We start from the raw sequence: 144,179 nt of genomic DNA, 5'->3' as shown, positions 1-144,179 counted from the left end.
GAGGGAGGCGGCAATACCCCCGTGTTTCCCCGAAAGTAAGACATATGTCTTACTTTTGGGGTATGGCTTATATTAGCCGACCCCTCTGAAACTCCCGATACGTCTTACAATGGGGGGTGTCTTACTATCGGGGAAACAGGGTAGAAGTCTATTGAAGAAGTCGATGTATGAAGGGCCAAGCAAGTAAAATAAAAAAAGGGGGAGGGGGGTTACTATGTATGTAAACATAAAGAGGTGTTGGAGGGGAACAGGCTGTAGTGTAGATAAATAATAATGAACAGTAAAGATAAAGTTGGTGCTGTGTTCCCCCTAGTTGGTATACAATGGATTTATATGTGCGTGTCCCCTCATGGTGTGACTACCAAATGAGGTGCACCTCATGATGGATCGTGCAACATAATGTTCTGGTGTGAACTGGCCCTTTTTAAAGGAAATCTGTCATGCTTAACCACATGCCGATCGCGCCATAGCCGGAAGACGGCTACAATGTGGTTGGCTTATTCTGGGTGGACGTCCGTGGGACATCCTCACATCTGTGACCGACGGGTCCGGGGCATGACGGATCACAGTAAATGGCCGCTGATAGCGGGAGTTTACCACGTGATCGCTCCTTCAAATGACGGAGCATCACTTGTAAACAAGCCGGTGTGATATCATGACGTTGGTTCCTCCCTCCCCTATCTGTACCGATCAGTACAGTGTGAGAGGAGAGAGTTGGAGATTGTTTGCAGCGCTGTGGGCACTACAGATCCAGCTTACAGCGCTGCTCAGTGCCAATACTCTGCCATAAATTTTAACAGAAACACATTTTTTTTTTTTTTTTTAATTTTCAGTCTTTTTGATTTATAGCGCAAAAAATAAAAAACCCAGTGGTGATTAAATACCGCTAGAAGAAAGCTCTATTTGTGTGAAGAAAAGGACAAACATTTCATGTACAGTGTTGCGTTACTGAGTAATTGTCATTCAAAATGTGAGAGCATCGGCAGCTGAAAATTGGTCTGATTAGGAAGGGGGTTTAAGTGCCCAGTGCTCAAGTGGTTAAACTATGGTTGTCACTATTGGTGACTTTTTTTTGTGAAGGTGTATGCATGCTTCCACTATCTCTGTCGTCGGGTATACAGAATAAAGTCTCCCTTGTCAGCTGAGAAGATTGTGCCATCTGTGTAAATAAGCCTTTCTGACGATCGATCTATTAGTTGGTATTGGTTCACTGCTAAAAGAGGTTAGAGAAATTGTCCAAGTTCAACCTCAAAGAACAACACTGTTCATAGAGCTGCTGGTTTCCTCCTGTGTGTGTGTGTGTGTGTGTGTTGCAGCTCCTCTGCGCTCTCGCGGGTCTCCGAGCCCTGCTGTAGCTGATGAGTCATCCTCACCCTCCACGTCTGTGCAGGCAGCCATCTTGTAATTTCACTCTGTGTCCCTTCTCAGCCAGCAATGCTCAATAATTAAAGGATAGGCCTGAACAAAAAAAAGGGGGAATGCTGGTAATGTTATATGTACAATAAAGCTGAAATATAAACATGTTTTGACATGCGTGTGACATGTGAAGACCGGTAGGACAGGGCTTGCTTTCTGAATGCAGCGCAACCAGCAAGAGCTGCTTATCTCTAACACTTTGTAAATTTGCTTCTGTAGATGGTCTTGATGGTAACATTTTAGGAGCATTGTTTAAGCTAATCTGCAAACTAGACAGGGAAGTATAGGGCGATCTGTCAACTTTTCCACTATGCAAGGCCGTGAGAAACAGAGCAGTGATGCATTTTATGTAGTGTGTGTTTTTTCCTGTAAGAATCAACCACTATTCATAAATTCCTGTCTGCTGCTTAGTTGCAATGCTCTATGCTGAAATAAAACCAATTTCATATCCATGTTTTAAAGCTAAATTTTAGACACAAAACGCTACTTAAATCTACTTCTTACTAGCCACAAAGGGGATAGAGAGGGATGTGTGGAGGGAGAGATGTATAGATATAGTGTATGTGTGAGAGAGAGGGAGATATCATCCACTCTGCACCAAACGCCATTGCAATGACATAATCGCTGAGCAGAGCTGTGGGAGGCACTCGGCAGGCCCCACCCACTACTGGTTGCCTGAAGAAAACCACAGGAGGGGGCGGAGACCAGACCAGTCACCCTGCACAAGTTGGGAGAGCAGCAGTGAGCGGTCTTTATTACAGGACGCATGCAGATTGAGAGTTGTGACTTTTCAGACTGTTAATTTTAGTGCCTGCTTGTTTTAGGTCAGCAACATAATAATTGAAGCCTAGACAGCTAAGTTTGCAGCCAGCACCAGTGGCCCCACGCATCTCTCTTATGACAGGTATACTTTAAAGCAGAGCTTGATGAATTTGCTTTGAATCTTGGAGCCAGCTAAAGTTAGGAGCCATTTTTATTTATTTTGTGACTGTCAGGGCTTGGTTTTTTTTTTTTGTGAAAGTGATGGCCAACTGTTGGTCACTAAAGGGGACTTTGATACAATGGTGGTCTCTAAGGGGGTGCTGATATAAAGGGACTCTGATGTAATGGGGATATGTAAAGAAGGGGTCTGATATATGATATAATGGGAGGTCTCTAGGTGGGTGATGACATAGGGGGACTCTGATTTGATGGGGGGGGGGATGCTGACTTCTGATAACAATTAGAGGTCCCCATTAGCACACAGTCCCATTATCAGCGCCCCTCCCCCTTAGAGACCTCCATTAAATCAGACTGCAACGCGATCCCTGGCTGCCGTGACAACCTGGCGCCGGGGATTTCTCAAGCCCTGCTTTAAAGGTCCACTCCACCCAAGCATGTGTTTTTGTTTTTTTGTGTGGATAGACTGGAAGATTTAGGCCCCCTTTGCCCGGTTTGTTGCGTCCTAACGCATTTCTGCGGGTTCTTGCTGCTGGAATGACCAAGTTGTAACACGGTCCAGAAGACTGCATACATGTTGCCTATTCCTGTGTAGAATAAAATCTGCATGTGATACCAGTGCAGAGAACGGGGCACATAGCGAACTATTGTTTTCTTTGAGCCCTTGCAGAATTTGTGCAGAAAAACAAACGTCTCTGCACCATGGTGAGGACAAGGCTTTAAACTATTGGCAGGCTGGCGGCGGATCGCATGTAGCCGCACACATACAGCGGAAGTGGGAACAGGTACCTGCTACAGCCACCAAAAAAAAAATCACATGCCAAATATGAGGGAGGGCTTAAAGCTGACCGTCCCCTTTTGGGTGAAGTTCTGCTTCACTTGAACAAGCTGAAGTTAGGAGATGATTGGCTGCTCCAGATTCTGAGTGCTTCAGTTTTTTATTTTTATTTATTTTATTAAATTTCTCCCAAAAGAACAATTCATGATTTTATAGTAGCAGTTGCACACACCGGCCTTTTACACAGTGCTGGGTGGCATACGGTACATACGGTACTAGTAAAATAGGTTTATTAGTTTATGTAGGGGCAAGGTTGCCTTTTTGCAGTACAGAACAAACCTTTGTGTTTACCTGAATAAACTATCAACATGATTGTTGTCTGGGAAACGCAGCATGATGCAGATCTCAAGCAACTCTTGTCGCTCTCTTTGTGGATCCTGAATTGTGGTCGCTTACATGCAGCATGTTAGAATAAATTAGAAACATGAAATGTACTGCTGGGATCTGTTGTCCTTTTTATCTGCTGAAAAAAAAACAAAAAAAAAAAACTGCAATTACTTTGGCTTTAAAGAATGCAACTTTGTCCTCAGCTCCCCCCCCGGCGTGTGACCCCGGCAGAGAGGCGCTCACATAATGTACGAGTGCTAATCTGTACAGGTGGTGCTCCAAGCCCAGGCTGTGTGGCGATGCACCCTCAGGATCTGACGCCATGCTTGGTTTTAGTTTTTAGTTTCTGGAACAGGCCAGACCTGGAGGTGTCTTCACAAGTCAAAAGACATGTTTAATGAATGGCCATGTATATGAACTTGCATAATCGATTCATCATTCAAGTGTTCATCTCATGAGGTCATGTTTTATTTTGTTGATGGATTCTGCATGCAGAATAAATTGTACGTGGTTGTGCAGTACCAGTGACCTCACCGGAGAGGATGACGACTTTGTACAATGCCGCAGGAAAGATGGCACTGTATTAATCAATATAGTATAACCAAACACAACGTTGTTTTGCATAGGGTGGCTTAGAACACATTATTTGGTGTCTGTGCCTCCATAAGGCGATAAACCCTCTTAGTCCTGTTCATCATCACAAAGTAAAAGAAAAATCACAAATTTTGGGGTTGTCCACAGAACAGGATTACTGGGGATATCTTACAATGGAGACATTAGTGGCTGTCGCCAGCACTGATTCCCTCACTCTGGGAAGATTTTTTTCACTTCCTGTTTGGGATATGAGACAGGAAGTGAATGGAAATCTCCCTAATGGGACACATATGGCAAAAATAAACCTTGCAGGTGTTATAACCCTCCCTTCTAAATGCTAAACAAGTCTTGCCTTTACGCACAAAAAAAGGGAAGTTTGGGACTTTAAATGAAGCACTTGGATAGTAAAAGACAGAGATATTTCATTGGACCATATTAATTTATTTAATTGCCTTTAGTTCTACTTTAGAATGGGCTGTTTACCTGGTTTTGATTATTTTTCCTAGAAGATTAATAGAGGTTTGGGCAAATCTTTCGCCTTTTAGAGATTTGGTAATGTATACTGTATCTGCGCTGTTTTGTGGCTCGTGTCCTTATACTTTTTTTTTCTCCAAGCCAACATTATTACATTCTCCTCTATATGATTTGCTGTAACATTAGCACGGGGGGGGGGGGGAGGGGGGGTAGTTTTTTAAGAGGTGCGTAGCAGGCAGTCTTAAACCTAGATTAAAATATTTTTGCATTTGGGACTTCTCAGCTCTTTTGGAGTCGTCTTCATATGTGAGGCTCATAATTATTGAACATCTGTTCTGTCCCTTTGCAGATAACAGGAAAAGGTTTTGTGGTCTCGTATACATGAACTAATTTTGAAAACATTTTCAGCAAATTCTGTATCCTTTTTCTGTTCCCTTTAGGAGAATGTAATGATTCCTTGTGTGTGTGGTGTGCAGTCAGATGTGATTGGAGGGCAATCGGAAGTTGTCCTGTCATATTTGGGTACCATACACGTGTCAATGCCTCTCAGCCCCCTACCAGTATTATACTAACACGTACTCAATCCAGAGGGGATTTCTGATGATTGTGTTGGACTGGTTGGCTCCTGAATGACTACATGTATTTTATAAACTTCATTTTTGACTATTGTAGTTTAGAGCTGCCTGATTCTGGCCAAAATGAGAATCATGATTTTTCTTTTGCTTAGAATAAAAATCACGATTCTCGCAAAGTAAAATCTTTCACATTATACAAAAAATTTACTGGTTCGTTTTTATTTTTTTTTAATTCATTAAAGTAATTAAAAAAAAAAAAAATTGAAAGTCCGCTGTGCAAATACAGTGTGACATAAAATATTACAACCACCATTTTATTCTCTAGGGTGTCTACTTAAAAAAATATTAATGTTTGGGGGTTCTAAGCAGTTTTATAGCAAAAAAAAAAAAAAAAAAGATTAACTTGAAACCAACAAATGTCAGAAAAAGGTTTAGTGTGTTAAGTCGTTAAACTTTTTTCATTTACACACAGTCTATTCCATTGACAAATTGTTACAATGTTTATACTTAAGTTCAACTGATAATGTTATGATTCTTGGCAGACTGCCCAGTTTTTCTCTTCCTTTCTTTTGAGGGCTGTGGCTTCAGAAGAGCAGAGAGAATTCTTTACATAGAAAGAATCGTGAAACACTTTGGTCAAGATCGCAATGGGGAACAAATCGCGATAACGATTCTTGACTATTAATCGTGCAGCTCTTTTGTAGATTTTCAAACGTTTCCAGATTATTTTAGGTCTTGAAATGTTTATCTTTGGCCTTAACCTGTTCCTGGCACATATAGGTGTTCCTATCGGAACATTACTGCGCTTTAATTATGAGATGTTGGGTGATGGTGTAAAGTTTTATAACTTTTCGCAGTGTGTAGATGGAACGAGGCCTTGCCTAAGGTGCTATGTAGTTTTTTTCTTTTTTTAGGTATAGTCTGCTGACAGCAGTCTCACAGACCAGGTGTAGCTTGTTCTGGCAGCTTCTGTGCCTCTGATCTCTACCCACCTTCCTTCCTGCCTTGAATTTCATTCCAGATATGACTTGCCCTTGATATATTTAATGCACGTTCCAAAACTGCTGCTGTAATTACTGTGCTGCTGCCTACCTGGTGCTTCATGCATTATTTCGATGCCCGAGGACACGTATCCCACCTAGATTCCTTTATACACTGCACCTTTCTGATTTGGCTTTGTTTCATTAGAAAAGTTCTGCAATATATGTAATCCCCATTTTTTTTTTTTATTCTGCAGACACCCAGCACAGTTAATAAGTCCAGAAATAACAAATCTTCTTTCACAGGCGTGCGTTCAGCCCCGTCTCAAGTCGTAACCAAAGATGGCCCAGTTTTGCCAGCGGCTGTAAACACCTCTTGAACTCTTGTGTCGTAGATGCCAGGATTTCCACTTGTTTTATTCCGTTTTTTTAAAAAGTGTATCTAAGAACAAAAATGTAAAATATTACAGATTTTATCTTGGTGATCCTGCCAGTAACACACTTCCTGTCCTGTGACATTGCTCACTCACCATACTGTATCTATGGAGAGGCAGCTCTGTCTTTTTAGGACAGGATGTGTTTTCAGACTACAGAACAATTTCCCTTCCTGTCCCTATAGCAATGGTGGTCTGTCGTCGTCTTTTTTTTTTTTTTTTTGGCTATTGGGGCCTTAAGTGCGGCCCCCCACATCACCAAGGGCCAGATGTACAATTCAGTGTGACACACAACAGAATATAGTTAGACTATATGGGTGCGGTATAGGGATGCAGTCAGGGACGGCGGGCGGCACGGGGAGGCGGTCAAGGACTGTGGGCGGGCGGCACGGGGAAGGCGGCCAAGGACTGTGGGCGGGCGGCACGGGGAAGGCGGCCAAGGACTGTGGGCGGGCAGCACGGGGAAGGCGGTCAAGGACTGTGGGCGGGCGGCACGGGGAAGGCGGTCAGGGACTGTGGGCGAGTGCCACGGGGAAGGTGGTCAGGGACTGCAGGCGGGCGGCATGGAGAAGGCGGTCAGGGACCGCAGGAATTACAGGAGACTACTAGAAATCACTGCTATAACACACTGGCCCTAAGATGAAAACTCTTCATCCAGGTCTGGTCAGAGGATCTATTTGCGTGTAACCATTTAGATGAGCAGTCACATGCCCAGTGGCGGCACCACATGTTCCTCTGTACAGGTAGTTGTGCAGCTGCCTTTTCCGCACACTGTGCATGCAGCTGTTCCTCCACTGGCAGGAATCCACCGGCAGGCACTGTGGTAGAGGAGGCCTTATTTGGGGAGGAATGTACATCTTATTGTTGGGTTATATTAGGATTTTCATGGCTGGTATAAGAATATGTAAATCCGGCTCATGAGATTGTAAAGTACAATTTCTCACATCAGCCGGTGTGATGGGCAGAGCAGTGATTGCCATCGGTTACTGCCAGTCTGTGCCGCAGTCCACGTTTCCTAAATTCTGTTCAGCTTTTTCTGTCCATGTAGTTTCTTGTGAGATAAACCAGTCCGAGATGCTCAGAGCACAATTGCCTCTCTTCCTCACCGAGTGGCCGTTCTCATTACCCTGCAAGGTGGACATTCCCCTCCCCCCACCTATAAAATATACCAGGATCATCCATTTAATTGGCCTGCTGGAGGATGTGCTGCAGCTGTGCGACACACAAGCAGGTTGAAGTGTTCAGCTCTGCAGCTATGTGAAAAGATCAAATTGATTATACCCCCCCCCCTTCTTCTCCTCCTTCCCCTGAAAGCTCCAACTGCGCCTCTCCCTTGATTTTATAGAGGTCACGTATGGTGCAGAGCCTCCATGATAAGACTGGTAATCGCAAATGCCTTCTCCTTACAGTACACTGCACAGGGGGGAGGATGGGCTGTCAGGTGATGCTGGGAGAATGGAGCGGCTTGTTTGTCTCCACGGTGAGATTCCATGTATGTTCAAGTAACCTCCTGACAAGTGCCGCTTTCGCTGTCCTGTCTCCATGGCAACACAGACCAAATCTTGGCAATCTCTTCGCTTTGCACTTTTTTTGCATTGATTGCCAAGGTAGATCAGACCCGGCTCACGGATTCCAGTCCCTCTTGTTTTTTAATTAACGTGCACCCAGCCCACCTCCTTCAATGCCTACCAATGCAGTTTTTCACATATTGGTGCAGCAGCGACATACAGCAGGGTATCGGCGCTCGGGGATTTCATACTACACATCACTGCTGTGCTGCATTGTGGGTTGTAGTGACACAATGCATAGTTTGTCTGAAGTGTTATATAATACACAGTATTGCTCATTAGAATTTTATATCGTAGCTGCATATTACATGGCAGTTCCTCCTTCAGTGATTACTACATATTGGTGTTTCATAATTATTATTTTTATATAAACCTACAAGCCTCGGCAATTTTTATGTCCCTTTTTGTACTTTATTTTATTCTAAACAGTGTGCTGTCCCCCCGCACACATTTTATATTGCAGTGGTATATCTTATGATAATGTGGATTATCATGCTGCATTATCTAGGAGGGCTTGTTGGGGGTTGTTGGTAGCTTAGGAGCCTTTTATGTTCCAGCAGCGTATTGCACATCATGTGCCTATCTGGTCCTTCTGTCTTTTATATTCCAGTGGCGTGTTGAGCAAGGAAGCCGTGTAGTCAACATTGACATGCTTTACTTTATATAATTTGTAAAAAGCAAATATTAAAGTGGATGTGGCAAATCTTATCTTTGCGAGTGCAATTCAGTTGTGAATGACATTAGAACAGGGTTCTTAACCAGGGTTCCTTCACAGATTGATAGGGGTTCCTTGAGCAACGATCAATTTTTCTCTCTCCGATAAGTTACCACTGACGCCTTTTTGCTCTTTTCAGCTATCTGTAAATTCTTCCAGTGACCACAAGTGTAAGGAGCATTCTTCCCACTGACCATCACACTAATCTATCATGAGTTGTACATTTTTAGCAGGGTTTGCCTGAGAGCGCAACTTTTATTTTAAGACCCCTTTCACACTGGGGCGCTTTGCAGGCGCTACAACGCTGAAAATAGCCCCTGCAAAGCGCCCTGAAAGAGCTGATCCTGTGTCTCCAATGTGAAAGCCTGAAGGCTTTCACGCTGGAGTGGGGCACTGGCAGGACGCTAAAAAAAAAGTCCTGCTGGCGGCATCTTTGGAGCGGTGGGTAATACCGCTCCCGCGCATTGAAAGCAATGGGCAGTGTGGCTATACCGTATACTGTAGCAGCGCTTTGCGGGTGGTTTTAAAGCTTTCTCGGCCACTAGCAGGGGGTTAAAAGCACCCCGCTAGCCGAATAGCGCCGTGAAATTGACAGTAAAACGCAGCTAAAAATAGCGGCACTTTACTGCTGATGCACCCACCGCCCCAGTATGAAAGGGGCTTAAAGGATAAGTGGTCGTCCCATTTTTTAAATTCCAGCTCCTCTATGTACCAATATAGCATTATTTACTATTTTTTGCAAAAATCTGCTTACCATTTTATTCTACGCACGCTTGCCTCACTGTCTTTATGGCTGTTTCAAAACGCTGCTCAATTACTTCTGCCTTACTTCCTGGACAGAGTTTAGGTCACAGGAAGCAGTTGACCAGCTGATCTCATTAGCACACACCCCCTGCATCATCCACCCTCAGCTGGTTAACTCCTTCCTGTGTCATGACCTAAACTCTGTCCAGGAAGTAAGGCACAAATAATCGAGCAGTGTTTTGAAATGGCGATAAAGACCGTGAGGTAGCATGCATAGAATAAATGGAAAGCTGTTTTATTTTTGAAAAAGTACATTGATGCTATATTGGTGCATAGGGGAGCTGGAATTTAGAAAAAAAAAAAATGAACTTGTCCTTTTAAGGGTTCCTCTGTGTTTATAAAGCTGGATGTCTGGCATAGACTTCTGCAGCTGCTATCTTGCCCCCGGCTTATGTTGTCCAATCATTGAAGTGTTGTGTTGCTCTCAGGAGGAGCCCTTATTGGTGCATCTGCATACTATCACTTGGCGCCACTGGTGTCAAAACCCCACACCCAATGGCACCATGAATCTAATCCAGCTTTCAAAAGCAGGAGCAATACCTGTAGGCTGCTGTAAGGTTATAAGCATGGCGATTGTCTAGGCACAGTAACATGCTTGGAGTTCCCTTTTTTTTATTTATTTTTTAAAGCGCCCTCCATCTCCCGTTTAGGTTTGCTGATCTTAATTGGAGTGCTGTCTGTAGCTTTAAGTAAACTCTTAGCAGGCTTTAACAGGCATTTAGCAAGGTTCAGGTGCTTGATGGATCTCAGTGGCTTTAACAGATGCGTGTATAGAAAATTTACAAAAACAAGCCTATCGGGGTGTGAGCAATACCTATCCCTGTACCTGATATTGATTGGGAATGAAAGCGGATCCATACTGTGATTCCTGTCAACCATTCTCTTGCAAAGCCTCACAGATCCGGTGATGTTCCCGGTGTCGGCTCTGGATAGGATCGGTGGACCTCCGTGAACACTTTAGTAGTAGCTGCTGGTAGATTGGGATTGGTAGGTCAGGATTGTGTTTATTTGCTCGGCTTTTGAGCCATACCAGCATTATGTAACCAATTTTGTTCTTTCTATCTTCAGGGAGCATTTTACCTTTTACTGTTGTCACCCTGCACAAATATCTGCAGGGCATAACAGACAGATATGTTGTTCCCTTACATCCATATCAAAGTTTTTTATCCCGGATTCCACTATGAAACCAGAGGATAAGTTCATAGCTGCAGAATCATTTTTTACTTCTGCTCTTTTTTTAGGCTCTTTCTTTATGCGATGCAGGAAGGAGATGGCTTCATGACAGTAGTCTTACATTCCACAGGGGGTGAAGGAATGATTAGATTGAGGTCACAGGAGTGAACACCAGAGCAGTTATCCATTATATTTTTTGTACGTGATTTGAAGCGAAAGCAGCCAGTGAACCTCTGCCGCCCGCCGGAGTCTGTGCTGCATTTTCCTTGGGAATAAGATTAATGTTTTATTGTATGGAGGAGAGAAATAGGGCAGTGCGGGGAGAAGGATGCTTCCAGAAGTTGCCTGACAGTGATCCATGAGTGGGGAAGTTTGCAGTGCAGATCATTTTAGCCGGCTGGAAGTTAGCTCTGAAAGAGGCCATAGAATGGTCTGAATTTGGAATGCTTGGTCCTTGCAGTGTATTTAGCCTATCGAATGTAGTAGAAAGCAAACCGCTGCTTCATATTGTGCAATGTAGTAGGTGTTGCTGGAATCGGGACTGGGCCGTTTCCAGAATCCAGGTAGCCTGCATGCCTTACAAATGATGATTTTAGCTTTATCTGTTTTTGGTCTATGGAAAAAAAAAAAAATCCTGGCTCCTTGAAGCTAAACTCCAGCAAAAATTGTTACAGCGGAGGTCCACCCTAAAGGGGACCTTCCGCTCATTGGAACCCTCCCCCCCCCCCCCCTCTGGCGCCACAATTGGCACCTTTCAGGGGGGAGGGGGGTGCAGGTACCTGTACAGTACAGGTATCTGCACCCACTTCCGGCGTAGATTCTGCAGAAGGTAAGCCCCTTTCCGCAGAATCTACGCCCCTTTCCGAAGGTCCCCCGCTGCCTGCTGGGAAACACGCAGGGACCATCCTTATTGCGCAGCGCGACTCGCGCATGCGCAGTAGGGAACCGGGAAATTAAGCTGAAAGGCTCCTCTTCCTGATTCCCATACCCAAGATGGCGGCGGCAGCATCCGAGAGACTATCGAGAGATCGGCTTCGGGTGCCGACATCGCGGGCGCGCTGGGCGGGTAAGTGTCATTATTTTAAAAGTCAGCAGCTGCAGTATTTGTAGCTGCTGGCTTTTAAAAAAGAAAAACAAAAAAAAACGGCGGACTCCCGCTTTAAATACTTATAGTAAATATTTGAGAACCTCTTTGCCATGGGAATCTAGATTTGTCTATTTCTGATATTTACATAGTTCTGCCCAATGGCAGAGTCAGGCCGATGACCCTCTTCTTTTTTTTTCTCCACCAGTTAAAGTGGAACTTTAGTCAGAAAATGAAGGTGGGGGAAATAATCCGTTTTTTCTAACTTAAAACCCCACTATAATTGGCTTGTCAATCTTCTAATACAAATCTAGAATGCAGAGTATGTATTCTGCCCAGATAGAAATATCATTGGAACCGCCTGAAGTATAAAGGTCTTTTTTTTTTTTTTTATTACTCTGTCCTCGGTAGCTGTGCAGAAACTGCTCACTCTCAGGATACTTTTCTTGGAAAATTAGCTGATTCCGCCTGCAATGTTTCCAGTTCCACATTCCCGGGACTCTCCAGTTGGGTGACTAGGCCTATATATTATGGCAGTAGGTCACGTCTCTCTGCTTTAAGAGTGCACTGTTTTATATGCTGCTCCCAGTTTCCACACTTGTAGGCTAACGGTTAATATTGCACTGCTAGGGACATCTTGGTCTGGGCAGTAGAGATAGGAAACCCGTCCATGTTGTGAAAAATTAGGATATATGCTTAATGTTACTAAACCCAGGACTCTGCATTCACTATATCTGGTCTCCCACAGAACATGGAAATGCAAATATTTGAGTAAATATAAACTAAATACCTTTTCTCACCAGCAGTATATAGCAGTCTTGTGACTTCTATCAGTGTCTGGTTAAAGCTTGTAGAAGGAGTTTTCATTCTTTTTTTTTTTTTCATTCCTTTCATACTGTCCTATGAGGCTGCGCGACCCTTGTCCCTCTGTATGGACAGTGCTGATTGGCTTGGATTTTCTCTACGGACCACCAATGTAAAGGGATGCTTTTCCACTCGGGGGACACTACAACTTTGGCCTTGTCCGCATGATTCCCCCTGTGTGAGGACTGTTTACCAGCAAAGGGATGCACGGGTGTTCCATGCATCCGAATACTGACTCTTTGATGTTTATCGGGACGCATTGATTGCTCCTATTTGTCATCTGTACTGGCTGTCTACACACACAAATGGCAAATTGGAAGTAGAGTGCGTGTCTGTACAGACGATACATCCCAATAAACAATGGGATTCCTGCATGGAGGTAAACAGGACACCTCTGTATCTTCATGCAGGTAAACGCGGGCCTTGCACTGTGTGTGCATTGCTAGGCCCCATGTGACTAAGGCCTTTCACATTGTTTTATCTTTATTTCTCAATGTGCAAAGGAGCGTTCTAAAATCTGCACTTGGAGTTGAACACCCCAGTTATACCAATTTTGCTTTTATTTAAACTTGCCGTTCTAATGTACTAATATAAATATATATATATATATATATATATATATATATATATATTTTTTTTTTTTTATATAATAGTGTGTGTATATGTATATAATTTTGTGTGTATCTTAGAAGTTTCCTGAAACCTCAAAATTATTTCAAAGGTTCTTTTGGGGTAGAAAGAATGAGAGGCCGTTGCTTCGTTTCCTGTACCTGCCATACCAAATGATGCACATGGATCTCTAGGGAAATATTGTATTTATGCTTTGCTGAAACAAGCAGACTGCAACTATCCTTTCTCTCCACCCTGTACAGAGGAACTATTGACGCATTCTGCAGGCTGAAGATTTTTGCTTCCAGCATTTTTTTTTTTTTATCGGTCCTTAGACCAGAGTGAAAAGAGAATCCTTGCTGCTCCCCTTGATGATTCATATTTTGATTGATATGACAAATAGGACTTTGGCTGATACTGCCGCAGTCTTTAATAGTTTTGTAGGAAATCCTAAAGCTACGTTTTTGCATGTTTTGGTTATTGGTATTTTGGTCCGGCACACACAATGGCTGCTTTTTTTTTTTTTTTTTTTTTTTGTGTCCTGCAGATTCACCGTAGGATATTTTTCTATTTCAGAGTTCCCATTCTACATTTTGAGATGGCAGCGTGAATCAGTCATCGTGTCTCCTGTCGTACAGCTAATGAGGAGTTTGAAACTGGAGATGCAGTTATACAGCCATTTGCTAAGCACTGGGGACACTTTGCCCTAGTAAGCCTTCCGCTGTATTTCAAAGTCATACTCGCTGTATTGGCAACATGCAGATAGTACATTTTATATCAGTGCCATATCTAAGAATTGAGGGTAGACTAACGCATTGTTTAGGAGCCAGTTAGTACCGTGGAGTCAAGTTCACACAAGGAAATAGAAAATATAAGCTCACAATTACTATAAGGCAGATTTAAACCCAATCATTAAAAGTTAAAATGCCGTATATGTTTTAACATGTTAATTTCATTTTAAAGTCTGTAGCTGTCATTAAAATACCTGAATACCTGGGATTACTGCTATGAAGTTCCTTGTGCAGGCACTTACTGTTATGGTTGCGCTCTACACCTTTAACCTTATAAACTTAAGTGATCAGTTAATCATAACTTAAATATAACTTGAAAAAAAGTCCCACAAAATGTGTATGTGTGTGTATATATATATATATATATATATATATATATATATATATATACACTTTATATACACTTTATAAGTGTTCAGTGAAGCTAAGTATAGATTCCAATGGCAGTCAGTCAAACTTCCAATTGACCAATTAAAATCGGCTTGTAATCAGTTCCAAGAAATCAAATCCATCACTGATAAGCCTCATGACGACGTCAAACCTGACAAAACGCGCGCTATGTCCTGTTTGTAAGCACGGGCGTGTGAATTGTAGCCGGCTGCATATATTTTATTCTTTTGCTGTTTTTAGGCTTATGTGGCGCTTGTATTTTTAACATTTTATTAAAAACCAAGTGAGTTTTACCTATGGTTATTGGTTATTTATTTTTTCTCCGAGCCACGTTTGCATCATCATGCATTGAGTTGCACACAAGCTTCCAGCAGAGGATTTGTTCACCGATATCGGAACACCTTTGAGGAAAAGGTCCTGGCCGGCTTTTTTTTTTTTTTTTTGGGACTTTTTCCAAATTATTTTTAAGTTATCATTAACGGATCACTTATTACATTTATAAAGTTAAAGGTATATAACGCAACAATTTTTGTTTTGTATTTGTGTGTATTCCACTTTGTGTTGAGGCTTATTTTTTAGTTTTTTTTCCAGCGCAGTCTTTTTGTATTTTTTACTGTTTTAGGGTGACAACGCTGAGCCAAAGGAAACCAATTGTGCTTCTGCCTTGTCACCTGTCACACAGGCTTTCCGATGGAGACCAAAAGTGGCTGGTTTAACACATAATTTGACTCGGCCCTTACAAAATGTAAGGACTTTTTTTTTTTTTGCTTTGCTTTTACACATATTTTAAAGAGGAACGGCAGTATAACATAATTTGTAATAAAAATCTTTGCCATTCTGAAGCTTCCCTCACGTTACTTTGCATATTTTATATATACTGTGATTCTGTACAGTACTTGCTGCGGAAATCTCCCTTCCCGGAGTCTCCATCCTGAAGCTGCTGTCTGTTCGCTTATGGGATTTATACAGAGGCACTTTGCAGCTCTCGTTGGCTTTCTTATGATTCCCCCCGACCCCCCCCCCCCGACACAAACTCTCACAAGAGTGCGAGATAGAGAGCTGTATATGATGACATAAGCCTAGGCTTTTTACCAGACAAAAAACAGGAAGTGGGCTGTATAAGGTATTTACTGGCAGAAAAAAAAAAGTTTTCCTATCCAAAGTTAAATCAACAAGAGTGGAGGATTTAAATGAAGGGAAGATGGGGGGGGGGGGGGGGGGAAATGACTGAAATGCCACTTTTTTTTTTCTTTTCCTATTTTACTTCCATTGCCCACCACTGCAAAGCATTGGTGTGATTTGCTCACTTTAGAAACGGCTTTTTTTTGCCTTGTCTTGCGCTTACCCAGCACCCCTGGTGTGAACAAGCCCTTAGGCAGGCCATAGACGGTGCAAATTTCCTTTCCTGCAACAGGTTGCCGGAAGGAAATTTGCACGATTCTCGCATCAACACAGGCAGTGCTGATGGGAAATCCGCAATTAACGAAGACGCCCCCCCACCGGGAGAAGACAGTTATTATCGCTAGAGGCTATAGCAGCCGCTTGTGATAATCGCAAGCGAATCTGGCAGGCTGGTTGTACCCAAGTTGATCGATTTTTTAACTTGGTACTATAAACCTGCTCACTAATAATCCGTGATTGGAACCGTGTATGGCCGGGCTAAGTCTTGTCTGTATCCTTTAATGGTGGTTCTAGAGGCACATTGATCTAAGTGACATGAAGGAATTGTTTGGAACAGCCTGATCAGGTAGTAAAAGAGGAGAATGTGCAGGCTGATGAGCTCATCCCTCTGCTCTTTTTACTTCTGTTTCTGCATTCATTGTTGGCACATGTAATGCTGCACACCAAATTGGCTTAACGTCGCCCCTCCCCCCTCCTGTCCAAAGTGCTGTTCAGGGAATTAAGATGGAGATGCCATGTCAGATTCTTCAACTAACTGCATTTATATAGATATTTATATAAAATCTTTATTTTTTTGCCTTTTTTATTTTTCCATCTGCCTGGATTTGCTAAATGGAAAAACATGAGACTGTAACCTGCAGCAGTGCCTACATTACAAACCTCTTCTTGCACATGGGGTACTTCTTTGGTTGTAATGGGCCAGGTCTTTATTTTATTTGATGTGATCACATGATATGAAACAACCAGTTTGTCTAGACATCAGAGTAGCATCACTTTTGGGGACATTTATCAATTCTTTTGCACAGCAAGGTGGCGCTAAATAGGATTGAGATGTTTGAAGTGATTGTAAAGATGTTTTTTTAATAGCACAAACCTGTCAGAGCAGCCCCAATCCTCTATAAGCCGGTGATCTTAGCTCTTCATCTACTCCAGGGATATGCAGTTAGCGGACCTACAGCTGTTGCAGAACTACAAGTCCCACGAGGCATAGCAAGACTCTGACAGTCACAAGCATGACACCCAGAGGCAAAGGCATGATGGGACTTGTAGTTTTTCAACAGCTGGAGGTCCGCTAATTATGACCTGATCTACTCCATGTTCCACCACAAGAAGCCGTCTTCTAATGTGGCACATGTGCAGGCTCGAGCCTGAGCCGTTCTCTGTGACTCTATTGTATGGCTTGCCCCAACCCTCCCCCCCCCCCCCACCTCCCTTGTCACTGGATTTGAATGACAGCAGCAGGAGCCAGTGGCTGCTCTCGGGCACAGCGCTGGGTCCAGATCAGCTAAGGTAGGTATTTGTGGGGGGTGGGCTGGGAAGCTGACAATGGTTGGTTTTACCTTAATGCAGAGAATGCAATTTTGTAAAAAAACATTCAGCCTTTACGACCCATTTAAGCCAGCCGTACACAACTCGACTCGACACAACTTTCACCTGATTCTTTACCAAGTTGGCAAATTTTTAGCTGTGGGTTGCCCCCCAAGGCACCACCTGGCTCAACCAGTCATTTCAAAAATTGACTGAGGGTGGAAAATTATAAACAGCTGAATAATCTTTAAATTCATCTAAGGTGCAGGCATGGTTTGTTTGGGTATTCATACAGCAGTAGGGATCATGGCTGGGTGAATACAATTCCCTGCAGTGGAAATGTCCTCTATGCACACGGTTTCTATATGCACACTGTTGGTGTGGATGGAGAAATTAAAGGCGCTCATTTGGCTGTACTTCTCCCACGGATCACAGGAGTGCAGTTCATTCTGCACTCCTGTGACCCATTTTCAGCAGACAGCCCGCTGTTGGCCAACGTCACAGCTCGCCCAGGTTCGGGAAAGGTCACGACCGTATGGTCTGGATACGTTCTCATGTCTGAACCAGCACCTGGCTCAGCCTCTCAGTAAGCTACTAAGAGCCTGAGCTGGCTGCTCCTTCCCCCCTCCACAGCCCAGCGCTCCAGTGAGCTGGAGGGGGGCAGAACAGAGGGCTGTGACTGACTGTCACCAGCTCTCTGCTCAGGGAGCTCTGAGAACTGAGCGATCTGCGGTGTTTGATCGCTCGGTTCTCAGTCGGCAGGGGACATATGCTGCATCTACCTAGGTAAGTATGCTTCTAAAATAAAAATTCCATACTTCTAAGTTGATTTTCTCTTTTTCAGCCTGCAAAGCTGATGAGTGCAACTTCCTCCCTCCATACTTTCTCTCCTCTGCTGTAAAGTAGGACAGAGACAGAATAAAATCTGTCCAGTTTCTAATTGTCCATCTGCAGTGCAGATCAGTCTTTTGGTGCTCCAGTCTCTCAGATCTGTGCAAAACGGGCCAGGATTGCAGGTTCTGGGGTTGCAAATACAAAAAATAAATAAAATAAAAATGATTGCATATACTGTGCTGAATGAGAGACCTCCAGCTTTTACAGTTGTGCCGCTAATAGGCTTGAAAATTGCTCCCCCACCATGTTTCTTCTCCTCCTTCCCTCATTTGTTTGCTTTGCCTTTTAATAGGGCATTTTTTTTCCTTTAAGGGGCTTTGCTGCTTCGTACAGATGTCTGTGTCTGATAATGTTTGCACCGGCTTCCTTTTTAGGCCAGATATGCGAACACTTCTACATTGTACGCAGCAGATAGGATGCTATGAAATGTTTGCTGCATTGTAATTTCTCTGTACAAAATGATCATCTGCAAGAGGCTGTGGGGAGAAGTCTCCTGGATATCGCACAGAAATTTACAGCCGGGACGTGTGGTTTAGAGGAAGTAATGCAAGAACAGGAAGAAGGTCATGTGTTTGTGAATGACAGCTGAGGGGGAAGTGCCAGCTAGTGGTGCAAGAGCCCTTCAGGCAGATGCAGTGAAGTGGCTGGATGGGGGGGGGGGGGGGGGGGGGGAGGAGCTGACAGAGGTGTGAAAGGAAAGAATAGTCATTAATCATTTTAAACTTGGTCTTGGGAAGAAATTGCATAAAATGTGGTGTTCACACAGGATGCAGTTTTCTACATTTTGAAATACACCGTATTTAAAAATCTGGGCCCACGGAGACTACCGTCAGCAGATGGCTGCAGTGCATAGTTATGAATGTTCCACCTGCTGCAGATCTGGGTATGGTGACCTGCCAATTTCTATTCAGTTCAAGCATTTGTAAAGCTTATTTTCTTAAATAAAATGTTGCCTGGTATTTGAACCACCTTTTTCTGGGTTCCCCCTCCAGCACTCTCGGCTCCTCCTCCGGGGTGCACCACCATAGGAAGCTGCTTTCGTTAGGATCGCACCTGCAAGCTCGCTTGGCTGTATGCGCCTAGTGACACGCGGCGTGGTTCAGCCCCGCTCCCTGCTCACAGGATTTGATTGACCACAGCAGGCACCAATGACTCCTCCTGCTGCCTCTGTGAGCACAGAGGGGGGGGGGGGGGCCTGTCACTAATGGGCACAGTGCTGGTTTGAGATCAAGCTCAGATGAGTATACAAGTAATGGGACATTTTTTACCTTCATGCAGAGAATGCACTAAAGGGGTTGTAAACCTCAGACATGAAATATGAACAAAGCATATCCCTCTAGTGTGTGTGTGTGTGTGTGTGTATATATATATGTATATATGTATATATATATGTATATATATATATATATATATATATATATATATATATATATATATATATATATATATATATATATATAGTCTCAGCTCTGTTGCTGTGTGGAGGGGTGGGGTCCCTTCCCCCTCCCTTCCCCTTCTCTCCCCTTCCCCCTTTCCTTCCTTCCTTCCTTCCTTCCTTCCTTCTCTCCTTCCTCCCCTCTCCTTTCCTTTCCTTTCCTCCCCTCTCCTTTCCTTTCCTTTCCTTTCCTCCCCTCTCCTTTCCTTTCCTTTCCTTTCCTTTCCTCCCCTCTCCTTTCCTTTCTTCCCCTCTCCTCTCCTTTCCTTTCCTCCCCTCTCCTTTCCTTTCCTCCCCTCTCCTCTCCTTTCCTTTCCTTTCCTCCCCCTATCTGAGCTCTGCAGCTTGTGACTTCAGATCTCTGCCCCCCTCTTCTGTGATCTTGGACACGCTTTATAAATTCTGCACTTTTAACAGATGTAGAGAGAGAGAAGACTGCAGATAAACAGATACAAAGCCGGCTTTGAATGTGCCTATCCAGTGATCTGATACAATGCTTGCACAAGGAATTGGGTCATTTAGGGATACAACTAGAAAGTGATAACCAGCTGGAAACTTTCCATGCGACTTGGCTGATCTGTCCCTGTAAGAAAAGTGCTTACCGTATGGTCTATCGGGCAAACAGCAGGCATCTCCATGACAAATGATAGGTAGAGCCTTCTCATGCATCTTTCTACGGATTGCATCTGCCCTTCTATTGCTAGCCCAGCACATTGTCACCTAGGGGTGCGAGTTCCAACTTGGTAATATTCTTGCCTTATTTTGGAGTGATGAAAATTAGTCATATAAACTTCTGTGTTTATAGAGAAGAAAACTTGGAAGCCACATTCTTGTTAAAGGGGGAAGGAAACGCATGGCAGCATTGAGTATACAGCTGTGACAGATCACCGGTTTTGTTGCTGCTTTTTGTGAAAATCTAACTCAATAGCAGACAGTGGCATAGAGCAAGCACTCTGGACTGCATGTAGAGCTCAGAAATGACTGCATTATAAGGACCAGTTCACACTATGGCCACACATGAATCGCATTGTAGCGCACTGTTCCTGTGCGATTCATACCGCATGCAAACTGTCTCCAGTTAAGATTTGCAGCAGCTGTCAATACAAAGTTAATGACACCCCAAATGCATGTCACATATGCCGTGTGTTTGCCTGCACACACTGGATCATACTTTAGTTCCATGCGAACCAGTTGCAGCACCATTTAGCCCCGGTTCACACTTATGCGTTTCCAGCACTGCAAAGCAATCGCACAATGTTGTGCGATCTGCTGAGGGTATCAGTGGAAAGTTAACGATACCCCAAAAGCAGGTTGCAAATGCAGTGTTTTTGCCTGACTAGATTGCATGAGCATAAACACCCATGCGATTTTGTTCAAGTGAGAATAAGAAAAAGTGCCCGCATGTCTCGGATGCGGTGCTATTTGAGCCGTCCAGAATGAGTCGACTCAAAACGTACTGCACAGAATCGTATGTGACTTGCACAGGAATGCGCTTTTTAATTTCTGTGTGATTCAAATGCAGTTCAGTGTGACCCTAGGATTTTAAAAAGTAGTGCATGCGCTACTTTTGGTGCAGTGCGATTTAGCCTCATTAAAAATGAATGGGCTGAAATCGCATGACACAGAACCGCATGTGAGGGTCACACTTATGCTGTTTCTGGTAGATGCATTTTCCAGTGTGTTATTTGACAATTTTTTTTTTATGACTTTTTTGATGCGTTTTTGGGACGTGTCGGCATGCAGGAGAAATTAGCCAAAATGCAGATGAAAAGCATCAAAAATGCAAGCGTTGCATTTTTGATGCTTTTCTGTTGCTTTTCCATTGATGTCTGTGGAACAAAAAGCGCAACCTGTTGGTGAAAAAAAGGTCCCTGACCCTTTCCAGTAAAACGCACGGGTTGAAAATGTGGACGCGACCCATAGGAAATCATGTTAAATGGACTGGAGTGCGTTTCTGCAAAACTGATAAATATGAACCAGACCTTATTTAGGACAAAGTGATTATGTAAAACTCTTGTTTCATCTGATTAGTTAATTGCTGCATATCTGAACATTGCATACATTTATCTTGAGCTTTTCCCATGGGGTCCAGGCTCGGGTCACATGGGTACGATGCGGGAATGCTGCAAATCCACTGCAGGCCTCGTGGCTGTCTGGCCTTTTTTTTTTTTTTTTTTTTTTTTTTTTTTCAATTTAAAGAGGTTGTATACCCACACTTTTTTTTTTTTTTTTTTTTTTTTTTTTTTTTTTTAATTGGCATATTATGAAATGCCTTAGAACGAGGCCTCAACATCTGATCCCGGTGTCTTGCCGAAAAAGGTCCCCCCGGCAGTTAATGACCCCCCCTGTACTGTGCAGGCGCAGCATGAGCCACTATGGAACCGCCGACAATAGCTGAACATAAACACCTGTGAGTCAGCTGTACACTGCGCCTGCTCAAAGAACATGACATTGTACCAGACGATGCCACGCACTCCCGATGCTCGTGCCACTCTGTAAGGGGCGTGCTGTTATATCGTGTAAGCTGATAACTTGGCGGTGGTTTTAACAATAAACTACACGTCTTTAGGGAGCGTGTTTAAACAAATGAAGGGCGGCTGTTGCACATCAACATTGCAAAACCTGTCCTTTTTTTATTATTTTTTTAAACGCCCCGCAAGCGGCTCTGGCCATTCATTTAAAATTCGGCCTCTTCTGTAGCCATCCGCCCCTTACACATATCGCAGTAATACACCCACCCCTTGCAGAGCAGCACGAGCATCGGGAGCGTGCGGCAGCGTCTGACACAATGTCGTCGTCATTGCGAAGGTGCCGTGTACAGCTGACTCACAGCTGTTCAGCTTTGGCTATTTTCAGCGGCTCCGTTGCGGTTCGTACTAAGCAAGCGCTGCACCTGCGCAGTACCGGGGGGGGGGGGATGGGGGACCTTTCTCAGCAGAACACCGGTCCATGCCGAGGAAGCTGACCTGTTCCCTCTGCGTTTCCTACAGGTATTGCTGCTCTGGTGCTGCGAGTGGCCAGAGCTGCGATTATGTCACTCGTGCATGCGTGCACGAGTCTTTTTTTTTTTTTTTTTCTTCTTCCCCCCCCGGCAGGGTCCGGTAGCATCTGCCAGGCCTTCACAGCGCACGCGCCGCTGACGTCAGTAAGTCAATATCTCCCAAACCGTACAGGTTTAGGAGATTTTACCTACAGGTACACCTTATTATAGGATTACCTGTAGGTAAAAGTAGAAAAAAGGGTATACAACCGCTTATTATTTTTTATCATTTGTGATAAAGCAGATAATAGCAGTGATCGGTCATCCTAAATATTGGCTGTATATATCAATTTAAAAAACAAAGATTGTGTCCAGATGTTTTTGAATGATCGGGTCTCTCCATAGGTTTTGGCAAGTTCTAGCCGTCGGTAAATCTAAAATATATACTTTGTACGGCAGGGATACCTCCTTTAGGACAGTGGAGGAGATGAGCTGATTGAGTTATCGGTAATGCAGTTGTCAGGATGCCGATGCAAGGTGGGCGGAGGGAGGCAGATGTAACCCTTTTAGCGGCGGTGCGGGGCCCTCGGCGCAGCGTTACAGCGCACCTCGGGGCCCACAGGCAGTGAAAGGTTTAAGGAGAGAGACAAAGATCCACTGAGGAGCCCTGGAGTCTGCTGGATTATTGATACTGCTCCTCCTGTCTGCTCTCTACACTAGGATTGCATCATCCACAGCAGAGCTGCCAACTCCTCGTTTCTCTCTCTGGTACAAAGAGGGAGGCAGACAAGGCCTTGTCTCTTCAGAGGCTTCTCCTGCCTCTTCCTGAAGCCTGGCTTTTCCTAAAGAGTCACCTTTGTTCTAAAGTCCTCCTTCCATTTGCACCCTCCCCGGTCTATTTCCTTACATACCGCTTGTTTCCTGCTGTCCATTGGGGGTTTTTTTTCTTTTTTTTTCTTCTAACTTCTATTTATGTAGCATGACCTTTGTGGTTTTTGTTTAGGTTTTTATAATGAAAGTTAAAAAGAATTAATAGTAGATCTGTAATTGACAATTGCAGAAGAGCAGTGATGATTGTAGTGTAACTTGCACTGACCCATTAGTCTGGCAGTATCTCATTGGTGAGGTGGCTGGTAACTAATGAAAGGGGGCTGCTGATTGGTTGCAGTGGCTTACTTCATTTAGCAGATTACATGCCGTCAGAAAATAAGCCTGTTTCTTGCTGTATTTTGGGACTCTGATTAGTTACATGCTTGTTCAACAGTGCAGCACTTCTGTGATGATGTCTGATCTCTGACCACCTTTCCCAAAACCTAAAAGTAGACCTGGGTTTGGGTAGTGAAGATTTTCTAAATGGTTGGCATCTAGGAAAATGCCTTATTAGTACCCTGAAAGAAACCGGTCTTTGATTTCCCCTGAAAAAGAGCAGTGCGCCCCCTGACCTGTATGCAGAGGAGTTCTGCATACAGAACTGGTGACTTTTATGATTAGGACACTTGCCTGCCCAGGGATCCCGCTACCCCAGACGATTTTTTTTCCATCGGCTCTCAGGTGCTGCCGCCGTTTGTAATATGTGAAACCGGCAGTGAAGCCTTTCGGCTTCCTAGTTGGTTCCCTACTGCGCATGCGAGCTTGGCTTTCTGAATAGCCTGGCAGCAGGGGGAAGGAGGAGGGGGGGCCGAACTTCCAAGGGATCTCACCGCAGCAAGCGTTTTTGGAAGTGGGGATGGTACACGATGTTTGGGTAGGCAGATACCCTGACCCTGTGCAGAAGACCTTCATGGCATCAGCACTCTACTGATCGCTGGTGCAATGCTTTCTAGGCTCCGAATACAAAAAATGCACGTTTTTTTTTACCTGCAAAAAAGTGAATTTTATTTTACGTGAACCTATCCTTTATGCTTAGGCACTTGAGTTACGAACGACTTTTACTTACGAATGGAGGGAGACAATGAAGTGGGAGGAAATCTACCTCTAGGAAGGGAACTTCACTCCTGTAAGCCCTTGTACACATGGTCGGACATTCCGACAACAAAATCCGTCTGATTTTTTCTGAAACTGGTGTTGCATACACACGGTCGGACAAAGTTGTCGGAAAATCTGATCGTTCGTAACGTGATGACGTTATTTAGTTACGACGAGACTACGCTCAGGCTAGTAGCCAATAGCTTTGGTCTAGGAATTTGATCTGAGCATGCGTGGCACTTTGTCTGATCGGAATTCTCTACAAACGATCGGACAAAGTCCGATCGGATCATGTTGTCAGAATTTTTTTTTTATATCCAGCCCTCAAGCTTTGTTGGTCGGACATTCCGGCGGAAAAAGGTCAGATGAAGCCCACACACGGTCGGATTATCCGACAACACTGGCCGATCGGACATTTTCCATCGAAATGTCCGACCGTGTGTACAAGGGCTAAGAGTTATGGGAAAAGGGAACCTCCACTGATGCTTTATCACCAACCCTTGTTTCCACAACAACCCAAAATTTTGGAAATCCAATTGTCATTGGGGCAGAAAGCGAAGTGAAATCTGAACGGGGCACAGAAGCAAAACAAAGGTTACAGGGGAGTTGACTCTTCCCTAGGCTATCTAAAAAAAAAAAAGTAAAAAAAAAAATGTGGCTGCAATTACACTTAAAAAATGTACCTGTTCAAACTTACATGCAAATGCAACTTAAAGTAATTTGTAAAGGGGGAAAAAAAAAAACATGTCTACGCTCGGAGTGGTCACAAACCTCCTCCTCTCAGGTCCCCCGCCAGTGCTCCTGGCCCCTCCTCTCTGCCCAATGTCCCTATGGGAAGACTCTTCCCAAGAGGCACTCATGCATGCTCGCTCCTGAGTCCCACTGCTGCATCCATTGACAGCAGTGCTCGGCCCTGGTCCGCCCCCCACCCCCTGCTCCCTTACTGGCTTTGACAGCACTGGGAGCCAATGGCTCCTGGTGTCCCAGCAAAGCCAGCCAGACCTGGAAGTGAGGTGAGATTAGAGCTGCAGATGTGCACAGTGCTGGAGTTGAAGGCTCAGGTAAGTAAAAGGGGGGAGGGGGCGTTATGCTAAACAAAAAATGCAGCAAGGTAAAATGTTTGGCTTCAGAACTACTTCAAGAACAAACCTACATAAGAACATATCTTGTTGGTAACCGGAGGACTGCCTGTATTGTGTTGCTACCTCTAGCTGCTAGTTCACAGGATTTGATGTCACAGGATGTGGTGATGTCACCCCTTTGCTGCTAATTGTCCTCCTTTCCTGGAGGGAATGTTGTACCTGCAGGGTAGTGATCTCCCTGCTTCTGCTTTAGTCTTTCATCTTGTGGATCTGTTATTCCCCCCCCTCCCCCCCCCCCTCCTGTTTCTTAGTTTTTACACTACTAATCATGTGAATGTAACACATGATTCATATCCATTTTTCTAGTTCCTAAAGTGAAATATGGTGATTAGCTGTGATGTTTTTCCAGACATTTTGCCATTTATCTGAAGTCTCTTGATAGGAGTGACTCCCTCTACTTTTGACCTGCATGCACTTGAGCGGCTTTCTTAGCACGTGTTCCTGACGCCTGTCCAACACTCCCTGATTTCTGGCACACACAATGTGTATGGAGCTCCTCACTGTGCCACGTTGAACATGGAATGTAGCATCTCTGGGTTGCATTCCCTGATAATTTATTATCTCCCATGGATGGGAGGCAGAGACATAAACTGGAGGACATACAACAGCGTTTTCACACAAGTGCTGCTGCTGCCTATGTATGTACATGTATCCCTACAACCCAACTCCCCCACCCCCACCCATCCACTTTTATGTATAACCTTATTGCTGTGCTTGTACAGGTGTGGAGATGGGGCTGTATTAAAAGGCAGTGAAGATGACAAGTCTGTGGACGCATAGAGAGGCTGTAATGTTGAACTATGTGCAGATATGTAAAAAAAAAAGTTTTTAAATAAAATAAACATGTTTATTTGTTTATTTCTCATGTAGTCTCCTGATGTAGGGAGGGGCAGCACTCTGTCATCCCTATTGCGATCTACAGTGCTGCCAGTTTCAATGTTGAACAATAGGAGAGGAGAGCTGATGGATTACTTCCAGGGTGGATATAAATCAATGATTTAAAAAAATAAAAACCTGTTTTAAAAAAAAATCAATGTTTTATTTTTTTTATTTTTATCAGATTTATTTTAATAAGATGCTTTTGGAGTAAAAATCAATCGAAAGATAGTTTTCTATTTAAGATGCATTAATAATTTAGTTTATTCAGCATGAAATGGAGCTTAGTTATGTAGCATGAGGCTGTATATTCTGCAATATTTTAAATTTTATGGTAAACTCATGCAGTGAATCCAAGCTGAGATGACACGCACTGCATTGATGCATTCACACAATATCACAATAACCACGAAGTAAAACGAAGTTCAGGAATATTCCTTTATCCCATTGTTTTGCAAATCTATGTACATTACAAACTCACTGAATCGGTTCTGATATCGCTGTTTTACTAACCTGACAGCTTATTATTCTAAATAGGAAACCTTCATTGTGTTTGCAAGTATTAACGTTTCTAAATACCAGTAAGAATAAGTCCTTATATTTTAAAGTGCACCATTCACTTCGGATCCATCATGGCAGCGCCTGTTAGTGGGCATCCACTCGCCTGCTGCTGATACATCCCTCACCTTGTTGTGTCACTGCCACCTCAATCGGCCATCCCATTAAAGTGAATTGGACTGTTGGGGAGTCAACAGCAGACCGGAGGAGGAGCTGCTGCAGGACAGAGATGACAGTTGCTCTTTAAAATTTATGATTTTAAATCGAGCTTTTTTTGGTAGTGATGACTTCAGTAAGGTGCGGCCGCTCCATTGTATGGCTATGAGCTGCAGCTCAGATCAGGCTGTATAGTGTAAAGTGCACCTGTCGTGAGGTGTGTTGGTGCTTCCGTTCATGGACTTCTGACTGCCGTATGCTTTGCTTGGCCCCGTCTGGTTTAGATATTTGGAGTCACAGAAACTAGGACATGCATGCTGTATATGAGTATCATAAAAGTTAGAATTCTCCCTATAGTGCTTTTAGTTCGGTGACTCAAAATCATTGAAGCCAATGCAAGATCATGACGGCCAAGCAACTGATCTCCATAAACAATATTGACTATGGCAGCCTGCCTGTACGTATCTTAACAGCAATATATAACCACAGAAAGGTGAAGGGCTTAGGGCTCGTCATTGGCTAAAAAGAACATTAACACACTAAGGGCCAGTTCACACCGATGCAGTTCTGTGCTTTTTTTTTTCTGCACAAAATGCATGCGTGCGTGTTTTCCATGTATTACAATGGCTCTAGTTCACACCATGCAGTCGGTTTCTGCACTGGAAACAGGGGCTTTACGATACTTTGGTGTAAATATTTGGGGTTATGTATGCAACTTGGATGTTCTTACATGAGCTTTAGGCCCCTTTCACACATTCAGACATTATGTCCGTATTTCATCCATCCGTTTGCGGACATACATGCATCCCTATGGGATAGCGGGTGTCTGCGGATGAACACCTGATATCGTCCGCCTCCGCAATTGTCCGATTCTGCAGACGGAGGAAAATCCTATTTTTTTATCCGTCTGCAGAGTGGTTCGGATGAACACGGACAGACGGTCCGTGCTCATCCGATCCCCCATACAGTGTGCAGGGACCGCCCTGTTATCCGCCGGCTCAGCGGGGACAACGGAGCGATCTCTGCTGAGCAAGTGGATCATTACTGATCCGTCCTGTGTGAAAGGGGCCTTATTCAGAAAAGGTTTCATGACAGGCTGCTATGAGCTACTCCCTTTTACTATAAGCCCAGCATATGTGGTGTTTTTAAGGGGAAGTCCACCCTTTTGAATGATAATGAACTCTCCAATTAAGGGGCTCCAGTAGTTTGAAGTACACAGTTTAGGTCTTGATGTTAGCAATTTGTGACACCCCTGAAGCCTTGGAGAAAAGCTCATGTGATCATCAATCCCCTGTCCTGACTAGTTGATAGGACACTCCATACGTTAAACACTCTTCCCCCAACGTCAAAGGAGTGCTATGCAAGTGTGATGCAGAGAAACGCAGTGAATCTCTTTTCTCGCATTGCATCGGTCTGAACCAGGGCTGAGTGCTCATGGTCGTTCATAACACGTACTACCAACCCGTAATTGTAGCATGTGTGTAGCTATAGAGAGTGAGCTCTGTGTTGCTGCTACAGGGAGAGAGGGAGCGAGCGCAGGTGTGCGAACTTTGACCATGGAAGAGCGCTTGCTCTTGTGATACCGACGGTGAGCACTCGACGTATAGCGAATCCGAACTGCTGGGTAGGAGAGAAAAATGCTAACAATGGAAATGGAAAAGGTTGACTCTTTTCAAGGCTGCATGGTGGTGGTTAACCTGCTTATGCCCCTTCACAGCATTGTTCATTTTATTCAAAAGGTGAACTTGGACTTTAAAGTAGAACTATGATGAAACTGCATATAGAATATAGAACTATGATGAAACTGCATATAGAATATAGAACTATGATGAAACTGCATATAGAATAGACGGCCCAAACCAGTAAGACTGGGCTGTATTGTTTACTAAATCCTTTGAACGTTTTGTAAATCCCTGTTGATCCTACCATTATAACCTCTAGAAAGTTGCTACTGAAGGTGTAGAGGTGACACTCTTTTTGCAGCGAAAATACAGCAGCATTTTCACCCTTTGCTGCTGTAGCTGCTGGCACCATTGATGCCACTTTACACCAACTCTGCTCACAGCCTTTAAAATTGACAGTTCATTGGTCTGTATGGATCCACTACATTTCCTATGATGCTCCACTACACTACAGAGTACGTGAGCATCGTGGGAAATGTAGTTCCAAAACATCTGGAGTGCCAAGATTCATCATCACTGGCCTAGGAGAATGAAGGAAAAAGCGGACTTCCCAGCTGAATTTATCATTAAAAAGAATGCAATTTACACTTTTTTTTTTTTTTTTTTTTTTTTAAGACATTTAACATGACTGGTTGCCTTGAAAATGCTAGTGTATATGAATAAAAGGCTTTAGATTTGGCTTTTACCCATTAAAATTTGTTTGGTTTGTCAATGAAACAAAGCCATTGATTTACTGTCCGTTCGCTGGGATGTGGGGTCATCCAGCCCTGTGCAAACTTTGTTTTGCTATTGGAGTGTCAGAAAATGGAAAATTGGATTCGTTCCACCAACACAAGATCACATGCGGACAAGTTGTGATCATTGTCAAATCTAGCAGAAAACCGAGCGCAGTGTCTACAGTAGCTGGAAATGGTTTGGTCATTGGTCCATAAGGAGCAGCACTCCTCTTGTAGGAGACCATCCTAGGTCTGTGTTAACCTGAGAGTCATTTCACCTTTAACCACTTGCCCTCCGGAAGATTTAACCCCCCTTCATGACCAGGCCATTTTCTTTTGCAATAAGGCACTGCGTTACTTTAACAATTTTGAAGATTTTTTTTTTTTTTTTTACATTCTGCTATAAAACATGGGGGAAAAAAATCTAATTTCTTCATCAACTTGGTCCAATATGTAGTCAGTTGCATGTTTTTGGTTAAAAAAAACCCTCAATAAGCGTATATTTTTTGGTTTGCACAAAAGTTGTCTACAGACTATGGGATAGTTTATGGAATTCTTAATTCTTTTTTACTAGTAATGGTGGCGATCAGAGACTTATTGCGGGATTGTGGCAGAACAAATCGGACACAAAGTGCCACTTTTTGGGGACCAGTGACACTAATACAGTGCTTAAAATATGCACGGTCACTGTACTAATGACACTGGCAGGGAAGGGGGTAACGGGCGATCACAGGTTAAATGTGTGCCTAGGGAGTGCTTACTAACTCTGTGAGGGGGCTACTGAGTTTTGTACACTCTTCCTTTATTAAATGTTTGCCGACCTAATACCGTGTGTGTATATATATATATATATATATATATATATATATATATATATATATATATATATATATATATATATATATACAGAGCCAAATTGGCTCTCCTGTGCAGAATCGTGTACCTGTACGTGATTCTGCACTTCCAGGTCCGGGGAGCACATGCGTGCCCCTGGCGACCCGCTCCAATTGGACACAGTAGGAGCCAATCGGTGGATCCGGCAGCTCCACAGCGCTAACCACGGGTAGCGGGACATTTCCCGATCTGTGCAGCCGTGGACCGGGAAATGCCTCGCTGCCTGTGATTAGCGATGCGGAGCGTCGGCTTCCTAGTGGGCACAGGCAGGTGGAGCTGCGAACACACCTGAGCTCATCCTTAATGGGAAGGCAGAGATTGGTGCTCCCGCTTTGTAGGAACACAGGCTCACAACCTTCCCTTTTCACAGAATGGGGATCTGCCTTGTTTACATAGACAGACCGCTGCTCTGCCTGTGTCGCAAACGATCGCTGGGTCCCGGGCAGACATCACGTCCGCCGCATCCACTGATAGGCTCCCACCGTGTCCAATTGGAGCGGGTCGCCAGCAGCATGCATGTGCGCCCCAGACCCGGAAGTGCATTATCACGTACAGGTATGTGATTCTGCACAGGAGAGCCGCTTTGCCGCCGTATATATACAGTATATGGTCAGTTGAGGAAAAGTGTACAAAACTCAACCTTTTAGAATTCTTTTTTTTTTTTTTTTTTTTTAACTACATTTTCTGAAAGCTGGAGTCTTTAAGCTGTAGATTTTGCAATGTCATTGCCCTGTTTGCACAGGTTTTTTTTTAATGCACTTGTGCTTTGAGCAGGCCTGAAATGCATGATAGCAGAGCAAACTTTCCATGTCATTCTCGCTACACAGACATTTTTTCAGTTTTATTTTGGTCTGTAAACAAGAGTGTTACAAACATCTGGTTTTGCAAGTCTTTATAGAAAAGCTTTTGAAGCTCACTAAATGCCTAGCAAAGCCTTCTAGAGACTCGCCGTGAGTTTACAGGCACTGTTCCTTTTGTGTTCTATACTCCTGTAGATCTCATTCGTGTACAGCATTGAAGAACGCTGCAATTGTCAGTTTAAAGTAACACGGTGCCGTATCGCAAAAAATGGCCTGGTCATGATGGGGGGGTGGGGGGTTAAATCTTCCGGAGATCAAGTGGTTATAGCCATACTCCAGGATTAGAAATTGTCTAAATACAAGAGACTTGTAAATCTTTGTGTGCTTGTATTTCTTCCACGTCTGTGTGGCATTGTGGTGTGAAGCTACCTGTGCAGGAATTTCCTGTAACAAAGACCTCTCACTGTTACTCGCTCTCCTTGTGCAGGGTCACTGGTCTTCTCCCCGCCCCCTTTCTGTAGTTGGTCTGTAATGAGTGAACCCGCTGGGCCCCTCCCACAGCTCTGATCTCTGCACAGGCTGTGTACAGCACAGTGATGAGGTCACTGCCACTTTTACAGGGCAAAAGGCTTTCTAAACATGATTATCAATATATTTACAAATAGATTAAATCTCCTGTGTGTATGGGCTTTGTGTTTTGATAGGATATATGGTCCTAGAATACCTGCAGGTGCGTTCCCTGTTCAGCCCATGCTGCTACAGCAAAGAAAATAGTTCTATACCTTCAGCCTTATAATAGAACTATTAAAGCGGAGGTCCACCCTAAAGTGGACCTTCCACTCATCGGAACCCTCCCCCTCTCCGGCGCCACAATTGGCACCTTTCAGGAGGGAGGGGGGTGCAGATACCTGTACAGTACAGGTATTCTGCACCCACTTCCGGGATAGCTCTCTGCGGAAAGGGGCGTAGATTACGCCCCTTTCCGCAAGTGCACGCCCCTTTCCGCAAGTGCTCCGCTGCCTGCTGGGAAACACACAGATCCCAGAGGCAGCGGGCACCGTCCTTATTGCGCAGCGCGACTCACGCATGCGCAGTAGGGAACCGGGAAATGAAGCCGAAAGGCTCAATTTCCTGAATCCCATACCCAAGATGGCGGCGGCAGCACCCGAGAGACGATCTAGAGATCGGCTTCGGGTGCCGACATCGCGGGTGCGCTGGACAGGTAAGTGTCACTATTTTAAAAGTCAGCAGCTGCAGTATTTGTAGCTGCTGGCTTAAAAAAAAAAAAAAAAAAACGCGGAGTCCCGGCTTACTCCCGCTTTAAGTCAGAATTATCAAAGTTTCGGTGTCGGCCATAAATTGACAACACCTCCCCCTACATGGAAGGTACTTGTAGTTCATTCGCAGATCTTTAAGCATGAATCAAGTTTGACTGCCGTGGGGGAGAACTAACGCACACGCGCACACACGTGTATATATATATACTCACATGGTGCTTTGGGAGTGGAGGGTTGCTTACATGTTACACCATGGATACAGTTGTAACATGTTGCTAAAGGTGAGATAAACTTTAAGGGGCATTTGTGAAGTCTAGAGCAGCCAGAATCTGGAACAGCTGTGCATGGCAACCAATCGGCTTCAAAGTGTAACTGAACAAGCTTAAGCTAGAAGCCGATTGGTTACTATGCACAGCTCCAGTTTGAGTAAATTCTGCCTTTTGCATCCAGTTTGTATGCAGCCATATCACGGAATGCTGCCATTGTCAGATGCAGAATTTAGGTGATCATAGGAATGAGTTGTGTTCAGCTATTTGGAATTGCAATAGAGCATGTTGATTTACCAAAACAAATTGTGGTTTGGAGAAATCCTTAAAGTAGGTCTAGAACGCTTATAATTGAGTAGGGAATTCTTTGTAGTGTTTTTATAAATTTAGAAAAAAAAAGCCATACTTGCCTGCTCTGTGAAATTGTTTTGCACAGAGCAGACCCGATCCTCCTCCCCCCCCCCTTTGTGATGCCCCATCCACTCTCCAGGCCCCTCCTCTTTGTCAGGTGCCCCCGCGGAAATCCGCTTTCTCTGGGTGCAACTGTGCGGGCTCGCTCCCGAGTCCCGCTGCTGCATCAATTGACGACAGTGGCACTCGGCCCCGCCCCCCCTGCTTCTGCAACATGTATGACCTGGTGTTTTTGATCAACCAAGGACAGAGAGCCTGTAACAAACAAGAAGTAAGATGCTGTTTGCATGTTATCACGAGAACTGCATTTCAGGACGATGTACACCCCTGGATGGAGACCGTTCTGGTTAAGGGGCGCACATCTGTTCTCATCTGTAGGTAATCACTGATATGTGAATGGCTATGGAGTTACTACACTTTGTTTACTTTGGTTGCTGCTCATATTGCTTTATATAAGCCTTTTTGTATTTTGGAGATCAAGGGTACATGACACTATAAAAATGTTATTTTGGCATCTGAGCTGATAATTCAACTTGTCAGTTTACTATTTAAATTTAGTACATCACAGTGGACATGTCTTGTATTGGAAGGCTTTAATCCCAGAGGAATTTCTTCAGTCAAAACTTTTTTTGCATGCAGCTTCCTTTCTGCCACGTGCATGGAAGACCTCCATGATGGAGATGGCAGTCACCCCCCCCAATCATACCTGTAATGTTCATTGTAGCTTTTCAGAGATTAATATTTGAGTGGAACTGAAATGGCGACCTTCTTCCTTTATGAAACCTTAAGCTGGATACACACTATACAATTTATTTTTTATTTTTATTTTCCTTTTGATTTACCAAAAACATATCATATGAGGTCAAACCTAAACCCTTTTAATCTGTATGCAGTCAGGCAGTCCCTAGCACTACATAGTTGCAGGTAAATCCAAAGGAAATCAACAACAAAAGTTGTATAGTGTGTGTCCAGATTCATGGTGTTGGGATCCTGCTGCTTTTCCTATAGCACTACCAAGAGTTACATTGTGCTGAGACATTGATTCATTGATCTGTGTTTGCTAAATGACCTGTTTGAATCATGAACTAGACTGGCTTAAAAAAAAAAAAAAAAAACGCTGCTGCTAGAGGAGTTTAGCGTTTTTTTTGCCTGTAGAAGCAAATGATGTTGGCTTCAACTAATGGTGTCCATGCACATTAGGTAGTCTAGAGGTGTTTTTTTTAAGCTCGGCTTTTAGAGGCACAAATAAAAAGCCTTCTGTTTTGCATTTTTGAGAGCGTTTTTCTGCCATTAACAAAAAACGCTAAACACTCCTAGACTCTAGTAAACAACAAAGCTCAAAATTAATTTTTGTTTTGTTTTTTGCCAGGAGCGCTGGCATTTTTTAAGCTAATGTGCATAGAGCCTTAAAGCAAACCTTTGTCAAAGTTCTGTGCTGATTATAGCACTTAGTGACTTGATCAGGACATTGAGGTATTGTGTACCCTTTGTTAGGGGTCTCCAAACTTACTAAACAAAGGGGCAGTTTACTGTCCTTTAATCTTTTGGGGGGCCTTGGCCATGGGAGTAGAGAAATTACTTTCTCAGTAGAAAGGGGAATCGTGCCCCCAACATTGGTATTGGTGTCCCATCATTGGTATTGGTTGGAGGAATGGTGTCCCATTATTGGTTGGAGGAATGGTGTCCCATCATTGGTATTGGTTGGAGGAATGGTGTCCCATCATTGGTATTGGTTGGAGGAATGGTGCCCCCATCATTGGTATTGGTTGGAGGAATGGTACACATAAGGCAAGTATTGTCAGTGACTTATAAAATAATGAAACGTTTGGAGCAATGGAACCAGGCCTGGCAGTGGGCATTTAAAAAAAAAAAAAAAAAAAAAAAAAAAAATATGGCAACCGGCATATTTTCCCAGCCTAAGTTTTCTAGGAAAGAGTTAGCTGTAGACAAGAATGCCCCAGCTGCTGACAAAATGGGAATTGGTTGGTTTCCCAAGCAACTGGTACTGTTTTGGCATAAGAATTTGAAACTGCTGATTAGACCCCTTTTGGAAATGGAACTCCCCCCCAATGACCTGCTCAATATATGGCTATATATATTGGCTAATACTGGTTTGTAGAGACGGGTACTAAATTCCTTTTTTATGCATATTTTTTTTTTTTCCTGCTTTAAAAATAAAAATACATTTTAGTTTAGAAAAGTCAGGAATTCCCCTGCTCACAGTAATTTGCTGACACTGCTAAAGCTGCACAAATAGGCAATGCACACGGTTGGCCTTTATATACTGTCGTTATATGCTCGCTAAGCAGTACTTTTTACAGTTACTGGAAAGGCTTTATTCTTATAACAGCAGAGGATTATAAATATGTAATGTTTATGGTGTCGAACACAAATGCCTGACGTTCTGATAAAGAACTAGTCTCTGCAGGTGACAAAATGCATATGTAGCACTTTGTTCATTTTTTTCTCTCTTGTCTCATTGCTGAGATAGTGTGGAAGACTTCAGGCCCCCCACCACCTTCCAACCACACATGTAGCAAGGAGACAAATCTTTACCTATCATTGAATGCATGTGTCTTGGTGGGCCAGGTGCTTCCTCAAGACAGACATGTTCACTCGGTATACAGGGGGATGGGCATGTTCCCCCTATTTATTTTTTACACCCCCCCCCCCCAAAATTGGTCACTAAGACTCAGGCAATCCCATTGTTACTAGGAAGTAGATGGCCACCTCCACCATAACCATCAATGATGATGTGCGGCATTGCTGTCTGCATCCTAGCAACAAAGAGTGTGAGGATGAAGGCAGCGGTTGCCTGTGTCCTAGTAACCTCGGATGCTGTTAAATGGTGTAAATTCTGGTTAGCAGTAATCCCTAACGGTCCATCAGGAATAATCTTTCAATGGTTTAAGTTAGGCAAGCTATTGAAATTTTGCTTATGTGCAGCTACCAATCTGATTGCTTCTACGCAATGTTCAGATCTTTTTCTGCAAAGGGGAATTGAGTTGGCCTCTCAAGGAGATGATGGGGCCTACTCAGACTTGAAAGTAATGGAATTTAAATGAGTGCGATTTACTTCTTGGTACCTTGATAAAGCAGACAATTTGTAAAACTGCTTGTTTAAAGAGAAGGTTGGTCATATAGAAAATGCTGCAATTCCGAGAGACGTGTTATGTCAGTATTGCTGGATGGAGGACAAACCTGCCTGTCCTAAACCTGTTCATGTTGGATCTGAGTCCACGTTTTAGCGGCATACAATCAGTTCACAATGCTCTCCTACCTTTCTTACTATGGTCTGCAGTGGTCCAGCTAATAGACATTTTTTCAAGGATAATTCTGTGAGCATTGTTAATGATATTTAAACCCCAACTCTAGGCAAAGTTATCTCTTGCCAAGAGGCTTTTCCCACATTGTAGGGGATAATTCTTCGATTGTCCATGATCCTGGTGCCCAACCTGCAGCTTGAGGGCCACATCTGGCCCTTCAGTGTATGAGGACCTCATCAGTCTGTAATGGGAACATTGATTGGGGTAACCGCATTGATCTCTAATGGCCTCATGTAACAGTTTTGTATAGTCTTCTGCAGCATATTCCCAGCCAAGTGTGTTGTGTCCTCACGCTGACCCAACTTAAGTCTGAAGTTTCTGGCTATCCTGTCAACATTACACGTATTGAACATTTGTGGCTCATTGGTGAGGTTGGGGGCCACCTTTGAAGCCTCCCTTTTAGCTTATATGTGGACAACCACTGGTCTAGGGACCAAATGTAAGGATGTATACTTGACCAATCCTCTGTTCCTCCCACAGCTAGACCAGTCCCCACAATGTCTGCACCCCTGCTGCGGTCTAGGGTCTTGACATCAAGACCAGAGCAATGTTCATAGACCTGCTCTGGACATGAAGATGTCCAGGGACAGTCCACCGCTGGATTGTGGGGGAGTTCTCCCCCGGCAGACAGAAGAGGTTCAGGTGATTGACAGTTTCTCCTCTCTTCTGGACAAAACAAGCCATTAACTCTTGGGCTTCATTCACACTGGGCAATTTTATCCAGTGGCCCTTGCCGGGCTGTGTTTTTACTGGCACCCAGGGTATTTCGGGGCCATGCACCTACATGAATGTCACATTGTCAGCAGCGGCATTGTCCGTGCAGTTGCTGCATCCCAGTAGATGGCTATGCGACTGCTGGCATGGGGATGCATGCCACACCTGTACATCTCCATGCTGGTAAACGCTGGCATGCACGGACGTGGATTAGTTAAGTGGTCGCCAACTGCTAAACTCATAATTTTGAATATTGCATACCACTAACATGAATTTTACGTGCTCTCTGCATCTCCCTGCTGCCTTACAGACTCCTCACTGAATCTCACCACCTTATCCACCCATGTACTCGAGCTCCGTGATCCCTCCCACAGTCTGTGATCAGCACTGCCATTGGAAGTCACCTTCTCCTTCACCTCCCACTCTGTACAACTCCCAGTACCTCCCTCTGGGTTCACAGGAGCTGTAACCTCAGAGGAGGCATCCTGGTATCAATGCGCGCTGGCAGTATTGACTGTCGGTGTGCAGCGAGAACAACATTGGAAACAATATGGGGGGGGGGGGGGGGTGTTAATCTGCCTCAGTGTTGATTTGTGGCATAACCCCAGGGGACCACCAAAATGTTCTCAGACCACTAGTGGGCGACCACTGGATTAGAGAACCCCATGTGGAGGTGTCCTTGCAAAGTTTGTGCACGGCCCTTTTTTTTTTTCTGCCTGGAGTTGAACTTTAAATGATTTTATTTTTATTCTTTTTTTAATACCTTAAAAAGGTTCTTTTCTTTTTTAATCTTGGAGTGTATACCATTGTGTTTTGTTTTTGTTTTTTTGGTGGTAGAAAATTCCTTCCAATGCTAAAGGGGTGTTTTTAAGCGCAGGTGGTGGTTTTATGGAGGATGATGATGATTGTGTGATTTCAGTTATCACATGAAAATCTCGAAGTTTGTGTCACTCAGACGATTGTAATGAAAAACATCAAAGAATAGCCAGGAAATAACATAACTATTGAAGACTGGTCCTCTATCACTTTGAAGACCTGCAATCCTATGATGAAAATAGACTAAACACCTTCTTCTTTTTTTTTATTAGTCGTTAGTCCTGAAGAAATGTTCGATGTTGTATACTCCATGATAGAGAGCACTGGGTATTCTCATGAATGTTAATCAGCTGTACAAGCTGTGGTAATGCATAAACTCTTTTATTTAGGGCCGCTCTTACGTGTTAATTGCTTAAGTTGATGGCACTTGCTTCTCAGCAGGGCGGACACACGTGACCAGACGTAGGGCGTTCTTTGTAAGACCTGCTGGTGTTCCTCCACATTCACTGACCAGATTCAAACTTCCCTTCTGTAAATGTCATTTTCCCCATTGAAGGTTTGAATCTAAATGGTTGCTATGGAGCAAAGCCAGTTGATCTTCCACAGCTGGTTGCTATGGAGCAAAGCCAGTTGATCTTCCACAGCTGGTTGCTATGGAGCAAAGCCAAGTTGATCTTCCACAGCTGGTTGCTATGGAGCAAAGCCAGTTGATCTTCCACAGCTGGTTGCTATGGGGCAAAGCCAGTTGATCTTCCACAGCTGGTTGCTATGGAGCAAAGCCAGTTGATCTTCCACCGCTGACAACTCCGCAGCGGTAGCATAATAAGAATAGGACTAATTTTCTACGTTTTCTTTTAGTCTTCTCTGAAAAGCACCATGATCTTGCTTCACATGTAGCACATTCACCTTGAAGCTGCATCCTCCTCAAGGTGTCTCATCTAATCCTTTGCTTTCTCTTCTGTGTTTTTTATTTTTTTATTTTTTTTTGTACTGGTGTTGGAAGCTCAGTCTCTGTGGGATTTGCTGACCTTTTACATCCAAGCTGATCTGCGGCATTTCTTGGCGTTGGAAATTTCAACATGCTGAGCTGCTCCTCTATCAGGGAAATAAAACACCTGTGCACAAATAAAACATATATTTTTTATTGCTGATTTCCCCCTTGCAAAGTCCCCCCCCCCCCCCAACCAATACTGATCACACTTCATCTCTGCGCCTTATTCCATCCAGGTGTTTTTCCTGCAAGTTTTATGGCCCTCACCTGCTAGCTGTCAGTATCAAAAGTTTTAACTCCTCTGCTGCTGGGAGCTTTATCCCCTCTAAACAATTTCTATAGTAAGATTTTTTTTTTTTTCTATAGGCAGATTTACACTTCTGCAAGCATTTTTTTTTTTTTCTTCAATCTATTTCAATCCCACACACTGCGTTGTGATATGAAACGGTTTGAGTATGTCTTGGTAGTAGGAGAGAATCCGTGGAAGGGAGGGTGTGACAGTGCCGGAGAGAAAAACCTTAATATGTAATTCACAAGACGCCACCAGTCGCCACGTTAATACTTGGTAATGTGTGATGATAAAACTGATTGACATGTCGTCTATATTTATGGAAGGTTCTTGCGGTTTTTACATATTCTGGCCTTATAAACTGCATTGTGATGCTCCAAATGAGTATTATGTTGGGTGCTTTTATTTTTATTTTTTTATTTTTTTGTAGTAATCTGTTGTTTTCTTCTTTTTTTAGCAGACGGCCCGAGGACACTGGGAGAAGTGATTACTGGGACCTCACGGCCACAGGCCAGTCTTAAGGCAAGTAATAGAGATCTATACATCTTTTACTTCATCAAGATGTGTTTTTTGTGTATAGATATGTATATAGACAGCCGTCCCTAAATATATAGATACGTTTTATGTGTTAAAAGTGCTAAGAACTTCAAACAGGTTAATACGGCGTCTTCCCCCCCTCCTGGAATGAGACGTTCTGTCTAATTGAGCTGAACTGATGGTGTGAATCCTCTGTGGGAAGATTTGAGGGTCAATATCTTTCTCCGGCCACACCAAGGTGTCTGATAAATCATAGCGCCTCCTGGGGATGGGATGAAGGAGGCAGCCCAGCCTCATCTGCCATTCGCACAGGCTTGGCTATCTGTGATGCAAATCTGGTTATTGATTGAGAGAGAGCCCAGAGGTGAGGACGTGTTCGCCTTGTTACTGCCGGGAGCCTTGCAGCAGAGAGTGCCAGCTGTGGACAGACGGGGAGAGGAGGAGAGATCAATACAGCACTAGTGATTCGCTGTGCAGAATAGAAGACAGAAGCAATATCTCTCTGCTGTGCAGGAAGGATAACCTGAAAATGTAGCCTAGTGATTGGACGCATTTCTGCAAAAAAAAAAAAAAAAACTATATATATATATATATATATATATATATATATATATATATATATATATATATATATATATATATATATATATATATATATATATATATATATATATATATATATATATTATAATATTATATATTATAATATTATATAAAAAAATTTTTATTGCAGAGTTTACAATCTAGAGATCTCTGCAAAATATATATTGCAGAGCTTAAAATATAGAGGGATAGGGATGACGGATATTAGGGCCTGCTTCTAGTTGTAGCCACTGTTCTGTTAGATTGGATGGTGCAGATTTTTAAGTGCAACATACAAAATATCTGTTGGCACATTTCTCGGATAACAATGGGTTGGGATGAGTTTATTTTTATTTATTTTTTTAGCACTTGTCTGCTATTTTGATTTGCAACTGCAAGCCATGAAAACATTCCAATAGGGACACCACAGGTTTGTCTTCCCAACCTGTAGTATTCATGATTTATTTATTTTTTGATCAGGAAATCGCCCCCCTGGCTGCCACTCCTGGTTTGAGGTGGCACACTTCGGAGATGGGTTGCTTATTTAGGGCTTTAGTCTAAGGCCCGGCCATACACAATTCAAATCCCAGGCAGGAACCAGCTGAGATTCGAACCCTAAATTGGCAGGTTGAATGTACCAGGTTGATCAACTATGGTACAAGCAGGCTGCTGGATTTGTTTGTGATTCTTGCAAGCGGCTGCTATAGCTGCTAGCGATAATCCCTCTTTTCTCCTGGCGGAGATGGCTTCCCCCCACCACAGAGATAAGACGCTTGCTCGGCAGGAGAGATTCCCCCACCGGCACTGTCTGTCGATGGGGAAATTGTGGTTGCAAGAAATTCGCTCCGTGTATGCCCTGCCTTAATCTCCCAACAGTGCTTTCTAAAGCCTGTTGGGAGCTGCTATATCTCAAGACTGTTGCCTTGCTGTGCTGCAACCTGCAGTTCTCAGCGGGCTATATGCTCCTTACAGCTGGTCTTTCTGCGTATGCAGCTTGAACAATTTTTAAGACTGGTAAAAAAAAAAGTGAACCAGCTAGTATTAGGAATTTGTCTCAATGCTGTGGTACGAGCAAGAGAAATCCCTAGGATCCAAGGAACAGGTTACAGCTTGTGGCCAGGCCAGCTATCCAGTGTTTATAGCTGTTTCTGCTGTGTACTTGCCAATAAAGGATTGGATTTTAAACAAAGCATGTGTATGGCTTGAGTTATGATTTTTATTTGTGTAGTTTGACGTTTTGGCAGATGGTTTATAAGTATTTCTTTAGCACACATTAGTCTTTTTATTTTGCATTTAGCAATGTTTGCAACTAAGCTGGCCACAGTTAAGGTTTAGAAAAACTGAATTGTGCAAGCACTACACTGTGACAACATGCTGGAAACCAGGAAAAAAAGAAAAGTCCATTGGGGCCATGCCTGCCCAGTTTCATTGCCAAGCATGTCTGAATCAGGAAAAATAAACACACATCCTGTGATGCATTAGGGAGTTCTTCTGTGGTGTGTTGGCATGAAGCAGCAGGAGGAGCTGACATTGCTGGTGTTGGGTACTTCATTTACCCTAAGGAAAGGATATGCAAGCTAGACGCTTCAGTGCTCGGAAATGGTGGAAGCACCTATCATGTGAACCATACATTTCTAAGTATTCAGCAACCCAGACTACAAAGAGCTGGCGATACAGCCCTTCTCCAATTGGCAAAATCCAATACGGCAGAAAATGCTGACAAAGGGTGCCTAGCGCATTATATTTATCACTTCTTTAGGGGTATAAGAAAACAATATATACTCGCAAGCCAAGTGAGCTGAAAGCATATAGATGCACAAAATCTGAAAAACTGCTTTCCAACCCCAGCTGGAGAAAGGATGGCAATGCCCGCTTACTCATTTCGGGGGAACTCCTTCCTCAGAGCCTAGTTAAAGATAATGCACTAGGTGTTTGCACCCTCTGTGTGTTGTACTTCATTTACCTTTTTAGAACTTAAATCACATAAAAGGCTGGCACATGGTCAAAATCAGAAATTGACTTTAGCTGTGCCGTACCTGCTGTAAAAGCTAAAAAGAGTTCCCCAACATAGGCAGGATGAGGTCTGGGGCCCCCCCCCCCCCCAACTCCATTTTCAGCATGTAACTGTACTGTGTGACCAATGTATCATCATGGTCTCCCTTGGTATAAGGGTGCCAAGAACGTTTGTTACTTTATTTCACCCTGAGACAGAAGTGGAAGTTTCCAGGATTGCATCTCGCTGCTGTATTTAATATTTGTTCACTACCTGTTGGCCTCTGGGCATTCTCCAGGAATTTAGCACAGTATAGTCAAGGGTTTTTATTTATTTTATTTTTTTTTCAATTTCATTTAGCAGGTTTAATGGAAAACCCTCACAGATCCTGTGCGATGTGGATGCAGAGATCTTTTCCACTATGCTAATGTATTGTATTATTCCACCCCCCCCCTCCCCCCGTTGTGATACCACAGATCAGGGGTGTGGCGATTGGCTGCAAGTGATGATCAAATGATGGTTTTCCATTACCATTGGGGAGTAGACGGTCATTAGACGTGCTTCTGTTGAACAGATGGGTGTACAGACAGCAAAATTTGTCCCGTTCCTGCTGAAGCGGCCAATTTTCAGATCTTCTGTATCCTGCTTTAGATTTATCACAGGTTACCACCCAGTGACTGGGTTATAAATATTGGATACCGCTCAGGCCTCATATATATTCCATGTTTTTTCTGCCAGGCCGTGTGTGTGTGTATATAATGTGTGTGTATATGTGTATATATATATATATATATATATATATATATATATATATATATATATATATATATATATATATATATATAATGTGTGTGTGTGTGTGTGTATATGCATGTGTGTGTGTGTATGTATGTGTATATATATATATATATATATATATATATATATATATATATATATATATATATATGTGTGTGTGTGTGTGTATATATATATATATATATATATATATATATATATATATATATATATATATATATATATAGTGTGTATATAAATTTTCTCAAGTCTTCAGACTTCAAGTATTACATTGCAGGTTGGTGGCTATTATATTTGACTACACCACATTCCTCTGTGTGTTTTGCTAGTGTATTTACATACATTGGGATTGGTTTTCTATTAGAATATTTTATGTATTCATTTTGTGATTTTTGTCATGAATATGTATCCATCAATCCTTGAGCCCGAGTCTTCTCATATCCAATAGGTTTCAAGCACTTCTGGGTTCTCTACCAGTGCCTGACATGTAGATTTAAAGTGGAATTTCACTGTCCCAATCAACATTGATTATGTTTAATCCTCATGCTGCTAGCATTATTAAATCGATGGGAAAGTATATCAAATGTACTTGCATTAAACCTTAACAAAAGAAATTATGTAGAAGCGCTGCGCAAACTGTTTGCGCTATATAAATTCTGAATACTAATAATGTTAAAAATTAAATTGTGTTTTTGGTTTGTGGTGTTCAGAATGCAGTGAAGATCCACTTTAAAGGGGTTGTGAATATTGTAGGCATTAAAGGGGTTGTAAAGGTAAATGTTTTTTCACCTTAATGCATTCTATGCATTAAGGTGAAAAAACATCTGACAGTGCCTGCGCCCCCAGCCCCCCCGTTTTTACTTACCTCACCCCTTGAAAATCCCGTGCTCGCCCCCCCGCTGTCCTTTCCATCGTTCAGCCTGGCCGCTGATTGGCTGGAGTGGATGGATGGAAAGCAGAGCAGCCATTGGCTCGCGCTGCTGTCAATCACATCCACTGACGCAGAACGCCGGCTGTATCACGGGAGCGCACCCGCAGGTGCTTTACACCATGCGATGGAGCTCGCATGAACGTGAGAAGTACCTGCGGGAGGAAGCAGAGACAGCCGCCGAGGGACCCCAGAAGAGCAGGTTCGGGGCCACTCTGTGCAAAACGAGCTGCACAGTGGAGGTAAGTATAACATGTTTGTTGTTTAAAAAAAAAAAAAAAAAAATTCACTTTACAATCCCTTTTAAGGTGAAACACCACATGTAATGTAGTGGCCCCCCCAGAGCCCCCCCCTTAAATTACCCGAACCCGGTCTTTATAGCGACGGGGATGAGCACACCAGCTCCAGCCGGTGTCTCTGCTCTTGATTGGTTAGATTGATAGGAGTGCAGCCGGGGCTGGGCCGAGTCCTGTCTCTGTCAATGGACGCAGCAGCAGGACACAGGAGCCTGCATGAGTGCCCCAAGGGAGTGCGGCTCTCCAACGGGGCACTCAAGCAGTGGAGGAGCCAGGGATGCCACTGAGGGATCCCAGAAGAAAAGGATTGGGGCCACTCTGTTCAAAACCAACTGCAAGTATGACATGGTTTATTTTATTTTTTTAAACAAATCTTTACATATCCTTTTAATAGTACCCTGTTACAGTGTGATACCTTTTGAGATTTTAGGCAGTCCTATTTAACAATTGAGTTTACATTAGGCTGCTGTTTTGAGGTTGGACCTCCCATAATGTGTCATTAAAAAAAGACGAAAAAAAAAATATTTTGCAGTTTTTCAACCATGGCATTCAGGTTTGGTAATGCAGCAGCAGGGGGCAAGATATTGTCATAAGGTGATTTAAAATAATGGAGCTCTTTCATACTTGTATAGCTGGATATCATCTATATATGTGTTTACAGCTCAGGCTGCAAAATTATTTTGTAGTATTTCTGCGCTGTTCAGGCAGTTGCAGCAATAGTGTTTGTCAGCAGGGGTCTCCTGCATGGCTTTTATGTTAGTCATTGTGTCTGCATAAATATTACAGCACTTAGCCCTACCCATGGCATGTGTTGTGCCTATGCGCTATTTGTAGTGTAATTTATCCAGTGCCACAATTCAAATCCCTCATGTGACTCCCTATGAAGATGGTGCGATAGTTTGTGTTGCTGCAGAGGTTTAAGACCTTGATTATGTGTTGTGCTTACACTGCAGCATTTGTTTTGTGCAGTGTTGCAGCCAGGTATTGTTACAGCACTAAGCCCCCAGTTCACCGTATAACTCGCATGTGAATTGCAATGCATTCTTGTGCAATTCACATGCTATTCAGTGCAGTGCGCTTTGAGCCTATTCATTTTGAAATGGAACAAGTACAGGCACCTTTTTTGGGGAGACAATACAACCCCATTTCATGGTGGTTTTGTACCATGTGATCCGGTGTAGGTAACCCTATTGCGGTGTCGTTACCTCTGTATTGAAACCTGCAGCTGATTGCAAACAGTGCATTTGCGATGTGGGAACTGCAGAGATCTCTGCGTTTCCTGCACCACATATGTGGGCACATAGGCTAAACCCTTTGCGTGATGTGTTGTACCTATGCCCTTTTGGTGACCTCTATCCTTTACCACAGTGTGACACCTCTTCCACAACTTCCTATGTAAAAGGGTGTTTTATGTTGCTGCAGAGGGTTATGACCTTTATGTATGCCTTGTGCGGTGTTGCAGGGTATTCAGATTGCATACTTACACTGCAATTCTTGTGCGGGTCTTATTTTGTGTTGTGATATATTGACAATTCAGTAGAGGCCTCAGAACATGATTTTCTTGACTATCTACACATTTAGGTGATACTACTGCTGACTGCTACTAACATGGTCGATGCCTACAAAGACCCATGAGTACAGGACCACTGTACTCCGTACTGCTACAGGTGTTGGAAAACACATATTTTCCAAAGGGTTTTTTGGCAGGGCTCAGAGAACAGGGTCTCAGCGCCCTACCCCTCCTTTGAGCGCCGTTCCTTGGTTCCATCACCCCCCCCCCAGTACTGCCCCCAAGTATCTTGTAGGGCTAAATATGTATGAGATTTGTTCTCGTCTAATAAGAAAAGCAGTCAAATTGATCCCCTGGAGCCAGCAACAATCGATCATCCAGGCAACAATAGATCCTTCACACAACAGTAGACTCTCCCAGCAACAATGGACCTCACCCCAGCAATCTTGCTGGAAGGAGCCATCAAAGGATGGGGACACTGTAGTCATAAAAGGGATGGACATGGTCAGCAACAATACTCAGGTAGGCCATGGCATTTAAAGCGGGAGTTCCGCCGTTGTTTTTTTTTTTTTTTAAAAGCCAGCAGCTACAAATACTGCAGCTGCTGACTTTTAAAATAATGACACTTACCCGCCCAGCGCGCCAGCGATGTCGGAAGCCGATCTCTCGAGCGTCTCTCGGGTGCTGCCGCCGCCATCTTGGGTATGGGAATCAGGAAGTGGAGCCTTGCGGCTTAATTTCCCGGTTCCCTACTGCGCATGCGCGAGTTGCGCTACGCAATAAGGATGGTCCCCGCTGTCGCTGGGATCCGTGTGTTTCCCAGCAGACAGCGGGGGACCTTCGGAAAGGGGCGTCGCTTCTGCAGATATCTATGCCGGAAGTGGGTGCAGATACCTGTACTGTACAGGTACCTGCACCCCCCTCCCCCCTGAAAGGTGCCAATTGTGGCGCCATAGGGGGGGAGGGTTCCAATGAGTGGAAGCTCCACTTTAGGGTGGAGCTCCGCTTTAAAAGATGATCAATTGGTACTAAGGGGCCAAGAAAATATCCCCCACATCATTACACCACCACCAACAGCCTGAACCATTGTTGCGAGTGGTTATTTGAATTACTATTGCTTTTCTATCATGTCAAACCACTCTGCTCATTCTCCTCTGACATCAGTGAGGCATTTTCATCCACACAACTTCCGCTCACTGGATATTCTCTTTTTCAGACCATTCTCTGTAAAACAGAGAGCTGGATGTGTGTAAAAATCCCAGTAGATCAGCAGTTCTTGAAATACTCAGATCAGCCCGTCTGACACCAACAACCATGCCACACTCACGAGCCTTTCAATTCTCTTTTCCCCCCATTCTTATGCTCTGTTTGAACTTCAGCAAGTTGTCTTCACCACGTTTAAATGCGTTCTATGTGGTCGGCTGATAAGAAATTTGCTAAGCAATTGAAAAGGTGTACCTAATAAATTGGTTGGTGAGTGTAAAGGTTTCTTCTTGTAGATATTCAGAAATCTCTCAGAGCTGTATGTAAATACTGGGCCAAATAGACGGCTCACTGAACTTCCTATTACCCTCTTCCTCCAAGACGTACAGACTATTGTGGTCTTTGTATGTCCTCGGTTGTCCAAGTTCTCACTGGTTTGGTCCTACTGTTGTTGGACTATACGTTTCCTTGTTGCGTCAGTCCTTGGTGGCTTTCATATTATGTGTATTTTGGTTGTATAAGCCAAGTTGTCCAATACGGTATAGACTTTTCTCTTTAGGTGTTTATCACCGTGTTCGGTTGATTTATCCAGCGCCAGCTATCATCTTTATGGTCAGCCCTTTTGGAGGAGAGTTCTCCAGGTTTTTGTTCCTCCCTAATGTGGTAAACTCTCTCGCCTATCCTCTTATGTGCTTATCTTGGAGGACAATTTTGGAATTTCTTACCGGGAACTCTTTCAATGAGTCAGACCTGCATTAGTCCAGCCCTTCTCTTGTGTTTTTTTTTTTTTCTCTGTTCGGTTTTGCTTCAGATTATGTCCTTCTGTTCTTCAGCTGACCAGTTTGGAAAGGAAAATCTTTTAGGCCTCGTTAACAGTTGTGTAGGTGGGGTGGGCACTGAGTTGTGTTTTACTGCCCCCGTCCCTCTTATGCTGCAAAGGCAGTGAAGGGGGGGGGGGGGGGGGTACATATGCTGCGACCTGTACTGCCCACTGTTCCCGACCCAGTCAGCTGAATGAGATGCCTCGCAACTCTGACATTCTGGGTTAAATGCCTTCTCAGCACCTGTCAAATGCTCTCTGAAGAGCACTCATAGATTGCTCTTCAGAGAGCAATGCTAGAGTACACTAGCCCTAAAAGTTTTTTTTTTTTTTTTTTTTTATAGATGGTGCCTAGCTCTTATGGCCTGTAAGACTGATTTCTTGAATTGCAGCCACTCGTGATGTTTTTAGTGGTCTAATCCGCTTCTTGGTTTAAAACAATGGCTTGCTTTTCTATGCCGGAGTTCTTCAAGCATTTTCTTTTGTTGCTTTTACTTTGCCTTGTCACTCTGGTGGAGGCATCTGGCCATTTCCTCGTGCAAAACAGGATTCCTGAACGAGGCTTATGGATTCATATGGAAATAGTGACCATCAGTCATGCTTGAGTGATGACATTGATTTTCAATGAATCGATGAGCTGCTTTCACTGGAGTATTGATGCAGACCATGAAATGGAAAATGAGATTCCTCTGCTGCACACAGATTGCATGTCCATCTCCAGGCTCTAAATCTAAAAGGCTATTAAAACTTGGTTTACGAGCCTTTCCAAAACTACCACATTTATAACCAGAAAATTAGGATTTTGTATGAAATAACAGATGGGTTTTAATTTATTTTAAATTGTGCAGCTGTCTTCTTCAGGGATGCATGTTTCTTCAGGACCAAGTTTTCCTGATACATATGTAACATTTATTTTTTTTGCTTTTCCTACTTTTTTTTTTTTTCTTAAAGCGGGGTTCCACCCTAAAGTGGAACTTCCGCTGATCGGAACCCTCCCCCCCTCCGGTGTCACAATTGGCACCTTACAGGGGGGAGGGGGGGAGATACCTGTCAAAGACAGGCATTTACACCCACTTCCGGGCATAGACTCCCATGGGAGTCTGTCATTTCCTGTCCTGCCGCGCTGTCTGCTGGGACACACACGGGTCCCAGTGACAGCGCGGACAATTCCTATTGCGCTGCGCGACTCGCGCATGCGCAGTAGGGAACCGGGAAGTGAAGCCGATTCGCTTCACTTCCTGATTCCCCTCACCTAGAATGGTGGCGGCAGCAGCCGAGAGCCGAGCGATCAATCGGCCTCGGCTGCCGGCATCGCTGGAACCCGGGACAGGTGAGTGTCCATTTATTAAAAGTCAGCAGCTGTAGTATTTATAGCTGCTGGCTTTTAATATTTTTTTTTTTTTTAGGTGGATTCCCTCTTTAAAGCGGTTGTATACCGCTTTAGGCTGGGTTCACACTGCTGCGGGGGGAGATCTGGATGTGATTCGCACCGCACTGCAGTGCAAATCACATCCGATCTCCGTAGCGATGCGAGTTCAGCCATACAGATAGTATGGCTGAATTCGCACGGGACCCTTTTTTTGGTCCGCAACAAAATCGGATCGCATGGGTGTTCACACCATGCGATCCGATTCCTGTGCGAGTCGGCAGATCGCACTGCGATATGCGGACGGATCTGGGGGTGTCATTAACATATCATTGACACTCCCAGCCATCCGCATAGGGCAGTGTGAACTGCCAGCGGGAGGTGTGCGATGCGGCAAAACACCGCGGCGTTCCCGCATCGCTGTGGTGTGAACCCGGCCTTAAGAAAAAAATTATTTTTACCTACTGATGTAGGTGATTTGTACCTACAGGTAAGTATATAATAGGGCTTACCTGTAGGTAAAATGAATATCTCCTAAACCTCTATGGTTTAGGAGATATTCACCTTGCATGCGGCCAGTGGCGCATGCGCTCCGATGATCTGGCGGACGCTGCCGGAAAATGTGAGCTCCTTGCCGCAAACAGGACTCCCGCGCATGATTGACGTCATTGCGGCTCTGGCTACTCACAGCAACATGTGGGTTCCCTCAACGGTGACTGGGAGGTGATGCCGGAACTTCATGCTAAGGTAGGTATTTCATAATGAGCTAGTATGCGGTGTTTTTTTTTTTTTTTTTTTGCGGGTATACAACCGCTTTTAAGCTTGTTCCAGTAACTGGGTATCTTGGAAATTAAAGTATATATAAACTGTCACCTTATAAACATCCCATTCAGCGTAAAATAGTAATGAAAGGCAAAACATTTCTATATAGGGATGAAAAAATAATGTAAACGGGTTTGGTTCCCAGCACAGCTAGAGAACTGTCCATGTTGTGCTCTCCTGCCTAGTGTGGTCAGAAAGCAGAGGGACTAGCAGGTTTACCAGGGATTTCACACAAAGGAAGCAATTCAAAGAACAGGATACTTTTTTTTTATTTTATTTTTTTTAATATAAAAGTACATGGTACGGCGGGGACATATCGGGTATGTGAAATGCTGGGATAGCATAATTCTTTAAAGCTCCTTGACTGCTCATTGGCTGGAGTTGTCCGTAGTCAACTGTGTAACCTTGTTGACATCGCATCACGCGAGAACTACAAGTATCTGTAAATCTTTGCTCACTTCAAGTAGACCTGTACTGAGTCATGGAATGCTGCTTTTGCTAATCTCCTTATGAAAATGCGCCAGTCTCTGCCATCCTCTGGCTTGAATGTTTTCACTCCTTGACCCAGAACAAATGTGCACATTGGCAATTCTGCCTCCACTTGCCTTTGCACTTGCTACAGATCTGTGACTCCGTTTTTATTTAAGCAAAGAAAAGCTAGGCCTCTGTTATTTTGATACAGTAGGCAGCCCTCCTGCTTTTTAATTCACTGGAGTTTCTTTATCTGTGTCTTCAAAGCTGGACTGTTGATGTTGTGCAGCCAATGAAAATTTATTTTACATACCACCCTAAAACCACAAAATGGTGATCATGGTTACGCTCCAAGATTATGGGTGCGATGGGCAAAAAGTTTCCAGATACCCATGTCTGAAATATAATACATACTGGCTAAAAGTTATGTAGCAGGTCCTTACCATGTCAAGTAGGGTGGCACCAATACTGGCATCGTTGCTGATATTGAGTATTTGCACAAGTATCGGTACTCCTTCTGCAAACGCACCGATACCTGAAGCCGATACTTTCAGGCCCGGTTCTTTGAGCGGTCAGTGGGTCTCCTCTGTCAGCTGAAGTGTTAAAGAAGTTCGGTAATTGGAGCTGTAAAAAAAAAAAAAAAAAAAAAGCAGCCGGTGTCCTATCACATTGTGTCTCCCATCGGATAGTGTCCGCTGTGTACTGCGCATGATTCCGAAAATAGCCGAAGATGAACGGCGCCTGCACTGTGAGTCCAGGTTCCAGCCCCACCATCCAAGTGGACATAGAGTTGGAATAAAAAGAGCTGAGCGCAGCGAGGCCGTGCCTGAAGCATGATGAGCGAAGCAAGCCCGCGAGGGGCCCTCTAATATGTGCAGCCCTATGCCCTCTTGGATGGTGGGGCTTGCACCTCCACTCACGGTGCAGGAGCCGTTCATCTTCAGAGATTTTCCGAATCTCCTTCTGCTCTGTACTGCGCAACTGCTGCGCCTGCTTGGTACAGGGCGGACACTATCCGATGGACGGACGCTATATGCCAGAACACCGGCAATTTTAACAACATTGCTCAGCTGCCTAAACACTAAGACCCCTTTCACACTGGGGCGTATTTCAGGCGTTTTTCAGGCGCTTTAGCGTTAAAAAAAGCGCCTGTAAAGCGCTTGAAAGAAGCCTCATCTGCAGTCCCAATGTGAAAGCCCAAGTGCTTTAAGAACCCTTTCACAATGTCAGCGCCCGAAAAACGATCGTAAAGCGCCACTTAAACTAGCAGCGCTTTACCAGCGTTTTTCGAGCGTTATTGGGGCGCTTTTAACCCCTGCTAGTGGCCAAATAAAGTGTTAAAAGCACCCACAAAACGCTGCTGCCAATAGCGTTTTTCAGGCGTTTTTCTGGCGTTTTACAGCCGCTTCCCATTGATTTCAATGGGAAGGGGCGCTTTATTCACTGCTCCAAAAGCGCTGCAAAGAAGCTGCTTGCAGGACTTTTTTTTACGCCCTGCCAGCGCAGCGCCTTGGTGTGAAAGCACTCGGGCGTTTACATTGGGATTGCAGTTGCAGCTTCTTTCAGGCGTATTTTTTAACGCTGAAGCGCCTGAAAAATGCCCCAGTATGAAAGGGATCTCGGTGTGAAAGCACTCGGGCTTTTACATTGGGATTGCAGTTGCGGCTTCTTTCAGGCGTATTTTTTAACGCTAAAGCGCATGAAAAACGCCTGAAAAACGCCCCAGTGTGAAAGGGGTCTTAAATTAAAAGAAACATTGTTTTTGTATCTTTTTGTTTCTTAATCTGTAGATTAAAGGGGTGAACAAATGTACCTCTGTTTAACCCCTTATTATTTAACTCTAATCAGCCTTAATTAACTCCCTATTCTCCACCATTTAGTTATTTTCCTGTGCGTTTTTTTTTTCCCCTCACGTCTATTTTATAATCGATAATGAAAACTTTTTTTACTTTTTTAGTGAATGTTTTTACACATTATATTTAACATTTACACATTTCACCTTGAGAAAGCGCAAAAGTAATTTAATTTGTAAATAACTTTTCAATGCTTTGTACCATTGCTGACAGTTGAAGTGAAACAAAACAGTTGCGGTTGGTACTAAAAAAAAAAAAATGTAAAAAAATTAGCGGTACATGTTGTGGGAAAAAAGGGGTATCGGTGCATCCCTAATTTCAAGGTGGAATAGACACTGTGGCCATGATGTTGGGGAATGCTCCTGTGTGCTAGAGAGCCGCACGTTTTCGCTTAACCCCATATGAAGGAGGTCAGTGGACATGGCAGTACTACTGCTAATAGTTCTGTTGTGTTAGGAAGATATGACAAGTTTCACAAAGAGTTATGGAAGTCCTGAGGAAGTTTGACGGTGTGTTTTGAGTCTCTATTAGCAGCCCTGAAGTATTTTGCTTTGCGTCTTTTAAGGTCCCCCTTTACATTAAAGCAAATAAACATTAAAAACCTCTATGGATCCGAAGGGTTCATCCCGTGGGCCGAGACTCGGTTCCCATCACTGAATATCCAAGATGACGTGCCTTATACTCATATCTTCTCTGCTTTACAGCTATCTTTCTTTTTTTTTCCTTTCCTCAAATCCGCTGGACATGTGTGTGAGCTCTTCAAGCAACCACCTCTCAACAATTTTTGTCTCGACACAAAGAAATGATGTGATCCCTACAGCACATCTTTGATCGACAACCTATTATACATCTTGGTATGTTACTACCGAAGTGTACTCCGCCCATACAGTAGATGGCGATGTATGCCAATTTCAATTGCGCTATATGTTATGGAGATATAAGATATGGTCATAACTAAACATTCAGAATGAATCATTTGAGCATGGCAATACCTATAGCTAGTAGATGCGATACATATGTAATGCTTTTATTAATATTGGATGATCTGTAACCTCATGTATATGTTAGCATATCCTTTCTAATAAAATAAGATTGAACTAAAACCTCCGTGGTGTATTAGTATTCTTTACTACACAAAACTGCTGTACTCAAACTACATACAATTTTTTCTTTTAGGAAAACAATGCACCACATACAAATTGTCACAATATGTAAAGAATATACAAATGCACAAGCTATCTATTGTTTTTGGCAAATGAGCATGGACAATGTTGGACAGTAGGTTCTTCTTGTTGATGGAGTCGTCTTTCTTTGATCCAGGATCTCTCCAGACTGCTCCTTCTTACTGCCTTACCAAAAACTACCAGTTCCTTTCTTTCTAGCACATGGTCCTTGTGTTCCTTCCCCAACTTCCCATCAACATCTCTTCCTGTTGCATGAGATCCATGAACCAAATGAGTTCATTAGCATATGAATAGGGGAAGCCTAGCGTCTAAAAATAATACGCAATAACTCTAATGTACTATTCCATGTTTATGCTGAAAAAATTAACTAAAATAGCCATACCAACACATGAAGTGTCCAACTTTTCGCTGTATAAATGTTGACTGAGGTGCCAACTTGTTCTCCCCAGCCCCCCCCATTGTTAAATTAAATGGTCCCCTCCGCTGTGAAAGCTCTTCTCGAGTTCATCACAAGAGCCTGTTCATCATGGTGCTTTTCATAGTCCAGTTGCAATTTTCGTAATTCTTTGACATTGGCGGGTACTTTCACATTACCAGTTCATCAGTTCCTAAGGCTGATAAACCAACAACCGAATCCCCAATTGGAAGCTATCCAGTTGCACAGTAGGCATATGGTAGTTCTATGGGCTTGCATGTATCACATGGATAGTTTATTCCTGGACACAATGCAGCAGAGTCATTGGCATTCAGCTTAATATTTACAAAGGCCCCACTGATGAATGTGGCATTCTGGTATGGCACAATCCTTGTTGTAAACACACGTCTGCTTTCCCTTTTTAACAAATGTTTATTACAGCATTCTGTGTGTGGAAGAAAATCGTGAATATAATGCTGTATGATTGTTGAAAGATTTAATAGAAGTTTAAAACTTAAGGATGCTTATAAAAGGAGATCCCACACCTAAATTGCACAGCAATAGTTCTTTGGAACGCCGTTCCTCTTTAATGCTCATTTGGGAGAAAGGAATGAATCGTACATACACTATATTACCAAAAGTATTGGGACACGTGCCTTTACATGAACTTTAATGGCGTCTTAGTCCGTAGAGTTCAATATTGAGTTGGCCCACCCTTTGCAGCTATAACAGCCTACATTTTTCTGGGAAGGCTGCCTACAAGGTTTAGGAGTGTGTGTCTATGGGAATGTTTGGCCATTCTTCCATGCGAGGTTAGTCCAGTGTACCCCCAACCACGCCCCGCCCCCACTGCTGAGCTGTTGTGTTCTGACAGGGGGATGTTGCCACCCCGCCAGAACACTTCGGTGCTCTCTGCCATTGGCTGAGAGCCCTGCTTGGGAGTCTTGGCTGACCGACATACACAGGGGCAGAACATCGCGCCCCCCCCCCCCCTTTTTCTTTTTCTTTTTCTTTTTTTTGTACCGGCAATTGTCTCCTGGTTTCTGTCAATGTGCACGGGGCTTTAGACAGGTTCCAGAGAAATTCAAATAATGTTGGCATTATATATTTTATAGATATTAATCGCCAATAAACATTCAGGACAATGTATGTTTTTTGACATTATCTGTGAGTGGTGTCCATGTCCAAGATTTCCTCTCTAAGACCCCTTTCACACCAGGGCGTTTTGTAGGCGCTATAGCGTTAGAAATAGCGCCTGCAATCCGCCCTAATCTAGAACTATAGTTACAAAGTCTGGAGTTTTAGGCTCGGGAGCTATTAAGCTATACAGTCGTATAGAACCGCAGCAGTGGGTAGAAAAAAGTGTGTGCGTCACTTTAAGTATCATTTGGCAGGAAAAAACTGATTCTGCTTGTGTAATAACTGTACTTGACTGGAGTTGCACTTTAAATTTAGACAAATATTGTACAGTTCACCATAGAGCCTGTTTTAAGAGAATAGACTGTTAGGTGGTGACACTTTCATCTTGTTACTATGTGTAATATGCAATCCCTTTGTCGGCGTACACAAACCATGATCGCCTTTTGAACAAACGGCAGCACATGCGCCTCGTTCCCAGTGGTTGGAAATATCTCAGGAATACTCGGGCGTGCTGTAGCTTGTTCTGTTTTTGGCGTAGAGCAGGCTTCTGTCCTGCACATTGTTTCTGCTAAGCTTTCAGCATTCCCTGATCAAAAGCATTTCCTTACTTCAGACATGAACATTGTCCTAGTTATGACATCAGCGTCTCCAAACACAATCCCCCATCTATTTCTTATCTGAAAGGAAATGACACAGTGAAAACGGCCTAGCTCGAGTCTTCTGCTCCTGATAGTACAATGTTTGTAGAAGAAACTGTGCACTAAACTGTGCTGTGCACTAAAGGCAAATGTAGAAACCTCTCGCCTTTACTGCAAACTTTACTAAATGTTAATATAACCTGAGAACGTGATTAAAGCTCATAGCAGCCAGTCACATGCTGGCTTTTCTTTTTCTAACTTGCTCTGGGAAAATTAAGGGCTACAATCTGGTTGCTTTGGATAACGCCTGCATGTGTATATGCAAGTATTGGGGTAAGGTCAATCTTCTGATAGGGAGGACAAAAACATTCTGACCCAGTGCAAAACTCCACAATCGTGTTTTTTGTTTTTACTTTTTTTGTGTCTTGATAGGATAATTTTTAGCCACATGTGCTCTATTTATCCTGGGTGAGGTGCATGGAACATTATGGGGCCAGGTAGATGTCTGTATGGCTAATTGCTGTGTTCTCCATATTAAAGTGGCCCTTTAGAGGGGGGGTGGGGGGTGGTGTAGCTAATGCTGGCCATACACTATACAAAAAATCGGCCGAACGCATTTTCGAAAACAAACGTTCGGCCGTGAGAGCAAACGGTAGCGCCATCATGTAATGAACGATAAATTAAGTGGACATGAATCCTTTTTTTGTTTTGTTTTTTACATACACCTAGTGCAAACAGTTTGAACAGGAAGCACATTAACCTTTCAATTTATCGTTCGGTAGACAATTTCCTAAGGCTCGGTTCACACAGGGGGCGATGCAAGGCGACACGACTTGCCGCGTCGCGACCTCAGCGGCGACTTGCAAATGACTTCTGTATAGAAGTCAATGCAAGTCGCCCCGAGGTCGCCCGAAAGTAGTACAGGAACCTTTTTTCTAAGTCGGAGCGACTTGAGTCGCTCCTCTTAGAACGGTTCCGTAGTACAGAACGGAGGCGACTTGTCAGGTCGCGGCACGGCAAGTCGTGTCGCCTCGTGTCGCCCCCTGTGTGAACGGAGCCAAACTCATCCTTTTTTTTTTTTTTTTTTTTTTTTTTTTTTTTTTTTTTTTTGGTGCTCAAACACGTCCCAACGGTTTTCGATTTTGTGCCCATTAACTGGCCAAATGATTGCATTTTGACAAATTTTTCGTATACTGTATAGCCAGCATAAGTCTTCCACTGCATAGTAGGCACCATGAAGTATATTCTCTTAACGTTACTTTGCTCTCCTCACCATAGCACACGCTACATAATGCAAAATGTCCATACTAACACAGGTCTATGTAGAATTCCTTCTCTTGAAAGTGCTTGGAGTTTGTCTGAGTCCAAATGCTTCATTGTGGAAGGCCAGGGAGACTTGGTAGCAGGGATGAATTCAGGCCTGTTTGTATACTAGTCTGAACCCACCTGAACTATCCAGCCAGGAAGCTCGCCGTAAAAAGCCAGTCATAAGCAGCCAAGGCATCCCCTGCTCTGCAGCCACACATAGACGCACCCCTTGTACACATGCAGCGCATGGAATGCCAAGGCCACTTAAGCCGGCCACCAGATGGATTGAATCTTGTTTATAGAATTTGAGTATTGTTTTTTCACCACACATTTTATTGTAGTGCATTTATTTCACTATATATTTTCTATCATGTAGTATTTAGCACCACACTTATTTTATTTATACACTAATTTGGTATTTTGGTGTAGGCTGCTTTTATGTGTTCAAAATCTTCCCCAGCTTCGATTTTTTGTTTTTATGGTTTTGAATCTCATCCAGTTCTGCAGGGACCAGCTGAGATTTAAACCATCTATGGGCAGGCTGATTGCACCAAAGTTAATTCATCAATCGACTTGGTTACAAACCAATATGTCAGTTTTTTGCATGCGATTGCTAATGGCTATAGCTGCTAGCAATAATCACGGTGTTCTCCCGACAGGGGTAAGTGGGCACGGGGAGCCGTCCCTGCTGGGAGAACACAATAGCTCTGTGAGTGGGGTTCTCCCCCCCCCCCCCCCATTAACACAGCTAGTGTTGCAGAAAGGAAAATCGCATCATCTATGGCCTGCTTTAGATATTGCTATGTGCAGCGACTGCTTCCTGATGGGATAGTTCTGGTAGATTTCAGACTAGGATTGGAACGGGCCTGAGCTCATCTCTTCTTGGATGTACAAGGTGTTTGAGGTTTAGAATCTTTGCAGAATGTCACCCACTCCCCCTCCTTCCCCTACAGACCTTCTGGGACATGTCACAGGTCCCAGAAAGTTGCAGGACCAATCAAATGGCACAGTGAGCAGCCCGCTGTAAAGCCACTAGCAGTATGCTGGCGCAAGGGACCGAAGCCTGATGAAGAAACCGGCCAGGTGAGGACATCGCTGGATCCTGGGGAAGGTGAGGGTCCCATTTTAAAAGTCAGCAGCTACATTTTTTGTAGCTGTTGACTTTTAATCTTTGAACAGATGACTGGACAACCGCTTTAATGCAATTCTCACTGGGCCTCTCCGGCGGCATGGCCAACCAATGCTCCAAAGGTCAACAGTGTCAGGATTTACCCTTTTCTTCGGGGTGACATTGGTGATCCAAATAATTAGTTATATCTCCCTAACATGGAGACAAAACAATAAGAACCTGACAGTGGTTCTAACACTTGGTGTGACCTTTTAGTTATACTACTTGAAGTTTTAAAGGAGGATCGGATTCCCTCCGATAATTATGGATTCTATAACTCTTACACCCCTCACCTTGGTCCATGGCTTACTTAGTCAAAGCAATTACGTTCAGAAACTCTGCTTCAGTTATAACATGTTTGGACGTGACCATTCTTTTTCTTCCTTTTTTTTTTTTTTCTTTCTTCAAGCCCAAGTTTATCACAAAATATCCGATGAACAATGAGGCCTAGATTCCTGTGGGTAAACCGGTTTCTAGATTTATAGTTACAACACAACAAATGTGCGTCCTGCTGATTTTAGAACATGTTCCTCTTTCTCCGAGTGGATTTTTTATTTTTTTTATTCCTGCTCTGGTTACAAATTGTGCTTGTCATGTTGGAGGCACAACATGTTGGGTAAATTGGGTCTAGCGTTAAAAAACAAAACAAAAAAACGCAGTTTGGTCAATCCAAATAACATTGTTCTGGCAGTTGGATTAATGTGACCAAAAACCTGCTACTTTTTTTTTTTCTTCCTGAAATTTAAGAATGCAGCAACAAAGACTGGGGTGAGGCTGAACTGGGACATCTGATGGGAAAGCTGCCTTTTCTGGGGTATCTGAGAGAAGTCAGTGGTTGAAGTCGTATCTCTAAACCTGGCTTTAGCTGTTTTCTCATTCAGCCTGAACAGATTCCTCATCAATACAATTAAGATTGTTTGAAGAATCCCCCCCCCCCCCCCCCCCCCCCCACACACACGCGCACACACTCACTGGTCCAACACACTCTCATTCTGCAGAAGCTGATTGACTTCTGTTGAGCAGGGACAGCCAGACACTCGTTGAAATTCTTCTGGTCCTTCCCGAAATCGGCCACATTTCAGTCTATGGCCAGCTTACCTGAAACTTGTCATGAGATTAGTTGCCTGCCGTTTGCAGACTTCCTGCCTAAATACTTCTGGAGTCACTGAATGGGAACTGGAAGGCATACTTGCTTTGGCTCAGTGAGTTTATTAAAGCCAGAAGAACATCAAGACAGCCTGGAATCTAGCAGTTTCAAAAAACAGGTCAGCAACAGCAGCCTTTTATTTTTTATTTTTTCCTCTTGATGGGTTGCCTAAGGCTACATGTACACTAGCCTACCCTGGCTGCAGAAAAAGCATAATGCCGCAAAAACGCATTTTGTATTTTTCTGTTGTCAAAACATCGCTATCCTGAAAGTCATTCTTCCACGTTCAGGAGAGGGGGGTTTCACGTGGAAGAGCCTAAACTCTGCTAAAAGCCTATGTGTACATGGATACACAGGCTTTTATGGAGTTAAGAGTAATCCGGGACCTAAGTGGATGAAGTGGGCACACACCCCCCTTTATACAATCTCGTGGAGAAACATGCACAGCTGAGGCTGTGACAACATGGTAAAGTGGGCCATTCCACCCAAAAAATACTTCTAACTGGTGACAGTTACATCCAGTCATCGGTTTTTATCTTTTTGGAACATTGGCACATAATTCCTAGCTTTGTTTATGCCCAGCTTGGTGTTTTCTTACTCCTGCTTTTGCAATGTAAAAATCCAACAGTGAAACTGGTGTCCATTGTAACCGTCATGGCTGCTTTGCAGACCTGGCAACTTAAACACAAAGATCTCATCCCCACAGATCCAAAGGATGTATTTTTTTCTTTGCTACGTTTTAGATTTGTAGTATTCGGCATGCAGTGGATAAAGCTGGTACCTTCCAACCATATTTCTAGACTGATTATATAGGCCTCGTTTTTGTCACAGCAGTCTGGGTAGCAATTTGAGCATGCAGCCGCAAATCCCTGTTGTAAAATTGTCAGTTGCCTAAAAACACCCCCCCCCTTTAAAAATAAAAATGGAATTGAATAAATCAAAATCTCTATAGATAGAACACATGTGACATGTTCAGGCCCTAGAGTATACCATAGTTTGCAGTGCTGCATCTCAGAATATGATGCGATATGCCTACCTAGGTCTCTTAGGTATTGTTGTCTCAGTGTAATTTTATATGCATGTATAGATTGGTAGCTTAAAGGGGAAACTATAATGAATTTAAGCCAGTTTATTTTTATAATTTCAAAAGGATCTGTACTGTTGCCCACGGGAGGTGCAAGTTCCAGTACTGTCTATAGGCTCCCAGAACTAATCGTGTGTATAATGTTTATACTATACTAAATATTTTTTTTAATATATAGATTATATCTCTGGTCATGCCCTGTTTTGTACTCTCTGTGAGTTGGTTGTCATTTGTATAGAGGAGCAGGGCATTGTTTCCTTGTGTAACCACGGCCTATTTGATGACTGGTGGTCAAAAGGCAACAGAAGAGATGAAAAGAACAGATTCATATGAGAAATGAAGCTGAAGCAGGGGAGATCCTTGTAGGTCCTCAGGTACAACTTCCCCAGCAACAAGAGGACCGTGAGCAGCACAGAACCGACATTGTCGGATATCACTTCAGTGCCTTAGATTGGGGGGTCTCCAACATTTCTAAACAAAAGGCCAGTTTATTGTCCCTCAAACTTTAGTGAGGCCAGACCGTGGCCATTTTTGGGTAGAAAATGTCCCAGGCTTAGTGGTCAGTGAGAGTAAGACTAACATCTGTAGGATAAGGAATAGGGCTCCATAATTGGTGGTAATTTGAGGAACAGTGCCCCTTTTGGTGTCAATGAGAGCAATAATGCCCCACTGTTGATTTCAGCGAAATAAATTGTCACTGAGAGCAATAGTACTCCAAGGGCCAGATAAAAGTAAAGGGCTGCAGTTTGGAGACGAATGCCTTAGAGCCTCCTTTTCCTGGTGAGAACTTTGCCAGCGACGATCGCATTAGGCCTCTTTCACACGGGGCGGATCAGTAATGATCCGCCCCGTGATGATCCGCTCGCTCAGCGGGGATCGCTCCGTTGTTCCCGCTGAGCCGTCTGCAGACAGGGCGGTCTCCGCACACTGTGCAGGGACCGCCCTGTCAGCTCTCCGCTCTCCTCTATGGGGATCGGATGAGCACGGACCGTGTGTCCGTGTTCATCCGATCCGCTCTGCAGACGAATAGAAAAATAGGATTTTCCTCCGTCTGCAGAATCGGACAGTTGCAGAGGCGGACAATAGCGGGTGTCTGCGGATGCTCATCCGCAGACACCCGCTATCCCATAGGGATGAATGTATGGCCCGTATTTCATCCGCAAACGGATGGATGAAATACGGACATACCATCCGCATGTGTGAAAGAGGCCTTAGAGGACACATGCAGGCAGTGCAGCACCTCTGCTTGCAAGTGTGTCTCCATCCCCAGCTAGAGGAGTGAGGCATGGCTTTCTCACAGCTTCATTTTTAAGTGTTTGTCAAATCCAGGGAGGCAATGACACACACAAAGCAGGTAAATGCTCTCACTGCATTTTCTAACAATCCTGTCACATTCTCTAGGGACAGAATCTCAAGAATGACATTCAGCCTTGGGTTACAGAACAGGTTGCTTGGGCACAGAGTGCACTACAGGCGGTCCCCTCGTTAGACAAATCTGCCTTACAAACCACTCCTACTTAGGCTGGATTCACACCTATTCATTTTTAGTGCATTTTGCAGATTTGCACCATAGTCCATTTAGCATGATTTCCTATGGAACACGTTCTGTAGTGCACATCTGCAAAATGCACAAAGCACTGAAAATGCATAGGTGTGAATCAAGCCTTACAAAAGGAGAAAGACAACAGGAAGTGGGAGGAAATCTACCCCTAGGAAGGGATATTCACTCCTGTAAGAGTTATGGGGGAAAAGATACCTCCACTGAAGCTTTATCACCAAGGCTTGTTTCCACAACAACCCAAATTTTCAAAATCCAATTGTCATTGGGTCAGAAAGTGAGGTGAAATCTTCTGAACGGGGCACAGACAGCAAAACAAACATTACGGGGTTGTTAACCCTTCTCTATGCTACCCAATTGGCTTAATCGTTTTATTAGCTGGAGCTACACTTAAAAAGTAAACGATAAATTTAAAAAAGTGTCTCTTCCAACTTACTAACAGATTCAACTTCGTGATTGCAAAAAAACAAACATACATCCACTCTGCAGCTCGTTTTGTGGCTTCAAATCTGCTCTATTGGGGTCCCCCGGCGGCTCTCGCAGCTCCTCCCCACATCTGATAACTTGGAGAAGCAATTCCCCCGAGGGGGTTACCTTGCGGGCGCGCTCCCCAGTCCAGCATTGTGTCCATAGAGGCCAAATGCAGGACTCGACCCTGGCGCTTGCATCATTGGATTTGATTGACAGCAGCAGGAGCCAATGGCTGTGGGGGGGGGGGGGGTGGTCACTGAGGTGTTTTTTCACCTTAATGCATAGGATGCATTAAGGTGAAAAAACATGGTTTACAACCCCTTTTAAGAGCAAACCTACAGACTCCATGTTTGTAACCCAGGTATTATCTTTCGGCAGAAAATCAAAATGAAATGTAGATTATTCAGGTTAATTGTTTGGGTGCAATTAACATTTGTAGATCTTCCCTATCGGATAACACCTCTGTCTTAAAGTGGACCTGACGTCTATAAGAGAAGAGGAGTATTTCACCTAATAGAGAGTCATCAGCACAAGGGACACATCCTACATGACTAAGTTGTGCCCCCTTGTGCTGATTTTGGTTTATTTTTGGCTACACTTGGGCTTCAACCACTTCCCGTCCTTGAAGTGGTTATACAGGGATCATGACTGCAGCTACAGCTGCTGGATTACTTTAACAGGTGGCGGAAGGGCCTCCAAAGTATCAGATCAAACCAGCCTTTGTTTGATGCTTTGAAGGCCAGATGGCAATGAAGTTGATAAAAAAAAAAAAAACATAAGATGCAGCCACTGGACTCATCCCTGTGTTACCAGCCTATTGTGTAAGGATTGGTTTAGGAAGGGTACCTGGATAAGGGGGTAGTACACTTTCTGCTACCTGTTGTAAAAACTGTGTACCGGGTTTGATGACCTGGTTTCCTATTGCAGAATGGGAGCACAAACCCAACCTTTCTGGATCTTTTTTTTTTTTTTTTTTTCTGTTGTCCACTGATTGGAGTAAAATATTTTTCTATGTTTTTTTGGAAGAGCGTTACAAAACCCAACCACCTCCAGTTGTGAAATGCTGTCCACAAACTTTTCTGCTGGTTGTTTATAAATAGTGTATAATTTCTTGTGGTGTGGTGGAACGCCTACAGGAAGAGCATGCTTGTGGGTATGATAGGGACATAGATTGTCAGCACCACTGGGGTAGAGGTTAATGTGAACTTTGGACAACACTGCATAATATGCTGGTGCTATTACGTGTGGGAAATGCCACAAATTTTTGCTAGATGTCTTAAAAAATAAAATAAAAACTTGAATAATACAGGTTAATGCACAATTGGGGTAAATGTTCTTTATTATACCTGTGAGGACACAGCAAATGCAGGAAAACACGTGTTGTAGTGCACTGTGCTGTGGTGTGACTAGGCCTTTAAAGTGATTGTAAATGCCTTTAAAAACAGGTTTATACTTGCCTGCTCTGTGCTATGGAATTGCACAAAGTGTGCCTGAACCTCCTCTTCTCTGGTCCCCCACTGGCTTCCTTCCACCGAGTGCCCACGTAGCAAGCCGCTTTCTATGGGGGGCACTCGTACGGGCTCGTTCCCGAACCTCATTGCATGCTTCTATTGACACAGACCACTGTGTATAACCACTTTAGTTTAATGGAATTGTTGGTAAACGTTGAACATTCAGCTCGTGTTTGCTCATCTCGCTAACTTGCCTCCTTTTTCCTCTTCCAGGTTTCCTCATGTCCGTGAAGTATCTCTCGTGGCTTTGCGGCTCCCCGCCTTCGGTGTGGTCAGTCGCTGCGATTCCGACCCCGTGATTCTCTCCGACCGTAGTGCCGGACGTCATGAGCATTGTAATCCCTCTGGGAGTCACCACACCAGATACATCCTACTCAGACATGGCCGCTGGATCAGAGTAAGGCTCAGTTCTTGTATACAGCTCTTGTCAACCTAAGTCTTTCAAGTGTTTGCCGTAGATGAGAACTCCGGGTAATCGTACTTGTGTTTATAGAAAAGTCACATTTTTGCTCTAAGTGTCTTAAACCTCACCGCAACAACTGAGCGTGGTGCTCCGTTATGTGGAATAAAGTATACTTCTTATATACACTGAAAACAGCCAGGCTGTATTTGCCGTTGTAAGCCACATACTTTCACCTTAATTCATAGGAAAAAACTGGCTGCATGAATGATGGGTATGCTTTAAAAGAAGTCCACCACACATCAAAATCTGTGTGTGAATCACCTTATATTAACCCCTTGCCACCCACGTAATATGTGCACCAGCAAAGATGAGCTTTGGCAACCCTATGCCAGACAGGTCTATGAGGTTTCTGTGCTTTAATTGCATGCTCCCAGCACAGAGACCGAGTTTGCCAGACAGCCCTCGGCCTGTACCAATGAGCGGAAACTGGCAGGACCGGCTCCTGATCATGAGACCACTGTGACAGGTAATCAGTGGTCACATGACTAGTCAGACCTTCCCACCCCTGGCTGTAGTAGGGGCTCATTTAAAGGAACCCTTGGGCAGACGGGAAGAGAATAATGCAGGCCATACATGGGTCAAATTCCAAACAAATTATTATTTTTTTTGAAAAATCAGAAATTTTGTGCATTTTGTGATCCGATGATGCCACCATTGATTTCAAAATTTGACCAACCAAGCCTTTAATTCCACCTCCTGTTGCTACAGAAAATAAATGTGGCAGGGAATCTTCTTTTTTTTTTTTTTTTTTTTTTTTTTTTCCATGTCACAGCTCATGCATATTTCTTATTTGATTATATTTCTGGCACAAATTTCTCGTTGATTGAAAATTTTTTTTAAAAGGTTTTCAACATTGCAGCTCACTCAAATTCGATGGCCGAATGAAAATCGGCCTTTGCTGCGGGCCACTAATGGTGTGAAATTTAAATGAAAATTCTTGCAATTTTCTAAAGAAAATTTGTTCGGCATTCGACCCATGTATGGCGGCATAAAACTCATATTTTTGTTTTATGGTGGAGGGCGGGAGGGGGGAATTGGTTGGTTGATTCAGATTAGTTGGTTCTCTGGCCTAGAAAGTATTAAATGCTGCAAGTTGGAGCATTTTGGAGGGCACAGCTACTGCATGCGGTAGAGAGACCCTTCCTCTGTGTGGAAGCAATGTTCTCTCCAGAGTTCTGACCCTGCTCCATGTTGAATCAGACATTTTAGTTCTGTTATCGGCAAAGCTTTGCTGCTGGTTGGAAGACGTAAAGAAAGTAGTGCTGACTCAGCAGAGGAAGTTTTCAGAGAAACCACATTTTGATGCACCTGGAATGTATTTAGCTGAATTTAAAGTGATGAATTTAGCTGGGCTTTGAGCTTTTAAGGTTAAAAAACTTTTAGCTTTAGCACCAGTTTTAAGGATGTTTGATTGGACTAGGTAACTAGGTGTTTTTTTCCCTCCAATGGGGGAAACTTCAGCTTTCTAGGGCCCGTCAGACTCCTTGCTGACTGCGTAATGCATTGTTTTGGCAGCAGGCACCTTGGTCTTTAATTTAAAGCTGCCACACCTGCACTAGCGGCTGCTTAAAGTGTTACTAAGCCCACAACCGTAAAATCAGTCTGTATATGCAGCATGGCATGCTTGTTATACTCACTGTGGAACTTAAGGGGTTAATCCTCCACATTGTGTAAAAAGGATGTTTTATCCTGTGTGCACAGATCCTCCGCCTCCTGCAATGTCTGAGGAAAGCCAGCTAACACAGGCAGGGTAGCCAACCTGCACATGCTCGGTTGTGTATTTTATGCTGGAGAGAACATTTACTTGTTCTCAGAGATAGCCAGGTCACATGATATTGGCATCACACATGTGGGCGTGTATACAGGCTGCAGTGGAAATTTCCTTCTACCTTAACTCTCAGCACTGGAGAAACACTGCAGTTTATCACTGACCGTGGTATACAGATCAGCCAAAAAGGTATATTGTGGGCACTGTGGGTGGGATGAACTATTTCCGATTACTGGGTTTAGTAACACTTTTTAAGGTTGTGTGCCGAGAGCTCATGGAATTCTAATTGAGGTTTCTTATGCCATGCACACACGACTGGACTTTCTGGCAGACTAGGTCCGACGGTCTTCCCGACGGTCTTCCCGACAGTCTTCCCGACTTGGCCACACACAATCACACCAAAGTCAGACTGATTCGAACGTGATGACGTACGACCAGCCTAGAATAAGGAAGTTCATACCCAGTAGCCAATAGCTGCCCTAGCGTCGGTTTTCGCCTGTGGGACTAGCATACAGAAAAACGGATTTTTACCCGTCTGAAAAATTGTTCTAAATCTAAAGTCCGTCTGATTTTGTTTTTTTATGACAGCAAAGGTCCGATGAAGCGCACACACGATCGAATTGTCCATTGGATTCGTTCAGTCGGACCTTTGCTGTCAAAGTCCGGCCTTGTGTACACGGCATAAGTCTGCTCTCGGTCATGGCTTCTGATCATGTTCAAGTGAGACTAGCTCCTTATCCCATCGCTGCTGGGAGCCAATTGTAGTTCTCATATAACCGTGAGGCCCCACCGCCCGCCATTAAAGCCCAAATAAAGGGCTGCCTAGAAGGAATTCACATGTGGTGGTACTTGTATTTTATGCATGTTGTGTTGCGTTCAAGTGCAGGAAAAAATAAGCCCTACCCTGAAAAGAAGACCTACAAGGACTTTAACTAGGGCTTATTTGGGGGGTAGGGCTTTTATTGCAGCCATCACCGACAATCACACTAGGTCTTATTTTAGGGGAAACAGGGTAGGAGCCAGTTCAGGGGAGACCCTATAGTCCAGGGATATGCATATTAGCGGACCTCCAGCTGTTGCAGAACTACAAGTCCCATGAGGCATAGCAAGACTGACAGCCACAAGCATGACAGGCAGAGGCATGATGGGACTTGTAGTTCTGTAACAGTAGGAGGTCCGCTAATTGCATATCCCTGATATAGTCAAAACCCACTGGATCACAATCTACAAAGACCTGATCATAAGGGAGAGCTTATAACTTTGGACTTTGTGTCATGAATTCGCGCAATCTGCACACACCACCTCCAAACTAGAGAACGCTCTCATCCTATGGAGAGAGGAAGATGTGATGCATTTGTTTTCCTGTGACAATACAGTAAGTGTTGTCACCATAGGACAGGAAGTGTTGTCACCAGGAAGAAATTAAAAGGGGGGGGGGGGCCTTCCACAGCCAGCAAATCTAACTGGAAAGCAACTGAGTAACTGAACATTACACTTTGGAATGGGCAAAAAATGGGCATGTGGTCTGATTGTGCATCAATGCCTTCCTACTACAGTGTGCCATGCTTTAACACATGGCTGCAATGTAGTACAATGCAAGTTTTTATCACTGCATGTAGATGTCAGGGGTATATTTTAATATCTTTGGCAGAATTTCCTCCTAATTTGTCAAGTCTTGATTACCTGTTGGGTATTCTCTCAGCCTGTATTATTTTTTTTTTAATATTTGTAGTTCAGTTTATATTGTAACTAAAGGAGCTTCTTGTGATTTGTAGGGATGAATCTTCTGGTCAGCCATGGTAGCAGCTGTATTAATGTTTTCATTTCCGCAGTGTGAGCGTTGCGTCTGACATTTGTGAAATCCCACGATCTTGGAGCGCCACCTACTGGCAGATATTTTTTTCACCCAGTTTTAGACCGTTTATGCAGCACATAAACTTGGGCCACGAAATTCTAATTAATGTCCCAGACAGTACTCGTTTAAACACAATTCGTTTTTTTTTTTTTTTTTTTTTACACGTGTCATTTATTTTTTATTTTTCAATGATAAATGGAATGTTTGAGATGCGATCGTGCTAACAGTCTACCTTCTAGCCTTGGCTCCTTTTTTTATGTTACTGTCATTTTCGTTCTCGTTTTAATTTAAGGAACATTGTTGCTTTTCCATATGTGGTTAGCGCACAGTTCTGCTTTCAAACACACATTTCTTATTATACATTGCTCCTGCTTTCTTTCCTTGTCAGCTGTGAAGTTTTTTTTTTGTTTTTTCCCCCTCCTCTGCCTTCAGTTGTGTGGTTGCTGCCTCCCTCTGCCAAGGCAGCCTGTGTGTGTTTTAACCCAATTTATACCTTTGTAAAGTTGTTTAGAGGCAAATCGCAGTGCAACTTGTATTTTTATTAATACCATATCTGGCCTTTCCCAAACTGACATTTCTGACCATTAATACCTGTGTGTTCCCGATTACTGACCATTAATAGCTGTGTGTTCCCGATTACTGAATGGAGGAGGGATTTAGGCCCTGTTCACACCTGAGCGTTTTACAGCTTTTAAAATACTCCGCTCTGAACCTCCAAAACGCCCAACAAGCAAAATCCTATTCATTTCAATGGCCCCCTGTTCACATATGAGCATTTTTTCACCTGAAGCTCAAAAAAAAAAGTACATGAGCTTCTTTTTGGCAGAATACAAGCCTTTTTGGCCCCATAGACCAGTTTCTCAACTCCAGTCCTCAAGGCGCAAAACAGGTCATGTTTTCAGGATGAAACGGCTGTGGTAATTACTAAAGCCTCGTACACACGATCGGATTTTCTGTAGGGAATTGTGTGATGACAGACCTTTTTCCTAAAATCCGACTGGTAGTACGCTCCTTCGCACAATTGTCCAACTTTCCGCCAACAAATGTTGAATGCCAGGCTAGTAAATTGTCGGACAGCGGTCTGTCAGATTTTCATATTGTGTGTACACAAGTCTGTCACACAAGTCCAAAGTACAAACCTGCTCGGAATCGGTGCTCCACAAACATCACGTTAGCAGAAGGTGCCCAAAGGGTGGCGCTCAAGAGCTGAAATTCCACTAAGTTTGTGTTGGCCGACAGTTGTGTGCCGTTAGTATGCAAGACATGTTCCTGGCACATATCCTTTGGACAAAAGTCTGATCATGTGTACGAGGCTAAGGCTGGGTTCACACCGGAGCGATGTGGGAACGGCGCGAATCTGCAGAGTTTTCCCGCATCGCATGCCTCTCGCCGGCAATTCACACTGCCCTAGGCGGACTGCTGGGAGTGTCAGTGAAATGTTAATGACACCCCCAGATCAGTTCGCATATCGCAGTGCGATCTGCAAACTCGGACAGGAATCGGATAGCATGGTGTGAACACCCATGCGATCCGATTCTGCTGCGGACCAAAAAAAGGGTTCCGTGCGAGTTTGCGGCGGGTGCGATGCGAATTCAGCCATACTATCTGTATGGCTGAACTCGCATCGCACAGAGATCGGATGTGATTTGCACTGCAGTGCGAATCACATCCGGTTCTCGCTGCCGCAGCGGTGTGAACCCAGCCTTAAAGCGGTGAAACTGATCAACTCACCTGTGCAAAATAATTTAAACCCGGACCTGTTATGGCGCCTCGAGGACCTGGAGTTGAGAAACTCTGCCATAGACTTCCATAGAAACGCCTGACTTGTAAAATGCTCAAATAGCAGCTCTCCACCTCTAATTTCCTCTTCCTCTCCTCCCCCTACTGCTTTCTATTGGCTAAACTAAAACTCCTGAAGCTGTGAAACGCTTGTAATACACTTCTAAGATGAAAAAAAAAGCTTTAAAAAATACCAGTAATCATTACGCTCAGGTGTGAATGGAGCCTTAAAGGTATAATCGATACTTGTCCTAAGAAAATGCTATCTCTTTAAAGGGGAATTCAGTGTAAAGGTGGTAAAATTTATGGGGAATAAAATGTATGGGTTTTTTTTTTCCCCTTAACTTTGTAATGCAGAACTAACCTATCAGACGGGGGTGGGGTTAGTGTTAGTGTCTGTTTTACTTGTATTCTCTCCTTGTTAAAGCTAAGCTGCAAAGTTGGTACATTGTGGGTTTAGTAACACTTTTAAGTGCACTTTCATACAAAGTGTCAGCCGTTCGCGCTAAAGCGCTGCTCGTTTTAGCGACGCTTTTGCAGCGCTTTTCGGCCGATAGCTGGGAGCACTACTGGTATATACAGCACTCCCAACCTGCCCCAAAGATGCTGCATGCAGGACTTTTCCGAACGTCCCGCAAGCACGCCGCCCAGCCGTGAAAACATCAATTCCAGAGAATGGGAGGCAGTTTTCAGGCGCTAAAACACCTGAAAACTGCCTCAGTGTTCAAGGGGTCTAACAAAGCTACCTGGCTCCCTAGAGGCAAGGATATGGAATTTTTGTTTTTTGTTCCCCACCACTTCCTGTCACAGTGACACATTGAAGGAAGGTAAGACATTTTCTCACCAGTGACATGGCAACAGCATCATTAAAATGGATTTGACTGGAGTTCTACTTTAAGTTGTCCAGGAACACATTGAAACCTTGTAAATGGCTTTGTTTGAAATTCTGCTTTATTGCTTTTGTGTGTGTAGATTTAAGACCAGCGAGTTCTGTTTAGTCCAATAATCCGATTTTCTATATATTGAGGCTACACTTGTTAATGCTGGCATGAAGATCCTTCTTTTGTTGGAAGTGCTCCTTCTAGTTCAGCCAGAATAGCATTATTAAAATGGGCCTGTATATAAACACCAACATGTAGCCAACGTTCGTTGTGCTTCTAGGATTGGCTAAATAGAGTAATCAAAGGGCTGAAATATTTGAACTTCCTGGGAAAATTCTTCTGCAGGCTCTATTCAGTGCTGGCATGAAGCCCTGGTTCACATCGATGCGATTTGACATGTCAAACTGCATGCCAAATCGGCAGCTATTGCCGGCAATGGCAGTGTCCGAATCGGTGCGAGTCTGCACAGAGTCCCAGAAGTAGTTTTTGTACTACTTTTGGCGTTTTCTGGGTGCGATTTTCATTGACATCTGTTTAGAAACCCGCACAGATGTCTCTGAAATCGCCCCCGAAGTCGGGACTGACCTGCCTGAATGAAATTATGCGAGTTCGGGTGAACAATTTCATTCCCACAATCGGTGTGAACCAGGAGTTAGGAACTGTACCCCAAGGTCTTCACACTTTGACCAATACCTAAGGCCCCATTCACACCGGAGCATAGCATTTTCAGGCAGAAAGTTGCAAGTTTCTTTTGAGGTCACCAATGTAAAAGCAGAAAAACACCTGTAATCTGCCTGAAAAAAAAAAGTTCCAGAACTTTTGGAGCGTCTGGCTTCAAGCGTTTTGGAGTGGAGATGTGAACCATCTCCATAGAGAATAATAGATTACTTTCCCCTCCAGTGTTTTTGTAGCTTCAGTCTTCAAGTTACAAAATGCTCAGGTGTGAATGGGGCCTAAGGGATCTTGGAGCAGCATTTATCCCTAGGTAATGTTGTCTTATTGCGTATTAATCCATTTCTGCAAAATTGGCTTTGTGTTAATGGCTTGTAGTGTAATCCACTTTTATGCGCATGCAATGCAGAAAGCTCTTGACAGGTTATTATTGTTCAACAAGTTGGTGGGCATGAGGTTGATTCAACCATGTAAAGCATGCGTGTAGTGGCAAGGAGCGCGGGCCTCAACGACCGCATAAATGCATCGATGGCGGCAGAGGTTGATCTGGGAGCGTGCTCATGACACACTGACCAAGCTGTCACCTACAGCCCTGGTCTCTAGTTATGATCGGGAGCTGACGGATGGGCACCCAATCATGTGGTTACTGCAAATGCCAGTCACTGTGGTCATGTGATTTGGAAGCCCGCCCAACCGACTCAAATCGGAACTAAACCTATCGTATTAACAGTTTCAAAAGTTACATTCCCAATAATGTAACTCGCATTCTTTCAAATAAGAGAACCCCACTAAAGGTGTAGGTGCTGCACACCTCGTATAGCATCCAAGACAGAGGTGCCCACCTGGCTTACCTCCAGGATCAGCAGGAATGAATGGTCACACACTCTGGATAGATGTCAAGCTTTATTGTAGTGAATAAAATCTTAAAATGTAACTCCACTTTTGTTGAGAGAAACCTTCCCTTCTAGGTGATGTATGTATATAGCAAGGAGTATAACGAACTTTGTTGCAGATTCCTACTTTTTTGTTCTAACTAAATCCTGTGTGTTTGTCTGTGCCTCTGTATGGAGTGGGTCTAATGGGAGTGATTTCACAATTAACTGTGAGGTGTGGCAGCTGCAGGGCAAGAATGAGGAAATCTGCTGGGCCTGCAGCCCTTTTAGACAAGTTCCTATTGAAAGTATCTCTCCAAAAATGAAATTTCTGTTGCAGGGGATGCCTGAAATCTGACTTGTATCTTAGTGTAGATTTCTGGGAGTATTGGTGAGCCAATCACACAAGCGGGAAATGTTTCCGGGGGATTGGACGGTACACACTCTCTGTTTACAGAACAACCCCAGGTAGTCGTATTGCAATGCATTCTCAGAAATTTACAGAGCTGCCGATTGAAAAGGAAAGGTAATTTTTGATAACATGCAATTACAATATGATTTGTGTCGCAATTATATGCACTGTATTTTTTCTTTGCTATCCCCCCCCCCCACTAAAGTGGAGTTACCCTTTAACTGCACAGTGAGCACTAGAAGATGAAATCCATCTCCTGGTGCTTTCTGTGCTGTATTTTTTTGATTTACTACAATAAAGCTTGACATCCATTCCATTCATCCATTTTTTTTCCCCAACTGTCACATTTGCTTGTGCTCTCAAACTGTCAAATGACCAGTGTCATAACGGATCACATGTGCAGCACCATGGCAGTTAAAGATCAAACAGAGGCTAAGATGGCAGCTTCCTTGGCTGAAAATGATAGGAGGGTTTAGTTCCGCTTTAAGACCCAGTTAGAGACCGGTGTTGGGCGGGTGGAAAGGGGTTAAGTCGGACCTGCCTTGCAAAATAGATTTTAGTTGTTAAAAGGTGGAAATGACTTTTGAGGGTAAAAGTGATGGAGTTTGTCATTAAAACATTTGAGAACTCATTTACACGATGTACTTTTGCCTTTCAATTAACAATGAAATTTGTTGTTCTGTTTAGTCGGACATTCTTGATAGACAAGTGATGATCAACAAGCCTCAGGTGATTCATGAATGAATGTTTGTCTCAGAGATTAGAAATCACAATCCTCCTTCCACTCTGGTGTTTGAATGTCTCATATGTATTGGTTGGACATTGGAGCTTGAATGAGATGTTGCTGCCTTTTAGACCAAAGTTCTCCACTGTCTGTGAATGCTCGGGATTCCACGGAAGCCCAATGGCAGCTGTGCTGTCTTTAAATGACGCCTGTACTAAGAGAAGTATGGTGGCTGCAACCCTTGCCACCTCAAAAAAAAAATGCTTGTTGCCTGGCTTCCTGGTTTCAGTAACTTTTTTTTTTTTTTTAATTGCTGACCCAGACAAAGTAGGCGGAACCCCCCGGTCAGCATACTTGTTCCAGGTCAATGACCCAGTGAAGCCATTGATCAACATGGCAGGCTGCTGGCATTTTCAAGTGTCATTAATGTTGGCCTCCGTATTTCCCCTGTACAGGCTTCCTTTAAACATCATCTAATAAAATGCGACCCTTAAACTGTGAAGAAGATGCTGCAGGCTTGAGGCCTTGGGTACCATGGCAGAACAGGTTTACCCCTTTTTCCCAAGACCCTGTGTATGCTCTGTTTTCCAATGCAAAGGTCAAGTTAGCCGTAGGATGCATTTTTATACCTTTGGAACATAGAGAACCTTTGGGGCTGTGCGGTTGCCTAGAATTTGACATTGGTGGAGCTGGGTATGAGAAGTGATCTAGTGCTGTATGAAGTTTTCTGCATGTCTGAATATTAACAAATGTCATCTTCTTTAGCCCTGAATCAGTTGAAGCCAGTCCAGCAGTTAGCGGAAAGACCATCTATACAGCCCATAGTTATCCAGGCAGCCAAAGCCACGGATACAGAGGTCTGCCTTATGCGGTAAGTACAGTGCTCCGGTCTGTTATGATGCTGTGTAAGGCTTAATGTACACGGGACATTTTAAAGCCTCTCCTAAACTATTGAACTTGACAGATAGTAACCGGCGTTTAAACATGTCTGTTTTGCTGCGTTTAAATGCCGCGCTTGCAAGTGTGTTTTTATTTTTTTTTAAATACAGTATTTATTGGCGTATAACACTCACTTTTTCACCATGAAAATCGGGTGCAAATAGCGTGTGCGTGTTATACGCCAATACAAAAAATTACGTTTTTGTCTGAAACTTCCCTCTTAAAATTAATGTGCGTGTTATACACCTGTGCGTGTTATACGCCGATAAATACGGTAGTCAAAAATGTACCTCCGTTAACCACTTGCCTACTGGCCACTTAAACCCCCCTCGTGACCAGACCAATTTTCAGCTTTCAGTGCTCTCACACTTTGACACTTTTGACAATTACTCATGTACTCATTACTCGTGTAATACTGTACCCAAATGTTTTTTTTTTGTCCTTTTTTTTTTTTTTTTTTTTTTTTTTTCATACAAATAGGGCTTTTGTTAGTTTCTGTGATTAAAATTTAGCAAATTAATTTTTCTTCACAAATTTTGGCCAAAATTTATACTGCTACGTATCTTTGGTAAAAATAACCGAAATTAGTCGGTATTATTTGGTCTTTGTGAAAGTTAGTCTACAAGCTGTGGTGCAAATCATAAATATTTAATCACACCTGATGTACTGAAGGCCTATCATTTCTTGCGAACCTAACAAGCCAGGAAAGTTCAAATACCCCCATCTAACCCCTTTTTTGAAAGTAGAAATTCCAAGTAGGGCTGGGGAAAAAATCTATTTGAATCTTGAATCGAGTTGAGAGGTCAAATCGATTAAAATTTTCAGCAAATCGATTTTTCCGATTTTAGGAGAGGACGCGGCTTCGGCCTAGTCCGCAAGGCCAGACCTGCAGACTAGGCCGAAGCCTTGCCTAAAAACTCCTGCACGCAGCTCCCCAGGACTGGCACTGTGTCCATCAAAGAAAAGAAAATTTGAATCGTTTTTTTTATTTAATTTAAAAATCGCAGATATTTTTATTTCTTTTTTTGAGAAAATCGCCCAGCTCTAATTCCAAGATATTTAGTAACATGCATGGTGAGGTTTTTGATGTTGTCATTTTTTTTCCCCCACAATTCTTTGCAAAATTGTCATTGTAATATATTATTTCTCTCGCATGGCATGTGTATACCACAAATGACACCCCAAAATACATTCCGTTACTCCTCCTCAGTATTATGATACCACATGTGTGGGACTTATTCACAGCCTAGCCACTTGGAGTGGCCCAACATGCAGGGAGCGCCATCAGGTGTTCTAGGAGCATAATAACATAGGGTGCACACATCGCGGAAGTAAACAGGACGACATCCAGGGACGCCCTCCCGGCAATTCTTTCGGCATCTTTCGGCTATAGCGTGGACGCCTAGTGGTTAAAAACGGCTGTAAACGAAACGCAGCTAAACACGAGTTATTGCATTTACACGCATTTACAAACTGTTATAGGCATTTGGCTTTTCAAATGTCTCTGAACATCTGTTTTTTTTTTTTTGTTTTTTTTTTGCTTTCCAAAAAATGCTTCTACACTCAACTGCCTAGAATTGACTATAAACGACCCTGTGTACATGTACTGAAAAGGACATAGAGGAAAGTTTAATGTCCGTTTTACCAGCAGCAGTGTGCATGAAGCCTAAATCTTGTGACACATGGTGCTGTTTACAACTGTCTGAACAGGAGAAAACTATATATGTGTGTGGCTAATTGTACAAGCAGCATGATGCAAGGGCTTGGTTGGGCCTGTCTCTGTTAAGCCGGCCATAGACTGTTCAAATCTCGGCCAGTTCAAAAGGGAGCTGCAGAGCCATACCATGAATGGGCAGGCTGCACCCATGCTTGATCAAGATCGATCAACTTTGGTACAACCAGCTCATCACATTTTTCAAGTTGCCAGCGACTGTAGCCACTAGTGATCAGTGTGTTCTCTTGGCTAAGGTGGCTCCCCCCTTTAGATTCACAGGAAAGTTTTCCCCATTAACACAATCAGTGAATCGAGCGGTTTTCTTTGCTGTGGTTGCAGGTAAGATCGCACCATCTAAGGCTGGCTTTAGGCTTGGTTCACACTGCCGCAACCTGAAAGTCGCTTGACTTTGCCAGGCAACTTCCTGGCGATTTTCTGGCAACTCGAGTACTATTTGATGTGACTTTGAAGAGACTTTCATGAAATGCCTGGGTACTCTGATCCAAACCACATTATAGATGATGATCCGACTTGGAGTCGGTTAGAAGTCTCCTTGAAGTAGTGTACAAGAACCTTTTCTAAAGTTAGAGAAACTTCATTAGTGTTGTTTTAAGGCTCGGTTCACATTGCCGCGGCTTGGGATCCAATTTGTAAGACCCCAAGTCACATGACATGTGAAATCCCATGTTAGTCAATGAGAGCTGTCTTAATTGGCACCACTGAAGTCGCTCCGACTTTAGAAAACGTTCCTGTACTACTTCATGGAGACTTCTTTCCGACTTCAAGTCAGGTCCTCATCTATATTGATGTGGTTTGGATCAGATTACCCAGGCATTCCCTGAAAGTCTCTTCAAATAGTACTCAAGTTCCCAGCAAATCGCAAGGAAGGTGCCTGGCAAAGTCAAGCGACAGCAGTGGAACCGTTCTAATTTGTGCGACTCAAGTCTCTAACTTGGGAAAAGGTTCCTGCACTACTTTGGGGCGACTTCAACACCACTTGCATTGACTTCTGTTAAAGAAGTGGTATGTAAGCTGCGTCAGTCACGCAGGGATGTCTGCTTCAAAGTCCTGCTGATGTGAACCGGCGCTCACCGTAAGTCTCAAAACTTTCAGGTCGCGGCCGAAGACCACGCTTGTTGACTAACATGGAATTTCACATGTCATGTGGGTCTCAAGCCAAATCCTAAGTCGCGGTGGTGTGAGCCGAGCCTTGGCGTCTGCCCATCATTTTGAGGTCCAGTAAAGAGTAATACAAAACAAAATATAAAAAAAAATTGTGGTCACTGAATAATCGGCTTCCTTTTTTTTTGCTTGGCAGTTGAATCAGGCATGCTATAATAAATGTGTCGCAATGACAGATTCACCTGAATACATAAAACAGTTGTAAAGGACTATGTTTACCTGTGGTTTTTGTGTGGTACAGCCGAGGACTAAAAGCCTGTCGTTCCCCCCACAGGATCACAATTACGGAGCCCCTCCACCACCTACACCCCCTGCTTCCCCACCAGTACAGGCCATCATTCCCCATGCTGCAGAGGTAAACGGCATTCACTCACCAGAAGAGAACTCTGGGGATAGCGACAGCTCTTCTGAGGGTGAGGGAATCGACAGCTGGTGCCAATGCAATCCTTCGGCGGATGGCTTCCTTGTGAAGTGTGAGAAATGCAGGTGAGTCAGGCATCCCACTCAATGGTCTCCAAACAGTTTGGCACGTGTTGCTCTTGCAAAAGTTTTTTGCTGACCATTCCTATTTGTGATGTATGCATTTATGTGGCAATGTGTTTAATTTTATCTTCTTTATTTTATTTTTTTTCCTTTTTGAATAAAGGGGTGTGAACCGAGGAAAGGTGATTCAACTGAATCGGAGGAAGCAGGACAATGTCTCGGGTAAGTAGTCATCATTTGCCTCTTTTTGTACCTTTTGTTAGGTTTACATTTAGAAGATCTTGTTTTCGTGTTGTTTCCGAAAGGACACACTTGGCACCTTTCGGGGGAGCAGAAACCTGTCTAATCCAGGCATTTGCTCCTACTTTAGGCGTAGATAGCCGCAGGCTCCACGGCTAGCTAAGCCACGTCCGGCCCCTCCTCCGTCCCCTCCCGATGTCTTCTGTGAGACGCACAGTGCCCAGAAGACGGCAGGGACCAGTGAAGATGTTCAGCGCGTCTCACGCACGCGCAGTAGAGAACCAGGTTGTGAAGCCGCAAGGGAGCTGCCTCAGAAGGTGTTTTACTTGTATAAAGTACAATCCTCTCCCCACATCTGTCATTACATTTTGAAAATGTCGTAGTTGTGCATGGTTCCACCCCCGTCATTCATTCGCAGGAATCCGTGAATGAGAGAACTAAGTCTCATCTTCCACCCCAGCAGACAGCTTGTAGTGCTCATTGGACCATGAACATGCTGACCAGCACAATCCTAGTCCCTTCATGCTACCTAGAGCTCTGTAACAGAGTTTGTACAAAGTTATGTGGAACAGACCTCCAGGCAGTGCCTGCAAGAGCTTGACATTGCTCCTGTGATCCCCTGGATTGCAGGTGCAATGCTCTGCACTCTCCTGTAAGAAAAAAAATAAATCCCTGCAAAACTATGTGCATTTATTTTCGAAAAGCTGAACTTCACTTTTCAATGGAACTGGTTTTATGGACAGGGACAGAGTGGAGCTGGAACAGAAAAGGCCCTTGTTCATATTGCTGTCACTTAGTAGGAAACAAATAGTCTTAATAGTCTTTGTATGCTGTACCAGCATCTTGCAAACACCTGAACTTGATCAATTTGAAGGGTGACTACATACTTTTACCAGTGTAGGCAGTTGTGATTATCTGGTGTCCACAAACATTTGTCCACTTAGTGTCCTATCTGTGAATAGCTGTGCAAGCCTGATTTGAAGATCCTAACACTTCCATTTGGGCATTTGACTGTTTTTCTAGCGCAGCAATAATTATCCTCCATTCCCCATGATTTACAAAAAAAAAGCAACCACATGTCAAGTCGCGGTAAACTGAACATGAAGTGAATGAACGCTGAGATGTCCTAAAGTGGCCAGTGCTGTACTTTTTGAAGTGTCCTGTCTAATTCAAAAGATTTTCTTTTTACAGGAGGGGAGAGCAGTGCTACAGAGAGCTGGGATGAGGAACTGTCTCCATCTACTGTGCTTTACACAGCCACCCAGCACACGCCCACTAGCATCACACTCACTGTCAACAGGGTTCGCAGGAGTAAACCTAAAAAGAGGAAGAAAAGCACAGAAAAGGCCCGTAATGCTCCAAAGGCTAAGAAAATAAAGGTACAGAGGATCAGTTTTTTGCTAGTAGGTCCTTATACCTTCTAAGGAGGTAGAGGTCAGGAGACTGTAGTCATGTGTTTCAGTGAACAGTAATGTATGTATATGTGTGTATGTATGTGTGTGTGTGTGTGTGTGTGTGTATATATATATATATATATATATATATATATATATATATATATATATATATATATATATATATATAATTTCAAAAAAAAAATTCTTAAATATACACTTTAATGAATTTCAATTTTTTTGTATAATGTGAAAGATGTTACACCACGAGAATTGAGAGACTTGTGATATTTATTCTAAGCAAAACAAATTGTGATTCTCGTTTTAGCCAAAATCGTGTAGCTCTAAAATATGTATAGAGATATATAGATCTAGATATATATCTAGATCTATATCTTCCTAAGGTCACTCATAGTTGATGTCCTCTTATTGCACTCTCTTGTAGACCTGATTATCATTCACTGTGCATTTAGTGCACTCTGAGACTCTTCAAAGCAATGTTGTGTTTGTAGAATGACACTGATTATATAACGGTGATGTCCTCATTTTCATAGATTTACATAATGGTTCTACATCACAGAATTCTCAGTTTACGTTATTTTTTTTTTTTCTTTTTAACCATGTAGGCATTTAGAGAAGGTTCCCGCAAGTCCTTACGAATGAAGGTGAGTTTCTCAGGATTTCTTTTACAATTACCGGCTTAATTCACAGGGATTTGCATTCTCTTTTGACAGTGTTTTTTTTTTAACTTGCAGTTTTCCCATCAAAATGTGAAGTTCAAAAACCATTTATTGCAAATGTTGGAATTTGTTTTTCACCATAAATGTATAATTAAAGTATTGTAAACTCAGAACTGAAGATAATCATTTTTTTTTTTAACTGCAATATACTCCAAGTTAATTGTGTTTTGCAGATAATACGTTTATGGTGACCTGTTGTTCCTGCCAATTTTAAGTCTGCACTCAGCACTTCATCTAAAAGGGTAACAGCGCCACTAACTGAATCCAAGAGCTGTGGTGGCGGTGTCAGCCTGCTGTGCACTCCTCTATGGAGAATATAGCACACCATGCCTACTGGGTGAGCTAGCAAGGTCCTTTGGTCACTAGTTTGCATTACTGGCGGGCATGATTAGCAGGCTTATGTATGTAGTCTTGGCGTCTGGGACCCAGTGGCTGTGGTCAATACAGGGGACCCAGTGGCTGTGGTCAATACAGGGGACCCAGTGGCTGTGGTCAATACAGGGGACCCAGTGGCTGTGGTCAATACAGGGGACCCAGTGGCTGTGGTCAATACAGGGGACCCAGTGGCTGATCATTGCATTATGACAGCAGACTCTCCCTGATTGCTGGAAGTTTTCCAGAGTGTCTGTCAGTCTATCAACTTCTGTTGATCAGGGAGGGCCACACACACATATTGAAATTGGGCCGGACCATGCTGAACTAGCTTAATTTAATTTAAATCGAAGCATGCTCAGCTCTAAAGATAGACAATTACAGGCACCCCTTTCTTTCCCTGCTATGATCCTTGCCAATGTCAGGAGAGCACTTTGGGCATGCTGCGGTTCCCAGAAAATGTGACCGAACTAGAAATGTATTAGTTGTTTTGAGAGGTGCCATATAGAATGTTTTTTTATATATGGATACAGGAATATTTGCTTAACAAAACTAGCATGTCTAATGCAGCAATTTGGTAACCTTTATCAGTCACTTCACCTGTGTCAAACACAAGGCCCTCGGGCCGAATCCAGCCCACCATGCCTAGTCATGTGGCCCTCTCACCCAGTTTTACAACTGGATAGTTGCAAACTCTATTCAGCAACCACTGGCTTTTACCCTCCGCTCCCACGGCGCACCCCCTGAGCCCTGCACCCCTCATAAATGGGCTACTGGCACTTGTTTGTTTTTTGTTTTTCTTTCTCCCCAATAATGTTAAATGTTTTATTTTTAAAAATTGCTAAATTTTATTTTTTTTAAATCTGTTTGTAAATGATAAAAAAAAAAAATTAAAAACCAAAGTAACTTCTTTCCAGTGTTGGTTGCAAGCCAGTGGCATGAGGGGCATCTGGAGTTCATTTACTGGTACCTGTTACATAAATATTCTGCATGAACTCAAGCTAGGTTTGCCAGACACATGATTTCCCTGAAGTCAAGTATATTGAACAAAGTCAGGTGCCTGTTTGGCTTGCACTGGCTTCTGGGATATGTCCAGCCTTCTCTGTTGATCTTATAGGCATTCTTCCTTGTGTTCTACAGAACTCTCCATGTGAAGCTCAAACCTTGGACGAGAACACGGCAGAAGGCTGGGAGAATCGGATCAGGCTTTGGACTGACCAGTATGAGGAAGCTTTTACGAACCAGTATAGCGCTGATATGCAAAACTTGCTGGAGAGGCATGTTCGTACCATGAAAGAGCTGGCAGGCAAAGCGACATTGCCTGAAACCATAAAGAAGACTGAACTGTCCTGTAACAACACCGTTTTGGGCTCTCAGATGCAGGTACAATGCTGCAGCTTGAGGAAACATTTTAACTTGTGTTTCAAATGTGCTAAGAGCGCTATAGCAGATTTTTCAGTTCTATTTTATTGGATGTAGTAGGTTCCAGATTTTGTTTGGCCTTCGCTAACCGTACTTTCCTTGTCACAGTTCCAGCTGGGCAGAGTGGCACGTGTTCAAAAGCATCGAAAGATTCTACGAGCTGCTAGAGACTTGCCGGCGAATTCTCTGGTCATTGAATACCGAGGCAAAGTCATGTTACGGCAGCAGTTCGAAGTCAATGGGCACTTTTTCAAAAAGTACGTTTCTGCTATTTCCCGTTTTATGCTAAATAGTAAACACATTTTTTTTTTCAAATTTTTTATTTTTATTTTTTTGTTGAATTTTTTTTTTTTTTTAAATATAAGCTTTTCCAATTTGTAAGCTGCAACTGCTTGAGTTTCATGCATCTTAACGCCATGAAAGCTAAAAGACCTACCTTGCAGTGTTGGGGCAGCTTCAGCACTGCAAGGGGTAACTGCTCATTTAGGGGGACAGGACAGCATTAATACTTTCCTGAACTTTCACTCCCCTAGCAGACAGAGCTCCCCCATGCTCCAAAATGGACTGTTCCTGATTATCCTCGCCTCCAGTGCAGGGCTCTGGTCCCTACATCGATCGTATTGACTTCAGAGGACCACAGAGCACTAAAGCATGGGGGAGGAGAGGCTGCGGTGAGCAGCCTAACATTGTAAATGAGCATGCAGGAGGGGAAGGATCAGGTAAGTAAAGGTGCTTTTCAGAGTCCTTGTAGACCTAAGGGAGCAGTTGGCCATTGCAGCGCAGGCGGAGTCAAGCTGCTAAGGAGCATTTTTAGGTTTCTGGAGGTTCAGCTTTAATATCCATGTCTACCTTCAAATCTTTCCATTTTAGGTGTGTGTTGGCAAGTTGATTTGCATATACCTTGGGGACTCTAGGCCTGGCCCCTGAGCCAGAGAATTGCTGTTCTGTAGCATCTGCATATCTCTACCAGATCCAGCAACTAGAGGCTGAGCTGGTTGAACTGAGCAACTGCAAGGTGATCAGACAAGCTCTTGCACCTTCAACTCTGAGGCCGGCCATACACGGTTTAAATCTCGGCTGGTTCCGCTCGAACCGTTAATGAGCAGGTTGAATGTACCAAGTTAATCAACTTGGGTACAACCAGCCTGCTGGATTTTCTTGCGACTATTGCTATGGGATGCTATAGTTACTCTCCTGGAGGGCATCACCTCCACCCCCAGTAGAAACAGATAGTTGCTCGGCAGGAAAGAAATTTGCACTGTGCATTGCCGGCCTAACACTTCTCTACTGTGCACTTCTCTGCTTCACAAATCTGATACTCACCACTAAGGATGAGCTCAGACGTGTTCACACAGCCCATGTGCTGAGCCCGCCAGGAAATCGGCACTGCGCTAATCACAGGCAGTGAGACATTTCCCCATCTCTGCAGCCAGACATCGGGACAATGTCTTGCTGCCTGTGATCAGCGCAGTGCTGACTACCTGGCGGGCTCTTCACGAGGGCTGTGCGAACACGCTGGTGCTCATCCTTACCACACACACATTACAATATGATTGCACAATCTTTTTTAGATCTACCAACAAGCTTATAGTGCAAAGCCCTGCCTGAATGGCTATCGTTTAAACAAATCCCCATAAGTATTTTTTGTAGCTCTAAGATTGTACTATTAGATTGTAATGTGTATGGTAAGCCTTAGAGCTGGATCCAGACCAGCATCCCCTCTGCTGCCTCTTGCACCCCTACAACTCCTGTCCTCCAGCTTTTGCCTTGTCTGCACCTCTACTGGTTTGGGCTACTAAGGGTAGTACAGCTGAGTAGAATAGGTCAGACTCTGTCTCCCTGAACTTTTCGAAATGTTAGGTCTCCTTTCATAGCCTTCACACTTTGCCCCTCCTCACTTATTTTTTGTTGCATCCATCGTACCTTTCCTACTTCTCTCCTGAACACTGTCCATCATAGTCTCTGCTCTCCTCTCCAATCTCTGCTGGCTGTCATACCTCCTGCACTTCCTGACCGATGTAATATCCTCACCCTTGCTTGTTTGAAACAGGCACAGTTTTGATATATATGAATAAATAGATTTTTTATTAAAAGATACATTTTTTAAGTCTGCAAGTTGACGCCTATATTCACTTTGTGCATCTAAATAGTACCGGTATGTATTATTTTGTAGTGCTTTTTGTCTAAATGTTTTGTTGGCTATTAGTGGCTTTAATATCTTGTATTGTCCTTGGGTGAAATATTCAGTATTGTACCAGAACACACATAGGTGAAAATTTAGTGCAGTTGTTCAGATAAAAACAGTGATTTAGAGACTCTAACGTTTTTAATTTTATATATATTTTTTTTTTTTTTACACAACTGTACTGACAGAAATGTTGACTGCCATTGCTGACGTCTTTCTGAAAATGTTGCAGGAGATGAGCAATTGCATGCTCTCTATTTTTCTCAGCACATGCTCCCTATAATGTCAAGGTGTACATTTGTGTTTCTCTAGACCATACCCCTTTGTTCTGTTCTACTCCAAAATCAATGGCTTGGAAATGTGCGTGGATGCTCGTACGTTTGGGAATGATGCCAGGTTTATCAGACGGTCCTGTACACCCAATGCTGAGGTAGGCAGGATCAAATTGCTTGTAAATCTTCTGTGAGCAGTGTAGGCTTTGCAACCAGCATGGTAAATTCCAAGACAATCTTCAATTTTTTTTTTTAATACACAAGTACAGATGTGATCAGATGTACTTTATTAAAGTAGGAGCTATAGGCAAAACTTTTTCCTTTTCCATTTTGGATTAAGTAAGGGAGGGTTATAACCCATGTCAGATTTATTTTTTTATTTTTTACCATCTCTGTCCCGTTGCAGGAATTTCCCATTCACTTCCTGCCCCATAGCCAAATAGGAAGTGAGGAAATCCCTGCAAAATAAAAATTCTATGGGGACCCCCAAGTCACCAGAACTAGTGTCCCCATTGGAAGTTTTTTTCCCTCTAATACTTTTCTGGGGACATCCCAAAATTTGGCATTTTTTTTCACTTTCAGTGATGATGGTAAAGAGGACGAATCTCTTTAAAGTGGTTGTAAAGCCTTAAGGTTTTTCACCTTAATGCATTCTGTGCATTAAGGTGAAAAACCGTCTGTGCTGCAGCTTCCCCCCCCCCCCCCCAGATGCCCCTTTTTTCTTCCTTTAGCCCGATCCAGCGATCTGCATGAGTGCAGTGGCTCCAGCTGTTATCGCTCTCTCCATTGGACAGATTGATGGTAGCAGGAGCCATTGGTTTCCGCTGCCGTCAATCAAAAGCTGTGATGCGGGGCTTAGTCCCGCTGTCTGTGTCAATGGACGCAGAAGCGGGACTTTGGAGCGAGCCCGCACGAGTGCCCCCAATGGAAAGCTGCTTTCCATGGGGGGTACCTGAAGAAGAGGAGGTGCCTGGATCGCCGGCAGAGGACCCCAGAAGAAAAGGGTCAGGGCTGCTCTGTGCAAGAACCATTGCACAGAGTAGGTAAGTATAGGCATATTTGTTGTTTTATGTTTTGATTAAAAAAAAAAAAAAAAAAGTTTACAACCACTTTAATGGGGGCAGTGACAGGGGGGTCTAATTCCTCTCCACTCTATCCAAAGCTAAAAAAAAAAAAAAAAAGTTTTGCCTTTAGTTATACTTTAATGTTATATTTTGTAATCGTTTTGTATAATTTCAAAGGCCTCATGTACACTGGATTTTTTTACCAAAAAAGTGGCGCCTGGTGTTTTTTCTTCTTGCCTCTAAACTCCTCTCAGTGTTATCCTATGTGCCCATGCACGCATAGGTTTTTAGCGGCAGGAGAGTTTGGAGGCAGAAAAAAAACCCACGGCCAGTTCGTTCAGGAACAGCAGAGTTTTGACAGAAAAAAAAATTTGATGCTGCTAAACTCGTGTAAATACTAGGTGCATTTATTAATTTCAATAGACAGAATAAATAAAAATTCTGGCCAATGAAATAAATGCCCAAACACTAAACTCTGCCAATCTGCTTTGAAAAAATGCAGCTTAGGTGAGTTTTTAACGCTGATGTTCACCTGTCATGAGAAAGTGTTTTACAATAAACCCGTGTGCATGAGGCCTGAATGTTTATAGATATATATGGGTCAGCTTATTTTATTCATTACATTGGCAGGTTCTGATTAGGGTCACACGGTGGCCTAGCTTTACTGATTATCTCATTCTTGGTACATGTTAATCTCCTAAGAAATAAAATGTATACACTGTTTCATGCTGTCTGTACACTTGAGATTTATTTTGTTCAGCCTGCTGGGGAAAAAAAATGAATTCACCAGTCATCCTATACAGCACGAATGGATGAAGCTACAGTCCTGGCTGTTGTATTCTGACAGCTCGTGCCAACAGCTGTCAGAATACTTGAACAGTGGCTGCATCTGCTTAAAGGCAGCCACTGTTTGGCTGATGTTTTTTCACCAAGCTCCTTCAATTTTTCAATCGAAGGATGTCTGGTACAGTGAGTCAGGGACTGAAGAAATTTGCTCAATGTTTGACCAATTTTATGCTGTAATCTCAGCAGTGGGGCAGTTACTTTGATGCATACGGTGAGGGGGGAAAAAAGGATTTGATCCCCTGCTGATTTTGTACATTTGCCCACTGACAAAAAAATTATCAGTCTATAATTTTAATGGTAGGTTTATTTTAATAGTGCGCGAGAAGAACAATGCAAAAATCCAGAAAACCGCATTTCAAAAAAAGTTATAAATTGATTTAAATTTTAATGAGTGAAAAAAGTATTTTGTTCCTTTCGCAAAACATGACTTGGTGGCAAAAACCTTGTTGGAAATCGGAGGTCAGAAAATTCTTGTAGTTGGCCACCAGTTTTGAAAACCCCTCAGGAGGGATTTTTTTCCCACTACGCTTTGCAGATCATTAAGGTTCACCGAGGCTGAAGTTTGTTAACTCGAACCTTCAGCTCCCTCTGTATATCATCTATGGCAGGGATATGCAATTAGCGGCCCTCCAGCTGTTGCAAAACTACAAGTCCCATGAGGCATAGCAAGACTCTGACAGCCACAAGCATGACACCCAGAGGCCAAGGCATGATGGGACTTGTAGTTTTGCAACAGCTGGAGGTCCGCTAATTGCATATTCTTGATCTATGAGATTAAGGTCTGGAAAATGGCTAGGCCACTCCATGACTTTAATGTGCTTCTTGAGGCACTCCGTTTTTCTGGCCATGTCTTTTGGGTCCTTGTCATGCTGGAATACCCATCCACGACCTATTTTCAATGCCCTGGCTGAGGGAAGGAGGTTCTCACCCAAGATTTGATGGTACACGGCCCTGTCCATCATCCCTTTTGATGCAGCAAAGTTTTCCTGTCCCCTTAGCAGAACCCCCCCCCCCAAAGCATAATGTTTCCACCTCCATGTTTGACAGTGGGATGGTGTTCTTGGGGTCACAGGCAGCATTCCCCCTCCTCCAAACATGGTGAATTGAGTTGATGCCAAAGAGCTTTATTTTGGTCTCATTTGACCACAACACTTTCACCCAGTTCTCCTCTGAATCATTCAGATATTCATTAGCAAACTTCAGACAGGCCTGTACATGTGCTTTCTTGAGCAGGGGGCCCTTACGGGCGCTGCAGGATTTCAGTCCTTCGCGGCGTAGTGTTACCAATTGTTTTCTTGGTGACTATGGTCCCAGCTGCCTTGAGATCATTGACGAGATTCTCCCGTGTAGTTCTGGGCTGATTCCTCACCATTCTCGTGAATCATTTAAACTCCACAAGGTGAGATTTTGCACGGGGCCTCAGACCGAGGGAGATTGGCAGTTATTTTGTGTTTCTTCCATTTGCAAATAATTGTACCAACTGTTGTCACCCTCTCACCAAGCATCCCTGGTCAGAACACAACAGCTCTGCAGGGGAGATCGCTGTACTAACATTGGATCGTTAGTACAGTGGCTCCAATTTGTAAAAAACGATTTGTGTGCACCAGGCTTTTACAGTGATGATCAGAATACTATCTTTACAGATGGCTAAAAAGACAGCTGGTGTCTAGCTGATGGCTTTGCAACGGTCCTGGAATTAAGCAGGTACCATCAGTTAGCCACAGCTCAGGACACACCTAGCAACGTTTGGAGGAACTCTGCGGTTCCATAGAACCCTGGATGAGAATGACTGACTGATTTTACTGTTCAAAATTTCACAGCTTCAGGCCTCTTGAAAAATCAGTACAGTTTTTGGTTTTTCTCTGAGCTAAAATACACCCCATTAATTGTAATGGGCCTATGCACACAAGCTTGTAAACAAGCGCTGTACATTGTTCAGTAAATTTTTTTTGAAAAATCTGCATTTTTGGAATGTAATTTACGTCTCGCACTTGCAGGTAAATGTACATTTGCATATTGTAGAGAATGAGAACGCAGGAATAAATTTGCATAAAAATGCGCGTATGTGAACGCATATATGTGAAAACTCACAAATGCTCACAAAAAAGCCGCCTGAAATTTGTGTCTGGGAAAAAGCAGTAAAATAGGCGTAGCGTGTGCAAGAGGCCTTAGAGAAAACCTGTTGGTAAAGAAATGGGCTGACTGCCATTAAAAATGCTAAATGTCATCATTGAGCTGATCCGTTGGCTTCAGTAACCTGAACTTCTGTCCAGGACAAAGAGCGCAGACCAGGAGATCTGACTTCATTACGTGTCTTTTCATGGGGACTAAAAGTACCAAAGCCTCCAAAAACCAGGCATTAAAAAGCATGAGGTGGACATTCTCAATTGCAGGCCTTTTTTAGATTTTTTATTTTTTTTTCCAACAGCAGGCATAACCATCAAGAGGAGGAAATTCTCCAAGAATATTAGCTGTCTTTTTAGATGCAATTATTTTCATTTTGATGTATACTTTTCCTGAAGATACAATTTATCTCAATTTTATTTAGCCAATAGTGGCTTTTTTTTTTTTTATAAGACATGGTAGTTTTATCTTTAGAACCTGGTAGTAGGGTACAACATCTAACCTATTACTGCTTTATTTAGGTCCGTCACATGATCGCAGATGGGATGATTCATCTGTGCATTTATTCTATTGCTGCTATTGCAAAAGACACGGAGGTCACCATTGCTTTTGACTATGATTACAGTAACTGGTGAGTGTCCTCTTCCATTTTTTGTTTTTGTTCTTTAAATCTGTCATTCCAGTAGCCATGGACAGATGCTCAGGTAGAGAATTCAGACTGATTAGAGCAGATTGAGCTCTGCTGTTTAAAAATTTTTTTTTTTTTATCTTTGGCTACCACAGGTGTCTTGGACGTAATGATGTGTCATTATGCAAAACTGCAAGTCAGATTTTAGGTTGCATTTGATACTGACTTCATTGAAAGGAACTTCAGCTCTTAGGCCGGCCATACGCAGAGCAAATTTCTTTCCTGCAGCCACAGGTTGCAGGAAAGAAATTCGTTCAATTCGTTCAATATCAAAATTCGTTGAATATCATTCAATATCCCCGTCAACACACAGTGTTGATGCCGAAATCCCTCCTGCTGGGCTGTCGTCTTATCCAGGTGGGAGGGCGGGGGAAACCATCCCCGCCAGGAGAAGACAGTGATTATTGCAGTGATTATTGCAGTGATTATTGCAGTGATTATTGCAGTGATTATTGCAGTGATTATTGCAGTGATTATTGCAGTGATTATTGCAGTGATTATTGCAGTGATTATTGCTAGTGGCTAAAGCAGCCGCTAGCGGTGATCACAGGTAAAACCCAGCATACTGGTTGTACCCAAGCTGATCGATCAACTTGGTACATTCAGCCTGCCCATGCACGGTTTAAATCTTGCTGAACCGGCCAAGATTCAAACCGTGTATGGCATGCCTTAGCAATGACGATCTGGAAATTCAGGATTTCTGTCACTGCTTATCTTCTAATTGTTCTGTAACTTGGGCAAGCTGGCTAACATGTATGGAGATCTATCCAAACCCAAGAATAATGCAATCTTTTTTTTTAGCTTACCAGTCCCCATTCACACTACTGTAGGATGTCGTGCATGTGTGCTTTTTTTTGGTGTGTTATACTTCGCTTATAGGGCAGCCCATACATTTGATTGAGCTGCCATACACACAAGCAGCACAGCAAAGAATCCAAAGTACATTTTTGGGCTTTGTGCGTTCATTAGCTGCATTTTGGTGTTATTTTTTGCGAGCAGATAAGCACGTCTTGCTGACACGCATGACACATGTTTTTGCATGTTTCGTGAATGCACGCTACACGTGTGAGTGTAGGATTAGATGTGGCTGCTTTCATTTTTTTTTTCAGTCAGTTTAAGTACAGAAAATACCCGTTGATCCTGCAAGAAATCTAGAGTCCTTGTAATTTTTTGTGCACCGAACTGAAATCTCAGTATACGCATTCCCAGTTCTGTAAACTACACAACAGCTAAGTTGAAAAAAGGATATATATATATATATATATATATATATATATATATATATATATATATATATATATATATATATATATATATATATATATATATATATATATATATATATATATTCTCTAATCTGGAAAACAGCCAAGGTTGGTCATGCTGCTACTCTATAGATACAGTGAAATGATTGAGCATCAAGTTACGATAGGAAGTGTTGCTGAGAGAATCAGCAGGTGAAAATAAAGAAGAAATGCCTGTAAAAAAAATAATAAAATAGCAGCTACTAAATCTATGAGCTGGTTATCTGAAATACTGTTTTTTTTTTTTTTTTTTTTTTGTTTAGCTAAACTTTATCTAAAAATGTTATATACAAGTGTTAAAGGTTATATTCACTTTAAAAAAAATATAAAATAAATGTGCATATGTTTGCAGGCAAAAAATGTGTATTTTTTTTTTCCCCACAGGAGCCTGCAAAAAGTTGCTCCCACAATCAGTGGATCGCAGGTGCAATGCCATGCTCCTGCAGACCCTTCCTCCAGCCCTACGGGGTACACGCTTTCAGTAGCAGAGTTAGAAAAAGTGTTAAACTACCAGTGCGGTGAATTCTGCACTCGTTTTCCATTCAAAACTACAAGTCCTTCTGCCACAGGTGCAAAATAGGTGCGACGTGGTGCAAAAAATAGCCAGTCTATGCCTTTTAATGTGTCCATTGCCTTTTAAGTGTAAATGATGAATAAAAATGCTGTAGAATAGCACTAACGCCACTGACAAAAGCTAACATTACAAGAAGCTAGGAAACCTAATGCCAGCCTGACTGGCATCACGCTGGATCTCCTGCTGTTCTGCTGGCATGATGATCAGGCAATGTCTGCATGCTTGCAAAGAAGTGTTGTCTTTGCCAGTGTTCAGGCATTTGGCTGAAGATCAGTTCTGGGCAGCTTTTATGCTAAACCACTACTTAAAGAGGAACTGCAGCCTGCTCACTTAATTTGTAATAAAAACATCTTTGCCATTCTGAAGCTTCCCTTCAACCACTTTGCATATTATTTTATATATACTGTAGCTCTGTACTTGCCAAATATGCTGCAGAAATCTCCCTTCACTGAGTTTGGCTGCATCAAATTTAACTGTAGGCAGCTGAAGCTGCTGCCTGTTCACTTCCTGGATTTACACACACACAGGCACACCTCCAGCTCTGCAGCTCTCATTGGCCCTCTTATGACTCATCCCCCCTCCCTTCCAGGCCTAAGCCTGGGCTAATGACTAGACAAACAGGAAGTGGGCTGTATAAGGTATTTACTGGCATAAAAAGTTTTACTATCCAAAGTTAAAACAACAAGGGCAGAAGAATATATAGATGGATAGATGAAAAAATTACTGAAGGTCCACTTCAATGCATTCAGGCTACAGTAACAGATAAAACGGGAAATTTTCTCATCAGCATATGGGGGTAATGGAGGAGATGGGGTAAGTACCCCTCCCTTTAGTTCAGAGCAGAATGTTTTTGTTCATCCTTAAAATCTGCATGCAACACAAACCAAAGATGCAAACTAGTAGCTTTCACTTCTGGAATATGCTGCTTTAAGCAAAACCAAGCAGACATTTTGATGTTTATTTTAAAAATAACCAATTAAGGATGAACCCTTAACTGGGAACTACCCTGGGCTCTGAAACCTGCACTAAAATCCTGGAATTGTAGAACCAACGGACTTGGAGGCTCATTTACTAAGGTAATTGATTCTGTAAGGTTTTACAGTTGAAGATATACGGACACTTAGCAACCAATTTATACAAAGCCATCATGTGTCCATATGGCTTTCCACATATCAGTCTGAACCGTGAATGTGTTTTCTCCAGCATTGTAATAAGTGTGTATGTGTGAGAGCTGTGTTTTCAGTCATCAGATCAGCATTGTAAGAAATTACTTTCAAAGCGATCTTGCAGCAGGATGAGTAACAAACCTTCGCACCTTGATTTGACTCAGCAGTTGACTCGTCCGTCTTGCTTTACAGTAATTATAAGGTCGATTGTGCATGCCACAAAGGGAATCGGAACTGCCCGGTACAGAAACGGAATCCCATAGCCTCAGACTTGGCACCCCCTATTCCTCCAACGCTAACCATAGGAGCTGAGACAAGGCACCGTAAGGCGCGAAGAAGAGAGTTGGAACTGCAAGGTTATGTGCTGGATGATAGCACCCATCACCAAAACGATGGCCTGGCAGAAGCTCCTGCTGCAGATTCAGCTGTTGGTGACAATGAGGTAAAGACAGTTTTTGTTTAAATTTGGTGGACAAGGGACAACTGAAACTTTTACTCTACTCCATGTCAACACGTTAACATTTCCATTTTTCTGTAGCCACAATTCATAGTAAAAAAAAATAAAAAATCTGTACAGGGATTAGCAGATTAAACTAATTGGAAAAAAAATCACTAATCTGCTTTATAATATATTTGCATATTAAAGGCCAACGCTCCAAACCAGTTTGAACCCCCCCCCCCCCCCCCCAGATTACAAAAAGTATTGCAGCTCTGGCTGCGATATTCTCCTTAAATCCTGAGTTGCCCCCAACAGTTCCACGTTACTACATGATGCTCTAGTGTTGCTTAACCCAGAGGACTTGGGATATACTGAGAGTACATAATGTCGTGGTCCCGCCCATTCAGCACAGCGCCCTGTATTAATGCAAAGAGTGCCACTTATGTCATCATGTCAGCACTGCTCGCTGGATCGTCCAGGACCACCAGAAAGAAAAGTCAAAGCAGCAAAGGATCCAGCCCATCACGTGAGCAGCCACAAGACATTAGACAAAGGTGAGTAAGAGCAAAAAACCAAACTAGCATTCCTCAGGGGAGCTCAGCAATGACATTCTCTTTTTTTTTTTCCCCCCAGTTTTTTATTAATGTCTGTCTGTAGGGCTTCTATAAACGTTATTACAGATGTCCATTTATTTTCGGGGGACCCCGAATGCGCATACACAGCCACATTGTGTGCACAGAAATGTGTAAAGACGCCCTTTAGTCACAGGAATGTCTGCCTAATTTACAGCTAAAACTCAACTTGCTTAGGGATTTTGTAATGGGGATACTGGTAATGCCAAATCCCCCAAAAGCCGCTCTTTGTACTCTATTTAACTTAGTCTCAGGTTCACTTTAAATGTATGTTGTATCACCAGAAACGTGTCTTTTTTCCTCTGAAGTGTTTGGATAATATTTTTGCTGACTCTGCCATGTCTTGTCATTTAAAAGGCTGAAGGGGAGGTTGCAGTTAAAGAGGAAGATGCTAAGGAGGAAGAGGAGTCCGGACCCACGTTTCGAACTAGAAGGGTGAGTTCTTCCTTTATTGTGCACAGTTGGCACGTAGTAAGGGTGAGCATTAAACCGCTTGTAGCATGCAAAGCGCATAACAATAGTTATCTTTAGCCTTTTGACATATTCCCTTTGGCTTTGTTGCTAAACACCTGTCTCGGAAGCCTTTGATGGAAGTAGCTATTCTGTGTTACACACAGGCGATGCTGCCCTAAAAAATTCTATCTCTCTCTCTATCTCTCTATTATTGAATGACTGCTTCTGTCAGAGGCAGATTCCTGAGCTTTGTGTCTTTAAAGCGGAGTTCCAACATCCAATCAAAAAAAAAAAAAAAAATATATATATATATATATATATATAAAAATTTCCTAAGTTCATACAATGTTAATGTTCCGCTAGTTTTTTCAGAATTACCCCCCGATGTTCATTTTCGTATGTAAAAAGAACTTCTATTCTGTGCTTCTTGCAGTTGTCATCTTGCCTGTGGGCATGTGAAGCCCACAAGCAGCCAGTTCCGGGGGTATGGTGATGCTGAGCTAGCAGCATGCACCGCCTGTTCCCGCGCATTATGTACATGTCACAGCGCCGTAAGCTTCCCACGTTGCCATCACAACTGGTGTCGTCGAAGTGCCTGCCCCGTTGTGATGGCAACGAAGAAAAACCTCTTGCAATATTTAGGAGCGGCTAGCCACACTGACTCCTGGGAAGATTGATTCATAGCTCCCAGGAGACATTGAGCCACCCCAGGAGACTATGCGCCGCTGGATATGATGGCGATACCCGTGGGTGGCTGACACAGGAAATGGCACATTAAAGTGGAGGGCCACCCTGAAAAAAAAAACATAAAAAATTAGAAAAAAAATCTGAAAAATGAAGAAATTTTTTTTTTTTAACTTACCAGAAATGCCTGTTGCTAGGCACATTATCCTAATCTTCCTCTTCCTCCTCCGCAGAGATGTTCGGTCTTCTCTCCTCCGTGCGGCTTCTTCTGGGTAATGGGTCGTGCTGTTTTCTGGGAACTGTGTGTCCCAGAACACAGCGCGCCCCATTCACAAAGCGATGCGCGACTCGCGCATGCGCAGTAGGAAACGGGCAGTGAAGCCGCAAGGCTCCACTGCCTGTTTGCCTTAGCCAAAATGGCGGTGCCGGGACCCGAGACCAAGGGACGAGTCGGACCTCGGGCGGCCGACATCGCGGGCGCCCTGGACAGGTAAGTGTGCTTATTAAAAGTCAGCAGCTACAGTGTTTGCAGCTGCTGACTTTTAAATTTTTTGTTTTTAAAACCGGCCCTCCTCTTTAATACTGCATAAAAAGGTAATCCCTAAGGGGAAAAAAATATATCTTGCCATTTGACCATGTCTATTATGCCAGCTATAAGCTTAATTTGGGAAATTGTGTGGAACTCCGCTTTAACCACATCAATATCGGGCACTTTCACCCTCTTCCTGCCCAGGCCACTTTTCAGCTTTCATCACTGTCGCGCTTTGAATGACAATTGCGCGGTCATGCAACACTGTACCCATGTGACATTTTTATCATTTATTTTCACTCAAATAGATCTTTCTATTGGAATTTAATCACTGCTGGGTTTTTAATTTTTTGATAAATACCCCAACCGTAACGATATCCCATAATGACTAAGTGAAAGAAGTTTGTTTTGAAATCTTTGCAAATTTATTAAGAATGAAAAAAATCACACGTTTATAAGTATTCACAGCCTTTGCTCAATACTTTGAAACACCTTTGGCGTCAATTACAGACTCAAGTCTTTTTGAGTATGATGCTACAAGCTTGGCACACCTGTTTTTGGGCACTTTTTCTAATTCTTCTTTGCATCACCTCTCAAGCTCCACCAGGTTGGATGGGGAACGATAACCGGTTTTCTGCTAAAATAGGCAATTAATCGCGATCTCTAATTGTATCACTTCCGATTATCATCAGCAATTGGTGATTTAGACAAATTACTGTTTTGACCCAGACTCCAGTACACGATGATATGAGCGGACATTGTTAGTCCGCCTGATACTAACCAAAAACGTGACCTCCTCCAAAGCGGCGACAACTTTTTTTTCCTCGTTAGCCGCTCTTCTGTCAAAACGGTACCGGAGTGTACACGTTTGTCGGTGGTGTCTAAACAGCAATTCATCTAACTCTCCAATTACTGATGCTTTAGAGTAACCAGAAGTGACATGATTGGAGATCTTGATGAATTGGCTATTTTGACAGAACACCGGCACTTCCTATTTACACTGATCATCTGTGATTGGAAGAGCCACGATTGGTGAAGAAGCCTTTTCCTTGACTTACTGTTATAAATTAGCAACTTGCAGTTGAGGATATGATAAAGAAACTAATATTTTTAAATATTATAGTCCAAAGAGGAGAAGAAAACTGAACCTGCCCCGCTTGTGGTGGACACCTCGGATAAGAGAAGGCGGCGCAGAGAACAGCCATCTGAACCAGTTGCTGCCGAGCCCGAAGCACCTTCTGCCGATCAGGCAGCATCTGATCCTGCAATTAAGGCTGAAGAACCAGAGCCAGAACCTGAGAGTTCCGTGATACCGGAGCCTGTAGCCACTCCCACCCTGGGAGTGAACACCAGGAGATCATCACAAGCCCTGGTAAGGAGGCCGTCTGCCACCTGTCAACATTTTATGCACCTAATAATTCATCAGTTCTTTGCATCCATTTTATAGGATGTTGTACAGTCCAGCTACTTTAAATTGCTTTCTCTTAAGATTTCCAGCTGGATGCCAGACAAATGGCTAAATACACTTTTAAAATATATGGTAGGCGTTTACCTGCTAAAGGATTTGCAATTTTATCTATTGTGTCCTAAGATTTACACGTCACTGCAAAAACTCTGCGACTGTATTGGCTAATGGAAAGCCTTTACCATTCTGCAGATATTCAAACAATGTGAATTTAATCGTTAAGCAACTCAAATCCAGCAACTTATTTGTATATGATGCAGCTGTTAAAAGAATAGCAGTTGTAGTAGTACTGTATCCAATTAAATCCTCCTCAGATTTGTCGAAATGATGCAGTCCTTTCCAGAGTACATTGTACAATTTACATCAGTCGGCATAAGAAAAAAAGTATACAAGTTTTTTTTTTTTTTTTTTTTGCTAATTACACTTGAAAACATTTTTTCACAGGAAACAACTGCAGAAAAACCTACTCCTAAATCGGTTACACCAAAATCAACAAGGCCGCGTCCAAAAAGCCGCATGTCGCGTTATCGAAGCGCTTCCGCTCAAAGGCTAAGGAGAAGGCAATCTGTGGCACAGCAGGTGGAACTTGCACCCCCAGTGGTTGAGGAAGGGACTGCAAGTTCAGGAACCACAGACACTGGTGCTTTAGAAGCTTTAGGAACGGGCGAAGCCCCACAAGGGTCAGAATCTCCTGCGGTTACCCAGGCAGTGGCCCAGCCAACCCGTGCTAGCCATAAATACCACAAGACTAAAAAGGTTGGTAATATTCTATACATGGGAATACAAGGGAATGTGTAAAATTAGTATTTGTGTTATCTTCTTGGTGATAAGGTCTTTGAAATGTTTGGCCTATGGAGGAGTTTTTTAATTGGATGTAAATTTTTGTAAAAGGGAAAACCTAAAACTATTTCATACTGGGATACCCTATACTTTTTACTTGTGCAGGCATATACTTTACTTACTATACTGATAGCACAGCAGTGTCTATATACCTGAAGACATTTACTGCTTGTCTGTGGAAATTAACTTACACACAATTTTTTACTACTGCTTTGTGTGTGTAGAAAAAAAGGCAGAGCTAATGTCATAATGTGATGGTATGCATCTCATACTAGCACATTATGATGACTGACTTTAAACGGAAGTCCTCAAGCAGCACGCTGTCACCGCTGACAGGGCTTTTATTGTCACCCTGTCTTTGTAGCTTGCGTGTGAACGCAGGAGTCACGGCTGTGGCACAGTACTTTGAAGGGAGGGCATATTCAGTATGCCCTCCCTTCAGATTGCAGTGCGCCAGTGATGTCAGTGGCTGCAGAAATAGAGGATATCTCCTAAACGGTGCACATTTAGGGGATATTCCTTGTACCTACAGGTAAGCTTTACCTGTAGTTACAAGATACCATGTGGTGTTTACTACAGCTTTAAGTTTATTATGAGTGACACTGTTTAAGCCAGTATGCAGCATTATCGGTTACTTTTTCTGAGAACCTGCCCCCCTGCTAACTATTTTTAGATTAGCATGAAAAATGAATAGATAAAGGTGTGTGTATATGTATGTATATGTGTATATATATATGTGTGTGTGTGTGTGTGTGTGTATATATATATATATATATATATATATATATATATATATATATATATAAATTACCCATAATCTGTGTTGTGTCACTAGAAATACAGTGGGTATAGAAAAGATCCCGATGCCAGTCCCACCCATAGTTGATTGATTTTGCTTCAGTTGCACTACTAGGGACTGAAATGCTTCAGGATAGCTTGTTTCATTCTGAGCTGTTCAGTTGAGTCACATGGCTGTGTACCATTGAGAAGGTGATAAGCAACCCCTGATTGAGTTTACAAGTAATTTTTGGGAGTGGGGGGACCCTTTTTTCCAACTCTGATTCAGTTTTTGAATTTAATAATTTTGACATGTTGACGACATACCTTTCAGCTGGATAAAGCAAAACCTGTGCCCGTCTTCATTCCAGGCAGCAAAGCAACCTAATGTGATTAACCATATAGATTACAAGCATTGCATTTCAACTTTAGTGTAGAGTTTTACCTATTTTCTACTCAGAAGAAATCAGTGCTTGCTATATGCCCCTTCTCAAACTGGCCGCTAGGTAGAAAGATCTTTCATTATCGCCATGTGATTATCAGTTGCATCCTGTTAGTTGGGCAGCATATTTGAAGTTATCAGTAGAAATAAAACACTTGTTGTAAGGCAACCCTGAAGTTCAATTCTAGTTTTATTCTGGGGAAAAAACAGCAAGTAATTTATAGCAGGAAATTGGGTTTCTGGGGGAGTTCTTTTACACCCACAATTCCCCCGCATTGCAGGAACGTGTGTTTTTTTTTTTTTTTTTTTTGGAGGCAGTTGTAGAGGTTGCAGGTCAAAATAGGTTTTGTAACAGTAATTTGTGATGTGGCCGCATTAAAAATGTTTAGCAGAATTTGCCTATCTAATAAACCTGTGTTCCTTTGCAGTACCTGGTAACAGAATGGTTAAATGACAAGGTGGAGAAGCAGGACTGTCCCATGGATCAGCCGTTGCGAATTACCACAGATCCCACAGTGTTGGCGACCACCCTTAACATGCTCCCTGGACTGTCTAATTCCCCTTCCATTAACACACTTCCCAAACACTACATACGCTTTGTATCTCCTTATATGCCTGAGAGGCGAAGGAGACCCCCAAAGGTGGATGGCACTTATGGCTCATGTAAAAAGGTGAGTGTGTAGCATGTTCTTGGACATGGGGGTTAAAATGAATGAACGCTGCGACCTTTCAGACTGTGTCTATTAAAGGGGTTGTAAACTCTCGTGTTTTTTCGCCTTAATGCATCCTATGCATTAAGGTGAAAAAATACCTGCCAGTGACCACTATTGGCTCCCGCTGCTGTTAATCAAATCCAATGACACGGGGGGGGGGGGGGGCTGAGTCATACATTTGGTGGCTATGGACTCGGGAGCGCGTAACCCCCCGGGAGAGCTCTTCACCTGGGGGGTTATCTGATGCAGGGAGGAGCCGCTGAGGGACCCCAGAAGTTGGTGCTTGGGGCCACTCTGTGCAAAAGGAGTTGCACAGTGGAGGCAAGTATGATGTTTGTTTAAAAAAAAAAAAAGAATTGAAGCTTTACAATCGCTTTACGTTAAAGTATTAAGGGTCCTTTCACACAGGCGCTCTGATCAGGTCTGCCTGTCCGTTTTTCAGGCAGACCTGATTGGACGCTCCATTCAGCCCTATGAAGCGGCAGATTTCAGCGGTGACATGTTTGCCAACGCCAGCTATCCGATCCTTTCCGCCAAATCCAGACAGGTGGTGACCTTATTTTTCCATCAGTCTGGGGATGAGATCAGATGAAAATGGATAGGCTCCCCATAGAGGAGAGCGGAACTCTGACAGGTCTGTCTCTGCACAGTGAGCTCAGACGGACCTGTCATCTGCCTGCTTAGCGGGGATCAGCGGATCGATTCCCTGCTGAGCAAGCGTACTCCATCATATGGACAAGTCTGTGTGAAAGGACCCTAATTCAAGGCAAAGTTTTTTTTTTAATTTCGGATAGAGTGGAGAGGGATTAGAACACGTTGTTTTTTTTTTTTTTTTTTTTTTTTTTCTTGTCTGTGTCCAAGTTAGGGAGATTCAACTTCCTTCAATTTTGCCCTGTTTACCATCTCATTGATGGTGAAAGCAAAATAAAAATTTGGGTTGATAAAACGGTAATAAAGGGGAAATCTAGTGACAACCAAAGGTTCCCTCACTTTGGAAGGTTTTCCCTTCACTTTCTGTTTTGGCTACGGGAAAGGAAGTCTCCCCTATGGGACACAGATGGCTAAAAAAAAACCTGATTGGGTTTACAACCCTCTGGTACGCTCTTCAAAATTGAGCAAAAAATAAAATGTTTTGCTTAAATGAGTAAACAAATTGTTTTGGCTTTAGTTACTTGAAAGCCAGCCTGGCAAAGAGAGCATGGACCTCTGGTTCCAAAAATGCCACAATATTCACTTACAGCATGTGTCACGGCAAAAAAAAAAAAAAATTGCAGCACATCTCTGCAATACATGAACATGTCCCCATGTTTTATCCCTTTTTTTAACGGTCCAAAAAATGACCTGTTGATCTGCCACTCTTAAGCCCTGTACTGAATGATGTTGCAAAAACCTTTGCAAAACTACACAACCACTTCCACACTCAATTTTCTTCAGCATGAAGGCTAATAAAGAGATTTAAACAAAATCCAAAATCTTCCAGTGGTAGAATAAGGGATAAGTGCAACTTGTGCACATTTTTTTTTTCAGGTAAAGGCGTGTACTATTACTATTTATTTTTTATTTTTTTTTAACCTTGGGAACCTGTTAACCATTGCACCTGTGATCAGGAGATGCTGGGTGCAATGCCAACATGCTGCAAACTGTCAGTACAGGCAGGCAATTCATACAGAGGCTCCTGGAGGCCTGTGGAGTGCGTCCAAGAAGATTCAGTGGAATACAAGGATGCTCACCAACACCCTCGTTGTCTATAAGAGAACAACAAAAGGCTGGCATTACTACTACTATTAATCTATTCAATCACAGAACTCTGTGAATGAATTATGTGACACTGTGGGGGTGCTCTTTTCAAACTGTGACAGCAGGAGCGGGGAGAAGATCCCCTGGCCTGCTGTCATGGATATCGGGGAGAGCTGCAGGAGTGGGAACATGTTACATTTTCTACCCTAAAAACAGGTGGAACATGTAATCTGTTCCTGAAGGTGAACTTTATCCTTTAAACAGACCAAAATGGAACAAAGAAAAGAAGTTAATTGTTAATGTTTGCATAGTCTCCATATAATCAACATTTTAATCAATGGTATGGCTATGCAGTGTGAACAAATTGTGTTCCAGTACATAATGCTAGTATGCTTTAAATTGTTCATTGATTTATTCCGCCTCTAACAAATCTCATTCTTCCCACTGCTAGCGCTGGATGAAACTAGCCTTGGAAGAGGCCGTGGCACAGCCAGCCAGTTCTGAACAGGAAACATCACAACCTTTATACCAAAGTAATGAGAGCAACAGCTCATCCAACAATGGAACCAATACAGGTAGGCTGCTTCACATGAACACTCTGTCTTTTTCTTTTTTTTCTAAAAATGGGATATTATGATCATAAAAAATAGTGTAGAAATATTTAGATTTTGATGCTATGTTTTTTTATAAATATTTATTAAAGCAGTATTAAACCCTTAGGCTAAATTCATACTAGCGTTAAAAGCCGGCATTTGAGAGGCGTTAAATGCCCCTCAAGCGTTTATGCACAAGATACAATAGACAGCACATAGTGCTGTTCACACTATGCGCTAGTGTTGTCACTTTCAAAATTTCATGTTGAATCGTGAGGCGTTTGAACCCTTTTAACGCCTCCCATTCAAGTCTATGGTAACGCCTCGCAAACGCTCAGGCAGGTGCGGTTGCGGGGTGTTAAGATTAGTTAATTTACTGTAATGGATTAGGTGCTTGTGGAGCAGTTTTAACATGCCTTAACGCTCAAACGCGTCAAAACTGCCCATAGGGGGTTTGGGGAGCATTTTGAACTCATTAATGCTTGTAAAACACCTATCTAATGCCCATAATAAAGTTCATTAAATTAGGAGCTTTTTGTTAAGCTTTAGAAATGTAGTCGTGTGAACAAAGCCCTAAAGCAAACCTTTATTATACTACATCTTACCCATTCTTAGATGTGGTAGCTGCAATAGTTTTTCTTCTTTAGGCTTTATTTTCACCTGGTGAGTTGGCCAGTAAGTCTGTTTTGGAACAGAAAAAGCTGTCCTGCAGATGTAGCAGTTACAAGATTGAGATAAATCATTTACCAATGACGGGGGTGTTTACAATGGCCAGTTTTATTCATGTAAAACCTTAATACCAAAAGGAAACAAACTTGCTGTAATTGCATAGAAACTGCTGGGTGGAGTTCAGCTTAAATTTTGTTTAGTGTGAACCGGTATTAAAAAATGTGTGCCTCTTAGGCTACAAGGGAAAGCAATAATGTGTCCACCACTGTGACTGCAGGCTGGGGAAGGAGCTTGTCTCTGCTCCAAACAACTGTTGAGCAAAGGATGGATCCCACAAAGCCGCACATCAATGCAGACCCACTGGTATTGCAATGAATAGCGGTCTCAGCCTGGGCTCCTGCCAGGCCATGCCCCCGCCATGTTTTACTTCGCCCCTCAGAGCTGAATCATGGGCAAATGATTTAGCCTCCGGGGGGAACGCATTGGAGATGTGGCCTAGCAAGAGCCTGGGCTGAAACTGCCATTCATTCCAATACCAACGGGTCTGTATTGATGTGCAGCTTCATGGGATCCATCCTTTGCTTACCTTTTTTTTTGTCTTTTTAAATCTAGTAGTACCACTAACATGCCTCCCCCCCCCCCCCCCCCCCAAATTAACATTGCTGCTGTCCAATGGTTGCGCCTCCATCCACAGTGTTAGCTCTGGATGAAGGGTTAATAAGCTGCAGTATATTACAATTCTGGGTTTATTACCGCTTTAAATATTCAGTACATCACTGCATACAAACCTATTTCCCTATGGAATATCTGTAGATCCTAACAGACATCCTGTATTGGGCTGACAGTATTGCCTCCCAAGCAGCCCTCCCAATGGGGTCAGAAACAGCAGTTGAAACCTGTCAGGGGTTCTAACTTTTTCACACTTTATCTAAAATTAAGTTTCAGATCTACTTTTTAAAATTTTGCTCATCACTGTGTTGAAGTGAACGAATAATGTACTGTGCATATGTGATCATTTAGTAGTGTGCTGAAGGTTATTGATACATTGCCGTTTTATCAGACTGCAAAACTGAAAAAAGTTTTCTCCTCTTACTAATTTGTATTGCTTTTACCCCACAGAAGTTACTGCCCCTTTAAAAAAGTGGAAGACGAAATACATCTTGGAAGAAAATTCCGCCATTGTGTCAAGCCCATCACCATTTCCCCATGCTCTCCCCAATTCCACCAACACAGATTCCCTCAGTCCCCTGCAGACCACACCCAGCTCTTCCCTTCCCGGTGAAGAGGAATCCCGATATGCATATGGACTCTTGTTCTCTCCCATCCCATCCCTCACTGCTAGTCGCTGCAATACTCCACTACAGTTTGAGGTAAAGCATAGCAGACTTTTGCCATTCTTTCTACTTTGTTCAATATCTATTTCTGGGGTATGGAAGGTGCGTATGCACATGAAAGTCACAGCCACAGCACATACAGTGGTGTGAAAAAGTGTTTGCCCCCTTCCTCATTTCCTGTTCCTTTGCATGTTTGTCACACTTAAGTGTTTCGGAACATCAAACCAATTTAAACAATAGTCAAGGACAACACAAGTAAACACAAAATGCAATTTGTAAATGAAGGTGTTTATTATTAAAGGTGAAAAAAAATCCAAACCATCATGGCCCTGTGTGAAAAAGTGATTGCCCACTAAACCTAATAACTGGTTGGGCCACCCTTAGCAGCAACAACTGCAACCAAGCGTTTGCGATAACGTGCAATGAGGCTTTTACAGCATCCTGGAGGAATTTTGGCCCACTCATCTTTGCAGAATTGTCCTAATTCAGTTACATTAGAGGGTTTTCGAGCATGAACGGCCTTTTTAAGGTCATACCACAACATCTCAATAGGATTCAGGTCAGGACTTTGGCTAGGCCACTCCAAAGTCTTCATTTTGTTTTTTTTCAGCCATTCAGTGGTGGACTTGCTGGTGTGTTTAGGATCATTGTCCTGCTGCAGAACCCAAGTTCGTTTCAGCTTGAGTACACGAACAGATGGTCGGACATTCTCCTTCAGGATCTCTTGGTAGACAGCAGAATTCATAGTTCCTTTTATCACGGCAAGTCTTCCAGGTCCTGAAGCAGCAAAACAGCCCCAGACCATCACACTACCACCACCATATTTTACTGTTGGTATAATGTTCTTTTTATGAAATGCAGTGTTCCTTCTACGCCAGATATACTTGGACACACACCTTCCAAAGAGTTCCACTTTTGTCTCATCGGTCCACAGAATGTTGTCCCAAAAGTCTTGGGGATCATCAAGATGTGTTGTGGAGAAATTGAGACGAGCTTTGATGTTCTTTTTGCTCAGCAGTGGTTTTCTCCTTGGAACTCTGCCATGCAGGCCATTTTTGCCCAGTCTTTTCCTGATGGTGGAGGCATGAACGCTGACCTTAACTGAGGCAAGTGAGGCCTGCAGTTCCTTGGACGTTGTTGTGGGGTCTTTTGTGACCTCTTGGATGAGTCGTCGCTGCGCTCTTGGGGTAATTTTGGGCGGCCGGCCACTCCTGGGAAGGTTCACCACTGTTCCATGTCTTCGCCATTTGTGGATAATGGCTCTCACTGTGGTTCGCTGGATTCCCAAAGCTTTGGAAATGGCTTTATAACCCTTTCCAGACTGATAGATCTCAATTACTTTCTTTCTCAATTGTTCCTGAATTTCTTTGGGTCTCGGCATGATGTGTAGCTTTTAAGGATCTTCTGGTGGACCTTACTGTGTCAAGCAGCTCCTATTCAAGTGATGCCTTGATTGTGAACAGGTGTGGCAATAATCAGGCCTGGGTGTGGCTAGAGAAATTGAACTCAGGTGTGGACAACCACAGTTATAGTGTGTTTTAACAAGGGGGGCAATCACTTTTTCACACAGGGCCATGATGGTTTGGATTTTTTTTTCACCTTTAATAATAAACACCTTCATTTACAAATTGCATTTTGTGTTTACTTGTGTTGTCCTTGACTATTGTTTAATTTGTTTTGATGTTCCGAAACACTTAAGTGTGACAAACATGCAAAGGAACAGGAAATGAGGAAGGGGGCAACCACTTTTTCACACCACTGTAGCTCTGATTGGACAGAGCCATCCATTCAGAGCACAGGGAGCATGTGCCAGTGATCCCAGCTGCTACTAAAGTACAAATGTCCTAAACTGTGCAAATTTAAGAGATATTTACTATACCTAGAGGTAAGACTTATTATAGGCTTGCCTGCTGGGTATAAATCAAAAAGCGGACTTTACTACTGCTTTAAGTAAATACCAGCTGCAGAGAACTTGCTTGTGGTTTTATGCAGAAGGTCCATAGCCCCTCTGGCATTGATTTTGATTGGCTATCATATTAGTTTTATATCTTCTGCAAGTTAGTGTTGTAAAATATTACTTGTTCAACCACTTTTAGGGTCTACCGACAGCATTGATTTGAAATGCCAGCATTCATTGACAACTGCCATAGAACCACAGTTGACCTGCTTCAAGCAGGTTTAGCATTTTCAAAGACCTCTATGGGAATGCAAAAAGCGCACGACACAGGTTCAAAATCTGCTGAGTTTGACTCAACAGGATATATGCTCCAACCCTTTTCAGCACATCAGACAAATCCAAATGTGGTGACAAGCAACGCGTCTCACAAAAGTATTAATGCATCCCCATGGAGGGTTTTTGGGGAAGAATGCAAATGTAAATTCATTATAAATAATAAAATGAATGAGGCCCTTGACTTAAAACAATTGTAGAATGCAGAGATTGCTCTGTACAGTAAATTGGCTGAGAGGCTGCTGGAAGCTCCTGTATCGGAGGTTTTGCGGTACATGGTAACAACTATCATGGAGTGTCAATTTTCCTATAAAGTGTAAGAGGAAAATATTTTTTCAGTAAGGTTACACTCCTATAATTGTAGTCTTCCTATGAGAATTGGCAAGATTGCGTCAGAACATGTAAGTCCAGCACCACACTACAGAATTGGTATCCTGATTTAGTTGAATTTCTGGTTCATGTGATTGCCTCGATTTCTCGCAAGTTAAATTTCCTGATTTCCAGGACTGTAAATCCGATGAAGTTCAGGTTTATTAAAAATCACAATTTGCCTATGCACAGTCATTTTTACCACAAAAAAAGTCTGCAAATTGATTCTATCAGATGCTATGGCGGGTCTAATTCCTTATGAAGTGTTGTCATAGTTTGCACCCTCTGTCACTGCTGCCCTGGAGCATTTCCTTTGCTATGTATCAATGTTACTGCTAAATCTTTATGTATTTTATATGTACAGTGCTTTCTCTTCATACCAGTTTAGGAAACTGGCATAATGGGTTGGAATATAATGCAAATTAAGTTTTAACATTGCTTTATGTTGATTGTAACCATGGCTTAGTACAGAAGTGTTATGAAAAGAGAGCACTGTGTTTTTGAGTTATTTTGAGCTGAATGATAACCACAGCTATTATGTTAGCTAATTTCTTGTGACTTGCTAGTCCCTGCAAAATCTAAAATTAGAAAAAAACACAGATTTCAGTGCATACTGGTTTTTCTGATCCAGTGGTTTCAATACTTATGAGTCACTGATCAGGAACAGGAATGCAGATTGGCTTTGGCTTAAAGTGTATGTTAGGACAACCTTAAAGTGGAATTAAATTATTATTATTTTTTTTTTAAATATGCTGACAGACAGAGGATATTTATAACAGAAGAGACCCTATCGGTCTCTTCTGACATAAATGCATCCTCCTGCCTGTCAGCCGTCATGTACACTGAGCTACACATGCACAGCTCAGAGAACATTTACAGCCCCGATCTGTGGCGGGACAATGTGACTCCCGTGCTCGTGTGTGGGAATTACATCATCGCAGACCTATCAAATGGCTCAAGGCACTGAAGACTGGGCAAAGGTGAAGGAAACGGGGGCTCGCAGGATAAATCGCAGCGCTGGAGGGCACTGTATGACAGATAAGTCTGCCATAATGTACTGTGCTGTGCATACTAGTATATTATGGCATATAAAAAAAAATGTATAACATTTTTATAGCACAGATACTTCTACATTTCCCATGTTATGTCTCTGTTTAAAAAAAAAAAAAAAATGCAAATACTGAAAAAATACCTAATAAGCAGAAAATACCAGGAATGTAGACCTCTCCTTACCTTTTTTTAGTGATCAAACATCAATTTTTTCTATGCTACTGAAATGCCAAGCTGCCTTGTCAGCCCCAAGCTGTTATTTGCTGGGTTACATCAGCCTAGGCAGTCTGAGCAGAAGTGGAAGTGAGTACCTGTCAAAAACCCCATATAAAAATAAAAAATAAAAATATGTAGTCAAAAGTGATAGAGGGGGGGCAGAAACGTGGGGGAAAAAAAATCCTCTTTTGGCTGAAGTTGTCCTTTAATACCATCCGCTTCCTTGCTATTTAAGGGCAGCGGTAGCACGGTGTTGTCAACCCACTACAGGAAGTTAGGAGCTCACTGGATTTTCAGCAGAGCATCTATTTTTATGTACCTTAGGCGTTTTTAAACATTATGCAATGTGTAATGCATTGAAGAGCTTTATGTTTTATATTAATCATACTGTGCAAGACTTGTATTCATAGACCATGGCTTTATATGCAAGCTACGTTCACTTGGACACTGACCGCAAAACCTTGCTATGGCTGCCCCTTTGTGTACACTTTTATAACCCCACCTATTCTGTGAGATCTAATTTTTTTGCCAGTGTCCTTGGAGGTAATGGACGACTTTTGAAATTTTTTATTTTATTTTCTTCTGTCAAGAATTGACTACTTATCCTGGGCTATCCACCAGTTTTCAGATCGGTAACTGTTATCCTGGGCACGGTACCCGTACCCCACTGCCTGTGGCTGGCCTGCAATTTATTTGGCCACTAGATCCAGTGCTAGGTGCTTGCCTTGGCACAAACTTTAATATATATTTTGTCCATGCATATACTTTAATTCTCACCTGTTTGATTTTTCGAAATACACAATATTGTCACTATGTTGGGACGCCTGCCTTTACATGCACATCAAATTTAATGGCATCCCAGTCTTAGTCCGTAGGGTTCAATATTGAGTTGGCCCACCCTTTGCAGCTATAACAGCTTCAACTCTTCTGGGAAGGCTGTCCACAAGGTTTAGGAGTGTGTCTATGGGAATGTTTGACCATTCTTCCAGAAGTGCATTTGTGAGGGCAGGCACTGATCTTGGACGAGAAGGCCTGGCTCGCAGTCTCCGCTCTAATTTTCCCCAAAGGTGTTCTATCGAATTGAGGTCAGGATTCTGTGTAGGCCAGTCAAGTTCCTCCACCCCAAACTCGCTCATCCGTGTTTTTATGGACCTTGCTTTGTGCAGTCATGTTGGAACAGGAGGGGGCCATCCCCAAACTGTTCCCACAAAGTTGGGAGCAGGACATTTTCCAATATCTCTTGGTATGCCGACACCTTAAGAGTTCCCTTCACTGGAACTAAGGGGCCAAGCCCAACCCCACACCATAATTGGGGGGCCCCCCCCACCAAGTGATTTGGACAAGTGCACAAAGCAAGGTCCATAAAGATGTGGTGAAGGAACTTGACTGGCCTGCACAGCATAGGACTGGGATGCCATTAAAGTTCATGTGCGTGTGAAGGCAGCCATCCCTATGCATTATTTATTAAATATTAAAGAGAAAAAGAAAATCACTGAAGGTATAAAGTAAAGACAGACCCCCCCCCCCCCCCCCCTCAAACCATCCTGTTGCAGCGAAACCGTGGGGCAGTTCTGACAGTAATGTGACAGAGCTCTGCTGACTTAAGAGATTTATTGAATTGCCCATAAAGCACCTTAAAGTGATTTGTAAGGGTAACTTTACTATATAAGATATAGTAAACTTACCTCCACTGTGAAGCTCCTTTTGCACAGAGTGACCCAGAACCTCGTCTTCTGGGGTCCCTTGTGGGCTCCTTCCCGTTAAGATCTCCCAGGGGGGTTACCTTGCGGGCGCACTCCCGCGTCCAGCATTCGGCATCCAGAGAGGCCGAATGCAGGACCCGTCCCGCCCCCCGGCGCCCACGTCATTGGATTTGATTGACAGCAGCGGGAGCCAATGGCTGCACTGCGATCAATCTATCCATTCAAGAGCCGGGAGCCTATGGAGAGACAGTGCATCCCCCCCCCCCCGACTGAAGGGGTTCAGGTAAGTAAAACGGGGGCTGGGGGACCGCTGACTGCCAGGTGTTCTTTCACCTTAATGCATAGGATGCATTAAGGTGAAAAAAACACGGACCTTTACAACCCCTTTTAATTTTTTACCCCTGTAATTTATTCCTCTTGCAGGTATTGTCACAAATAACAGTTCACACTGAATGTGTTTAGTAATAAGTAATAGCTGTGGCTACATGATGGATTTTTTTTAATTTTATTTTATTTTGCTGTTGTGCGTGTTTGAATAGCTGAATAACAAGTTGCTTTTCCCTCCTCTAGAACATATCCTCCCCCGAGAGCTCCCCAGCGCATAGGCCTGAGTCCCTTTCACCAGAGGTAGTTATCGCCAATATGTCTGTTGCTTTAGGTGTTCAGTGTGTGGGCAGTGGAAGTGTAACTCTCCCACTTGTGTATTCTCATGGGATAACAATATCTAGATGAAAACATTTATGGAGAAAAAAAAATATTGAATAAAAGTATACCTAATTTGCTCAGTTTCATGTTTTTGGTGAGGCCTAGAAATGTCATATGCATGTCTACCATGGTCTGCTCAGCTGTTTAATGGAGGGACAGAGAAAGCATGGGGGTGTTAGAGGAATGCAGTTCTAGGGCACATTTTGAAAATGGCAGTCCAGTTGATTTTTTTTTATTTTTATTTTTTATGTTGATTTTGTGCTAAATGGGTCTCACACTTTTGAGCCGTAAAGCCTAACTACAGCCAAAATGTGTGTGTTTTTTTTTTTTTTCCAATTCTGGGCAGAGCCAGGAAAGGTAAAGACCTTTGTCCATTGTCATGCTTTGTCTCTCTTTGAGCATAGAAAGTCGTATGACAAGACATTCCCCATGTTTTCCAATGATGACCATTCTTTTATGTGCAACTTAAAGTTGCAGCAACTTCAAAGTAGTGCATGCACTACTTTGGTCCAACTTTCTTGCAGCTTTAGGGCTATAGACTTCAATGTTAATCCTCAAAAGTTGCATGAAAGTTGTACCTAAATGTTATACAATGTAACGGCTGTCCATTATTACTGGTCAAAGTCAGTCGTATCCAAGGTAAGCTGGCCATACACCATACAATTCTCTTAATCTATTTTCTTTAGATTTACCTTCAACTATGTAGTAGAAGGACCTGCCTGATTGCATACAAATTGAAAGTGTTTAGGTTTGACCGCCTATTATATGGTTTTGGTAAATCTAAAGGAAAGTTGCACAAGAAAATTGTATAATGTATGGCCAGCCTTACACCCATCCAAAGTTGCGTCAGGTTTGCACGCCTAAGTCGCCACAACTTTGGAGTCGTTCAAGTGTGAATGGAGCCTTAATTCCTGTATAACTGTTAATATCGCTGTGCTGTTTTAAAAAGTCTTGCATGCTGCATCCTTGGTGTCCTTTTTCAAAACCGCACCAAAAAAGGGCACCTTAGTCCCCTTAGTCAATGGGAATGCATCAAATGTGCACTTCATCTGGGTTTTTGGTGCATTTTTATTTATTTTTTAGTCACATCCATGTTTCACAAGTGCGTACTGGAAGTAAGGAAACCAAAAACGCATCAAAAATGTATTAAAAATGTGATATGCATTTTTGAAAAAGAGTGTGAAAGGGCCCTTGGGGCCTCTGGGGTTTTTATGTCTGAGTGCAGAAGAGGAAAAGAAAATCCGGTGGAATACCTGGACAGAAATACATTTTATTACAGGTGTTTGGTTTACTGTTCATCCACATCAGTCCCTGCCCTCAAGGAGCTTACAATCTTAAGTCCCATGTCTCACATGCATATGTACCCAGAGGGAACCCGCACAAAGGGAGAACATAGGGGTTGATTTACTAAAACGGGAGATTGCAAAATCTGTTGCAGCTGTGCATTGTAGCCAATCGGCTTCTAACTTCATCTTAAGCTTTGAGGAAAAAAACCTGGAAGCTGATTGGTTTCTCCCCAGAGCTGCAAAAGATTTTGAACGCGCCAGTCAACCCATAGTGTCTTGGTTGGTACCCAGTGCTGGAAGGCAGATGAACTCAGTGCTGTGATGCCACAAGTTTTAGCTGGAGTTGACTTTAAGGTAAATATTCCTTTGATGTGAACAGTTAGTGCAGAGTGTAAAACGCAGCTAGCAGACCATGCTGGACTTAACTAAAAAAACAAAAAAAAACACCACTTCTGCCTTTATGACTAATTGCTGGGCCAGTATAACCAACTTGGCCACACAGTCCTGTCCCTAAAGGGGTAGGAGGTACATCCCACCTCTGACACCGCTGTCTGTTGTGGTTGTCGGATCCTTACTATTCAGGTCTTTTTAACTGCTATACAATATCATTTTTGCTTGGAGTTGCAGGTAGTCAATGTGAAACCCTCAAGCTTAGCATCTCGTATTTGTTTAAAAAGAGATGTTTAGCATAAAAAGTAAAAAAAAAAAAAAAAGACAATTTATATGTAGAAAATATAAATTTTCTTTAACGACAATGTGCCATGAATAATGAATGCCTTTCCTTTATCTTTAAAATATGAATTTTATTTTTAATCCTAAAAGTCTACATGAAATTGAGCTTTCCTCACTGTTTGAGTTTTGTAAAATAGTAGAGACTATAAAAAAGAGAACAGTATCAGATCAGCCTCTGTCACCTTGTAATGATTTGCATGAAGACACGCATGTGCTGATGTAGTAAGAAATGTGAGTGCTGTTTTTGCAAAAAAACATTTACGGTAATTCAACATGCATGCCATTCTCCTCTGCATTTTTTTTTTTATTTATTTTGCACTGCATGGAAGCTTGCTGAAACCCCTTTTAGCTTTATTTCTTCAAGTTTATTACTGAACTCCTAAAGTAATTTTTTTTTATTTTGGATAAAGTGAAGGTTCGGACCCCATCATGTTTGTTTTTTTTCTTTTGTCTATGGACATTAGTCAAAACTCAAAAGGTTCCATCCTGTCCCTAGTATATCCAATTCTTAGAAAAAAGGAGTGGTCTGTGACGGGCCTCATGTGTCCCGATATCCATGGTATAGCCGGTTGTAGGTTAAGACTTTTAATAGCTGTTCTAAGCAGATTCTTCAGTTCTGATGCGTGTCGGGAACATACCTCGGTATTTCTATTGTATATGTTCTTGACATTCAGAACTGAATAGGCTGCTTGAAATGTGTAGCAAACCATCTTCGATATTATAGAGCAAGTCCAGTTAAATATGACTACTTCTTGTCAGGCAAGAGTTCTACTTTAGGTGCTTTATTAACCCACAGCAACCAGTTGGTGAACTTTTGGTGCCCACTCACCTGATATTTGCTAACAAGTTGAAATGTATGCACTAATGACAAGCACACATTGGGGTTGATTTACTAAAAACGTGAAAGTGCAAAATCTGGTGCAGCTCTGCATGGTAGCCAATCGGCTGCTTACGTCGGCTTGTTCAATTAAGCTTTGATAAATAAAAATAAAAAAAAAACCTGGAAGCTGATTGGTTTCTATGCAGAGCTGCACCAGATTTTGCGCACTCCCCAATGTTTGAGCTTGTAGGCATTCAGTCATAAATGACTTCTTTTAAGGCATGAGCTCACAAGCTTGTTTAGATCCAGTGGTTGATATTGTTGACTTCAGGTGATTAGTCCATTTCTATTTTTTTTAGTCCACAGTCACCTGATGGTGCTTCTCTAATAGAAAAAGATCAAAAGATATAAAGCACCAACTAAGTTACATTTTTATTTTTTTTTGGTACATTGGCTACCTGCTGCCTAGGATATTTCTTTCAGTCATGTTTAGGTCCCTTTTTTCCATATTTTTGACCAAATTGAGAAATGACTAAGCAACAGTAGGATAGTTCTTTAGCTTCTCACTGCTACTGGGACAACAGGAAGTTTAGAGAACAGCCCATTACCATGTAGCACTTTTTAAGTTTTTCCCGACCTTATTTGAGGAGGACAGAAGATTTGTCCTTGCATAAAGTACTATTGATCATTATGGTGTTTGCATTTTGTCCTTTCCTCAATCACTTGTTTACCAAAAATGTGATAGAAAACAGATGGCTTTGAACTGAATACTGTACTTGAAAATGGACCTGAACTAAAAAAAAAAAATGGTTTGCAAACAAGGGATCATCTGGATATGTTTATTTTGCCTAAGTGGTAGTCTGAAAAATTGACTTTTTGCCATTTTACCTTACTGTGCCTTAGCCTCATAGCTGCGTACCAGCAGTGTGAAATCCCAGGCAATTTCCTCTGAGCGGCTAGAGATTTGGTGATGTCTTTGCTACTGCTTACGGTTCTCCTTGTTGGAGGGAAAGCAGTACCTGAGGACCTGCAGTGCAAGGATTTTCTGCTCCCTCCACTTCTGCAACTTCTTAAATCTTACTCCCACCGGTCATGAGATCTATAGTCATTGAGGCAGCTTTAAGTAAGCAAAACACTGCTGCTCTAAGATGGCCGCCTTCACAAATGCATAGTCCAGAATAAGGCTTCTCAAATCGGGAACAGAGAAATGATCAGCCTACTTCCAATACTGGTGACTTTCCATTGCCCTCTGTTTGCCCCTTTTGGCACAGCTTCCACAGTTCAGTTCCTTTTTTTTAAGCACGTTTTCCAAACCCAGTCCTAGTCCAGAAGTACCACCATCTAGCAAGTTAAGAGCTCAATGCCATTTATTAGCTGCCAATCATGCTAATTCAATGTGATTTCTCTACAGAGTGTGAGCTTAGGAGGACCAGTTTGAGAGACTTTGGGTTACTAAAACTGGAAAGTGCAAAATTGGGTGCAGTTGTGTATGGTAGCTAATCGGCTTCTAAAGTCCGCTTGTTCAATTAAGCGTTGACAAAAAAAAACAAACTGGAAGCTGATTGGTTTCTCTCCAGAGATGCACCACATTGACGGCGCGCCAGCTTTAGTAAATCAACCCCATCTTATTTATAAAAAACTGATTTTTGATTGCTGGTTCAGAGTTAATTTGTGTTGCTTGCTTGAAAAATGTAACTAATTTATTTCATTCTGTCTTTTTTTTTTTTTCTTCACCCCTTCATCGTCTTTGCTCCTCATCTCAGCCTTGTCTTCGGCCTGATGTTGACCTGGTAAAGCCCACTTTCTTGGATGTATCTGTAGAAAATTGCCAAGAGCACCAAACTACTGTCACCACGGGCCTATCCGATCTTGCTGCTCAGTCACCTAGCACGTCTCTGCCGTACGGTGTCTCATCTGAGTCAAATGTTCTTGGAAAATCCGGAGAAGGCTCAATGCTGCTAAGAACTTCGGAACAGACTTTCAGGACTGAGTTCAATTTAATGTATGCTTTCTCCCCATTAAATGCTATGCCCCGGGCAGATGGCTCATTACGGGGCTCACCTCTTGTCGGAGAAAGGAAGCCTTCCCAATCAGATATGTACTGTGGCTCTCCGGTGGAGGCCTTTTATAACAGAGCAGGTCCTGGACTTTTAAAAGAATCTGCACAGGGATCCATGTCTCCTTGCAGCGAAAGAACTTGTGAGGGCATCAGGTCTTCTCCTCAGAACCCACCACAAAGGAAAAAGGTAATGTTCCGTTTATAAAGTGAAACCCAAATCCAGCCCAAACTCATTCGTAACGGATATACATTATAATAGATCTATGATTCTGTTTTGGATATCATTTTTAATCTAGAACTCTGTCAAATTTGTATTGCTTTTAGCGACTCCAGGTAGATTCTTGCATCCTGTCCCTTTGTAAGTCAGAACTTCCTGTTCTGGTTCCTGTCCTGACCTTTTACCATTTTACTGAAATCCGTTTTTGTTTCTTTGCCGTTCAGTGATTTTCTCACACTGTCCAAAACTAAAGAAAAAAATGTTGCCTGCGTTTTTTTTTTTAGGACATTGGTTTACAGTTTAACTACCCCCAGTTCGGGCCAATTCTGACTTTTCTCTCATACATGTAAAAATCTTTTTTTTTTTTTTTTTTTTTGGGTGGCTAGAAGATTACATAGAGCCCATAAACATGTATTTTTAAGCTGAGGTCCTGGAGAATAAAATGGTGGTTGTTGCATGATATGTGCACAGTGGTTTATCAAATGCAAATTTTCAGGAAAAAATAAATTTTTTATGAGTTTTAGTGCATACAAATACAATATCGTATCCAATTTTTGACTAAAATATGAAAAATGTTGCACCGAGTAAATGGATACCCAGAATGTCACGCCCATAAATTAGCTATAAATTACACTTTAAAAACATTTAAAGTGGTAGTAAACCACTAGCTTTATTTTTTAAACCTACAAGGCAAAGTTATAATGTGCTAGTATGCATTGCACAATATGTAAAACTTGCCTTAAAACGAAGCCCTCCAGTGGCAAGCTGCCACCATTTTTCATCCCGGTCTTTCTTCCTGGTCGGTGATGTCACTTCCAGGAACGCGTAGGGGAGCTGCTGTTCACTGTACAGGACTCTGAAGGATAACCCGTACCCTCAGAGTCGATGTGCCCTGTGGCTTTGCATGTAAATTATCTCCTAAAAATCAATCAAGGGAATTTACTCCCACTTTAAAAGCTACCAGTTTAGCGCTCTAAAATTATTGCTCACTCTCGCAGTGATACCTTACATTTGTGGGTACATTCACTGCTCACATATGGATGCAGAACCTATGTGTGCATTCACATTTGCTCATGAGCGTGGGGGGATGGGGGGAGAGAGAAAATGTATTTTCATTTTTTCTTGTACACTGTTTTTTTTTGTTTTTTTTGTTTTTTTTGGTACTTTATTGCTTTAACAAAGGATAAACAACATCTCTTGTTATAGCATTGGGCAATGACAGGTCCTCTTTATGGAAAGATCTGTGGTCTATTAGACCCCAGGTCTCTCCTCTACACTCCAAAGCAGCCGATTAAACCAGCTGCTTTACGAGCCAGTAACCGCTTGTAAACAAACCTGAAATCTGAAGTTTTTGGTTTCTGACATCACAGATGGGGAGGCACAACTATAGTTCTCTTTCTTGGGCATCTGAAGGTTTATGAATTTATTTGTCATGCAGGTATCACTCTTAGAGTATCGGAAGAGGAAGCAGGAAGCCAAGGAGGTGACGTCTTCCCCTGGCGGAGACATAATACGCTGTTGTGCTGGGACTCCAACTCGTCAAAGCAGCAACGGCTCCATTTCTGACACAGACCTGTCTGTTGGGTTGCAGCTCCAGGCACCATCTTCCCCGCATAGTGGCTTCTCTTCTCCATCCCATTCATCTATGCCTCAGATCGAAGAAGTCAGCCCTACCGAAGTGAGGACAGTGAGCTCTGGTCCGAGTAAGACGGTGGAAAACATCAGTAGCCGCTGGTAAGTAAAACATAAATTTGCATTGGAATTTTGAGAATTAGGTACCTAGTCCTAGAAGTTGAACGAAACGTCTGGTCTGAAGTCTTTTAGATATAAATTATGCAGTCAGCCTAAAGGGTATTTAATATTTTAACATTTAATAAAACTTTTAGATGGTCTGGGAAATAAAACCTCTGTCCAGATTTTATTGCTGTCTTTATAGGAGATATTCCCCTCTGTCCTGGTGACCAGGCCAGGAATCCAAAACTACATTTGTCAAGGGAAGAAGAATAGAGGGAATATCTTCCAATGGGGTCATCTTTTTCCGGTGATGAGAATTTAAGAGACTAATTACACTCACTTGAGTTGTGTGTCTGGAAAGGGGTGGGAACATGGAAAAGTAGGGTTCTAATGATTCCAATACTGTATTCATACTGGATCACCAAAGCAGGGGTAAGAAACCAATATCTGTTAGTAAAATCTGCACATAATACACACATTACACATTTAACCCCTTGATCACGGTAAATGTTACTGCCAGTGTCAGTACAATAACAGTATATTTTTTTTAGCACTGATTACTGTATTGGTGCCACTCACTGGTCCCCAAAAAAGTCCACTATAAACCACCATAATCTGTTTGGTGGCACTGCCCTAAAACATCTAAACCTTTAATCTGAATATGCAACCCCATTCACATTCTTCCCTAAAAACCATCACTGGAGATCCTTGTGAGGCTTTACTCAACAAACCTATCCCTGTCCTCATTACTTGTAAAAAATTTCACGCTGTTTATAACTTACTTGCCTGCAGTATAGTAACGGCGTTCTGTCCAATCGTCATTTTATAATAGACGCTTCTGTATTATAAAATGACGATTACACATACACACACGTTTATTCACTCTACGGGGAATTTTTATCATTTTGCGCCTTTTAAAAAGTACAACACTAACATTAGCGGGGGTTTCAATTGATTTTTGTTGTTTTATGTAAGATTTATTTCTGTCAACCTATACATATTTAAAAAAAATTATGAATACGCCTGGTGAATAAATATCCTATTTTTAGTCTGTGTTAATATTGATTGATCCTGTATCATAAAAAATATTATCATTTAAAAATGACTCATTCATAATTGTGCGGGAAATTGTTCTCAAAAGCACAACATCTAGGACCGGAGCAGGGTCCACCTATGCTATGCTCTAATCACAGATCTGCTTTACAATTTAAAATTGGATGGGTTTTATAGCAGAAAGTAAACTTTCTTTTTTTTTTCAACATTTCTGGTCTTTCATCTTTATTGCAAAAAAATAAACCCGGTGGTGATCAAATACCACAGAGAGTTCTGTTTGTGTGAATATATATATATATATATATATATATATATATATATATATATATATATATATATATATATATATATATATATATATATATATATATATATATATATTATATAAAAATAAAATGGGCCGTCATGAAGGGGGGGGGGCTCCTGGAGCTCAAGTGGTTAGTTGTAAGTCTTATTAGCATTTATGTCTGCTGATAATCCATGCATTGTATGTATTGGCAGGATGGTTCCAACATCAGTGGAGCGGCTACGTGAGGGGCAGGGAATCCTGGAGCGCGTCTTGCGAAGTGGGGTGAAAGTGCCACAACGGGGAGAGCGATCACCTTCCAGAGAAAGTAGTCTGGACAGAGAATCTGGTAACTATGAAAACACTTCAGACTGGGCCTTACTTGAGTTAACACATCTGTAAATGTTGTAGTGCAAGAAAGAAAAAAAAAGAAAAATCTGCTCTATGGACATCTTTCCGCAATAGTATCAGTTGTCCCCTAAAGCCGTGCTTTTCCTGTGTCTTATTCTGCCTCCCAAAATTTGTAATAAGGCCTACGTATTGGCGGAGACTGGTGTGTCGACCTGTGAAATCTAGATATTAGGTGGTTTAAGCCTAAACTCTAGGTATATAGAAAAGACAACGTAACATGGCGAAAAAGTGAAAGATACAAGCTTATCACTGCTGCATCTTTCCATTGTCCAGTCATGGGGATGGGGTTCTTATCCAAGATAACCAGGACTCAGGAAGAGGGTTGCTTGAGGCTAGCCATCAGACTGAAGCATTCAGTGGTGGATAGGTACTACAGGAGATGTATCTGGATTGATGAAGCAAAGGCTGGTTTTATTGGTTTCTTATTTTGGGCTATTCATTTTTGTTTTATATTTTACTATATATATATATATATATATTATTAATATGAGCTACGTAAATTGAGGTCACTATAGAATCACCTGTAATAAATATTTTTGCCTGGTATTATGCCTTAAGTCTCCAGGATCTGCCAAAAACATTTAATATACAGGGTTAAGGCAGGTGTTTGTTTTTTTTTTTTTTTTCTTAATGCATTCTGAGCAATAAGATAAAACGTTCAGTGTGCAGCAGCCGCAGCCCCCCCAATACTCTGTGGCATCTTCAGCTTTCATATTTAGGGGGGACAACATAAAATGAGATGTGTATATATATATATATATATATATATATATAGATATAGATTTATTTTTTTTCCCCCAAAAAATTAAGGAATTAAGTTCCAACATTAATTCCTCAGATCTAAGGATGTGACTCCCTCCAAAATTGAAGGACTACAAGTCCCAGCATGAACCCGTGAGATCCTAAGGTTGTAACTAAGATCTCTGATTCATGCTGGGATCTGTAGTCCTTCACTTTGAGGATGGGATGAGTTGCAGTGGTGGGGGTTGATGGGTTCAGTGGCATTGCTTCTTTGGGATCACTAACTCTCATTTGCTGTCAACTGTTGGTCAGTGTCCACTTGGTTCCTCCTGCATGCAAGGAGGGGGCTGAAAGAGGGGGTGGGTGAGAGGGGGATGGGAGAGGCCCCCTTGCCCTACCTGCTGTGCCCCCCCCCCCCCCCTCCCCGGTCCTACTTAGTGATTCTCAGGACAGCCCTCAGTACATGAGTGCATTTAAAGACCGTGCATTTCCCTCCCACCCCACCTTTCATTTTCTTATGCAAGACTTGCAGAAATCATGTAGTGGTTTTCCATCTTAACATGAATTTGTTTTTATCACAGAGGATGGAGACTCGGAGGCGATGAATATGGCCGTTTCTAAAGGACCAGTCGTCTACAGCCCTTCCAGATACAACTATCAGGTAATCATTCACGAAAAAACAACTCCACTTTGTTAATGTTGAACACAGATCCTAATAGGAATTTTGATCACCATTTTAAGCAAGCTGCTAGCAGTCTTCTTCAGTACTTCAAGCTTGCTAGCAGCTTGCTTACAATGGCAATGAATAAAGAGATATGCTTTGTTTATATTTGATGTCTGAGGTTTACAACCACTTTTTAAGTTGGATTTCATTACTTTGATCAGTTGAATACTGCAGGAATGTATAGTGCATATATTAGGATTTATAGTTCTTGGATACTTATTAGCAGTTTAGATTTTTTTTTTGTACAAGCTGTGCACAATTCTCACCTGTTCTATTATGTTTCTAGTTCCTGCAGTGTGATAGTCCTCAACAAGAGACGATCAACCTCCTCTCTCAATGCTCGTCACCTTTCCGCGGCCCAGCTGCTCAGCCCAGTGGTTACAACTACAGGACACTGCAGAGGACGGGGCACAGCCACAGCGAGTCGTCTGTCATTTCCACTTCTTATTCAAGTCCTTCCCATGTTGCTTCCACAGACTCGCCCAGTACCCAGAGTTCAGGGAGCTCTGGGTATTACAACAGCCAGCAGCTTTATGGGAGCAATGCTGGCACGTGCCAGCCAAGGAAAAGCTTCCACCATCGAGGTCCCAGTCGTGAGGCAAGTCCAGCCCAATTGCTCAGGACAGACTCTCTACCCTCAGACTCACAAGCCAGCACTGGGGCTTCTGGCAACTCCACCCCTCAGGGGTCCAGATCAGACTCTCGAACTATAAACATGTCAGGCTCCAGGATTTCTGCTGTGTCTAGCCCGCAGCATTATCCACAGCGCACCTCTAGTGTTCACCAGTACCGACTGCAGCAGATGCAAGGCTCAGGAGTTAAAACGCAGACTGGCCTTTCCTAGGACTGCTTAAGAGGGGAGAACAGCATAGCACTATCCTGTCAGCCATTCCTAACATCTGCCCCAAAAGTGGGGGATGGATCAAAAGGGTGGTACAGACCTGCTCCAGAGGAGCCTGGTTTGGGTGGGTTTTGGACTGAGTAAAAGGTGGAGGCTAAAGCTTGCTGGTAGTTTCTGCTCCCACTCTCTACACTTTACACATTGCAAGAAAAGTGAACACCTCGAGAATCAAATTAAGTTGTGTAGACCTTCAAAATCATGCAGTTGCTCGGTTTTTCTCTCCATCACCAGAAACCTCCTGTAGTCACTTGTGCAGTAAAAACAACTTTTATAAGAATTAAATGGTTAATAGAAAAGATGAATTTAAAAGGGCAAGGAGAAAGGGGGTTTAAAGAAGCACCTATATTTTGTAGCATCGGGATATAACCAGTTATTTTTTTTTGTTCTGTGAGGTGGGGGGGGTGTCGAGGCGATCTGGGGTAGGGGCCAGAATTATACAGTTTGGCCAATCATTCCTGAAACGCGCAGATCTGTCCTCCATTCCTCCATATCTGGCACCGCCACTTCCATTTGCAAGGCGACATTGGTTAACGGTAAAGGGGTTCTTGACAGCAAGACTGTGGAATTATTTTTTTTAAATTCGTTTCACGTTTTTATTTCTTGTTATCGGAAGTGTTAAAAAGCTTAGACTGGTAGGAAAGTTGTCAACCTTGCTTAAAATACAGGTGTGTGTTTTTTTTTTTTTTTTTTTAGTTTTTTTTTTTGTTTTTGGGGGCTTGAATTACAACACAACACAATACTGTACACGTAGCGAGATGTCATTTGCTCTGTCATAAGTCTTGATTTACATGTTAAAAGTAGCCGTTCCCATACGAGCCTTAGCTAATGACTGTCATTTAAGTTTGCAGCAGCTAGTCTGTAACATTTTGTGGTTTGAATAGCGCAGTGATGTGCCTGTAACCCTCAGCAGCCAGAGTTCGGTCAGTCTGATGTATGATTGACTGCTTTAGATTACAGCAGACCATTACGTTTTTCTTCAGATATTCTCCAGGAAAGAATTCAACTTTTCAGTCATGGTTGGGGCTGCTCTGTAATTTATAACATTTGCCTGCATGAGCTATCTTCACCACAGGTTTTTTTTTTTTTTGCCCGATGACCTTGGCACAGTATAGTCTGTAAAGGTTCTCCTTTTTATCCAGGTCATGGAATAGCTAGTAGTAGCTACACTAACTCTACTAGCTATAGCTCCGCACAGGTGACTTCAAATGGCATCCATAGTCTTCTGCAGCTGTTAATAATCTGAGGATTATAAATCACTGACCAGCACCCCCATGATGAGCAAGTGGAAGTGTTTCTTGGGGAATAACTTTGGGACCCGTGTTGAGGGGCTTTGGGCTTTTGCTTATAGGCTCAGTCACTCTCTTTTTGGTGCATTCTGCTTAATTTAAGATCAAGGATGGGGGGTGCAGATGACCTGTGTTGTCCAATCTGCTTTTGCATATTCCCATTAAGTTGTATAGGGAAAGAAGCCATGCTTTTTCCAAAAGCCCCTCCATATGGGCCCTTAAAACTAATTGGTCATCAGTGCAGATTTGCTAAAATAGAGGAAAAATACAGCCATGTGTGCTGCAATGTCATCTTCCCAGATTTTCTTTTGCACAGTTCCATCTTATAACGCTACAAAGTAGGTTTGTGTCCTTTTTTTTTTTTTTATGAAATGCCATAATCATGTGTGAACTCCCCCCTGATCTCATCTGAAACTAGATTATGCAAGATAACCGGGGATGACAGAGCACAATCGGAGGCGGTGGGGATGTGACCTGGGCCTCTAACATGGCTGAAGGATGGTGAAGCCCAACAAAGACCTTGGGATCATTCCTATTCATGCAATCAGCCTTTTTATTGCTGAAACTGAAAAAGATACCTGCACTGAAGTCTAGTTCGAATTTCAAATACCAAAACCATTTTGCTACTTAGTTGGGTTTAGATAAATATTCTTGTCCCCCCCCCCCCCAAGCCCAATAACCTCATGTAAACGCATGGCAGATCTGCGACAACTGACAATGTAAAGAGCAGAATCGGTTCCTATGTTTTTTTGAATAAGAACGTTAGCTGGCTGTATATAGGCTTTGGTTCTTTGTAACAACTGTACATACTCTAAAGCAGGTTCATGTTCCAGGTAACTGCTGCATTGTACTATGCTGTATAGTAACGGGCATCCTAATGATAACCTATATTTTTGTATGGAAAAAAAGAAAATGTCCTTCTTTTTTATTTTATTTTTTTTTATTTAAAGTTTTGTGCTTAAAGTTCTGTTCTTCACATGTATTGGGCGGGGCTCCCAAAAAAATTATGAAACCTATGTGCTTTATGTTGGCCATTTAATAGAGGCATTGTGTTTGCACCGGAATTTGAGACCGATTGAATGTTGTCTATAGCAATTGCTGGTAATTGGGATTACAGCTGTTTTGTCACCAAATACTGCAGTGTACCTTTTGATAAGAGTTAAGGGGTTGTCCACGTTTTATGTATATGGGAAAACTCTGGGCATTGTGAACAGATACTGATCATTTAGGGACCCCCTACCAATCCGCTGTTTTCGGTGTGTGAAATAAGCTTCTTGCATTTTTATTTTTATTTTTTAAATGTACCATTTTGCTGAAGCTTGAGCTGCTTAACGAGAATGAGAAATGAGCAAGTTGATTGTAGGGCCTCAGAACTGCTTTATGAACACCCAGTAAGCCAATAACTGGCCCCCACCTGGATTACTCAGAAGTGGCGTTGGTTTCCAAACTATAGCTGTAAGTGGGCAAAGTCCCTTTTAAATTGCTTGGGGACATAAGTGGGACATGGCGTTCAGGAATCCTGGTTATGAAGTATATGCAGAATCTGCAGCCGTACTTTTTATCAGAGGTCAACCTAATAAGACAACACCTGGTGGGGGAGGGGATATAGTGATGGGTCCAAGACTTCTCAGGGGTCTAAGGCCTCATTCTCATGAGTGGATTCTTGCTGGCATAGGAACAGCTGTGGCACAAATGAATGGCCAGATAAGCAGTTGCATTAGAATAAAGCCTATGACCACCCCTGGATAACAGCTTGTGTCCAGGGATGTCATTACTTGTCACACACAAACTGGCTGCAGCTAATCAGCCTCTTTGTATGCGGCCTTAGCATAGAGTGCTGCTGCATTCAGAAGTGTCGTTTAGCTGCCTCCGAGCGCACAGCCTTGGTTGCTTGTCATAGTGAGGCCTGTAGTTTGCAGTCATATATACATGGTACCGTCACCCCCCCCAAACCACAGTAAGCCAGGCCTGATAGATTTTCCCTTTTTAAACGGACAGCACTGACACCCTTTTGACTTAACAGCAATTTGTCATAATTTGCCAAGTCCAGATAAGTTTACTTCTGTACCAGCTAGACGTAAAATACTGGTTTGCATTAAAATCCTTGCAGCCGTTTTGCTACCAAGTCAGAAAATGGGCATCTGGCAGCGCAGTTTTTCCAAAAATACTAGTTTGATTCGCAAGTTTACAGATAGTAAAATTGAATGAAAAGTAGTCCCCATGGTTCATCAAGAACTATGGGCTGCATTAAACCCGAACTCCAATTATGAGCCCCCAGCCCTCATCTGAGATCGGCCATCCCTGAAACAGGTGCTTGATGCATCTGGCAGCTCCTCCTATATCCACCAATGCTTCTTTCAGAAAAGGGCAAAGACCTCACACAGCCCTCAGCTGTCTTATAATGTGTCAAGAGCTTAAAATCACTGAGCAAGCCCGTGCATGAGCTGGTGAAAACCGTTCAATATCCTCCTGGCTAAAATTAAAATGAGAATTTACCAGCCACTTCAGCTAAAACCCCAAGACACCGTATACAGTGGAGCTGATTAATGTGTAGTTTTGCTGCTTATACCTGATATATTATTGTCAGACCTTTCAGCATAAGCTTATGTGTTTTTTTTTTTTTGTTTGTTTTTTGTTTTTTTGTGTTTTATTTTCCTTTTTGTAACTATGACGGGAGGCAAACCTTTTAAAACAAAAATGCATATGAACAGGTTTGGAGCTATTATTCCTCTCCCTCAGTTTACTGTAGTAACTGGCAGATATTTATCTAATTTTATATTCAAATTGAAGCATTGTAGGCTAGCTAACAATACGGGCGTTATAATCCACGGTGCTACATGAAATTTTTCATTCCCCCTCCCACAAGACAATGCTGTGATTCTTTACGAACCCCCCTTCTCTCGCTCACTTTCTCTCTATCCAGATCTCCTAAATAGCATTTTTTTTTTCTTTTTTGTTTTATTTTAATTAGGTTTTAATCTCATTCGGTGACTGTTACAGAGCATTGTCCCCTGGAATAAAGATTGAGTCCCTTTTAAAAGCAGGAAGAGATTTTAAACTAAAAAATATATATTTTTTTCTGCTTCCTTCAAATTTTATTTTAATTCCTTTTAACTGCCTGTTTTTTTTTGTATTTTTTTTTTTTTGTTGTTTTCTTTTTTTTTTTTGTTTTCTTCTTTTCTCCCCCAGACTTTTACAACTGTGAGACTGGTTAGGGATGGAAATCACGTCACCCTTGTTTTGGGTCTTGTATACTGTATATTATGTGTGTGTATAAACATCACAGGGTCTGTATCGCAAGCCTCCACTTTCTGTTCGGCCTCGTGACATGGAATGCGAGGCTGCAGGAAGGAGCCGACCGCTATCATCACTCACGTGGAGTTTTTACACAATGATGTAACATTTGATCTTTCAGAAGAGATGTAATAATTTTGATAATAAAATACTTACCATGATGTTGGCGTGTCTTGTCTTTATTCAAATTGATTTAGTCTGGTCTGCTATAAACTCGGAGGAACTAGAAATGCAGGGGACAGTACACAGAGGCAAATATCACAGAACCCCGCGGGATGTTTATTTAGGGAACTGTGATATATAGGAGGAGTGCAGCAAGTGGTGGGGCTACAAGTAGTAGAAATGTAGGGAGGCATACAGCGAGATCACTGTGTAGTGGTATAACCCAGCCGTAGACAAGTCAAGCAATAACAATGCCACAGGGCAACGATATAGCACATCGAGGAGAAAGTCTATAGGGTGGCAATATGGCACATTAAGCAAAAACACAAGGGCTCAGGGATTCAACGTTGCACATATCTGACTGTCCCGGGTAGCTGGTGAGGTGGTCTTGGTGGAGGGAGGTCTGGACAGTATGATCTACAGAGGACAGTCTTGGGCAGGAGAATGCTTGGTTCAGGAGGAGGGGGACTTCTGGGTGCCCTTGCTACGAATTCAGATCTGCCAGGCAACACACTGGAGCATCGGTGATCAAAGGGTGCAAGGAGGATGCTAGTCAGAGATGAGGGGTGGCTTCTGGTGGTTTGGCTGTAGTTTTGGGTCCTCACAAGCAAAGGGAACACCAAAGACAGACGGCACACTTTACTTGTCCCGTCTTAGGTAAATACTCACCTGCCACTTTTAGGTACACCTTACTAGTACGGGGTTGGACCCCCTTTAGCCTTTTAGAACTGCCTTAATTCTTGGTGGCATAGATTTAACAAGTTGTTGGAAACATTCCCCAGATTTTGGTCCATAGTGACATGATGGCCATACTCAGTTGCTGCAGATTTGTCGGCTGCATGATGTGAATCTCCTGTTTCACCACATCGCAAAGGTGCTCTATTGGATGAGATGTGGTGAGTGTGGAGCCATTGGAGTACAGTTACCTCATTGTCCAGTGGTGAGGTGATTGGAGCTTTGTGACATGGTGCGTTATCCTGCTGGAAGGAGCCATCAGAAGATGGGGACACTGTAGTCACAGAGGGATGGACACGGTCAGCAACAATACTCGGGTAGGCCGTGGCATTTAACCTATACTCAATTGGTACTAAGTTGCCCAAAGTGTACCAAGAAAATATCCCCCCCCCCACCATTAAACCACCACCAGCCTGAACCGTTGATACAAGGCAGGATGGATCCAGGCTTTCATGTTTAGGCCAAATTCTGACCCTACTATCTGAATGTTGCCGCTGAAAGCGAGATTCGTCAGACCAGACAAAGTTGTTTTCCAATCTTCTTTTGTCCAATTTTGGTGATCCTGTGCAAATTGTAGCCTTAATTTCCTGTTAGCTGACAGGAGTGGCACCCGGTGTGGTATTCTGCAGCTGTAGCCCATCTTCTCCAAGGTTCAAAGAGTTGTGCGTTCAGAGATGGTATTCTGCATACCTTAGTTGTAACAAGTGGTTATTTGAGTTACTGGAGGAGCTGGGTGCTGTGGACAACTTCAATCAAATATTTCATTGAACAAGAAGCAAGGGTGCAAGCCTTGTGCATTAAAAAAATTATATAGGTATCTTGGTGTACATAAAAAAAGTGGGGGACGTGCAAGACGGAAGCATTTGCCAACAGTAGAGACCCCCCTCAAAAAAAAAAGTCAACATACTCTGTTGCTTAGCTGGCATCAGGGAAGGGAAAGCATTTCTTTGCTAAGCATTGCTATGACATGTTTCCAGGCCCAACCCCTTTCTCAGGCCTAAAATATTTAATCAACTAGTTTTAAAGCAAACTTGTCAGCATGAGCTTCATGTGCTGCAATGCTTTGTCCACTTTGGATATAGGGTATCATTTTTGCCACAGTCGTGCCATGTACAAACCCTTCTTGGCTGCGGTTGATGCTTAAGGATTAAGGTTACTGCCATCTGCGTATGGGCCCTTAGGTCTAGTTTATATTTGTGGTAAAATGGGAAGCTCTGGTTTGATGTGCGCCCTCTTAAGCTGCAAAGGCAGCCAAACAGGGTTATACACATGTTGCCGGCGCTGCAAAGATTATACCCAGTGGTGTTTGGCAGTAGTGCCCGCCCAACGTGAAGGGAGTATAAGTAAATAGGGCTGCCGTTGTGGTGCAGGCTTACAGGATTAAAACAGGTAGTGAGGAGGTGACCTCGCCTGTCAAACGCTCTCTGAAAAGTGATCTATTGCTAATTGGTTTTCAGATGGGTGGCAAGGGCTGCTGCAAGTGCGAACATGCATGCATGCTATGTATTCTGTGTTCAACCCTGATGCATGGAGCTCTGACGTTTAGGTGCAGGTGGAAGGCACAGTTGTCCCATCCTGCCCTGCTGCTGGCAGGCTTTCCAACCTCCTGCAACTTTTTTTTTTTTTTTTTTTTGACGAAACATGGAAAACTTAGAGCACATTTTTTTGCTGACATTCTGAAATATAACAAACTCCTATTATGAACCAAGACAATATTTAAAGTGGTTCTAAAGGCAGACTTTAAATTTTTTTTTTTACCTAAGACCCCTTTCACATTGGAGGCGTTTTTCAGGCACTATAGCGCCTAAAAAAAAGCCTCAGCTGCAAACCCAGTGGGAAAGCCCGAGTGCTTTCACACTGGGGCGCTGCGCTGGCAGGGCATCACAAAAAGTCCTGCCAGCAGCTTCTTTGCATTGGTGGAGCCGATGCAAAAAAAACAATGGGGCAGTGCCGCTGCTGCAGCGTTTTGCAGGCGGATTTAACCCCTTTTCGGCTGCTAGCGGGGGTTAAAACCACCCCGTTAGCAGCCGAATATCGCCGGTGAAGCGGCGCTAAAAATGGCTTTACTGCTGACGCCCGGGGCGGCTCAGTGTGAAAGGGGTCTTAATGCATTCTAAAAAAAAAAAAAACACCTGGGTGCATCAGTCACCCCCTTACACTTGCCTGAGCCCCATCTCAATCCAGTGATGTGCATGAGAGCAGCGGCTCTCCTGGATTTCTCTCACCTCATTGGCTCCTGCTGCTGTCAACCGCAGCCAGTGAGCCAATAAGATTAGGATGTCAGAGATGAACTGCATTCTCATTGAATGGACAGTGTCCATTTATAGGAGCATGCCCCCATAGCTAGCGGGATGCTATGGGGGAGGGGGGGGGGGCGCCAGAACAAATTTTTAATTTCCATTGACTTCTATGGGAAAACAGGCTTTGATATTCAAGTGCTTTGGATTACAAGCATTCTTCTGGAACGGATTATGCTCTTAATCCAAGGTTCCACTGTACACTAATTTAAGGGGGAATTATACTAATATAAGGGGAAACCTTTAAATCGGTGTATCCCCCCCCCTCTTCAGTGACACCCCCCCCCCCATGACTGTATGGCAGTGAGATGATCCTCCTGCTTTGATTATGTTCTTCTCCTGTCACAGCACTCCCACTCCACCTTATCTTAAAATTTGGAAAAGGCACCAAGAGGTGCAATGACGTCATCATGCATCCAGCTTTGGAACTGTGCATGTATAGTACTACTCAAGCTGTCTTGTGGCCATCTTTTTTTTTTTATGGGTTGCTGTTCCTGGGTGTTTATGGACAGGTGAAAATTTGGTACTATTTTTACAAACGCCCTTAATTGACGTGGTAACCCTAGCTACCATCAGCCTGTCAAACGCTACGAAAGACCAAGGGCCGAACATGGTACCTAGATTGTTTAGGTCGCTGACAGTACACCTGTGCTCTCCAACTGCAGCTAAGAGCCCTTTCACACTGGGGCGCTTTTCATTCGCTACAGCACTAAAAATAGTGCCTGCAAAGCGCCCTGAAAGAGCCGCTGCTGTGTCTCAAATGTGAAAGCCCCGAGGGCTTTCACACTGGAGCGGTGCGCTGGCTGGATGGTAAATAAAGTTCTGCTAGCAGCATCTTTGGAGCGGTGTATACACCACTCCTTCAGATCTCCTGCCCTTTGAAATATATGGCATACGGCATATTGATTTGCGGTGGTTTTAACCTTTTCTCGGCTGCTAGCAGGGGGGTAAAACCGCCCCACTAGCAGCCGAATACCGCCGCTAAAACTAAGTTAAAGTGGCACTAAAAATAGCACCGTTTTACCGCCCGCGCCCACACCGCCCCAGTGTGAAAGGGGCCTAAGTGCCAGAGCCCCTTGCATTATGCCCCATGCTAAATGCCCAGTGTGTATGAGGCCTTCATGTGCCTTTATTCTCAGAATGATCTCCCTCTAAAAATGATTTACCCTCTGAATCCTAAGCTTGCAACACTGCGTTCTGACACCGATGCATTGTTTTCTTTTCACTTCGCTTTCGTTCACACCTTAGAGCTGTTACCGGGTGCGTTGTGTGTAGAGCAGCCCATTCATTTCAATGGGCTACCCTATGCATGAGAAAAGCAAAATAGACCCTGACCCTTTTCCAAAAATGTGCAGCACCAAACTGCATGGCTCTGTGGCCCCAAAGCGGTTTGGAGCACACGTTTGCAGATGCATGGGGGGGGGTGCCATTAACAATGACTGCTGTGCATCTGCTAAATTTTGCTTGTTCCAGACATGCATAGATGTGAACCTGGCCTTACTGGCCAGTGCTGATTATTTTTCATTAGAGTACCTGAACCATGAGATTCGTCTATAGTGAATTGACTTTAATAAAGCTTTGTCAATATTCTGTTTACCGATGAACTGCATGATGAATGTTGAATTAAAAAAAAAAAAAATCTTAAATTATCGCATGTGACAATTTATTCTAATTGGTCTTGACACTAATATCGTATGCAACAAATGTTAGTGAATTGACCCCCCAAGTTCTACTCGGCTGCATACTCAGACATAGGTGTGCTAATCCTATTATTTTATTTAAATTGTTCCACATCCACTGACTTAAAGCAGTCAGGATCTCAGATGGTGTTCCCTTTCCCTGAAAAGTTTGTGCCCCTAAAACTGTGGCTACATAGAACGTAGTGATGTTTTCTTTAGAAATTTAGCAATGCCTAGTCCTTTGTGCTCACCCATCTTCCTGAAGACCCCCTTGTGTCCCTCATCAGCATTCAGCGTGATTAACTCTCTGCTGCCGCTTGCCCTCCGGTTCACCCACCTCCATGCCATGTGCTGACGGAGCACCTCTAGTGCCAGCATCAACATCCCCATGGCAACCCCTGCAAGGTTTCCCTGGCAACAGAAGTGCGCCTGTAGCACCTTCTCCCTAGCTGATCCTGCCTCCCTTGTTTAATCTCTACCTTCGCCCCCTCAGATGTGAAGCCCTGCTTGCCCACTTGTATTAAATCTGCAGGCAATCTTTTATTAAAGGATGTCCCTAGCCACCAATCAGAATGCAACCCTCTGCTCCTAAATTTCAGGGGCCTGTATATCTAGGTCTAATTCCCTGCATCTGTCTATGAAAGAAAAATGTAAGTTTAAACCGCACCAACAATTTAAATATTGAACATTCGCATTAGTCCCTGCACCCAGAGAGCTTACAATCGAAGGTCCCGATCTGACATGCATGCACATACTAAGGCCAATTTACCTACCAGCATGTCTTTGGAATGTGAGATGGAAACCCGATCAAGTGCAAAGAGAACTGCAAACTTCATGCAGTTACTGTCCTGGTTGGTATTCAAACCATGACCCACCACCCCTAGTACTACAAAGCAGGAATGCTAACCCCCCCTTAACCACTGATAAAATATTAGATAAATACAGTGGTGTGAAAAAGTGTTTGCCCCCTTCCTCATTTCCTGTTCCTTTGCATGTTTGTCACACTTAAGTGTTTCGGAACATCAAACCAATTTAAACAATAGTCAAGGACAACACAAGTAAACACAAAATGCAATTTGTAAATGAAGGTGTTTATTATTAAAGGTGAAAAAAAATCCAAACCATCATGGCCCTGTGTGAAAAAGTGATTGCCCCCCTTGTTAAAACATACTATAACTGTGGTTGTCCACACCTGAGTTCAGTTTCTCTAGCCACACCCAGGCCTGATTATTGCCACACCTGTTCACAATCAAGGCATCACTTAAATAGGAGCTGCTTGACACAGTAAGGTCCACCAGAAGATCCTTAAAAGCTACACATCATGCCGAGACCCAAAGAAATTCAGGAACAATTGAGAAAGAAAGTAATTGAGATCTATCAGTCTGGAAAGGGTTATAAAGCCATTTCCAAAGCTTTGGGAATCCAGCGAACCACAGTGAGAGCCATTATCCACAAATGGCGAAGACATGGAACAGTGGTGAACCTTCCCAGGAGTGGCCGGCCGCCCAAAATTACCCCAAGAGCGCAGCGACGACTCATCCAAGAGGTCACAAAAGACCCCACAACAACGTCCAAGGAACTGCAGGCCTCACTTGCCTCAGTTAAGGTCAGCGTTCATGCCTCCACCATCAGGAAAAGACTGGGCAAAAATGGCCTGCATGGCAGAGTTCCAAGGAGAAAAGCACTGCTGAGCAAAAAGAACATCAAAGCTCGTCTCAATTTCTCCACAACACATCTTGATGATCCCCAAGACTTTTGGGACAACATTCTGTGGACCGATGAGACAAAAGTGGAACTCTTTGGAAGGTGTGTGTCCAAGTATATCTGGCGTAGAAGGAACACTGCATTTCATAAAAAGAACATTATACCAACAGTAAAATATGGTGGTGGTAGTGTGATGGTCTGGGGCTGTTTTGCTGCTTCAGGACCTGGAAGACTTGCCGTGATAAAAGGAACTATGAATTCTGCTGTCTACCAAGAGATCCTGAAGGAGAATGTCCGACCATCTGTTCGTGTGCTCAAGCTGAAACGAACTTGGGGTCTGCAGCAGGACAATGATCCTAAACACACCAGCAAGTCCACCACCGAATGGCTGAAGAAAAACAAAATGAAGACTTTGGAGTGGCCTAGCCAAAGTCCTGACCTGAATCCTATTGAGATGTTGTGGTATGACCTTAAAAAGGCCGTTCATGCTCGAAAACCCTCTAATGTAACTGAATTAGGACAATTCTGCAAAGATGAGTGGGCCAAAATTCCTCCAGGACGCTGTAAAAGCCTCTTTGCACGTTATCGCAAACGCTTGGTTGCAGTTGTTGCTGCTAAGGGTGGCCCAACCAGTTATTAGGTTTAGGGGGCAATCACTTTTTCACACAGGGCCATGATGGTTTGGATTTTTTTTCACCTTTAATAATAAACACCTTCATTTACAAATTGCATTTTGTGTTGTCCTTGACTATTGTTTAAATTGGTTTGATGTTCCGAAACACTTAAGTGTGACAAACTTGCAAAGGAACAGGAAACGAGGAAGGGGCAAACACTTTTTCACACCACTGTATCTCTAATATTTGACTATCAGTAGTCAATAAACCACTTGGCTTAACTGCTTGGCAGATATCAGGGTAACAACCAGGCAGTTGGGGGTTTCAGAAATAGAGGCCAGCAGTGGTAGATTGCATATTCCTCAGGCTTCCGTTCATTAACCACTTGCTTACTGGGCACTTAAACCCCCCTCCTGCCCAGACCAATTTTCAGCTTTCAGCGCTGATGCACTTTGAATGACAATTGCGCGGTCATACAACACCGTACCCAAATGAAATTTTTATCATTTTTTTCCCACAAATAGAGCTTTCTTTTGGTGGGATTTAATTACAGCTGGGAGTTTTATTTTTTTCTAAACAAACAAAAAAAGATGCAAAATAATAAAAAAAAAAAAAAATATCATGTTTAATAGTTATAAAATTTTGCAAACAGGTCATTTTTCTCCTTCATTGACGTGCACTGATGAGGCGGCACTGGTGGGCACTGATAGGCACAGTTAAGGCGGCACCGATAGGCACAGATAAGGCGGCACAGATGGGTGGCACGGATGGGTGGCACTAATAGGTACCACTGATTGATGGGCACTGATAGGTGGCTCTGATGGGTAGCACTGATGGGCACTGGTAGATGACACTGATGGGCACGGTTATGTGGCACTGGGGTGCAGCACCGTTGAGGCAGATTCTGGGCACTGATGGGTGGCACTATGGGAACTGCTGGGTGGCACTATGGGCACTGATGGGGGGCACTTTTTATTACAGAGGTGGCACTGGCAGGGGGCAGGTGGGCACTGGTAAGCTGGCCGTGATTGGCTCCTTTTTTTTTTCTCCTCGTGCTGTCAGCGTAAGGAGGAAAAATAGCCGATTACCGGCTCCATTGTATCACATGATCAGCTGTCATTGGCTGACAGCTGATCATGTGGTAAGGGGTCGGGATCGACCCCTTGCTTGGATCCGTGATCAGGCGAGTCTCGTAGACTCGCCGATCACAGAGGCCGCTCGTGCACGGGACGACGTCAATAGACGTGTCCCGGCAAAGGAGGTCCGCGCTGTAGCCGTCATTTGGCTATAGCGCAGGTCTCTACTGGTTAAAGGAACCCCCCCCCAAAAAAACAAAAAAAAAAAAACTAACAGACCTATAGGACATGACACTCGGAAAGGAGGTGCTGTTGTGTAGTCCTATATATTCAATTACCATGCTCTGCTGAATACCAGTCTCTCTCTCTCTCTCTCTCTCTCTCTCTCTCTCTCTCTCTCTCTCTCTCTCTCTCTCTCTCTCTCTCTCTCTCTCTCTCTCTCTCTCTCTCTCTCTCTCTCTCTCTCTCTCTCTCTCTCTCTTCTCTCTCTTCTCTCTCTTCTCTCTCTCTCTCTTCTCTCTCTCTTCTCTCTCTCTTCTCTCTCTTCTCTCTCTTCTCTCTCTCTCTCTTCTCTCTCTTCTCTCTCTTCTCTCTCTCTCTCTCTCTCTCTCTATCTATCTATCTATCTATCTATCTATCTATCTATCTATCTATCCCAGTCAAAGACCCCATACACACTTTACAACTTTTGTTGCCTGATTTACTTTAGATTTACCAAAACCATGTAGTGCAAGGGCCTGCCTTATTGCATACAAATTGAAATTCTTAAGGTTTGACCTCATATGGTTGTGGTAAATCTGAAGGAAAAAAAATCTACAGGTAATCGTATAGTGTGTATCCAGCTTTAGTCCGTAGGGTTCAATATTGGGTTGGCCTACCCTTTGCAGCTTCAACTCTTCTGGGAAGGCTGTCCACAAGGTTTAGGAGTGTGTCTATGGGAAGGATTGACCACTCTTCCAGAAATGCATTTTTTGGATGTTGGACAAGAAGGCTTGGCTCGCAGTTTCCACTCAAATTCATCCTAATGGTGTTGAGGTCAGGTGTGCAGGCCAGTCAAGTTCCTCCACCCCAAACTCGCTCATCCCTGTCTTTAGGGACCTTGCTTTGTGCACTCGTGAGCAGTCATGTTGTAACAGGAAGGAGCCATCTCCAAATAGTTCCCACAAAGTTGGGAGCATGAAATTGTCCAATGTTGATGCCTCCTACATATCAAGACATTTTGGACAATTTCATTCTCCCAACTTTGTTGGAACAGTTTGAGGATGGCCCCTTCCTGTTCCACCATGACTCCCATCACAGGATGATTCCTAACTCAAACGCCACAATCCTTTCAGCTTCATTACAACTGCCTCTTGTGGTTCTTCAACAGATTCACGGACTCTAAATCCCTTGAGCTCCTCCAAGGTTTGCGGTGGTATCCCCTCAAGCATCACCCATGCTTCCCTGCTGGATCCCTAGCTTGGAACTCCAGATACTTCTCAAGCTTCACCCCTTCTAACCGATGATGTCCCTGGCTTGACCCACAAGGCTGCTCTGCAAGCGTCTTCCCGATTCTCCACCGTGCCCATTCGGTGAGAATATGGTACTTGCTTCAGTTACTCACTGTGGTCCCTGGTAAAGGTGGTTGGTCCCTTTGTGGCGACAGCTTCCCTTCTACCGCCGACCACTGACAGGTTCTCCAGCTGGCAGAACCATCACTTCTGGTTGGACTGCAATCCCAACCCTGCACTGTTCTCTTTACTTCTGGACAGGCCCTCACATAGCCTTGCAACCAGATGCCCTCAGGATAGGCCCAATCTTCGGCCAAGCAGACAGGGCATATGACACATATCCACCCAGACAGCCATCCAGTTGGCACAGAACCCCAATCACCTGACCTCACCCAAATATATAGGTTCTGCCAGCAGGCCAAGGGATTAAAGGAAAACCCCTGCCCATTGGCTGAGATACCGCATATGCTCATAACCTGACCTTGGGTTGCCCTTCTCATATCTAGTGCCACCAAGTTCCTCGCCACTTAGTGGTAGAAGGGAAAAGTGCAACAAGGCCAAACTTAGGGAGGAATTAATATATCTCTATCAATCAACCAGGATAACTACTCCTGGCAAGTAAATTTGTGAGGAGCTCCCTGCCTAAGCTACAGGGTGCTACACTTAAATTTGTGTGCGCCCATGAAATGACGACAAACTTCAACACCCTATATTTTCTGGTGTGGCGATTTGTAACGTGTATCGTATCACAATCAACAATTTCACGTGTAGGCGCCCCCGACTCATGTGTTTACGTTAACACGTGTGTATATCTGGGGGTGTCTGGCATTTTTTGGGGGGAGGGGAGGGGAGGAATGTTATGTGCTTAGGTATAACTGCACTTTTTTTTTTTTTTTTTTTTTTTTTTTTTAAGAGGACAGGGTCGAAAAGGTGGCGGGGGGGCGATATCGGGGGTATGTGGAAGCAATTGGGCAGCAGCACAGTTGCTCGAATGCTTTCACCAGTTTTACACACAATCCCGGTGGCTGCAGTCACCAGCATGTGTAAAACCCCTGCTGTCAGGTCCGTATGATGTATAGACCTGGCAGCAAAAAGGTTAAAAAAAAAAAAAACACCTCGTACATGAAGGGCACCTGTAGGCACAGGCCTACAGTGCCTATTGGGAAATCCGGCCATGAATGTGAATGGGCCCTAAATGAGGTCGGGGGTTGCATTAGGTCAAAGTATGAATTTAGGGTAAAGGTCTGCTACAAGTGTATGTTTCACCATAGATTTTGCAGGCATGGTCTAATGGTGCCATCCTGACAAATGCAGTGCAGCCACCAATAAGGTGCATATAGTCCAGAAGTGGCTGCAAGAGATTGACACTGAGATGCAACAAAGGAGGAAAAACAAAATAGCTATTTCAAACAAGGTTTTTTTTAGGTAAACCAAACCTAAGAAATGGGACATTAACGGTGCAAAAAATCTAAATTATAATCATAATAAAAGGTTTTTCCATACAAAATTTATTTATACAAAATTCATAAAAACAGAGCAGTAATCTGTATAATCATACTGAGGTTATATACAGCTTTGTGGTCCAATAAAAGGTAAAGTTGAGGTAGTTGCGATTGATTTATCCCGACATGTTTCGCTTAATGCTTCATCAGAGGATAAGCCAACTACCAACATAACAAATTCAAAAAGAAAAAACATAAATTTAATTTTTTTTTTCTTTTTGAATTTGTTATGTTGGTAGTTGGCTTATCCTCTGATGAAGCATTAAGCGAAACATGTCGGGATAAATCAATCGCAACTACCTCAACTTTACCTTTTATTGGACCACAAAGCTGTATATAACCTCAGTATGATTATACAGATTACTGCTCTGTTTTTATGAATTTTGTATAAATAAATTTTGTATGGAAAAACCTTTTATTATGATTATAATTTAGATTTTTTGCACCGTTAATGTCCCATTTCTTAGGTTTGGTTTACCTAAAAAAAACCTTGTTTGATATTTCTAAAAGGGATGAGGTGCCAATTAATGGGGTGCTGATGGAGGTTTGAATCATTTCCTTTTCTGACAAAATAGCTATTTATTAAGACTCAGTACTTTAGGAAGCTACATGTCATTGTACATATGTGTACATGCATGTACATACATTTCAGGTTGAGTATATATGTAATGACAGAGCCTGCTGGAACTTGTTGTTCCACAATACAGAAAGCCCTCCTTTGTGGTCTGCTCTCCTTTATTCACGTCTTATTTGTCCTTCACGGATTATTGCTGGGCTGGTGACGTGAGCGGCAAAGTCCGGAATTTTTCCACTTCATTTGTGTCACCTTATACGTCGTCCCATTGAAGGGTAGATCTGATGCCACTTAACTCCAATGGGCACTTCATAAATCAATGCCAACATCCTGATGTGCGGCTTTATAGCTCTGAGCTGGCAGATGTGGCAGACTAGGTGACACAGTCCTTCCTGGCTGATGTAAAACGCCAAATCCCTGGAAGGTTACTGAGAATTCTAATAGTACAGTTATGTGGATGGACCCAAAAATCTAGTGACATTTTCCATATATTTATATGAATTTGAAGGTCAACGCCACCTAAAACAGAATTTGCGTTTTAGTTACCTTACAACTAGAAATGGTAGGTGGACGTTTGTCACATCCTCCTTGTTTCCCTCCTCATTGGGCATCAAGAAAGGTCACATGAGAGGTCCTACCCTGGGGTGGGTTCTTCTGGGCTATGTTAGGTGTTGGTTACAGGGTCACTTTACACACGCTCATGGGGTACCTCTGTTTTCTGTCCTCTTCAGCAATGCCCTAAAACAAGGCCAAGGTTGCAGTGGGGAAATACTCAACCTTAAAGTGGGTGTAAACCCTTACAAACCACTTTGACCTACAGGTAAGCTTAGATTAAGGCTTACCTGTAGGTCCAAGAAATATCTCCTAAACCTACACGGTTTAGGAGATATTTACTAAAAGACAGTTACCGCTGTCTACGGCGCACAGGCGCACTATCGCCCTTAACAGCATGCCGCTGCTAACAGCGATATGCCGTTAGTGGAGGCTCCCGCGTGCATGCGCGTGAGTGACGTCATCGCTGCTCCGGCGCTGTGAGTGGCCAGAGCAGCGATACCCGGAAGAAGATGGACGCTCCATACTACAAGAGACAGCGGTGACATCGCTGGCTCCTGTGTCCGGTAAGTGCAGAAGGAGCACCGACAAGATCTCCCTTGCTGCTAGAGGCTGTGCCACCTATAACTGGTACATGCCAGTGCTGGGACAGGGTCATTCAGCGCCCAGGGCAAAGATGCCAAACTGCACCCCCCCCCCCCTCCTTTCTTTAGGGTTAGCAGTGATGCTGCTGTTAGTACTCCTGTCAGCCTTACAACAGAAGCAATTGGCACAGGGCACTCCCCCCTTCAAACCCTGCAATAAACCATTGCGCCCAGGGCAGCCACCCCTCCTGCCCACCCCTTGTTCTGGTCCTCGTATCTTCTTATAGCCTAGGCCAGTGATGGGGATCCTTGGCACCCCAGATGTTTTGGAACTACATTTCCCATGATGCTCATGCACTCTGCAGTGTAGTTGAGCATCATGGGAAATGTAGTTCCAAAACATCTGGCGTGCCAAGATTCGCCATCACCGGCCTAGACCATCTTTATGTAGAGCAACAATTCTTTTTTTCAGATCCTCAGAGAGTTCTTTGCCATGTGGTGTCATGTAGAACTTCCAGTGACCAGTATGAGAGAGTGAGAGCGATAACAACAAATTGAACACACCTGCTCCCCATTCACACCTGAGAACTTGTAACACTAATGAGTCACATGACACCGGGAAGGGAAAATGCCTAATTGGGCCCAATTTGGACATTTTCACTTAGGGGTGTACTCACTTTTGTTGCCAGCGGTTTAGACATTAATGGCTGTGTGTTGAGTTATTTTAAGGGGACAGCAAATTTACACTGTTATACAAGCTGTACACTCACTACTTTACATTGTAGCAAAGTGTTATTTCTTCAGTGTTGTCACGTGAAAAGATAGAATAAAATATTTACAGAAATGTGAGGGGTGTACTCACTTTTGTGAGATACTGTATATCAGGGGTCTCAATCTGGCGGCCCTCCAGCTGTTGCAAAACTACAAGTCCCACGAGGCATTGCAAGGCTGACAGCATGACTACCACAGGCAGAGGCATGATGGGACTTGTTGTTTTACAACAGCTGGAGGGCCGCCAGTTTGAGAACCCTGCTTTATATACACTATATTACCAAAAGTATTGGGACACCTGCCTTTCCACGCACATGAACTTTAATAGCATCCCAGTCTTAGTCCGTAGGGTTCAATATTGAGTTGGCCCACCCTTTCCAGCTATAACAGCTTCAACTCTTCTAGGAAGACTGTCCACAAGGTTTAGGAGTGTGTCTATGGGGATATTTGATCATTCTTCCAGAAGCGCATTTGTGAGGTCAGACACTGATGTTGGATGAGAAGGCCTGGTTCACAGTCTCCACTCTAATTCATCCCAAAGATGATCTATCGGGTTGAGGTCAGGACTCTGTGCAGACCAGTCAAGTTCCTCCACCCCAAACTTGTTGGAACAGGAAGGGGATATCCCCAAACTGTTCCCACAAAGTTGGGAGCATTAAATTTTCCAAAATGTCTTGGTATGCTGACGTCCTAAGAGTTCCCTTCCCTGGAACTAAGGGGTCAAGCCCAACCCCTGAAAAACAACCCCACACTATAATCCCCCCCTCCACCAAATGATTTGGGCTAGTGCACAAAGCAAGGTCCATAAAAACATGGATGAGTGAGTTTGGGGTGGAGGAACTTGACTGGCCTGCACAGAGTCCTGACCTCAACCTGATAGAACACCTTTGGGATGAATTAGAGCGGAGACTGTGTAGCTGCAAAGGGTGGGCCAACTCAATATTGAACCCCTGAGTCCTGACCTCAACCCGGTCCATCCATATCATTTGGTGGAGGAGGGATTATGGTGTGGGTTTGTTTCTCAGGGGTTGGGCTTGTCCCCCTAGTTTCAGTGAAGGGAACTCCTAAGGCATTAGAATATGAAGACATTTTGGACAATTTCATGCTCCCAACTTTGTGGGAACAGTTTGGGGATGGCCCCTTCCTGTTCCAACATGACTGCACACCAGTGCACAAAGCAAGGTCCATAAAGGGCCGTAATGAATAAGCACAATTGTACTGTGTGAAACGTGTCTACAAGACCTGTGTGTTGGAGTCTTTTGATGTGATCTTGGTGATCAATAAACACCATTTGGATTTCTATCAATGTGCAGCCATTTCTTCTTTTACTCATTCACCCATAGAGGCGGACCGTGGCTATGACTTGACTGGAATTCATCAGGCACAAACCAATTCACCTGGAGTGATGATTCCTTCATTTTTTTTTTTTTTATCAAGGTTCAAAAGACATGGATGAGCGAGTTTGGGGTGGAGGAACTTGACCTCAACCAGTCCTGACCTCAACCATATAGAACACCTTTGGCATGAATTAGAGCGGAGACTGCGAGCCAGGCCTTCTCATCCATCATCAGTGCCTGACCTCACAAATGCGCTTCTGGAAGAATGGTCAAACATTCCCATAGACCAGGGATATGCAACTAGCGGACCTCCAGCTGTTGCAAAACTACAAGTCCCATCATGCCTCTGCCTCTGGGTGTCATGCTTCTGGCTTGCTATGCCTCATGGGACTTGTAGTTCTGCAACAGCTGGAGGTCCGCTAATTGCATATCCCTGCCATAGACAATCCTAAACCTTGTGGACAGCCTTCCCAGAAGAGTTGAAGCTGTTATAGCTGCAAAGGGTGGGCCAACCCAATATTGAACCCTACGGACTAAGACTGGGATGCCATTAAAGTTCATGTGTGTGTAAGGCTGCTTTCACACTGGGGCGGGAGCGGCGTCGGCGGTAAAGCGCCGCTATTTTTAGCGGCGCTTTACCGTCGTTTTAGCGGCGGTCTGCGGGCGCTAGCGGGGTGGTTTTAACCCCCGCTAGCGGCCGAAAAAGGGTTAAACCTGCCCGTAAAGCGCCGCTGCAGCGGCGCTTTGCCGGCGGTATTGCCGCGGTGTCCCATTGATTTCAATGGGTAGGAGCGGTATAGGAGCGGTGAATACACCGCTCCTTCACCGCTCCAAAGATGCGGCTAGCAGGACTTTTTTCACCGTCCTGCCAGCGCATCGCTCCAGTGTGAAAGCCCTCCGGCTTTCACACTGGAGTGAAAGGGGCCGGTTTTTTTCAAGCGCTACACAGGCGCTATTTTTAGCGCTGTAACGCCTGAATACCGCCCCAGTGTGAAAGCAGCCTAAAGGTAGGTGTCCCAATACATTTCGAAATATAGGGTATGTTTTGTGGATTTTCACTCGCTGAGCCCCTACTGTTCCATCCTTTTCAGTGATCCTATCAGTGAAAGCAGCATAATATCTATGCTCATTGGCCAACATTTAGCAGCAGAAGCACCTCCCTGATCATGATGTTCTCCACCATAATCCCCCCTCCACCAAATGATTTGGACCAGTGCACAAGGCAAGGTCCATAAAGACATTGGAAGAGGGAGTTTGGGGTGGAGGAACTCCACTGGCCTTCACCAGCAATACCTCTTGGGCCATGGAATACCGATACCAGTGGGCCATGGAATACCAATACCAGTGGGCCATGGAATACCAATACCAGTGGGCCATGGAAGGATGACCCACTGAAGGCCGTTGCAGCTTTAGAACATCTCATTCTGCTCCACAGAGGAGCCCAGATTCCGGGCTGGAGATGATAAACACTTGGGGCTTGTCAGTTCTCTGTCTCCTTATTCCTTCTCTTGTTTTTCTTTTAACAAATTAAAAATCTTGAGAGCAGAAGATGAATCCAGCTGGGGAAGGGCAGATAAGACCTCAGCCCAGAGCTGGCTCAGGTGTTGTGTGATGGAGTGCGGTGGCTGATGTGTGGACAGCTCTGCGGCCCATCTGCCGTCTGCAGCTCCAGAGTCACGATCTCCCACCATCTGTCTGCTGTACAGCTCTAATGAGCCCATAGAAAAAAAAAAATGTTCAGATTTACACTCAGTGTTGCTGAGAACGGACTAGAAATTTGTGATTTATAGAAGAATGAGGTCACTTTGCTTTCTCCGGAGAGGAAATGGTCACAGATATGACCCTTTCCTGTGCCTGTAAGGTCTTGATACTCCATCTACAATGTATGACCTGCCCCATCCAACACCAACCGCTTCCATGGATCGAACACTCATTGACAGGGGCGGTAAAACCCATCGGTTAACCCACGTTTTTACTGCCTTCCAAATACTCTTTCTTTAGCTGCAGATGCAGCGGCCAAGGGTGTCCACATGCTTTTCTTCACCAGGAATTATACCCCCTGTTGCTTCCGCCCATCGAGCAATACCCGTTTAAAGAAAATTGCAGGCAGTTGTGGCGTGCTAGTGTGATGTGTTATGCAAAGTTGTCCCTCGTTTTCATTCACAGTGACAAGTCCCTCACCCCTTCCACCATCACCGCAATCCATGGTGTGCAGGCTTTTTTTTCTGCTCAGTGCAGTGGACCAGAGAGCTCCTACTGTAGCGCAGAGCTGACGAGGTTGAGGTCAGGACTCTGTGCAGGTCAGTCAAGTTCCTCCACCCCAAACTCGCTCATTCATGTCTTTATGGACCTTGCTTTTTATTGCAGTCATGTTGGAACAGGAAGGGGCCATCTCCAAACTGTTCCCACAAAGTTGGGAGCATGAAATTGTCCAAAATGTCTTGGTATGCTGACAGCTTAAGCACATGTACACACGGTCGGACATTCCGACAACAAAATCCGTCTGATTTTTTCAGACAGATTTTGTCTGAAACTGGTGTTGCATACACACGGTCGGACAAAGTTGTCGGAAAATCCGATCGTTCGTAACGTGATGATGTTATTTCTTTATGACGGCACTACGTTCAGGCTAGTAGCCAATAGCTTTGGTCTAGGAATTTGATCTGAGCATGCGTGGCACTTTGTCTGATCGGAATTCTCTACATCGCGTTGTCGGAAAATTTTTATATCCAGCTCTCAAACTTTGTTGGTCGGACATTCCGACGGAAAAAGTCAGATGAAGTCCACACATGGTCGGATTATCCGACAACACGTTCCGATCGGACATTTTCCGTCGGAATGTCCGACCGTGTGTACAAGGGCTAAGGATCCTCTTCACTGGAACTAAAGGGCCAAGCCCAACCCCTGAAAAACAACCCCCACATCATAATCCCCCCTCCACCAAATGATTTGGACCAGTGCACAAAGCAAGGCCCATAAAGACAAGGATGAGCGAGTTTGGGGTGAAGGAACTTGACTGGCCTGCACAGAGCCCTGACCTCAACCTGATAGAACACCTTTGGGATGAATTAGAGCAGAGACTGCGAGTCAGGCCTTCTCTTCCAACATCAGTGCCTGACCTCACATAAGCGCTTCTGGAAGAATGATCAAACATTCCCATAGACACACTCCTAAATTTTGTGGACAACCTTTCAAATTCTTTTGGTAATATACTGTACGTATGAAGAAAAAAAATGACATTACGATAAATATTTTCCGAAATTGTGATCTTAAATCACTTCTAAATACAATATAACTGTTTCTGTGTAATGAATAAATAAAAATATAAAATAGTGATGATCAGTCCAAAGTTGCCCGGCCAGGCAATGAATCCAAAACCAGTGCGGTATGAGCCAAATAAATGAATAATGAAATAAATAAAGTTCTCTCCGATTTTAAGTTTTAGGTATGGGGTGCAGTAACAATCTTCACAATACGGGGACTTTCCTCAATGCAATCCAGAATGCTTCCCCAGTGTGCTCCACCACTGATCAAGTTGGACACTCACCTGAAAATTCACCATTATTTC

The 144,179-nt window shown here is 43.2% G+C and overlaps 1 protein-coding gene across 2 annotated transcripts; it reads left to right on the top strand.

Moving 5' to 3' along the window:
• Window positions 1-64,492: 64,492 nt before the first annotated feature.
• Window positions 64,493-125,695, top strand: SETD5 (SET domain containing 5). 2 transcript variants are annotated; one of them, XM_077451805.1, is made up of 23 exons: window positions 64,493-64,672; window positions 74,467-74,572; window positions 77,811-78,022; window positions 78,183-78,241; window positions 79,451-79,638; window positions 80,280-80,318; window positions 81,906-82,148; window positions 82,296-82,444; window positions 84,685-84,802; window positions 89,200-89,309; window positions 92,603-92,852; window positions 93,839-93,916; window positions 96,271-96,519; window positions 97,057-97,368; window positions 99,100-99,342; window positions 101,573-101,696; window positions 103,503-103,753; window positions 109,856-109,912; window positions 114,592-115,074; window positions 116,543-116,838; window positions 118,393-118,526; window positions 119,911-119,990; window positions 120,340-125,695. In XM_077451805.1, the coding sequence occupies exons 1-23, from the start codon at window positions 64,602-64,604 to the stop codon at window positions 120,895-120,897; spliced, it is 4,410 nt and encodes a 1,469-aa protein (XP_077307931.1). In that variant the 5' UTR covers window positions 64,493-64,601; the 3' UTR covers window positions 120,898-125,695. The 2 variants fall into 2 exon arrangements, with proteins under 2 accessions (XP_077307931.1, XP_077307933.1); XM_077451807.1 differs by lacking the exon at window positions 109,856-109,912.
• The last annotated feature ends 18,484 nt before the right edge of the window (window positions 125,696-144,179 follow it).

The sequence above is a fragment of the Lithobates pipiens genome, unplaced genomic scaffold (assembly GCF_037356315.1).
Source record: "Lithobates pipiens isolate NorthernLeopardFrog02 unplaced genomic scaffold, aLitPip1_a1.2 Scaffold_23, whole genome shotgun sequence".
NCBI lineage: Eukaryota > Metazoa > Chordata > Amphibia > Anura > Ranidae > Lithobates > Lithobates pipiens.
Note: the sequence above shows the minus strand (reverse complement) of the source record. Positions and strands in the feature narration are given on the sequence as shown.

Excerpts from the sequence above, each read along its gene's own strand:
- SETD5 (XM_077451805.1), top strand. The coding sequence starts at position 64,602 with ATGAGCATTGTAATCCCTCTGGGAGTCACCACACCAGATACATCCTAC. Across the intron at positions 78,242-79,450 it reads GAAGCAGGACAATGTCTCGG|GAGGGGAGAGCAGTGCTACA; the intron begins GTAAGTAGTCAT and ends TTCTTTTTACAG. Across the intron at positions 103,754-109,855 it reads ATACTCCACTACAGTTTGAG|AACATATCCTCCCCCGAGAG; the intron begins GTAAAGCATAGC and ends TCCCTCCTCTAG.